The sequence below is a fragment of the Cygnus olor genome, chromosome 3 (assembly GCF_009769625.2).
Source record: "Cygnus olor isolate bCygOlo1 chromosome 3, bCygOlo1.pri.v2, whole genome shotgun sequence".
Lineage (NCBI taxonomy): Eukaryota > Metazoa > Chordata > Aves > Anseriformes > Anatidae > Cygnus > Cygnus olor.
In genome coordinates this window covers 6,161,018-6,282,913 of record NC_049171.1, presented here as the reverse complement: position 1 = coordinate 6,282,913, position 121,896 = coordinate 6,161,018, and the positions used below count along the sequence as shown (strand labels likewise).

The following is a 121,896-nucleotide window of genomic DNA, read 5'->3' as shown; positions in this document are numbered from 1 at the left end:
CTCACCTTCTCCTCATCCCCTGTGCAACCCACATCTCCCTACCCCATCCCACCTCACATCTCCATCTCACCTCCCTCATGTCTCCTCACCTCACCACCACCCGCCCCCACATCTCCTCACCCCCACCCCACATCTCCCTACCCCATCCCTCCCCACATCTCCTCACCTTATCCCACCGCACATTTCCTCACCCCATCCCACATCTCCTCAGCCCCATCCCACCTCACCCCAACATCTCCCTACCCCACCCCGCATCTCCTCACCCCCATCCTACCCTACATCTCCTCATGCCACATCCCCATACCACATCCCACCCCACATCTCCCTACCCCTTCTTTGGGGACGAGGTTCTGCCCCTTGTCCCTCCTCTGTCCCCATATGAGGTGCCCCCCTTGTCCCTCGTCCCCACACGAGGCGCCCCCATCCCCATCTCCCCCCTCTCCCCATCGCCAAGCGGCGGAGGGCGGGCGGCGTCCCCAGAGAGGGAGGGGGGGGCGAAGGAGGCGGGGCTAAGCACCCTCCTCCCATTCTTATTGGCCATCCCTCCTGCCTGTTTAGAGAAAGAGCGTTGCCGATTGGCTGGCGGCGTCCCCTGGCTGCCCGCCTTCTCCTCCACCTTCGCCTCAGCGGCGCGGGGCGGCCGCGGGCAGCAGCAGCAGGAGGAGAAGAGGAGGAGGAGAAGGGAGGAAGGGCGGCGGCCGAGGCCGAGCCAGCCTCAGCAGCAGGTAAGGACAGGGCAGGGCCGCTGCTGAGCCTTGAGCGGTTATGTAAGCGCCCTGCCCTCACGAGGGGCTCTGAGGGGTCCTGCCCCTGAAATGGCGGCGGGGCTGGGGGGGTCGCCTGGAAGCGCCCTGACCCCATAGTGTGGGCTGCTAGGCAGAGAGGAGCAGCCCCTCAGGGATATCCCCGCCTCAGGGCTCTGCCGCCGCCCTTAAAAGGGTCGTGGCACTGCGGTGTGTGGGGTTTGTCTCCTCAGGGGACGGGGTGTGGGGAGGCGGTGCGGCCGGAGGAGCCCCGCAGGTGGGGATGGAGCCGTCGTGTCCCCGCTTGGGAGCTGCTGAGGTGGGTTTTGGGGTGAGATTTGGGGTGTGTGTGCTGCTTGGCTCCTGGTCACCCTTTGGGAGATGAAAACTTTTCCGTGGAAAGGCAGAGCTACTGCTGGGACCCTGCTTTGTTGGGACCCGTTATTGCAGCACGGAGTGTCCGTTGTGGGCAGGTGGAGGTGTGAGCTGTGGGGATATAAAACCATCACGAAGCCTGCTGGCACCTCACAAGAAAGCAGTGGATCCTCCTGCAGGTTGTCAGCTTTGGGAGCTGCCAACTCTTCGTAGCAGGAGCCATACAGAGGAGTCCTGTTCGTAAACTTCTGAGGGAGTTTTGGGCTGTGTGAGCTGGTTTCTGACCTATTCCAAACCTTATAGCATGTAGGCACACTCGGGGGCATTGCTTATCAGTGAAGATCTCTGTCATTGCACTGTGACCTTAAAGCTTTTTGGTTACATGTCACTTACGTGCACCAGCAGGAAATCCATTTAAAGAAACCAAGATTTTATTCCAAGCTATACCAAAACGTTTTTTAGATATTTAAAATGATTTTATAGCTCGAATGGCTTTCCTTTGGCTGTTCTGGAGAGCACTGCACGTCAGAATTGCACGTTTCCCCATCCTGACTGCTTATGAGCTGAAGCGAGCGGCGGCTCCCATCCCGCAGGGCAGCGCCCCGTGGAAGCGATCGCCCACCCTTCGTCATGCTGTGGCTGTCCTCACAGGGTCTGCTGTCTCCTATCGACTGTCTCCTGAGAGTTAAACACCGTGAATGGCTCCACTCGCATGCAGTTCTGACATGTGTGGGTTCTTCCTTTTTCCTCACGGCAGGGCAAGTTGGTTTGGGTAAGGAGTGGGGTATATCAGTGGGGTTTGTGGTAGGAGCTGAGAGCTGTCTAAGTGACCTCTGTGTGAGGTGCCAGGGCTGGCTGAAGGCCAGTGCCGCTGTAATGCCGTGTGCCCTTTTTAAAGCTGGCTCACTTTTAATACAGTAGCTTGAGGGGCGAGTAAAGGTGATCAAAAAGCTTATTCTTTGGGGTTTGGGTGGATTTTTGTTATCTGAATACATTAACAGTGCCGTGGAAGCTCTTATGTCTGATTAATCCTAGCCTAACTTCTTGACCTTAAATCACAAAATCATCTCTCCTGATGTCATCTCGGGTGTCGTCTTCCCATTGTGGTACGGGGCTGGGGTCTTGACTTAGTAGGGCTGAGCACCAGTGTCTGCTGGCTTGTTCCCCCATGGCTGGGGATATGGGTTGCTTGGCAAGCCAGCACCTGCTGAGCTCCTTTACTACTCATATGCCCTGGCGTGGGAGGCACACGGGAGCCTTTTGAGCCACTTGCAGGTCTTGAACAGCTTGAGCTGGCCAGCCCTGCTTTAGATGAATAAAAGTGAATAGCCCCTTTGGATGCTAAAAGCCTCCAAAAATAGTTACAAAGGCTCAGCTAAATTTAATACAGCTCTAATGTCAATGGAAAGGATTAGAACATTTGGGATTTGTAACAGTTAGCATAAAAAAAAAAAATCTTCTTCCTCATAACTCTGCCCCTTCTGTAACAGGAATAGTGGAGATGGGCGCTATTTTTGTGTGGTGCCGTCCAAAAGGGAGCTAAAATGTGCCAGTAATTTGTGTGGCTGTGAGGGGAACAGTCAGTGCCCAGGTGGGGGATGCAGGGGAGAAGCTTCAGGGAAGGGTGACTGCAGTCTGTTGCTTTGTGAACTGCAGCAGTTCATTAGTGCTGTCTCACAAGGTCCCATTCTGCTCTCTAATTAAGTAACATGTCTCCATTTCAGTCCACGGGGGCGTTCCATAGTGAAGAATTAGCAGCGTATGAAAATAATGCTAACCTCCAGTGTTCATTTTACAGAATGGAATGAAATTTCGGTAGGCTATTGCCATCTGAACTTCCCGCTACACTCGTGTCTTCTGTGTGGCTCCAGTTGGCTTCAACAGGCACTGCATCCTTAAGCTAACGCTAAGGAAACGGGTAACTCCTCTTCCATTAACTCATTGAATAATTCAAGTAAAACATTTTCCTTGTTTCAGGAAAATCTTACTTGGGCAGCTTTCAATTTATTTTTCTCCCATCTGTTAGAATTACAGTAAAACTTGCTTGCTTTTAGTGGGAGCAGAGGCAGGATCCCTGCACTTGCCTTGGACCCTTCTTAAAAACAAACAAAACCACAAAACACAACTGCAACTTGATTGCTTTGTTTTTTTCCAAATTTTCTCGATTCCTGTAGATTACTGTTTGCAGTCAGAACTCAATAATAGCTTTAGTTTACAGTGATTATATTTAAAGCTTCTATTTGTAACATTTTGTTTGCTTTATGCTATTTTTAGTCTTGTTGTTTGTCATGGCAAGCAGTGTTTAATAATAATAATAAAAGTAAAGTTTCCTAGCAATTTGAAGAGATACGTGCCTGTTTCTTGATGTCCCCAAGGGGTTCTTTTACAAAAACTCTTGAGACAGGAAAATGGTCACTGAGGAAATTCATTTCCATAAATAAAGCGGATAAATCTATACACGTGTGGTCAGATTTAAGCAACTGGTCCTTTGAAACACGTTAGGATGTGGTGAAAACTTCAGGTGTGTGATGTTTTGAGCTACTGCAAACGACAAGCTCTTGCACCCCTTGACCACAGGAGGAGAAATGGGAAATAATTTCTGCCAGCACGAAGTGAAGCAGCCTGCAGGTGAATTGCACAGAAGTAACAAGGAGATGGCCCATAGGGTCTGGAAGGGGAGTGGCTCATGCAATTTCCCAAAGGTTAACAGAACCGGTTATTGGGATACTCTTATCCGTGTAGTGTACGGTGACTTCTTGTTTGAAGGTGTAGGGTCAAAACCCGACACAAAATTCAGAAATAAGACTGAGGAACACAGATGACATGCAGGTGAGCTTCATTTGAAGGGGATACATTCAAGTGCCAAGCTGTGAGTATTGGCTAATGGCTACATGAACTTGGGTTTATTTTGTTTGTGTCCTGGTGTCTGGGTCCTGCTGTGGAATTTACTTGTGTGGTCCCAGGTTGTGGTGTTGCTGACCAAATTTCTTATCGTTGTAGGTGCTGGATGATGCCTTAGCATTGCTGGATTGTTTATATGGCATTACCATTTCTTTTAAATTCCGTGTGACAACGTCTGGTCTCTTAAGCATTTGAAAAAAATCTTGATTTGGAGAGGGAGAAGCAAAACTCCTTACTTTTATAAAGTAAAACGAGAGGGGTTTACCCTTGCCTGGATGACTTTCCAGGTTTTTGTGAAAATATAAAAGGAACCATGAAAAATGGTCCATGGGAAATGTGGCTTACTCTGTCAGAAGCCATGGAAAGGAGCTTTAATATAAATGGAAACGTGATTCAGTGATTGTACTGTTGTTGCATATAGGATGACGCTCAATTGTGTTTATGTATAGCAATCCAGTTCATGGAGTAAACGTGAATTAGAATTAATTATTTTAGGGAATTTGAAATCTAAATTCTTTTGTTCTAAATTGGAATAATTGGAAAGAGTATTTTTGGCAGGACTTCTGAAGTGGCTGAGCAAACTCGGGGAAAAAAAAAGCCTCAAAGTAACACAACAGCAGCAAAACACATGAGTTTTAAGGTTTTTGATAGACATAGTGAAGGCTCTGTAGCTATGACTTGTATTATATACGTCTAAATTTATAAATAATGCCGAAAAGGTAAGAATTCCCACTCATGACTAGCTGAGAATAACTTGTGATATGGTGATCTGTTATGAAGTTAATGCAGAGCTGTGAAAGCTCAGATCGTAACTTCGTGAGTGCTTTGAGTAGATTTGTTGCTGCAAAATACAATCCTAACCTCTGCTGTGACCTGCCCATTCCCAAACTTTGGTGGCCTCTTCTATTTTTGTCTCTTTTTTCTTTCCTTTTTTTTTTTCTTTCAGTTAACTTCCCAGTGGGTTTATTGGAGTTACAAAACCAAACTTTTTTTCCTTAGGCAAAGTCAGTAAACGTTGTGTTTTGTATCAGCTGTATGGATGGTGTGGCTGTGCCATGAAGCGGAGCAGAAGATGCTTTCCCCAGCACAGGAGGTGGTGAGGAGCTGTCTCTGTGCTGAGAGCAGCTGGTGCTGGAAGCGGGCAGCCTGAGGTGATGGATTGTGTTGCATCTTTTGGCAGAAGTGCTGGTTTATCCAGTTGGAGACTGAATTTACAGCCCAAGGGTTTGAAGTGTGCCAGCAAATGCTGTTGATCGAAGTGCGTTTGTCCTCCCTGATTATCATTGGGCTCAGGCTCATTGGCAGTTTATTTCTTTCGGGGAGCGTTAGCGAGATTTCTTTTTAATCGTGGTGCCATGCTTGATCCTGTGCGGTACGCTCCCTGTTTTTCACACACTTTACTTTGCTGTACGAAGCTACTCCATGCACATACTCCTAATTGTGCAGGACAGCAAATCTGTCTCAAGAACGGACTGAAAAAAGGAGCGAGCTTTCCTCTTGCTTACAGAGCTTCAGCAGAGCAAAACTGCTGTCACGCAGTGTTGGAAGAATATTTGTTAGCTTGTGATCTCAGACGAACTGTGAAGCTGTATGTTGGAGAACTGCCTGCTGTGCTGCGTACTTGTTTCCTTGGTACTAGCTCAGGTGGTCAGGAACCTGAATGCTGTTGTAACTCCGACTTCCCTGTTGTAACTCCAAATTCTCCTCTGTTTAGCGGCTCGCTAAACAAGCTGTAGCTTTGCTCAGTTCCTAACTTTATAATACGACTCTCCCAGGAAAAGAAAAAAAAAGCTCTTCAGTGAAGAAGCCTGGAGACTTTTCAGACTTCTGGCCATGTATTAAGATCCCTTACTTGTTTGCAAGCCCTAATAGATTTGTTATGCATCGGGGATTGGGAACAGGATGCATGCAATTTGTTGGCAGCCATAAAGTGATCTTTAACGTTACTGTTACACCTTGCAGTGAAACTGAAGATTATTCATTAGACTAAAAATTAGATCTGGAGAAAACAGCTAGCGTGCCTATGGAGAACAAACCAACAGCATCTGTTGCTGTACGTTGGCTCGAAGTCCCGTTCAGCCACCAGGTTCCTGTTTTGTCACATCCTAGGAGATTCTTGCGGACCCTAAACTTCACTCCTCCCAGTTGTTTCATCTCTTCCTCATCGCTAGAACGCCTGTTGGGTGTTAATTCATACGGGGACTTCCTATGGCCCCTGAGATTCAGCTCGCATCTTCTTTAACCTCCTGAGTCTGTTGTGTAAGGTTGCTGTTGAAGCATCCCTCTGCTGAGTGGGCTCTTCCAGCTTAATGCTTGCGTCCGGGGGAAGGGGCTTGCCCAGTGTGACTGTAAAATACCCCGTAGCTCCGCTGACTGCAAGTAATTTGCCTGTTGGGAATTAAAGACTTCATGCTCATTAGGAAGTCTGCTTTACCACGTAAGTTGTATTTGGTAACATATGGAGCTCGAGGCTTATTTTGTAAACCTAAAAGCAATGAATGTAATCTTAGTGCGAGCTAGGCGTGATGGCAAACAGGCACAGAGGTTACTGTTTGGAGTAAATGACCTATTGATATTTCTTGCTAGAGTTGGGACGTGTTCTGAACCTAAGTTTTTTTTCCCAAATATTGGCTGCTGTGAGGGTTTCTTTATAGCACTTCCCTGGGTGTGCTCACACTGAAGTGTACAGTCAGGCTGTGCTGGTGTCGGGCTGAGCTGGCAAAAATACCGGTGAGGATTTGAGAGCTGAAAACCTGTCCTCGGGGTGACGCAGGACCAGAGGGAATTAACCCGAGGCTTTTGTAGTGCCCCCCGCTTTCTTACAGCGCTGCATCCTTGTCTTGTTTTGCTGTGCCCTATTAACAGGTACGTGACTGTACCTCTGGACAAGGGCCTGGCCTGGCCTTGTGGGTTGGACTATTGAGATCAAGTCTAAAGAAGCCCCAGGGCTTGACTTTTGGGACAGCAGTTGTGCAAACTGTAGTTGAACCAAAACTTACAACTATTACTAGAGAGCAGCAAGCATGCAGTAGCACAAGGGCAAGTCTGAAGCAGGTGAGCGTGCTGTATTTATATAACTCTAACCTCTTACGTTACGAGGAGAGAACAAAGCCACTGATTGCATGTTGTTACTGCAAGAAACATCAGTAGGAGGGTGTTAATCATTCCTCTGCGTTGCTTCTAGTCGGCTTATGGGGAGCTCTAGGGAGGCTACAGGCAGGAGCTGGTTTAGTACACCTGTACTAGAGGCTGGGCCAGTCACTGTAAATACCTGAATTTACACTTACGAACATACTGATGATTAATTGGACATTCCCGTGCTCCAGTTTGATTCCTGTACCAACAGTAGGGATACTGTTTGATGTATGAGCCTGTTCTGGGTCCTACAGTGTCTCTTAGAATGATTTTTCTAACTCAGATGGATGTGGGGGTAAAGCCTCCAAAGATAGCAGGATTTTCCTAAAAAGCGATAAGAATTATCGCTTGGGTCCACTTTTCACTCGCTTCATTGTTTGCTTCCTAATGTCATTAGCAATTTTTCTGTTCCCATTTTAATGGGGATGGAAAAACAGAGTACATTCTGTCCTCGAACTGCACCCAAAAATGGGCTTTTTTCTCTGTAATGTGTCTTAGTTGTGCTGATTTTCTTGATGTTTTTTGTGCTAATGCTGCTTTTCAACAGGGTAATCTTTATTCCTTTGAGGTGAAGCTTGGTGTCACTTTCGAAATGTGTTCTTCTCATCCAGTGCATTACACTCTTTCTCTAGGCCGCCTGCGAGCTCAGCAGCACCAGCCTGCCTTCCCAGGAACACACGGGACTTTCTTAAACCCAAATCCAACACAGTGTTTTCTTACAGGGACTGAAGTCATGCCTCCTTTCTGGATGTGTTCAGCGGCTTGTGCTGATACTGTTAGGCCTTTGCCATGCTAGTAAGTGAGATGACAGCCAAGTCCCTCTCTGAGCCTCGGTGAAAGTGGAATATACTTCCTACGACTTAAGCCCCGAGCTAAGAATTTCTATATTTGTGTACATACAATTTTAAAGTGTAACATAACCGTGTCTCTCTTCTCCATGCTGCTAGGGATGAGGGGAGACTCGTACTTCTTTGGCATGAGAGGCCTCGGCCACTACGGCTGCATCCCGGAGGATGGAGGACACTTCTTGCTCTACTCTATCAATGGCGACAACGACTTAAAGAGGTGTTTTACAGAAGAAGATTTCCACGAAATACTTGACTTCAACGATCTCCCGAATTCTCTCTTTGCTTGTAATGTTCACCAGTCGGTGTTTGAAAGCGAGGACAGTAAGGTACCGTGCCAGTTTCCGTACTTTCAGTAGAAGAGAAACATACGACTTGTGTGATGTTTGTGTTGGTTGCAGTTTCAAGGGAACAGAAATGAGATAATCTGTCATGTGCAAAGCAACTGGATTGCATATGAGGTTTTTTTTCAGGTGGGCAACAATGCTCTACTATGATCTTTGTTGATTTCAAGAGCCTAAAAGCCCTTTTGCCAACTACAGTGAACAAAAATGTTTTTCTCCCGTTCAGGTTTGCAGAATACTGAAATGTGGGTGCGTGTCTCCATAGCAACTGTAGTCGCAGTCATGATGGAGGTGGCAAAGTTAAACACATGAAAGCGGGTTCCTCTTGCTTGCTTGTCACATACTGCTGCAATGGGAGGCTGCCTTACCTGTGTTTTCTCAAAGGTTTTAAGTTTTTTCTTGCCTGAAAGACCTAAAATGAGTGCTAGTGGAACAAAGAAAAGAGGAACTGCGTGAGAATATTTTCCAACTCTGCAATTAGCCTAAAAGAGAATGGCTGAAACAATATATGCTTCTTGAATAAAAAACCAAAACAACAACAACAAAAAAACACACCACATTCTGCAGGATGCCTTTAGGTCATGTTTCTAAGCTTGGAATTCTTCCTGATAGAGATGTCAGGAATATCAAACTGGCATTATTGTCTGATGAAGTCAGGGCTAATAAGTCGGGGCACATCTGAAGCTACTTAACTTTTTTGTCCAGAATATTTAATTTGGACACAAGCAGGTGGCAGTGAGGATGAGTTTTGGCTGGAACTGGCTGATAAAACTGCGGATTTGCTGGGGTGGACGCAAAGCCAGGAAGGACGAGAGGCCTTTGTAATAGCAGGGAAGTTACCACATGAAAGGAAAACAGAACAGGGCTTCTAGGGATGCAGGCTTTCTGTTAGAGATGCTGGAAGTGCCATTTGTTGAGGCTAGGCAAGTGCCATTGTTTGCAGTGTTTTGGTTTCTTTTTTTAGATTCTTTTGTATTCCATAGTGATGTCTTGTGTATGTTTGAGTAATGCAGATGAAAAGGGAGTAAAAGTTGAGATACAATCATTTTGTGTAGTGCTGTGGTACTTATATATTTTTTAAAAGTCCTACACTCTAAACTGCAGTCTTGGAAAACAGCACATCATTTTATTCTGTTGCAGTCCTCTTGCTCATAAGCACCATACATTTATGTTGTGCCATTTTGTGGAATTTAACAAACCAGTAAACATTTTCCACTTTAGTAAAGTTCATTATGCATATTTTAGAGGTTTGGGAATGCCTTCCTAGGTATTTCTGACTTTAAAAGGCTCTGAAAGTACAGTTTCAAAGGAAGACGACAAAAGCCTGCCTAGAACTAGAGAATCTCTCTTGCCCCTGCAGAGATTCTGTCCCCACGCGCTTCTGAGCTTCCCTCTTTTTGAGGGCTGCGTTCTGGTGGGGGCTTAGTTAGAAAATAGGATGGGAGATTATGTAAGTACGTGGGATGGCAATCCCCGTGGACTTGCAGGACTTAAGGATTTGTCTTAAGAGCAGCAGCTGGGTTGTGGAGGTGTCCCCTGTTCCGTGTCCGTAAACTGTCCGTCGGTGACGTGGATCGAACGGCTCTGTTTGCAGGTAAGTACTTACTCTGCTAAGTCTATATTTAGATGGGATTACCTCAGGTTTCTCATTAAATACAAGGACCTGGGGAGCTGATTATGACTTTTATTATTCCTGTAGAACACATACTTGCGTTCCCAGTTGATTTGTACTCATAATCCTTTCTATTATTAACTGTTGCTACAGGATAAAGGCACACATGATTTCAATAGGAAATATTGTCAAGTTACGAACTTAAACATTTAAAAATCTCAAACAATCACAATTAATAAATACTGCTAACGATTTATATCATTAATTATATATTGATCCAACTAATCCACAGTGGTACACTAACTCTTACTGCTGTAGTTTGCTCTTTTAAAAGAACGTACTACAGTAATTATTAAATCTGCAGGAGGTTTTTTTTACCAACTTTGCAGAAAGTAAAGCTTTTGCAGTATCTTTGACTTTATGTACTTGGAGGAAAAAAGAGATTTGAATGGTTCAGCAGCTGCAAGTTAGCTTGAAGAGAAACTTGCCAGTATGAATGGCTATTTTGATTTGGCGTGCAAACTTGCTGCATAAACAAAGCTTAAATATATAAGCTTCTGAGCAGCAATAGTCACGTAAAGGATTCACACTGACAGCTTTAACACTGCGTTACCTGAAGTGTTACAGAAGCTGAGCTGTCAAATTGAAGCTTTTAACACATAAATAACCAAGCAAGAGGCTTGCTAAAGTGTTTCAAAGTGAGTGCCTTAAATATTTTTGTTTTAATTTGAAGGCATGTAGCTACTCTGTATCGCATCCAGGGTGAATTCCAGTTTGTGCTTGGGGCGGCCTTGGGGGAACTTGGCTGCAGGTACACCTGCGCTGTGGATAAGCTGATTTGCTTCATCTGCCCTTAGCATGCCTTGTATCAGGTGCACCCTTTCAGCAATGCCACGGGGTCATAAAGCGCTTGTTAGGAAGCCTCCTGCCCTGCCTGTGCACGGGGATGCTGGCAGCTGAAGGTACCTTCTTCCTCTGACCGTGAGGAGTTCTTACAGCAGTGTCAGGCCGGGCTCGAGTCTTCTCCTGGTTGGCACCCTCAGGTCTCTGCCTGAACAGAGGGACTCTTTTAGACCTGTATTCTAGGCAAAAAATCTCAACTAGGGCCCAGGGAGTGCCTTGGACAGCTGGGTTGGTGATACGGGTATTTGAGGGTTTACACGGGGTGGTGTAGCAGCTTCAGTGCACTAACAGCTCCCTACGACTGAAGGAAGGCTGTTATTTTTTTATTTATCCACATAAACAGCTTTCTTCTTCTTAAAGTCAAATTGTATGTTCTTCACAACGTGATTAGAAAATGCTGTGCTTTTTAGGTAGGTTTTAACGCAAAACAAAGGCCTGAAGAATTAAATTAACGGGGCTTTTGCAAAGCTGGGATCAAATTTGTCTGTGTCCCCATCATTGTCTTGTATTCTTTATTTGTTTTGGCATATAACCAGTTAGTGGAAGGGGTGGGTTTTGTTTATTTTGGAGCTTACAGCACTGCCCTGCTCGGGTCACAGAAGTCTTATTTTGAAAGAAATTAAAAATAAAATTACTCCTAAATCCTGGGATTTGTCGCATGTCTCCAGGGGGAAAAACTGGTGGGACTCGTTATGTTAGCAAGATATGGCAAAATTGAGACTGTTATTTTTGGCTGACAGAGGGACTGCGGGGAGGTGCTGCTGCTTTTATCTTTCCAGATAACCCAGTCGTGAAGAGCCAAAGGGCACGGCTCTGCTCCTGAGGGTGGAAATGCGTTCATTTAACTGTTAATTGCAACGTGCAGCCCCCGGGCTTTCCAGATAATAACAAAAGCACAGCGAAAGTGTTAAATGTACATCACCGTGTTGTAAAACCGTCCTTTTGTAACTCCTGTACTGTGACTGTAACCTCCTCCAGGCTGAAACCGGTAAGCACGCTGTCATAGTGAGGCGTCTTCGGCTCTGTAAGATGCTGTAATGCCTTGGGAGATGCTTACTCAGATATGTCACTATTAGAATACGCTTACATGAGGGGCAGATGCGTTTCCTTGGGTTGTTTAAGGCTGCAAGCTCTTCTTTTCTCACTGTTTTGGTTCAAGCTGGAAGCAGCACCTACTAAAGCCAAGAGTTACTCAGATAAAGAATGATTAATCAGTTTCCAAGCAACTTAGTTATGGTGGAGCTGCCTAGGAAATGAGAGCCGAAGTCGTTATTATTATTATTTTTCTGCATTTAAAAAAAAAAACAAAAAACATGGCCAAATGTGCCCAATTCTGGGCTCCCCACTGTGAAAGAGACGCGGACTTATCATGGGGAGCCCAGCAAAGGGCAGGTAAGATTTGCAGCACCTCTCCCACGGGGAGATGCTGAGAGCTGGGACTCTGCTGGAGCAGAGGAGGCTCCGGGGGCGCTCCCCCATGGCCGTCAGTACCCGCAGGGAGGTGCGGAGAGGCCGGAGCCGGGCTCTGCTCAGCGGTGCCCAGGGCCAGGCCCAGAGGCCCCGGGCCCAGCCTGGAGCCCCGGCGGCTCCCCCTGCCCCTCAGGCAGCACTGCTGGGCTGGGCGGGTGCCGGAGCCCTGGCACGGGCTGCCCCGAGAGGGGCCAGGGGCTGCTCCTTGGAGAGCCCCCCGAGCCCAGGGACGTGGGGCTGGGCCCCCCAGCCATGCTGCAATTCTGTGTGTTGAAGAGCGATGAGCTCTCGTGCCTTTATTCTCCTGATGGGATGGGTTGGTGTGTTAATGCACAGCTGGGGAGTGAAGGTGATAAAAATGTGTTTCCTGAACTGTGAGCTTAGTGGAGTGGGGGGAAAGGGAGTAGAAAAGTCAAACTAAGTCAATGAAAACAGTAGTCCTACTTTAATGGAAGGACTTTATAATAAAAACAGCAGCTGTTTTTAGAGGGATTCTTTCCCGTTACAGCTTTACTGACATCTATTGGATGACTTCCTGATTTTCCTACAGCAGCCTGCATTAGACTCCCTTTGATTTTGCTTTAGCTTATCGAGCTCGGGCCTTGAGGAGGATTTAAGGTTATCTCAAGTGCGCGCCGGAAAACCTGTCCGAGGACGATGCTTTACAAGAGCTCTGGCTTGGGGACCTATGTTCCTCTGTTCTTGCATTCAGCTTTCTCAACCAAGCAGATCTTCGTGCTCCTACGGCTGTGTTTACAGCGCAGTAAAAGGCGTTGGACAGCTGAGTGGCCTGCTGTGTTGTCTTTAACTTTTATGTGTTACTCCTGGAACAGAAACTTCCTCCCGATGCTTTCTGACTCTGGAGCATGCAGTGAAACGGGTCTGCCTGTTCAGTGCTCCTTCTAAACAAAGTGGAGCCGGCGTGTCTGCTGCCATGCATGAGATGTTTCTTTGGTTCCCTTTTCCTACAGGCTAATTCGGGATGATGCTGTCGGAGGCAGGCTTTGTTTCTGCAGGGGGAGACTTACTCCTCTGGCCTTTGCTTTTAAAATCTGGATTGTGAAGTCTGAACCTCTTTGGCCATATTACATCACTGAAGCCTCTAGGTGTTGAGTCATCATTGTATTTGGAGGGTGGCACGCTTCTTTTTATTCTAATATTAGTATTCAAGCCTGGCCCCAGTGGAAAGTCACCCTAGCAAGATGAAGTCACCGCTCCAAGGCTGGAATGGAATGCAGCCTTCGTTCTGCCTTCCTGGTACACTTGCTGTTGCTTTGTTTTACTTTCAGTTTTTCTACCTTTTAAGGTGGCTGTCTGCTGATACAATAATGTGATCAGAAGGTGCCACGTGGTGCAGGCTGGGGCTTGTGCTGTGGAATCTCTACTTCGTTTTGTTCTGTTTCGGACAGGGGATGAGTGTTACTCCCTATCATTCTGTATGAAAAACAAAATCCTTTAATATACGTTGTACGTGCATCCAGTAATAATAAACAAACACAGCTTGCACCAAAAGGCTGCAGAAGCAGTGTCCTTCGTGACTCGCAGCTGCCCTCTAGGAGTTGTCTTCCCCTCTTCTCTGGCAAGTGGTTTACAGACATCTAAGAGCAATTTTTGTGTGTTTTTTTCTTTTTTTTCTCCGGTGTGATCACAGAAGCTGTGATTGGCAGGTCCGTCTTGGAGCTGGCTCTGGTCTGACATGGGGCAGCTGCTGGGCTCTGCTCACAGAGACCCCCCCCTGCAGCCCCTCGCTACCAGGCCCTTGCCACCCAAACCCAGTGCATTAAAACATTGTCCCTTGTTCTGCCTGTGGGAGGTATGCAGAATACAACTCATTTCCAATGGCATTTGTCATTTACTGTGTAATTCATCTAACTCATCTCAAATCCTTCCTCTGTGATCTGATCCATACCTGTGCATTACAGTATTTCAACCAAAAAGATTTACAAGCTTTTTTGTTCTGCAGCTGAGGTCCCGTCCAATTTATGTGCTGGAGTGACAGTCTTTAATCATTCAGTCCTGCGATAAAAGTGCTTTCCGCAGTGTGACTGAATCGGTGTTCATCATTCGTAAATCTTCCTCTATTAACTTTTTGGGGTGCAGCTGCTGGACCTTTTAGTCAGTTGTGGTGACTGACAGAACGGGATGCTGACGTAACAGCTCCTGGGTGCACCTCTTGTTTCTGTGTTTTACTCACAGCTCGGTAGCGAGTACTGTCAGGAAGTGCAACGTGAGGGTGGACGTACTGCGCAGTATGAACCGTCTGAACAGGACTGCTGCTAAGATCCCAAAACTGGCTGGTAGCCCCTAGGACCACAGAACCACAGCAAGAGCAAGGTGCTGAGGTTTTACCGGAGAAAGGGCAACAGGGAAGTTGGCATTTGGGGATCTAAGACATGTTCGTTCTAATTCGGGGAAAGAAAATGAATGAATTGCTCTGATCAGAGTGCCTTGCTTATTCAGTATTTTCACATGTATTTATAAGGATGTTATTTAAAACTGTTCTTGTTGCTGTTAAGAGCCGCCTTTTGAGCGAGTTGTCTTACATATTTATACGTGTATATAGGGTCTGACACCAGTCTTTGAAATGATCTGCAGAATTTCTAATGGAACTGTAAGGAGTCATTAGCCTGGTCTGGTTTGAGCGTTCCTTCCTCTTCCTTCCCTCTCAGGTGGGCCTGCCTCGTACAGGCTTCAGTGTTTCTATTTTTCTGGAGCACTGCATCACCTTCCTGATTTGGTAGCCTTCAAAGAAGCATAAAGGGCATACTGAGACTGCGTGCGTACAGCAGCATGGCCAGGCTCAATCTGGGCACGTGCGCTGTTCTTATGGCAGCAGAAGGTATATTTGGCCAAAATTATCCCGTTGACATCCAGGAATTAGCAAGCTCCATATATTCCTCAATTCAACAAATGTTTAATTCCTACTCCCAGAAACGTTCTTTTAAAAAGAAACGAATAAAATATAAGCCGTGAGTATTTCTGGGCCCGAAATGCCTGTAACGTGGATGCTGTCTAACAATTCAGCCCATGCTTGGGGTGGTTTTCCCATCTGTGCTCAGGGTGCCTGGGAGCACAAATGCCCTTGCTTCAATGGGAGAACGCGCCTGGCACGAGCCCAACTGGGCTAAAGGTGGGACCCTATTTGCTGCTGTTGAAATCTGGAGCAGTGCTTCAAAGCATCTAGCTATACTGGTTGTTTGTAAGTCACTAAAATAAACTGATTGATGTTCTTTCCAGAGCCCATAATACGGCGGTTGCTGTCTGCTTTTTAAATTTGGAAACGTACTTTTCTCCTTAACAGCAGCTATGGAAAAATTCTTCTAGTATCAGCTTTTTGTGGTCATGCTCTACCCTGCAGCCTAGAGGGTTATCTCAAGAAACCAGGGGGGTGGGAAATCTTTCATGGGAAAGGACCATTCAGGGGACTTTTACAAAAAAAAAAAAAAAAAAAGAAAAAAAAATTTTCTTATCCATTCCTCTAAAATATTCAGAATTTTAAATAATGAGACATGTTCAGGTAGCTGTTGGTAAATTCATGCTGAGGGTTAGGAGGACCTGCTGTTGTGTCATGAGAAAGCGTGGGCTGTGAGAGCCAGAGGGAGCTGCAAGGTCTCGTCTGTAAGGCAGTAAAGAATTATTCCGATTTTAACTACTCCTTTCACTCACACAATGGACGCTGTAGGATAAACTGTGGGTAGGTCTCATCCAGATATCCCTAAACACTGAACAAATGTAGATTAAGATTCCACTTTGCAGTTGTCTGTCTCCTCTAATAGGTTGAACTAAATTCCTGCACTCAGATGCCTTTTGATCTCTGAGGAAGCCGAGGTCTGGCCTGGAGCACCGAGGCCAGTGTGCCTTTCTCTTAACCTGCTACCAGCACTGGCCAGGACGGGAGTTCAACCGAGGACATCGGCTGACAGAGAAGGCTTTCTTGTAGGTTTTATATTCCTTCTGATTATCCCATGCAAAAACGTGTGAGACTTTGTGTGTACATGGAATGCAGTCTTTTTTCCTGAGGATTATAGCAGGATGTGTTGCTTTCTGGGATGATGAGCAAGAGAATCTAGCAGCAATCTCTCCATGTGATTTTGTTATATTTACCAAGTTTTCTAAGTTGTCATATTTACCAAGTTTGAGAGGGTTTGATATATTATAACCGGTGCTGTTCTTGACCCGCTTTACTCCTGCTTTTTTCCCCTTTCCCTCAGCTGGCATTCTGAGGTGCAGCATGTTTTTTTTTATAAAGCCAGGAAGATGGATGCCAGGCTGCACTTGTTGTAGTAAAACAGCAATAATTTCCACAGGAACTTCCTTACACCTAACTGCAACTTATGTTGGCACAGTGTGTGGTAAAGAACCGAGTCAACCTTTCTGGTGTCTACTGATGCAAGAGCTGCGTCTTTCAAGGAAAAAGCTGCCTTGCTCTAGTTCATAGTAAACTCCTTGGTTTGTTCCACTAAGCAGGTCTTAACCACTGACACCTGCTAATAATAAAAAACAATTTTGCCCCTCTCCCTCTAGCAAACTGTCATTGTGAAGTCAACGAAAACCTGTTTTTCTAGCTGATAGTAATCAAAAAGTGCAGTAAAGCCACCCTAATGTGGTTAGGGCAGCAGCTGTTCCTTATTTTAATGCCATCAGAGGGTCTAATCCATCCACAAGTTCAGATATCAGTTTTCTGGCCCAAGGAAAAGGCTTCTAAATGAAGGTCAGCCTTTATCACCAATGTGTGAAGGCATTGCATTCAAAGAAGCTATGTTCTGGCTTAATCACACTCAAAATAGTAAATTTACAATTCTAATTACCGGTTACTTAAGGGAATTTCTCAAATGTTTCATACAAAATAAATGTTAAGGACACTGCACCAGAGGTTGTTTAATAAATCAAATAATGCTTAATAGAGGTTGAAAAAAAAAATGCCTGAAAGGGAACGTAGTCTTGAAAAATTAGAGAGATCCTAGAAGGTGAATTTGGGTAACGCAAGGTGCAAAGAGAGCCAGCAGCTTTCAGACTGCAGCCTTGCTTAAGACAAATTTCACAATAGATCTGAGCAGAGAGGTGAGAGATCGAATTCCGAGTTGAATCAAGGTGAAAGGAATTATCAGTTACTTCTGTGCATTTCAAAACGCGTCTTCTGTGCCAAATCACTTCGTATTTCTTTCAGGTTGCTGGAAGTTAGAGCGTTCGCTGCCTTAGTGCGGGGATTTCTCTGTGGCTGTTCTCAGATCAGATCCTCAGGCAGTGTAAACTGTAACAGATCCGCTGATAAGCTGCACCGTTCTGTCAGCTGAGGTTTTTGTTCCACTTCTCAGTTTCCTGTGCAGTATGAGTGCATGAATGGTGTTAAAAATGAAGTATCTTGCACTTCTTTTTTATCGTCTTGCTTTAACGTGATTCCTTTTAACGACGTAGGTTCTCTCGCTATAATTTGATTGTGTTTTATAGACACTTTACCCTGCTTGGATTACGTGACTTCTGTAGTGGGCTTTGAAACTTAATACAGAAGCAGAGGAGTTGCAAATATGGTAGCAGCAGTGTGTACGTCTCCGAGGGATAAGAGAAACCTTTTCCATGCAACAGAGACTAATGAGCTGGAAGTTTAGATGACAGTAGGATGGAAAAAAGAAATTATGATATCCCTGGCAATAGAGTAATGAAGGCATCTATTGCATAGCAGCAGGGTGGATTCGACTCGGGGTGTGTTGTTTTCTAATTGACTTTGCAATTAGCCTAAAAAGCGTAAAGAGATTGTCAGACCGCTTCACGCGGTCATTTAGAAATGTTGCATTTAATGTTCTTGTAACGAGTATTATGGAGAAGTCTGGCAGTTTCTCCTGCATTTTGAGCGGCTTTCGAGGGAAGAACAAAACCAATAAACCTCAGAAGATGCTGAGGAAGTGAGGTGCCTGCCCCTTTCTGAATGGGAGATGGCCCTGTTTTTAAGGCATTTAATTTGGGAATGGAGCTGTGTGCGCCGTGGGGCTGACTTCTAAAAGCCATGGTGTCAGGCAATGCGTGTACTTTCTGTCTTCTTTCTTCATGACTCTTCAAAATGCTGTTAGTGTGTGCCTGTAGTATCCCTGACTGAACTGCAGTCGATTTGCTCAGAGGCTCAGCAGCTACCTGTTCCCTTCACATCGACTCTGGTGGTATTTCACGTGGTTCAAACAGTGTTAGGGCGTGCCGTAGGGCTATCTGCATCAGCCTTCTGCCAGTTTGGAAACTAATGTTATTTTTGTTTGGTTTTCCAGTTCGTGGGACTTCATACAGAAACTGAGAGCCTTGACATAGCGCAGACACTAGTCCTGAGGCTAGCTCCTTTGCCATTTTGAATGCACTTAATGTACTCCAGCAAGTGCTGCTTTCTTTTGGCACTCGTTGTTTTCACTTTCTTGCCTTTACAAAGCTTTCAGGTGCATTCTCCTAAGAACCTGTGTTTAACAAGCAAAGAGAAAATTCAGACCACATAGTGATACATGCTCGTGTAAGTAACTTCCAGACCTGTTCTGTTCATACCTGCTAGTGATGCAGTTACTCCAAATAAACGTGAGTGGCTGCTTCTCACCGTCTGACTTAAAGGCTTTGGTCATGGACAGTTCCAAATTCCTTTAATGTCTGCTGCTGACGACAGAAACAGTGGAAATATATCACGGAGCAGCGTTCTGCTGTCCTCCTTCCTGTCTCCTGTAAATCCCCTTATCTCTTACAAATCTTCCTTGTTACTACGGCCAGTTTACTTCAGGTATTGCTCAAATGTAGTGCCTGCTCTACCTGCTGTGTGTGCCGTGATGTAGCTGCTTCTGGTATGAGCACTCTAATTGCTCCTACTTGTTATTTTCATTACTGATAGTCTTAATCTATCACTCTTGCAGTTTGATAACTGATTTTTTTTCTGACCCCTTGCTCTTTTATGACTTAAATATAACCAATGTGCCAAGCCCTGTGTATGTATTCAAGTTGAGAAGTTTTTGTGGAGGTAGCTGCCACTGAAGCACAGTTCAGATGATCTGTTCAAAACCCTATTGCACTATAGTCTGCCTGTTCCAAACAGAACGATCTGATTGACATGCAGTGGCAATGAAAGCAACCGTTTAAAATAGCTTGTGCAAACTGTTTGTTTGCCTTGGATGTATCTAATTCAGGTCTGAGAATCAAATCCTTATCTGGTGTTTGTGGGAATCTTAAGCCAGAGATGCCTTACCAGTACCTTTACTGAATGCAGTACAAAATAAGATGAGATTTTTCTGCGAAACTTCCATTCCCAGAATAATCCTGTACGTTCCAGCCCATTCCTTCCCCCCTAGCAGAAACTTGCACAGATCTGCACGTGGAATGAGAAGCATTCCTCCATGAAAAACAGAGCACAGCTACTTTCTGGCAGTGTATCTGACAGGGAGTGCGGGCTGAATGCAGACATCAGCAGACACTGGAACCTCAGAATCCCTCATAAGCTGAAAGTCATGTGAGGAGAGTGACTTGTAGGATTTCCTGCTTCTTGTATGTACTGCAACTATGCAATATAGAGTTTCTGGATAGGCTGATCTCCTTGAAGTATTTGGTAGCTACCTTACTTTTCCTTCTACTCTATTACCAGTTATTGCCCTTCCTACTTTACATTGCTTTTGAAGGACCTTCAGCTATCCTTTATCTACTTTCTTGTAGCATATAGACTGCTGTTAACCCCAAGCCTCTAAAACATGGGTTGCTTTGGTATCCCATAACACTGATTTTTTTAGGAAAAACTTCAAATTCTGGTTAATTCTGTGAGTATGTGATTCTGTAATACCTTTTTTTTTGAGCTCTGTGGTGCACCTGAATCTCATTTATGTTGTTTTCTTTTTGCAGTCATATCTTTGGCATGTGGGCTAAGGTTAGGGGAGAGAAGACTTGAACGTAGGATTCTCGCGCAGATCCACTGTATCTAAAAAAAACCAACTAAAACCCACCAATATCATGTAATTCAGGATGAAAATCATGAATGTGAAAAGCACTGTTCCACTTCTTCCTTCTGATCTCTACTTGCAGCAATTCACCTTGATAGCGAAGGTAATCTACACAGTTATAAATGAAGTTTATTCATACGGTATAAAGGAAAATCCTGGCTGGGGCAATAGAAAACCCCGCTCTGTCTGTGAACGCTTGGCCGTGTGAGAGCTGAAGGATATCCGCAGAGGTGTGCTCTGGTCTGACGGAGTGCCAGGGGTGCCATCTGCTGTCCCCTGCTTGTACCGCATGGCTCTTCAGCTCTGCGACGGAGGGAGGATAAAGATAACACACGCTAGTTTAAGGCATACAGGTTTAAATACCCTGCCACTTGAGCATCAAATACAAAATATATTTTTTGTGCAATACAAACAGCAGTGTTCACCCTAAATACAGCTGAGTTTCCTTTCAGCCTTTGAAAATAACTTTACAGAGTAATTTTTATCATCATCAGTGTTTTCTTGCAGTGTTTTGGTCTTGTTTAATGCAGATTCAAATTTTGCAGTGCATTGTGGCTCGTTATCTGAGCTCAGCTTCCAGCCGTGCACCTTTTTTATCTTGCTTATCAACTTTTTCACATATTTCTGAACTGTTTCCTTACTCCACTTGCGAGATTTCATCTGTAATTTCCTGTATATAGCTAGGAAGTGAAAAAATGAAATTATTTATTGTGCTTGCTTGTAAACCTGGTAAAACAGATTCTGTTTTTCTAGGGAAAAATACTAGCAGTGCTGCAAGGTAAGGCTGTGTAAATAGTTGGCTATATCTGATTTAGTAATAAAATTGAGAGAAGGGGCAAACTTGACAAGTACAATTTAACTAGACACTAGAGTAGTTTATGGCATATTCATTAGATCAGTTCTAAAGGGGAAAATCTGTTTTGTCTTCCTTGTCATAGTTTTCTTCAGAGTCTAAATTGATGTATTACTTTGGGTCGCTCAAGTGAATGTCAGTAAGTCTCTACCAAGAAGAAATTTGATCCTAATAAGCATGGAAGTGCAATATCTAATGCTGTAGTCCTAGGCTGTGTTGCTGCTGTAAATCAAATAACGTTCTGGCACAGCTTCCAGCGCTGTAATGTGAGATAATCTTTTCAACTGAATTGTTAAAATGGTCCATGACGTGCTTTTGGCTGAGGACAAATAGTACTGTCCCTTACAACTTCCAGGGATGGCCTGGGAGTCTGCAGAGGCCCAGGGATCATTCTCCATAGCTGTTTCAGAAGGTAAGAGTAGACTTTCTTTGGAATTATTTAGATGTCAGTTAATAGGGTAGGGTTCAGTTACTGAGACCAGCCTCACTTTGTGCTTATTGGTTCAGGAGCTCTGTTTGAGGTCAGGATGGGGCCTTCATTCCTGGCCTGAACAATGATGTGGGTTCTTGTATGTCTCATGTCCTGTCCTCAGACCTGTGTTGTAGTCTTGGACTTACACTGCAGCCTTTCCTGTCCTCTCTCTGGCCCTGTCTTCTGCTGCTCCTGACCCCCTGGGTGGATCCATGCCTTTTTCCATTGCTTGCTGAGGTGGTTGCTGTGCCCAGCACCCTGCCTGTCCTGTTTGCATGCTGCAGGATCGGGCCCTGGTCTGTGAGGGCACTGCCCGTGCTGCGGTCACCCCCTGCTTCCAGCTCATCCTCCTCCAGGGGCACCCCTTCTCTTGCTGCTCCCTGACGATTGGCCTCAGGAATTGAGAATGAGCCTTGGCACCACTTAATTTGCTCCTTGGGGAAGTAGCTCTGGTGTCCTGATACCAGCTTAAGCCTGTTGGACTAGTTGAGATTTCTCATGTGGTATCTTGGGATCACATGATTGAACATATGGTCGGGGTTTAGCTGGTTACTCATGGAAGTTCTGCATGTGAAATAGGGGCAATCATTCTAGAAATGCCTAATAGAAGAGAAAGAACGCCTTTTAAAGAGTTGTGCAAAATCAAAGCCTGGGTGCACTTTCCTTACGAGCCCCTAAAATAAATAATGGTTACTCCAGAGGCTCTTGGAAGAGATGAATGCAGAATACAAAGGCAGGCCCTGATGTGAGGGGGTGCAACTTGGATCTTGATGGCCATCAGTGCCAGAGAAGATGTGGTCAAGGTGCTTTACCAGTGTCTGCACCCACATGCAGCAAGTGGGCAGTAATGTGTTGAACTTGAAGCACATGGAAATAAAAAAAAAAAAAAAAAATGGTGTTGGGAGAAGCTTATAAACTTTATTTCTTCCTGTAATCTGATCTTTCAAACCACAGTAGGAAATATGGCATCCATAGAGCAGAATAACATTTGAAAGCCTTGGAATGACACTATCAGGACCTCTGCATTTCCTACCCAGAGTTCTTTGCATCTTGCAAAACACTTAAGTCAGAGTTTTTTCTCCTTCCTTAAAGGACAAAAGCAAAACATTTGGAAGCCTTTAACCCCAAAATGGTGTCCATTGATTTCTCATCCTGGCATCCCTCTAAGTACTTGGGATAGATGCTTGCATGGTTGGTTAGAAAGGTTAGAAAAAAATCTGAAGTGGGAAGTCACACGGTTCCTTTACCTTTGCTTTTTTCCTCTTTCTGTTTGCTTTCCTTTAGATAACAGCTTCACTTCTTGTGGGTTGTAAACTCAGAGGGTGCTGCTGCATGCATGTTCTGTTATTCCATACTGTAGGTCCTAATTTTCAAATTACCTTACCTTTAACAAGAACATGTTTCTAGGAAAATGACATTTATTTTTTAAAAGCCTCTTTGTGCAAGTTACGATGATATCTCAAGTTTTGAGTGTCCATCAAACTTATGGGGAATTTCAGACTGTTTATACAGTTGCTCCTACTTGAATAAAACCACTGCCAGCTTGGACATTGCAGCTGAGCTGAAGCTGCTGAGCAAAAGCTGAGTAGGAATTATCTGCAGCGTTTGCACAGAACATTTTATACAACTGGAATTTAAGTGCTCTGCAGTGCTGAAGGCAGTCTTCCAAAAAGCAAGTATTGATATAAGCACCACGGGAAACCGATTGCTGCTTAGTGCTTTATATTAATAAATAGCTTTTAATACTTCTTAATTGTCTGCTGAGCTCAGAATCCTACTGTGTTTTTAAATAGCCAGTGTTTCATCTCTGTGTGTATATTCCTCACATTTTCATATTTGCTCAAGACTTTATGGGTCTCCTACTGTGACAGCTAACTTTTGATGAAATAGCTTCTCTGCTCTACTGACACCAGTGAGCTGGATCTAGAAGTTTGAGGATTTTTAAACAAGCACTTAACACGGGGTTATGTTCTTCTTTCTGGAGTTAACAGGTTTCCAGTGCTTAAATAAATCTTGTTCTTCTAACCTGAGATGAATGGCTGCTATTTGGTAGTGGATTCCTTCAGAATAGGTTGATAATGCCTGGAAAGAAGATGCCTGGATTGTGCTGGAAGGGTTCAGAACCTGGCCCTTAGGAGTGGCGGTGAATAAAAATAAAAATACATGAATAAAAAAAAGCCCTCCGGTACAGAAATTACTCGGAACAAAGGCAAAACCTATTCCTGGACACTTTGCTTTGCTGTCCTCATGTGCTCCTAAAGGTGTCAATAAGGAGCATGTGATTTCCAGGAAAGCATATCAACCCTCTGCCCCCCTTGAGTCTGCAAGATTAGATTTCATTTCTTTTGCTTTTGTGCCCAGGAACATGGCTGTACTCCTGGGGTAGTTTCAGTCTCTCTGTGAAACTTGCACTTTGTGTTCCTGTCGTGTGGTGGTTTTACCCAGCTGGGCAGCTGAGTTCCACCGTAGCTGCTCTCTCACTGCCCTTCTGGGAAGGGGGAGAAAATATGATGGAAATGGCTCAAGGGTTGAGATAAGGACAGGGAGATCGCTCAACAGTTATCATGGGTAACACAGACTCACCAGTGGGAGATTAATGTAATTTATTGCCTGTCACGAGGGGACTAGAGCAGTGAGAAACTAAAAACAAACTAAAACCACCTTCCCCCCATCCACCCTCTTCCACCTCCTCCCCCAAGTGGCACAGGGGAAGGGAAATGGGGGCTGTGGTCTGTCCCAAATGCTGCTTTCCCTCTGCCGCTCACTCTCTGCCCCTGCTCCCCGTGGGGTCCCTCCCACGGGATGCCGTCCTTCCCGAACTGAGCCTGCAGGGGCTGCCCACAGGCAGCAGCTCTTCAAGCGCTGCTCCCACACGGCTCCGTACCACGGGGTCCATCCCCCAGGAGCAAACTGCTCCAGCACGGGTCCCCCACGGGCGGCAGCTCCCCCCAGACCCCCTGCTCCTGCGTGGGCTCCTCTCCACGGGCTGCAGCTCCGGCCCGGGGCCTGCTCCTGCAGGGGCTCTCCATGGGCCGCAGCCTCCTCCAGGCCACATCCACCTGCTCCAGCGGGGGCTCCTCCACGGGCTGCAGCGTGGAGATCTGCTCCATGTGGGACCCATGGGCTGCAGGGGGACAGCCTGCTCCACCAGGGGCCTCTCCACAGGCCGCAGGGGAACTTGTGCTGCGTGCCTGGAGCACCTCCTGCCCTCCTGCTGCACTGACCTGGGGGCTGCAGGGCAGCTTCTAACTCCTCTCTCCCAGCTGCTGTTGTGGGGCAGGTTTTTCCCCTTTCTTCAATCTGCTCTCACAGACGTGCGAACAACATCACTTACTGGCCCGGCTCTGGCCAGCAGCGGGGCCCTTATCTAACATGGGGCAGCTGCTGGATTCTTCTCACTGAGGCCACCCCTACAGCCTCCCGCTACCAAAACCTCACCGCGCAAACCCACTACATACATAAGCAGTGAGTTCTGTACAGCCCAGGAAAAAATACAGTAGCTTCTTTTTGTGAGGGGAAACTTCTTGTTTCTCAACATTGATAGAATGAATGTGAGCTTTTATTTCACTTTCAGGATGTGTTTTCCCTTTCACTGCTGGAATCCCTGGTCTGTCTAAATAGACTCACCAGAAGGTGGAGATAAGGACCTTTTGAAAAGCTTGGAAAGGAAGCATGGGAGCTTTTCCCTTCTTACTGGTACTTTAAATTCTCCACTTGAAATATGCCAGTAACTCAAACCGTATATTGTATTCAGCTAGTTGTATGAGTTTGGTTCTTCATACTGGCTGACACAAGGGTATTTCTACCTGCAGCTATAAATAATCTTGGATACATATTAAGTGAAAAATCCTTAGTAGATAGTTTGGAGTCCATGCTGTGGGGAGGAAACATAAATGAACAATTACAGACCTGTCTGGGGCTTGGGACCCAGCTTCACAGGTTTATCTTTCTATCCTGGTTGGTTGCTTCATCTGTGTGTCAGAGGGCTCCCTTACTGTCCCACCTAGTGTACCAGGGATGTAGTTAGGGTAAATGCATCGCGAGGATTATTTAAGACGCTTAACGTACTGTGCTATTACAGGTAGCCCATGAATGTTGCTTTTTTATTATATTTTTTTTCCTTTTAAACAGGGAGTGGTGGAAGAAATCCTGTTGCATTAAGACAATTGGAATCAGATCCACATTTGTGTATGTTTGTTGTCTTATTTCACAGTCTTTTTGAAGTACGTAGGATCACTTGGAAAGCAAGGTGCTGCATAAGATGGATAAAGTAACAGCCTGGCTTAGATAAATGGGATCAGCTAAAATAGGCAGTGGTAAATGATTTATTTAAATTTACCGTGTGTTTGGAACAAAATGGAAAGATTGAGTACTTCTGCTCTTCAGAGACCAGCCGTGGTAAGGAGACTGGGTTTTGTTTGAAATAACTTAATAAAATTCTAGTTTTGATTCTTTGCATCTCCCGCTTCCAACTTAGAGGTATATTGCTTGTGTCCTCTCCACTTTATTGGGGGAGTGGTGTGGGTGGTGTTCTATGCATCCTGAAATATTTGAATACATCCGTAGCTTGAATATATTGAGTACAAAAATATATAAATTTTTTCAAGGCTTGCAAACAGGTCTTACCTCTCTCTAACTGATGGTGTGATCATTGAATTCTACTTGCCTGTACCAGAAGATGGTAAGTTCTGCCATTTCTGATTCCCTCTATTGCATACTTATTGAACCCTAGAGCAAAGGAACATAAAAGCCATGGAGATGAGCATACATTTTGGGATATATTCACTTCACAGATGCTGTAGAGAAACAGTTTGATAAATGTAGTCTGTTTCATACATGGGCCCAGGAGAAAAAAAAACACAAAAACCAACTGAACTTCATTCAGGGTTATCACATATCAGTTGACATTGCACCACTTCCTACATGCAAGCATTTCCTCCTTCACAAAGAAGGATGTACATTCTTTATGTTAACTTATATCAATTGCAAAAGACAGATGAGTTGCAGTTAATTGAAGAAAAGTATTTTTTGCTCTTTTAATTCTCTGCTGGGCGCTAGGTTTGGTTCCCGTCGTTGTACAGAATGACAAACACTTCTCCAGTGTTCTGCTGCACGAAGCTTTTAGAAGTTGATGCCCTTTTAGTATAATAAATAGAAGTTTTACCCAGACAAAAACTTTCTGATAAGTTATCAGCTAGAAAGTTACAAATGCCAAGCCAACGTCTTATTTTTATTTTATGATTATTTCATTGTTTCACATGATGAAACTTGATGAAACTTTCCTTATCTGAATCTTAAGCTCCTTGGGATTATGATTGTTGTTCATACAGCACCTAATACAATGTGCTAGACTCTACAGGGATAAACAAGAACAAAATGAATAATAAAAACTAGTGATGCCAGGAATTCTTTTTTTTTTTTGTAATGACTCTTATGCTTCTGTTATATCTTAAGTGATCTTGCTGATGTTATTTCATATTTAAACGTCTTTAACTTTCCAATGAATGTTCAGTGAACATTTAATTATAAACTTCCCATTCCAGGTGCTATTTCACAATTGTTTTACTGTGTGTAGAAGGAATTAACTCAGTATATTTGCATAAACTGAGCGTGAAGAACTGTTTTTGCATTCTGTGTATGAATGGGCAGATGATAAACAGCCCCACGCAGCAGTACGGGCTGACTGGCTGGGCAGCAGCTTTCAAGAATTGACCCTAAGTCCTGGTGGACACCAAACTGAACGTAAGCCCCCAGACCTCCTGGTGGTGAAGAAAGTCAAAGACATTCTGAGCAGTGTTAGGCCAGGTTGAGGGAAGTGATCCTTCCCCTCTGCATCCAGTTCTGGGCTCCCCAAGGTGACAGAGACGTGGACATGCTGCAGAGTCCTGCAAAGGGCCACGGAGGTGGTTAAGGGACTTGAGCCCTGTATGAGAAGAGGCTGAGAGAGCTGGTTGCTTAACCCAGAGAAGAGAAGGTTCAGGAGGGGTTTACCAGTGTGTATAAATACCCAACTGGTTTGTGGGGGAAGCGAAGAAGATGAAGCCAGGCTCTTCTTGGTGGCGTCCACTGAAAGGACAAGCAGCAGTCGACACAAAGTGGAATACAAGAAATTCCCTTTAAGCATAAATGTTTTTACTGTGAGGTGGTGAGATGCTGCTGATGTTTCTCCAGAGGCTGTGGAATCTGCAGTTTGGAAATCTCTGAAACCTGGCTGGGCACAGCCCTGAGCAGCCAGCTGCGGTCTGACCCTGCTCAGAGCAGGGAGTTGGATTGGGTGATCTCCAGAGCTGCCTTCTACCTGCAGCTCTTCTGTGGTTCTTACTCATCCTTCTCCCCTTTAAATAATAATAATAATAAAATTACAGATTATGACTGTCTTATAAAGAATTCCTAAAAAAAAAATAAAGCTCTGTATGAAGTAGAATATTTTTAGTAGGCTCAGTACTTTAAACAGTGTTGGTGCGCTAGCATCAGCCTTCTGGTTCCTGGTCCATGCCTCCTGATTCGTTTTGGTTCAGACTGTGGCATGGTTGTAATTCCTGCGTAGGCATGAGAACAGAAGGAGGATTAAAACTCTCAAGATCTACCCTACCCCAGCCTGGTTGCACCCACGTAAATTAATCATTGTGGACCAATTAATTTAAAACGATTGGCTGCTTGTACCAATTTAACAGTCATTAGAATATCTTTATTGTACAGATTTGGGCACTTTTTCGGCTGGCACTTCTTGAAGTTTTTACCCAAATTAAAATCAGGCTCCGTGGAAATAAAATAGCTTCCATTGTGTTCTTAGTTTAGGTTATTAATGAGCTCCTGTTAGACTTGGATTTGATACTGTATTCCCAATTTACTGATGAGACATCATCCATTGTTGCTCTGCCCTTTGTTGTCTCTTGTGGTAGGAAGCCTCTTTCATTTGTCTTGGAACGTTTCCTTTTTTTCACCTGACTTCAACTGCAGCTTTTATGCTGCTGACAGAATCAGCTTCCCACTTGGTGTCTGGCTCCCTGAATCCAGTTGGCCTGTTTTAATGGAGTTTTTCCATTTACGTCTGCTTTGCTGACAGTGTAAAATTTGAGTGACTGGAAATGAATTCCTGCTCTGTTTCTGACGTCTTTTTTGTTCTTTTATGCTGAATATGTCACAATACCGTTGTCCTGATTCCAGGTGACAGACCTAGACGATCCATCACGTTTTATCTGTGCTCAGCAAACTTCAGCTTTAAGAACAGTTCTTCGCCTCCATCTCTGCGGCTGAAAGCGAGGTAGTGGCCACGGCAGTTGCTTAGTGGAGCTGACCACGAGCTTGGGTTTTGTGGTTCCCATGCTTTTTCATTATCAAAAATTGCTGTTAGGCTTCTTATGAGTCGTGGTGCCCCTGATACTGATGTTCCTGATGGTGCAGAAAGGTACGGAATAGGAGTGTGCTCAGGCTTCTCTTCTCCTCCCCCTAGCACTCTGATGTATTCACACTGCTGTTTCATCCCTCCATTCAAGTTTATTGCCCCCTTTTGCTCCTTCAGGTTATTCTTGTCCTTTTCTCCAACCGCTGTACCAGTGCAGTGCTGTTAGCGTTCCCATAGACATCCCAGAGCTCGTCGTTTCACGGCAGGTGTGTATTCATATGCTGTGCCACCACCAGCATATTTTAGCTCTCTTCTTTAAACTGTACTCAGTGTGAAGCTGAGTTATGAAATGACATGCATATACAAAATACTTTTTCTCTCTTGGAAGAGAGAAAAATACAGTACAAAATACTTTTTCCTCTCTTTACCTGGAAGCATTCTGCTGCTGAAGCCTGGGATTGCGCTGACTTTTTACAAATACTAATTACATTACCTTCCCAGCGCCGCCAGTCTGCGATGAACTTGTAATCCCCATCTTCATCGTCCTCTGCTTTGGAGACACCTCTGTCATTAAGCCACTGGCAGTTCCATGAATGTGTGTCTGCTGCGTGGGTTGTCACGGTTTGCGTGTGGTTCTCCATTAGCATTCCAGATAAAACCACTGTAATACTCCTGTTCGATAGAAGCACAATTAATAGTAATAATCCCATTCAATAGAAGCACTATTAATAGTCCTCCTCCAATCTGGTACTTCGTTAGTGCAGTGCCATCACCTACACCTGGTGGTTCCTATACCGATCCCATCTGTGCTGTATTAGTGAACGATTTGCTGTCCCGTTCTATATCAGGTGATTTATTGCATGTGATCCACCATTTATATATATGTTATAAGGCTCGCTGGACAAATTCTATTAAAGGTTTGCTTTAAAGAAAATGAAAGAGCCAGTTGCTAAAATGTCAGCAAAAGTTTCAAGTATGTGTATTGCAATGATCTCTTCTTTCAAAATCTATTCCAGAAATATCTTGAAGTTTTGTAGGCTTGTTCTTGCCTACCACAGTTCTGCCAATATTAAAAACAAACAAACAAAAAAACACCTTTTTATTCTTGCCCAGTCATATGGCGTAATGGCTTTGTGACAAACCTGGACTCATCAAACTTGATGTTGACCTAAATCCACCCCTTGCCTTTGATTTGAGGTAAAAGATTGGGGTTTTATTACAACTTCTAAATAATGCATTAAAATAAGAAAACAGTCAAATTGCCCCGAGGAGCTGTGGGTGCCCCATTCCTGGCAGTGCCCAAGGCCAGGCTGGATGGGATTTGGGCAGCCTGGGCTGGGGGGAGGTGTCCCTGCCCATGGCAGGGGTGTGGAACAGGATGGGCTTTAAGGTCCCTTCCAGCCTAAACCATTCTATGAGATAATGAGATTTCAGGATATGGGACAAGATTAAGTAGTTAGACAAGTTTATGCTGCAAAACAGGCAGTAGAGGAGGCTCATATACATATATATTTTAATTACTTATTTTTCCTTCTCCAGCCAAGCAGCTTTCAGTGGCTCTCTTGCTGCAGCAAGTTCTGCACAGTCATGAATGACAAAGTGCTTGTGACAGTGGGAAGAAAGGAGCTTGGGTTTGGTTTTCTTTTCCCTGCCATTTTTAAAACTGAAATCTCTGTCACAGATCCCTTTCTGTTCTTACAGTTAAATTTAAAGCTATATGGGCTGCAGAGCCCTTTTTATTTATGTCAGCACCTCCACAGCGTTCTGTTAACTAACGCATCCAGGCTGCAGATAACAGCACATGGAGTCACAGATTATGGTGTGGAGAGCTCGTGTCCTGTCCGTGAGAAGCTAGCAAGCCATGTGGTTCAAGAGCTGGGCTAGAACGTGACCTATAGGGTGTGCGTGCTGTATAGAAATTACCAAGCTGCTTTTAAATCACTTGTTGTAAATGATTTTTCACGTTGATATTATGTGGGAGAGTTTGGCTCGTTTTTATGCAGCATAAACAAAGTCTGGCAAGTGTTTTGTTGCTGTTTATAAATGCAAGAGGAAAAGAAAAAAAAACTGGCCTGAAGTTTGTCTGAAAATTAGTTTCTAACTCACAGAGCATTTGGATTTGGAGCAATTTCCAAGTACTAGTGGCGGGGCTAAAAACCTAACTGCTTAGCAGATTGAGCTCAGTGCAATGATTACTAAGGCAAACAGATGCATCAGAAGGGATTATGAAGTCACTGAGAGACTTAATGAGAAGATTCCTAGATCTGATAGCAGGAAAAAAAAGGGAAAAAAGATTATGCCTTTGCTCTGAAGTATGTACTAGCCTTCCTTCAGGATACCAGCTACCTGTGCTGCAAGTTACTGTTGTGGAAAGCAGGTGCGGAGGGCTGCTCACAAGTCAAGAAGGATGTAACACAGAGTCTTCTGATTGTGCTTTGTGTCAGTGAGTCCTCTCTGTACTAACTTTTTTTTAAAAGTGAGCATCCCCTGCAGCTCAGTTCTGATCTTCCCCAAGTTCCAGTCTGGTATCTCTGTATCCGTAAGTCCTCCGGGCTCCTTGAGGGGAAAAAAACAGCCCAGTGTCTGTACAGCACCAAGTCCAGTACCTAAATGTGACACATTTTTGTGATTTATAAAATTATTATTTCCCATTAAACAGAGGAGCCAATACTTCAATTACAGACAAAACAACCACGAGAAGAGCAGATCTGGACAACTGAATTCTCCACCAAGCAGTGCTAAAGTAGCGCTTAATCCTGTCTCCATTTCAGAGGGGCAAGGAATTCCTTTTGATTTTGTACGTTAAGCTTGCATGAATGTTTTACTTCTAGGAATTTGCATAGTGATAAATAAATCAGTGAAAATAATTATTCCTATTAATGTTAATAAACTGAAGGATTTACTTAGTAAATTGAAACGCAGCAGTTGTTATAGCTTGGGAATGGGTTAAAAGACTTTAGAGGAAAAGTCAACGACTTGGGGCGGGGGGTTGAATTAGCAGGCCATTTTAAATACAGTGTTTTTCCAGATCTTAAAATGACATTTTAAATAAATAAAATCTTCAAACCAGTCGAGGCCTTGAAGATTCTTTGTGGTGCTATTTCATATTTGATAAATGCTCTGCCTTCCAGAAGGGCTTTTGCTATCGATGTGTTTTCAAAATACCAAGAGATATTTAGTAGGTTTTGAACATTATTTTACAGTTTTGTAATTAGCCTCACATGTAAGTAGAACTTAATACAGATTTTTTTCTGTCCATCATCCACCTTCTCTTTCATATCTTTACAGTCCCTGCTTCGTTCCTGTCTTTCTGCATGTCAGAATGAGCTTCATCAATGCGTGTCTTCTGGTCCCCGTGGGGTGGTGATGCTGCTGAGCTGGGCTCAGTGTAGGATGGTGGCTGTCCCTTGTCCCTTCTCCCCGAGCTTCCTGGCTCGCAGCGAGGCGGTAGGCTGCTGGGACTGTCTTTCAGTGGCTAGCGAGATGCTCTTTAAATCTTTTGTCTGCAAATCCTTATGCTAAGCCCATCGCTCCTGAGTGGATTTGATGCCTTGAAGACTTCAGTAGCCTTCTCTAAGGTCCGTCTAGTATGGGGCAGCCCTCTGCCATGCAACAGGCTGTGTCTTGGTATAGGGATTGTATTGCGGGGGAGTTTGTGATCTTTTAAAAATCATCTTACTGTATATGGCCCAGTACATGCCCCTTCAGAAGTTTGGCTGCATTCTTTGGTGTATATAAAATATTTTGTAAATAGCAACCAGACATTACAATAACATTTTAAGTTGCTAAAAGAACATCGACTGAACTGGGAATATGCAGCTCTTTTCAGCTGCTCTGTCCAAAAGATAAGAAATTATGTTTTGTTCAAGTTCTAATTCATTCTCCAAGTCTCGTGGCTTGTGACTCTTCAACTACTTCCTTATTTCTTAGAAACATAAACACGCATGAGATGCACTTAGTAATTTAGAGTGGAAATAAATCCACATTAGCTGCTGAGTATATCCTTTCCATGAAAAGTGGTTGCTATTATTTGATATCGCCCAATGCCAGAATACTTTTTAGCAGTCTTTTAAGAGCTAATTTAAAGAGTTGTGACCTTCTATCCTTCCTCTGTTTATGTGCCTTTTGGAGCATGAATCTCTTCAAGTTAATGAAAACAGTGCCGTGGATTAAAGCAAAGCAGTTCTCAATTCCTTTGGGAGCCACTGTTACACCCAAGGCACCTCTTGCCTCTTGCAAATACTGTAGTATTTGGGCCTGGTTTTATCTCTGTGGCCTGAAGAAGTGGTAATGTAATTGGTGATATCTCAAGTGAAGTAGAATTTTGCTTGCCCGTCTTAACTTCGGATGGTGAGTTTGAAACTCTGACTGTGATTCAGTTTATGGCTGTGATGTATAGACACTAAGTAAGATGTTAAATTCCAAATTAATACTTGTATTTTTTGTCTTTTCAGTAACTAGGGAAACTGAACTGCCTTTCTACAGTAAGTCCTACTTTTACGCTCACAGAGAGGAAAGTTGTAAAACAAATAAGTGACCTCCAAACAAATACAATCTCAAATTCATGTTTCACAGTAAACTTCAAAGGGCCTAGGATGGAGAGGAGTGGGTTGTTGTAGAGAAACTTCTGCTGCTTTGAAGTAAGATCAGTTTTATGTCACTTGCTTGTATTTTTTAGTGTACCTGCTATTTCATTATTGCCAATCTAATCTTGAAAACACATCATAATGCCTTTTTTTTGGAGGGAACCAAAATACAGAGTGAGAAAGTGATTTATAACTGTCTTAAATAGGCATCTTCTGAAACCATTAGAGCTTTATAAAAATTACTAAAATATTAAGTAAACTGAGAGTGCAAGACAGAAGACTGAAAAACTGTTTTGGTCTTTTCTTTGGCTGGATCAATGGAAGACTATTCCTCAAGTCCTGTTCTAGCTGGGGAAAAATGTCTGTCCTTTTAGGGAGAGGAAAAGGGGGGAAACTGATCCTGACCTCTCATATCCTCACATAAGATGCAGGCTCTTGCAGGGGTCATCATGGTTTCTTTCTTTTCTTTGTGAAATCATGAGATCAGCCTGGTGGGGAGGGACTCAGATAAAGCCATTTTATGAATAAATTACAAATTTACTGTTATTTGGGAATTACTCATATGCTATATGTTGGGAAAAAACTCGGTTTCCTTAGCGGGGATTTTAAATTTCATTCTAGAGACCTTGGAGAAGCTTTATACCCCAATTTGCATCCCATATTATCTGATTTCCAGCCATTGTATGAACGTAAATCAAAAAATAGTAGCAAGGAACATCATTTATCAAAATGGAGACAGTGTATTCTCTCTTTAATGAAGAAAAGAACGAAGAGTTGTAGAGGGTAAATTTTAATTACTGACACTTTAGGGTATTTTCAGTTATTTTATCTTTCAGTTGGATGAGGGAATTTTACAGAAGGGACTGTCTGCTTTAAGAAAGTGTTTTAGCGAAATAAATACCCACTTCCACCCTATAATATCAGGAGAAAATAGCAATTACATAAGAAATCTATTATTCATTGCTTCATTATTTGCTGTCTGACCGCATGCTGTTTGACAGTTTATTTTTTTCCTTCGAGCTGGACTGCTTTTGCTGGCTTGGCAGTAAGCGCCGTTCTCTCGCAGCGCAGCCATTAAATCTCTCACCTGCGTGTCCTGTGCAGCGCTGCGGTTCGGAGATAAGGTTGGGCTCTCGCAGCCGCGAGCGTTGGTATTCCGGGCTCTTCTTTCAAGGACATTTGGCTGTGATGAAGCATCTCAAATGACAAGGGAAACATACAGCCATGTTAAATACCCTTGCTAGCCTGAGCCAAGGTAGGGGAAATGGAAATGATTCTAAAATGCATTTTGAAACCTTTAACTGAGGTTTTGGATAACAGTAAATCACGTTTTTTAGGCAGGAGCATTTCAGGCCGATCCCAAACTGCATCATCCATTAAATGCCTGGTAATGGAGCATGCCTTTCACAACTTACACTTAAAATCCAAATAAAACACAAGGGGGTTGAGCTCTTCTGAATGTGTTCCTGCATGTTTTGTCCAAGGTCACTTAGGTAGTTCTATCAGGAACTGAATCCATCTCTTCAGAGTCTTGCTCCCATCTTAGTCTAGGAGCACCAAAACCATAGAATCATAGAATCACAGAATATCCCGAGTTGGAAGGGACCCATAAGGATCGAGTCCAACTCCTGGCACCACACAGGTCTACCCAAAATTTTAGACCATGTGACTAAGTGCACAGTCCAAACGCTTCTTAAATTCAGACAGGCTTGGTGCAGTGACTACTCAACCTGTGTAGATCAGGCCCAGGGAAGGATTTGTGTCTTCATTCCACCGAAAATGGTTACGTGCACCGATTTCCTTCCCCCGCCCCTATATTTGGAAGCTGAGGGCTCTGAATGATACTACAACATTAAAAGTAATTGAACGATTCTGACTCAGAGTTGAAACTTGTGTGTTTCCAAATGAGACAGCAAAACGATCTTGGCTAAGTGACACACTCTTTTGCTCAGATGCTGAAGTATTTTTACATGATCATATGTGGTGCTTTGAGTGGCTTGATAGTTACCAAAGGAGGAGAAATATTCCATACTGTTTATGATTTGTCTTATTTTCTGACTCTCGGATTCTCAGACAATGAGACCTCTAAGCTTGAGCGGCGAAAATTTATTACTGACAGAAAAACAAAACATTACTTACAGAAAAGTTTCCTTTCCAAAAGTCAAGGGCAGCCAAGGCACGGTTCATCTAAAGGATTTTCCAAACTTTACAGTTAATGTATTTATGAGATATGAGAAATGTATTGATTTAGGGTTACTTGAAGTTTAATTAAACTTTCAGTTTCTCTGTTTTTTCTGGCCAAAATTCTGCATCTTTAAAAATCTTCAAACAATAGGAATGAATGTTTGCTATAAGAAGGGGTGTCTGGGAGTCCTTTTTGTTCCCTCACAGTTGTTAATTCAGAATTTTTAGGAACTTTAGCTTGGGGTTCAAACTCTTCTTGGAAAACCAGTGGTTTTGTAGCTGTGGGATCTCACCCCTAGTGCCGTGTTTGGTTTTGGGCCCCTCACTGCAAGAAGGATTTTGAGTTGCAGGAAAGTGCAGCAAAGCTGGTGAAGGGACTGGAAAACAAGATGTACGAGGAGAGGCTGAGGGATCTGGGGTTTAGTCTGGAGAAGAGGAGGCTGAGAGGAGACCTCGTGGCTCTCCACAGCTACCTGAGGAGGCAGCAGGGAGGAGGGTGTCAGTCTCTTTTCTCAGGTGACAAGTGATAGTGAGGAAATGGCCCCAAGTCGTACCGGGGTAAGTTTAGATTGGACATCAGGAAGAATTTCTCCGTGGAGAGGGTGGCCAGGCATCAGAACGAGCTGCCCAGGGAGGCGGTGGAGTCCCCATCCCTGGAGGTATTTGACAGATGTGGACGTGGTGCTTAGGGACATGGGTGGGACTCAGTAGGTCAGGCTGATGGTTGGACTTGGTGATCTTGAGGGTCTTTTCCAACCTAGATGATTGTATGACTCTTATTATCATAAATAACAGTTAATACTTCTACCCCAAAAGATACTTTATTTGATGTATAGATGCTCTAGTATCTTTCAGGAATTCAAAGATGTTCTAGATGTTGTATTTTATATCTGCTTTATCTCTGTATTCGTATAAGCCCTTTCTGGCCTCTGAAAATTCATGATATTTTGGCAGCAATTGAGAACCTGGGAGCGAGTATTCCCATGCAGGTAGGTTCCTCAGGCGAAATGCATTGTGGTTGCAGCTATTGACTGCTCGTGGGGAAATCCATTAATGGATATTAATGGAATCTAGGGGGTTTTCATCTGTTAAGAAGGGTTTATTTCAGGAGTTTAAATTCTCACAGTGTTATAAAAAGAGGCATAACAGAGTAACTGGCGGTGTAATGTTCGATGGCTGTTCTGTTTGGGGAATTAAGAGTGGGAATTTTATTTCCAGGTAACAGTGAATTCACTTAGCTTGGCTATCCGAGCATCAGGTAACGTGTGTTATCTGAATGGCTTTCACATCTCCCGTAACTTCAGACGTCTCTTTCTGCGTCGTGTCCTGAAGTGCCAGCCTTTCACCCTCGGCTATACACCGAGCATAAATTGAGGCATAGCTACAGGTGAGGAAGAATCCTTCCCTCGGTGCCCGGTTCCACTGGTCTGCTGTGTTCCTGGTGCGTTCCTCTGGACCTCTTACTTATCTTTACCTATTTACCTTCTATTTTTCTCATGAAGAAATAGGACTCTCTTTGTGAATGTATGTTTAGTAACTACACGTATATGAGAGAGCTTGGCTTAAATGCTTTTGACTTTTGTAGTAGGCTGAAGAAGATCGATGGAGATGCACGTTGTTAAAAACGTTTGAGCCAGACAATGTGAGTCTATTTATAGGGTTCCATTCAAGCACCAATGGGTCATCGATGTGGGGTAACTTTTATTGTTCTGCCTTTGTGCAGCACCATAAACAGCGTGATAGGCACCTGTGAGCAGAGCTGCTACAGAAATAATCCTACTATTGGTAGTAGTAACGTGCACAAGCTTTAGCTAGGGAGCAAAAAATGTCACTTTGGCTTCTGAATTTAGCTGGTGTTTTTTGTTCTAATGTGGCTGCTGTTACAATGAGGTCCATGCACAGGGAAGTTTCCCTAAGGCTAAATCAGTAATGGTTTGCTTGCAAAAGGGGGTCGAGATTTTCTGCAGTTGTTTTAACGACTTGACAGCTGAGCTTGGAAAGCCTAAATTATGGCCCTGTTTGTGTGTACCGGGCTGAGCTGGAGCTATGTCTATGGGAACGCTGCAGGAAAACAAAAGCTACGCGCAGAGGAGTAAAGGTTGTAAAGCAGGGCTGCGTAGTCCCAGGCACTGCACGGGCTGTGGCTGGAGGATTGGCCCTGGCTAGAACAACACGACTTACTTTCCTTCTGATTTGGGGAACTTTTGCCTTTTTGAAGGGGATTGCTGATTCAAGTATGAGACTTGATCATCAAGTGTTAATCATCGGAGCCCAGTGATGTTAGTGGCGGATGTTGGTTCTTGTGAAGAACAAGTATCAGCCGGAGTGACATTTAATCAGTATCGTCCTGGCTTCCGGAGCCTGTTTGGTGGCTGTACAAGTAACTAACAGCTCTGTATTTCGGTACTCAGCTTAGATGTGCAAGTAGGTCTGGGTTGCTCTTAACCTCACTCTGAAATATTCCCCTGAATTATTCACGCACGGTGCCCGTTTAAGTCCACGCACAATTGTTATGATGGTCAAAACATGAAACAAATCTAAAAACTTCCGCAGGATTGCTGTTCAAAGTGCTCTGCTTGCTCTCCATCCTCAGAATTACTGGTCGGGGTCTTAAGCCTGGTATAAAATGGGTAGGGGGCAGCGAGAGAGTCGAGACGCGCTCCTGCTGAATGCCAACAGAATGCCGCTCCCATTAGCGATGGCTCAGCTCACTGATGTCTGAACTGCTCTTCTTCCTGCACCTTGGCTCCCGTCGCAGAGCACTTAGGTAAGTTTTAAGGGGTGTATGTGATCCAAAATTCCTCTGGCTCAGCACCTGCCAGCAAGAGAGGGGCTTCCCTGCACCAGCAGTAGGGCAGAGGTGGTGACCCGTAGCAGTCTTTGATCTGGAGAACCTGCTGAAGGAGTAGTGTCAAGCGTGCTGAGGTGCACGCCTTCTATATCGATCACCGTTTATGAAATAGGATGCTTTAAATCAGGCGTGAGATATGGTTTTAGTTTTCCTGGGAGTTTGGTAAATTGAATTTAGCAAGACCGTCTATAGCCAGAGATCAGAATTTCTTTTAAGTAAATGAACGAATCTTTCTTTCAGTTCGATGGAAGAACAAGTCTCCTGATCTGGAGGAAGCAGTCAATATTAACCTGACAATTTAAAATGAAAAGTGAAATAACGTTTATTAACGTTAGGTGAGGCTCTGAAGAGTTGCAGAGCGCCCTAAAAAAATCTCAGGTAGGATTTTATCTTGATTTAAAATGAGAAGTGAGTAGTGACATAGAATATATCTATCGGAAGACCTAAGCTGAAGCACTGAAGCACGCTGTGGAGTTCTTCTACAAGGTAATCTCTGGTTTCCCAAAGTGAACCCGACTGGGGTGTCTCTGTCAGGACCTTGCTAAAATACCCCAGGAGCTAGAAGAGTTTTAAGGGAAAAAGCTGGGTTATGCATAGGAATAGGCAAGAAGAAACTAAAATAATTGCAAAGGGTTTCTTTACTAGGGTGGAGTGGGAAAGCTGCAATGATTCTGGTTTGAAAGGAGATGAGAAGTAGAAGCGCAAGAGCAACCGTGAAGTGGAACAGGTCAGCGTGCACACCGTGTCCCAGCACTCACAAGATTAAGCAGACAGGCTATTGAAATTGAGAGACGACAGATTTAAAAATGAAAAAAGGGAAATTGTTACAGGATTATCTATCCAGCGTGGCTCTGGGCTGGGAGATCCTTTTCCCCTCGCTGCTGTGAGACCAGGCTCGGGCCGGGCATCACTGTCGCGTGCGTGGCTTGGGCCGCCTCTCGCCGTTGTCTCATTCCTGATATATTTTCCTTTGCAGAGTTTGTTGCAGTTTTTGTCTCCTGTTGGTCCATGCTGCTAAAACTCTCGCTGGGCTCAGATACCCATGACTCATCTTTGCTTTCAGTGCTTCCTTCCAGCTCTTTGAAAACCACTTAGGAACTTTTCAGCTTTCTGATGACATGATTTTTCCATTGCTGCCTACTTAGAACTTCAGTCAGGCATCTGTATGCTTTTTTTTTTTTTCTGTGATATCTCATATATGTGATATTCAAATATGTGCATAAAAGTTCTTCTAAACATGCACAGGAATGTTAACTTCAAATTCTTTGCTAAAAATATTTTACTGTAGTTTGTGTGGGGGGGGAAAAACAAGTGACTGGCGTAGAAAACAGCCGATGAGCCGTATTCATTCATTTGCTGCCTTGTACTGTCCTATCTATTTCTGTTGATCTGTATATTCCCAGTTTGTAAAATCTGTAGTGCTGGGATAAGTTTCTAGTCTGGTTTCAGATCTTCCTTTGCGATTGCTGCTGATGGGGCTACTATAAATGCAAGTTAAAAAATGGCCGAGCAATTGAACAGAACTTGGGAAAGTTCTGATAATGGATGTCAGCTTTGCTGTGGCAGCATCCAAATTTACTGCCAGCTCCCAGGGGTGAAGAGCCAATTTCTCAGCAGAGGTTGTTCTTTTGTTAACTAACCTGCAGGTCCCTGCGCTTCCCAAACTTCTGGTGCTGGCGAAAGAACAAGGCGGGGAGCTGGGCAGCTTGAGCCTGGTGTGGACCTTCTGCTTCCAGATGTCCCAGCCATCCTTTTGGTGCAAAGAACTCGAGGCCCTTTCCCCAGGTGTCTTTGTTTTGAATTTCGTAGCCTGCAGCCCCATCTGAGCTAGTTCTGCACAGTCAAGTTTAAAGATCAGCAGCAAAGCGTGGGCATCGTCCCAAAGCGTGGTGCGAGCTGCAATACGTCCCAGTGAAGCGGAGCAAGCGGCACGGCCCCTGGTGCTGAGCTGCGTGCTGCTGCTGCTGGGTTTGTGTCGGCTGCCGAACAAGCTGAGCGCACGGCCTGTGTTTGCTGCGGTCTGATGGGCCTGCAATAGTTAAAGGTTTTAATTCCGCCTGTAAATCTGACCTAGCCATAAATGTCATCTCTAGGACAGCAACAATTAAAAGTGATCTATGGACGGCGAGGATGAAAAATGAGAGGAAAAATGATGTTGCAGCTCCGGGTAAAGATCAACTTTAAAATACCTACAAACTTGGGACCTTTATTTCTTGATACATCTCTTTCTGATGTGAAAAATAAACCGATGAAGCACAGACACACTGAGTTACTGGGTCCAAACCAGCTTTACTTGGTGCGTTTCCTTCTCAGCTGTTGCATTTGGGAAGCAGTAACTCTAAGGACAGGTGGTACAAGGGTTGCTTAATGTGACATCCTTATTTCAGGGGACATTTTCTTGTTCTGTTCTTTGAAGGGCTGTTGCCTTCCGAATCACGGACAGACATGCCTCTGATCTTCCCGAAGATGAGTCAGGGTGTAACTTGCGTTTGTAAGTAATGGGGTCACATTTGCAGGATGTCGATGGCTTCTGCTGGTGGGACGAGATGTTCTCTAATCCCCTGCGTGGGGTCACGTCGCTTGCTGTATGGGAAAGAAGAGCTAGTAAAACAGAATGCTGACTTTTTTGTTGCTTCTATTTTATTAGCGCTCTGCTGTGGATTTTAAGGTGTAATAAAGTAATGGATCATACCGTAAGCTTGGTGGCTTTAAATGCTGGGTTAATTTACACTCGGAGCGGAGCTTTCAGTGTCAGGCGATCTTTTTTTGCCAACATAAGCACTCAGCTGAAACAACAGCTATGACTCAGTTGCCAGCGAACGCTGCTTGAATTGATTTAGTCGGAGTTCAGATTTAGCACATAATCATGTTCAATTTGATCCACTGTGCTGCCTAGAGATAAAAGGGTTGAAAAAATAGATTTAGCTTATGTCAGTCTTGGTGGTGATGTCATTGCCATGAGAGATGGAATAGCGCTGTTACTATGCTCCGCCGGCTCAGTCGGTGGGTGTACGAGGGGAAGGCAAGGAGCAACTCAGTTAAGTGCAAAGAGCTCGTGGCGGAGGCTTGCAGTTATTGTCGGCACTGAAACAGAATTTCGGACAGCTCAATAGCAAATACTGAGCCGAAGATTTTTGTTTTCTTCCGGTCGTTTGTTACTCGGAGGTTGCTTAACTCTGTGTACAAAAGGGGGGGATGCCAGCCCGTAGCATGGACTGTGATGTCTCCACTCTGGTCGCCTGCGGGGTTGACGTGGAGATTTTTGCCAACCAAGAGGTTAAGGTATGCACCTACTGTTCTTTTGTTGCAGATGCTTCTTAGAAAAGCCTGTGGGAGCGATGGGAGTTTGTACGTAGCAATCCAGGATACGGAGGCAGATGAGATTCTGCTGCAGTAGTAAAAGGCACGCCGTTAAAAAATGTGTTAATTAGGGGAGAGGAACGTGGGAGAGAAATGTGCCTGCTTTTTACAGTGGTTTGATAAGCTGAAAGCATAGCCCGGTGTTTACTCTTTCCTGATCTAAGAAATGGGTTATATAACTGGCATCTGTGTACGTGCATGTTTCATGTTCAGAACAAACCATTCATTGTTAATTTTGTCGAGATATTTTTAGTCCGGTGTCACTTTTTAGATCAGCCGTGCCGTGAATGTTATTTATCAATATTGACGATCTTCAGCTGTCTTTACTCATTTGAGCAGGAGCTGGTCCTCGTCTTCAGAACCCAGCCGAGCAGACGAGTGTCAAATCTTTGCGAAGGGTTAAAAGTTTGGAGCAAGTATTTTGGTGCATCTGCAATAGAGCAGAATACAAAAAGTTGTGCATCTTGCATCTCGTATGAATACCTCAAATGCTTAATTCAAAGACTTGATATGCTGGGCTCATAGTCTCTTAATTAGACGACTGCTGTAGAAAAATCATTGTATGTAATTGCTTACTGTTGAAATCAATTATCTTTCTCATTTGTTACGATATTACTACGAGAAAATCGCTGCAAATTAAGTTTGAAAGAGGAATTTTAAGTATGCTTTTCACAGATCAGCTGAAAGAGCTCAGAGGCATAGCACAGTGACATTCAGCAGTTTATTTAAAGGACACGTACAGACAACATTAGTTCCTAATCTGATTGCCGTGTTCTTAGCATTAAAAGAATGGGATGGGGGGGAAAAAGGCTGTACAAATCTGAGGTCAAGTTCTGAACCCCTGTTCTGTTTAACTCTGAGTCATACCTTGAAGCCAATGGAAATATCTGGAAAAAAAGCATTTTCATTTGCAAGAGTTTATCCTGACTCTTATTCCCCTGTTGGTTTGTTACCAGGTGATATCACACACACACTGTGTACAAATGCTTTTATGTTGCTAGCAAGAGATTCTCGTTAATTTAAAAAGCTTTTTCTTCACAGTTTAGTAGGGGATTCAGAGATGCAACTGATGGGGAATAATTCGGAGGAGTGGTTCAGGTGGACAGTCCTGCCTGCATCGGGACACGTTTCCTGTAGTGCTTTGAGTAGCAAAATGTTTGTTGTCTTATTCCCTTTCTTAAATTGCCTACAGATTTATTAATTTTTAAGTTCTAAATTTAGAAATTGACCTGCATTGACATAGGCTCATATTGGAGTGGCTGTCTTTTAGTGTCTGGTCCACGTTGAATATTAGGCTGTGCAAGAAATTAAAGTTGCAGTGATCTTCCTCTGTCCTTATTTATATGGCAGTAGCAATGGAGAAGTAAAAATTCAGATTCCATAAAATCAGCAGGAAGCTCTCCACCGACTTTGGTGAGAGTTAGATTGGGCTGATTTAAGCTGCAGCATCTGAAAAGCACGGCTGAAGAACATGGGCTAACAGAGAACAAAAGGCTGACGGGGACGTTGCAGGAACTGAATCCCTTTCGTGTGCCTTTACTTGGACTTGCAGTGCTTTGTTTGCTTTGGTTAAACCTTCCCCTTTTTTCCCCGGCGTCTGAATTCAAATGCAGCGAGTGCAAAGACTTTGGGTGTATTTACAGTGGAGACTGCACTGCAGACTGCACTGCAGCTTGGAAATGGTAAGCCGACTTCTAAGTTGCCTGACTTGGATGCCAGAAGCAGACAGTCCTCGGCCACCCGTGGCTCGCTGCAGACCCATTTTCATGCTGGTGCCAACAAATGCTGGGGCAGGGTGCTGCATGCTTCCCCCAAGCTGGTCCCTGGTACCCGTGTACCCAGCAGATCGTAGCGTGGGCACCCTCTTGCTGGAGCTGGAGCGCTGCCGGTGCTTTTAAAGGTGGGGAGAGCTTCTGCTACTCTTGGCTCACTCCGAGAATTCCAGCAGCAACGACAACAACAAAAAACCTGTGGGGTTTTTGTTTGCAGAAGAGGTTCGCTTCAGCTTACTGATGGTGGTGGTCAGTAGAAAATCGGTGACTTTGAGGGGAACGTCCAGGTTTCAGGTTGGAAAGGATTGAGGCCACGGGTGTGGAAGTTGAAGGAAAAGAGCAAAAGCAAGCACAGAAGTCCCTGCCTTCAACTGGAAGGCACAAGTATCACCCAAAACTCAAATCCCAGGTTGCTGATGTGGCCGGGGGCTGCCCCATTCGCCAGGCCTGCAGCAGAAGAGCTCAGCGTGTGTTGGGGCTGTGGAGCAGGTGACGATGGTGGCTGCTTGGAGCTGCGGCTTCTCCTGAGCCCTTGCTGGAGTGCTCACACGCTGGAGGGGCAGTGGCTGCCGCTGGGTGCCGGAGCAGAGCGAGCTGCTGGGCTTAGTGCTGCTTTCCCACCCATGGAAATGACCTTATCCTGCAGCCGTTGTGCTCTTAGCGCCTGGCAGACAGGCTCGGAAATGCTCCATTTCCATTTGGCCTCTGGAACAGGAGAACGCTCGCTCAGTACTGAAGGCAAAGCTTTGTGGTTTCGCCGTTTGGAGCGGCTCATCCTTGCACTAAACACGTGTGGGTGCCCTGAAACTGGCAGCTGGCCCACGGCGCTGACACCGTTGGTTGGCCATCCATGAACCCATCGAACAGGCCTTTCGCTTTCTCTCAGCTGTTGCTCTGAGCTTGCCTTTTATAGCCCCCAAATTGGGTCAGGCTAATCAAGATGCTACTTAACCGTGTAGTGCCTCTATGTCAGGACTCAGGAAAGTTCAGAAGATATCCGTAGAAAATGCGTAGTACAGTTCTGCTTTGAAGTTCACCTGGATAATTAAGATTCTTCTTAATGAAGAATCTCTAGATGATGAATTTATGTAATGTTTGTTACATGAGCAATTAGTTAATGAATATCTTGTTTATTTCTAATCGAGATATTCCAGACGTTACCGAAATTTAAACTCTTACTTCCTACTCAAAGCAAAACGTTCTTATGTTGCCAATTCATGTTCTCTCTTCAGTTACATTCACGTGTGCCATTCGGCTAGGCAGCAATGTGTGGTTGGGACAACCAGGCACTACTGCAACAGAGAAGAAATATTAATGACAGGGACTGATTAAATTTGCATCTGAAGACAGTAAGGTAAAGTAATGCAGATAGGAACATTACCTTGATGCAGGAGAAAAAAATAAGGTGGAGATGAGACAGGCAGCCAAGGAAGACAGTAAAAATAGTTCCTCTATTTTGACCGTATTGCTTTGGGGCATTAATCCCCACTGGGGCAGGATCTCCGTCAATCTGTAAACTCATTATTTAGTTCAAATGCTACCATGAGCATATTGCTAATGATATTTGTTTGGGATGTATTTGGAGGTCAGTCTTGCCTGGTAGTTGCCTGTGAGAGGTTTAGCTGCCTAACACCGTATCTAAACTTCTGAGAGCAAAAGAATATTTGGCTCCTGTGTTTTTTTCATCCCCGCTTCAGTTCTCCATTTGTAAAAGTGGCTCCCTCGCTCCCAGAGATGTTCTGAGGTTTAAAGTTTAAGTGCTCTAAGATTAGAATCAAGTGAAGAAAGCTGTAGAAAAAGGGAAGTGTTGCTGCTCTCTGGATACTGCCAGCTGCCCAGTGGTAGAAATCCTGCCTTGTCTGGGGAGTTTCAGGGCATGTTCTCAAATTCTTCTCCTTAGCCACATAGCCTTGGTTTAAGGGAAGAGATTGTTGCACAGTCATGACTCCAAAAACTGGAGACAGAAGAGGAAAACCAAACAACGGCGTGACCACAAAAAAAGAAAATAATCCTGATAGCTGAAAGACCTGTATTATAATCTCTTGCCGTTAGTATTTTCTGTACCTGATAGTTCTTTTTAGTTCTCATAGTTCTTGTTTGCATGTAGTATTACATCTGTAAAATCTTTGATATGCAAGTACCCAAATCCCAAATCTTCTGTTGTTGTGTTGCTGGGTTTGTTTTGCCCCTCCTCAAAATAAGTTTTCCAAGGTGAAGTTGTTTTCAGGTCCATAGTGATCTAGTGCAGTGTTTCTCTGAAGGCCTGTATACGTGCACTCTCAAGTCAAAGACTTTTGTCTCAAGCTTTACCGATAGCTTGCTGGTTCTTAGCATGACTTGGATATTGAGCAAAATTGTATGTTTTGAGGGAAATGTCTCCACTAACCACGTTGCATGCATCTCCTTATTTTAATGAACATTTCTGCACATAGATTAATGGATATGTTTTTATAGTTGGACACTTCTTCCCTTAATATTTTCCAGGAGTGATTATACCAAAGGCATTAAATAATCTACTTCGTTTTGATCGTTCGTGTGCCAAGCAGCATGTTTGCTTTGGAAGACATTATCTGATCATATGCAGAATGCAAACAACCATGACAGTGTGGTTTCAAGCAGTGAATTCTTTCTTGGTGAAGAGATGCTGAGCAAAAAGAGTAGCACAGTTTATCAAACACTTGGGTAACACTCAACTTGCCAAGGCTCAGAAGCTGGCCAAGCAGAGCATCTGCCCAGCGCTCTGTTGCTGCAGGGTTTTCTGTTGTCCTTCCGCACACCTCAAGGGGTGCCAGGAGTGTGTGCCTGGCCTTTTACTGAAAATTGCCCCCATTTATAAGGCTCGGTGTCAATAAGCAACTTCTCGTCTAAGTGCCAACGGAATTCAAGTTTTCCACAGAGGAGACTTCTGAGGCTCATGTCAGGGTACTGTCTGAGCCTCCTGTATTTACTGACTTCCAGTGTTGAGTCTTCACTCTTTTGTTTGGCTTAGATCGTACCAATGACCTTCAATTGCTACTAGCTTGAGGCATGATTGCTTAGCTGCCCCCTGCACTAGCAGCAGTATAGGATATTTAACATTATTATTTGTCCAGAGAAAAAAAATTAAACTTTCCCCCTTTTTCTCCTTGGCAATGTTTCTCGATGCATACGCAGCCATAACGTTTGGCTCCAGCTGATGCTTTCCATCTGGGCTAGAGGTTGATTCCTGCTTTGTTCATGTTAATTCCTGACAGCACAGATCACTTTCTCATAACATCAGTATTGTTAGGATGCATTTAGCTGCCCTCATTTGGTGTTGCTTTTGGTGCTCAGTCAAGGAAAAGCCCTTGACTGCAGTAGCTCTGACGGAGTAACCAGCCCCACTGGCACTGCGGGATCCTGCACAGCAAACCTGCAAGGGGAAACCAGATCACAGAATCATGGAATATCCTGGGTCGGAAGGGACCCACAAGGATCATGGAGTCCAACTCCTGGCTCCACACAGCACCACTCAAAACCAGACCCTATGTCTGGGAGCGTTGTCCCAGCGCTTCTTGAACTCTGGCAGCTCGGTGCCGTGACCACTGCCCTGGGGAGCCTGTCCCAGTGCCCGACCACCTCTGGGTGCAGAACCTTTCCCTCACACCCAGCCTGACCCTCCCCTGTCCCAGCTCCATGCCGTTCCCTTGGGTCCTGTCGCTGTCCCCAGAGAGCAGAGCTCAGCGCCTGCCCCTCCGCTCCCCTCGTGAGGGAGCTGCAGGCCGCCATGAGGCCTCCCCTCGGCCTGCTCTGCTCTGGGCTGAACAAACCAAGGGGCCTCAGCCGCTCCTCACATGCCTTCCCCTCCAGACCCTTCACCATCTTTGTAGCCCTTCCTTTGTACAATCCCTTCCCTCACCCAGCTAGCAATGCTGTGCCTGATGTACCCAGGGTTTTTCTGGCCCTTTTGGCTGCCAGAGTATGGTGCTGCCTCAGCCTCAACTTGTTGTCAGCCAGAACCCCCAGATCACTTTCCACAGGGCTGCTCTCCAGCCTCTCATACCCAAGCGACTGGGTGTGGCTAGACTAAGCTATGTATGCATATTTGTGACAGAATATATTTTGTATACCACCAAGATCTGTTCTCTTTTAATACATCTTATTCCTACCTTCTTTGTCTTCCTTCCTGCTTCATCTTTCTGGAATGCAAGAAGGAATTGGGTTTTCCCTTGTTGTTATTGTACCGTGTGGTAGATGATACTAGAAATAAATAACAGTACTGTTGAAAGGATCCAAACGCTACGTGATACGTTACGACATGTTATGTCAAATTCTGAGAATGCTTTGGGGACAGTTCTTCTTTCAGCAAATGGAGGTGGGTAATTTGTATCGGATCTTCAATTTCAAAGTTAGCAATTAATGGAAAAATACTTAATGGCAAGTACTTTTGAGGAAAATGATTTTGAAGTGCGTTTTTCAAATGAGGAAAGTCTGAGATTAGATGGATGAGGAATGTCATTTTTTAAAACTCATCTTCAGCAAACTTGTGGAGCTGGTGCACAGTGCCTTCTTGGAAGATTGCTTGAGAGCTGGAGAAGCGTGTGACAATTAGCAGTTAAAACGGCGCTTCTGAGTGCATGGTGGAGATCATCCATCCAGACGCGAAGGACAGATGGGATGTGTGTTAAGAAATTGTTGTGGCTAGATCAGATACTCCTTTTGCTTTACTGCAGTCTAAGGCTTTGTATATGAAGTGAAAACCAAGTGTGCAAAATTGTAAAATGAGTTTCAGTTAGCAGTGGGTTTAAATAAGAACGAGAGAAGTTCTATAGTGCCTAAGAAAGAAGAGGAAAGAGGAAAACAACGTGCAAATCCAATAACAGCAAGAAGACAGCACCGAACAAACAATGCAGAAAAGGTTACAGTATGACTGATTTCATGCGTGGTTGTATAAAGAGCTTGACAGATAATCAGCTAACTTGATAGAAACAAACAACAACAAAAAACCACCTAGTGGTGGTCAGAGCAGAAGAAAAGTGCCAAAAATACAGAGGTAAGGTATTCAAGTATAGAGGACCTGATAAAATCTATCGAAGCATGCGTTAGGATATAGCTGAAATAATCTTATATATATATATATATATATAAAATAATCGCTATTTGAAGTTATCTTTCAGAATTCATCAGTTACAGACTGCTGAGGGTTGGAAATGGGAAGAAATAGCATTGGTGCTTGAGGAGAAAGGGGAGAAAGGCGTGGATAATTACAGATAATCTTCTCTAACTTGAATTCTGCAAAGTGTGTTTGTGAGTACTGAGGAACTACTAAGGCCTGGGTTGTCCAGAGAAAATCATGTTAAATCAGTTGCCTTCATTGCTTGGCGGGGCAACCAGATAAGTGGGATAAAGGAGGCATGGGAAGTAGATATTTTGACTAAAGCTTTCACACCGCTCCACAAGTCATTGTCATAAATAACGTACAGGCTAAATACAGTTCCCGTAAGGTGGGTGCACAGTTTCTTAAAAAAATGCCTAAACCAGAAGTGGTTCATTCTCAAGTGGTGAAGCCATTTAGGTAGGCAAGCTCACGTATTTCTTCCCACAACCAAGTTTTTGTTGCCGTTTTCATTAATGACTGGTGTGACAGACTAGAGAAGAAGCTTTAAAATTGTGTGGATGATGGGATGGGATGATGCCGTGCTGGTGGGGCAGGGTCAAAATTCTGAACAACCTGAAATTATGCAACAGCGAAGACCAGAGCAGAGGAGTACACTTGGAGAAATCAGTTACAGCTCTATGAGGAAATTTGTGTGTCTAAACAGTTTTAATGCAAATCTCTGGAGTTTCCTGGGTGCTTGCTAGTGTAGGTGAGCCGTTCCTCTCTTCAGGCTACTTAGACTTCTCAGATGCACACTTTTTGTCTGTAAAATGAGATTTAATGTTGCCATCTGGTTTACAGATCCTAAGAAGAAAAGTACTGAAGTGTGAAAGGTACTACCTTTCTCTAGAGAAGCAGCTGATTGTGTCACAGGATTTCTAGGACGGTGTGACCAGCCAGCTACCTGTGGGCTACTGCTAGTCCTTGAACCATAACCAGGGGATTGGTGAACTGGAAAAAAATCTTATTAATTGTGACAGCTGGGAGCGAAGCCAAATGCTTTGTGATAGTAATGTGTATGCAATCATAGTAATAATAAGTATGCTGCTTATGTTATAAGTAAATTATTGACGTACTTAAAGTTTTAGAGATCTGGGAAGTTGATTTTTCTTTTTAATAGTGAATGAATAAAGGGGAAAGGTGTTTAGATGCCAATTTCTTGCTGTTGTAGCAGATAACTGGACTGCAGCTGTTGAAAAACTGTTGTGATTTAAGCTACGTGCACACAATCCTAACTCCCAAAGGAGAGGTATTTCTTGGGGTAAGCGACACAGCTTTGAGTCACCGAGTAGTGATGAATAAAAATGATGCCATTTCCTTGGCATCTAGTAGCAGAGAAACAGATTACCCAACGCGTGCTGCATCCAAGAAAATAACAGAACATTTTTGAATGTCATTGGCTAGATGTTTGCTAAAACTTCTGCTTAAGCTCTAACTGTTCTATATAGTGTGAAACAAGCAGAGCAGGAGGACAATAAGGCTTTTATACAGGGGAGGTTTCAAATGCCTTCTAAGGAGAATTTACTTTGCAGAGAAAGTAATTGGTATAGATATGGTAAAACTGTAGTAAATGGGAATGTGCCAGGGCTGTGTAAAATAAAGTAAGTAGCTGATAACAACTGCAGATTATCTTCAACGACTCTATTTTGAGACCACTTATCTGTAGGAAGCTCCCATTGCTTTCAACCTCTTTTGATTCATCTGCCCCTAAATGTTTTCCATCAAATTTGAGGTTTATCTGTAGCAAGTCTAGGTCTATTGTGTTCCTGATCTATGTACCCTGTACTCAGTCTGGGGGCTGCACTGAGGGACTCAAAGAATGGATGTGTTCACTCTTAGTCGACAATTTTAGCCGATAATTTGTCCTTCATAATTAAATAGTAGTATCCCATACTGATTAAGGAAATAGTTCCTCCAGCCCAAGCCAATATTGAAACTGAAAAATGGAAATTCTGGTTGTGAGCCCCAGTGAGCACAGCCCCTGCAGTGGTGACTTGCAGCTGGCAGGCTGAGACCCTCAGAAATTGCTGGTCCTGTGTATTTTTGTGTCATTTAAAATCTAATTGCACCAAACTTTAGTGCTTTAGGATCTTTCTTCAGAGTCAGACTCCTTGAGAGACACATTATGGACTTGCATGATGGCATTGGTAAGGCAGGTAACTTCCTTTAGGACACAGAGACGGCGTGAAACTGTCACATAGCAAGAAACCGGACTCTGCAGGATACTAGCTATTTTTGTATGTCCTACTTGTTTTTTTAAAAAAAACGTTCATAAAAATAGAATCCACATTTGGTTACCCCTCCGGCCGCCAGACGCTGGGCTCGCTGCCTTCCTACTGACTTCTCAACAGCTCTGCACACAAGCCCCTGTGAAGAGCAGCTTCGGTTTCATAATGCCAGTCCAGTATCTTTTTAATATCGTGCTGCTACTGGTACATTTTTCACATCAGGAAATGAAAATGATTTTGATGAAGAGCAGCGCTGTTTTTAGCTGTAAGATAGGATTAGTCTACTTTCCAGCTCTTGTTTCTAAACAGAACCCGTGCCAACTGGAAATTATCCAGTTGGTTGAAAAATGACATGGGAGCAGTTTGGTCAGGAATATTTGCTTTTTCACCCTGGGGTTTCTTCCATCTGCCTACTAAAACAATTATATCACTGCAAGACTGAAATTCCCTCATCCGTATCCTGTCTGGTAGCGGTCAGTGCTAGCGGCTGTTGAGGCAGACAGAAACCATTGCCTCTCCTGCTCCCTCTGCATAACTTGTAAGTAGCCCGGGCCCAGCATCTCCCCTTTAGGTGCTGGGAAGCTTCTTACAGCTCCACGCAAAGTCTTCTCCCTTCCAGCCTGCACAAGCCCAATTTTCTGAAATACACTCTTTGATTTCATCAGGTTTGATAACGCTCTGAAGTCTTGGAGGCTAATTAGGCACTATATTGGAAACGAAAATACCCCATCGTATTTTTCTTTTTGGATTAGCTGCGTGTTGACCACTACACGGCATTTCTCTGATATTTGAGCATCAATGCACCTTGAGATATTGGTGTCCTCTAAAGGCTGTGACCTGTCTCTGGAGACAAAACAGCCTCTCAAAGTGCAAAGCACGTATTTTTTTTTTTTTTTCACTGAAGTTTATTCAAACTGGAAAGCATTGTCAGGTTTTTAGAGGACAATGCCGAAATGGATGCTAGTGACAATATAAAAGCAGCTCAGAGGGAAGAGTGTATAATCTCTCTCTATGCAGATGCTTTCCGTCCATTTTCTACCACGATCTGCGAAATCAAATTCACAGTTAAACTCTCCGAGATGATAACAGCATTAAGCTCAGCTGTATCCAGCAGATTATAGCTAATCAGAGGCTCCTCGGTGGCCACAAAGCGGGCGAGTGGGGGAGGACGCTACACTCGCAGTCCCTTACGGTGGTCTCTTTCAGGGCCATGCATTAATGTAATCATGGCAGTCGATGGAAGTTCTGCCATGCGAAATGAGGAGGAGCAGATTGCTACCTGTGGTTATCCTTCTCTCTTGTGTCTGTCTGTGCATACACGCACTGGTGTCTTTCCATTTTTTACATCGCGATTCCTGTTGTGAGGAAAGCCTATATGCTATGCAATAATAAAAAGGAATTCATTTTATCTTCTCCTTCATCTAAATACATTAACCCGGCCAAACCAGGATGCCAGGAAATGGCCTCAAGTTGCACCAGGGGAGGTCTAGGTTAGATGTCAGGAAGAATTGCTTCACAGAGAGGGTGGTCAGGCACTGGGACAGGCTGCCCAGGGAGGTGGGGGAGTCCCTGTCCCTGGAGACATTTAAGAGACGTGTGGACGTAGCACTGAGGGACATGGCTTAGCAGTGCTCTTGGTAGTGTTTTGTCATTGTTGGACTTGATATTATGGGTCTCTTCCAGCCTAAATGATAAATTATTCTAATAAGAAAATGTTCAAGTTTAATTTTCTTTGTAGTTGCTCATATCATAGAATCATTAAGGTTGGCAAAGACCTCCAAGATCATCCGGTCCAACCAGCATCCTACCACCAATGTCACCCACTAAACCATGTCCCGAAGTGCCACGTCCAACCATGGCGCTGTGTTTTGGATTTGTGATGGGAATCGTGCTGTTAACGCCCTGGTGTTTCAGTGTAAGCACTGCTCAGCACCAGTCGAGTCGAGGACCTTTCTGCTCCTTGTGCTGCCCTGCCACAAGGAGCTGGGAGGGGACACAGCCAGGACAGCTGGCCCAGGCTGCCCAGAGGGATGTCCCATACCATGTGGCATCATATGGCAGCACTTGTGTTGTGTATCACTTGGTTTTCTTTTTTCTTATTAATCTGCCTTTATCAAAACCTCCGTATTTTCTAACTTTTGCCCTTCCAGTTCTCTCCCCACGTGCAGCTGTGGGGCTGGGAGGGAGAGTGAGCCAGTGGCTGCGTGGTGCTCAGCTGCTATCGAGGTTAAACCACGACACATACTAAAGAATGAGCGAAGGAAGGACTACAAAGAGTTAAGCAGGTTGCAAATGAAATGTACATAAAGAATTGGTAATGAAGACACACTGGCAAGCTACAGAGGGAAACTTTCATGAATCATAAAAGCCTTTTCTGGAAATGATTTTGCTTAAGAGATTGCAGCAACTCAACATATTTTTGCTGGATCTCTCAAATTAAGAGAGATTTCATGGTTACTAAAGAAAAAAGAATGAGAACAACGACAACAAAAAAACCAACCCACAAACCAACCCAAAACCAACCCAAAATAACCCCAACATATACTTTCTGTTTGCTCGATTTAGAGTAGGGCAGAAAGTTTGCATTTTGATTCGGAGGAACCGAATTTGTTTTAAGACTACAACACAACAATTTAAAGCAAAGCGTGATTTCGATGTAGATAGAACAAGTTTTGGAAGTGCTCGTATTTTAATTTTGGAGAGCCGGGGGTGTAACTCAGAGCTGAGCTGGTGCTGCAGTACGTATGGACTCGTGTTCCTTTCCCGAGGCACATCGTGTTCCAGTCCTGCGCTGAGCAGGGAATTGCCACCTACGTGTGACCACATTAGGTGTGACCCCCAACAAGCCCGGCTGGGGAACAGCGAGTGATTCATCTAATGGCTTGCTTCTCCGTGTACACCTTCCATAGGACCACTCTGGAAACGTTAATATAATTTTCTCCCAAGGATTGCGTTGGGTTTCTTCCGCTATGTCCTACAACAAATGAGGCTTGAACATCAAAAGTGCGTATTGTGGTGCACTGCAGTACTTGTAAATCTGTTCGTGCTCTAGAAACTTCTTTTTTCTTTTTACTCACCGATTAAAGTATGAAGTTAAGGGAGAACTAGACCAAGGAATCCATATTTCTTTCAGTTTAGGAAACGTGAAGGACTACCTTGCGTGGTTACTGGACCAGACGCAGAAGTTCAGAAGCAGAAGGTTGTAGCTGAATCCAGTCTTTTGGTCCTTTTGAGCATTTCCTGACTTGAAACTCTCATAGAAATTCACACGTTAGCCCTTCATGATCTAGGTGATAACCAGGACTGTTAGCGGAGTCTGAGCCAACCTTGGGCTGAGCCAAACTAAGCAACGAGCGGAGGTTTGAAGTGCCCTCGTGTCCTGCAGAGGTATGGTGCGTTAACCAAGCACAAAATGCAGAAAGGTGTGCTGTGATGTGGTCTAAGCATCCCTCATGCATCCTCGAACCCTCAAACCCTTACCTAGCCCATCAGGTGAAATCTGTTGGAATTGCACGTGGCATCCGTTCAGTTACAGTGGGTGCTGTGTGACCACTTCGAGCTCCTTCTGTCTCCTACAGCGAGCTGAATGGGCCGGGATGTCTGAAACGGATCCTGAGAGGATCCATGCCCCTTTCCTTGCTGTCTGTGCAAGGCTTCATCTCTGTGCACCTTTGTTCTTCTCTGACCCAAGCTGATTTTTTCTTAGTTTTCTTTTTTACCACGTATTTCTGCTGAAAGGCACCTTTATTGAACTTCTTCACGTAGCGTTGGGCTGGAAGCGCTGATTACGTGTAATTTATGTGGGTTTGCTGCAGACTCCGTTTAGTTGCTCACCCAGGGGTAGCATAGTGCTGCTCTTGCTGTGTTTTTATTGTGCAGCGAGACTCCAGACATAGAGGCTGCAGCTTCTAGGAGCTGTTCACATGTATACAGAAAGCAGACCTGCTGGAGTAATTTACAAACGAAGTGTAAGACGGAAAGACAGATGGGCCAGACTGACTGGCAAGAATAAGGAGCAGTGAAACAGCACCGTGAGGGCGTCAGACAGGGGTCACACTTCTGCCTGTTTTGCCCTGTGTTACGGGCTGCAACAGCAGGGAAAGAGGCAAGAGAGGAGGTAAGAGCTTCATTCTTTTATGCTTTAGTGCAGGGGTGACAAGACTAAGGCGTGGGTGTACACTGGCTTCTACACTTTTGTCTCTGGTCAACTATTTTCATTGGTATTTCGAGTTAACTTTCAGCAGAGATCTTCTTGTTAAACTTCTGAGAATGAATATTGCTGGGTCAGTCATTTTCCCTTCTACCTTTTTCCCATTAAATAACATTCATGAGAGAGCATGAGATTCTCTTCCCCTCTCCTGCTGTTTTTTTTCTTCTAATAGAGGGTCACCTTCAAAATTATTGGTGTCCTTTCTCAATCAAACCTCGGTGGAACTCTATTTTGAATGATGTTAGTGCGGTTTGCATTCGGTTGCATTTCTCATTGAGACGGGAGGGGGAAAAACATTCCCCGTGCCTGTGATGAGAAACAGCTGAAATGCCATAAATGTTGATCACTGTGGGCAACCCAGTAAATCAGGAATGGGCAAGACAAGCATTTTATTTGTTTAAACCGTCCCATGGCTTTTTCTTGTATATTTTTCTAGTTAACTGGGCTGAAAAAGACAGGGAATGAATAATATGTATGTTATGGATGTTTTACAACATTACATCTCCAAGCGTATAAATGAAACTAAGTTCTTCAGCTCTTTTAGTGTTTTCTTTCCAATATTTCATTCTCATATTCAGCGTTCTGGCCAGTGAGGTTCTGCTTCTGTGTCACTGGCACCAACAGAGGTGTCCCCTGACACTCCAACAGGCTTGGCAACAAGAGACTGAGCTTTCTAGATCATCTGACTAAGTAGATTTGTCCTGAATGGAAATGGAAAATGGTGCTTTTCCCCCCACAGTTCCCCTACGTGGGCACTGTGACCACACATGAGTATGTTCTCACCTTGCTTTCGCCACACAGAAAGCGAGAGTGGTCCACCTTCAAGGGCCAAGGGGATGACACCTCGAGTTTTCAGTCATCACCGAAAAGTAGAATAATAAGGGAATGAATATTTCAGGTTCTGTTTTTTCACAGTCCCTAAGTTTATACAGTAGGTATGAAGACTTTTCATGCTGTTTCTCATAATGAATAACCTTGCAACCCTAGTTTCCTGCACAAGGTTGACTAGCAGCCCCTTATTTGTTATTGTCCATTGCATTTTATTTATTTCAGGCTTTTTCAGGAATGCCAGCTAACCATCATTGGGAGAGATACTTGAGTCTACATCAGCACATTTTTTAGTCTGAGCTGTGGCTTCTTGTGAGGCAACTCTCCTGTTGATCTCCATTAACTGGGCTTTCGTTCACATCACAGATCAGTCCATGAGCTGGATTCCTTTCAGATGAAATTAATCCAGGAGCGTGCCTCGTGTGCTCCAACTGCTAACGCGTGTCCAGTCCGTGGCACCTGATCAGAAAGTCCTCGGCACCCCCTGTGCAGATCTGCTCCAGCTGGAATGCCCTTGTTGGTAGAGACGTAGCAACTATCGGTAAAAACTAATTAAGGTTGTTTTTCTTCCACACCTTTGTTTGCTAAATTAAGGCAGTAGGAACTTTAAGAATTATTGATGCAGGCTAGGAGTAGCCACAGCAATTGTTGTGCTACCAATTAGACGTTGGGCATACATGTCTCCAGCAATAAGACAGAACTGATAACCGGTATTGTGCTGTGTACATTCTTCAATTAAACTGAATGGAGAAGAGCACCTTGGAGTTCACTATATACATTATCTACCCATTTATTGTTTTAATTCTTAAAAAATAATAAATAATAATTTAAAGAGAAATGCTTATTTCAGGGCAGCCTGCTAGGACCTTTTCTTCATGCATTCATTATCAGCATTATTTTCATATTCTCAAGCCAAAATGCAAGACTGCTATTTGGAAATATAGGAACTATTTTAAATGCTCCACCACAAACTTGCTCTTCCTTTTTTTTTTTTTTCACTACCAAATATGATGGGAAAAAAAAAAGGATTGAAGAACGATGCACAAAATAGCGTCCTGCATGGCAATGAAAAGAAGCTTCCCAGAGACCAGCCTGATGTCTCTGCAGAGCGGTCCCTAGGCAGGGGGCAGAACTAATAGATCTATTCCTACAACATGCATTCGGCCAGCCGGCTGGAAAGCCTCCTTCCCGTGTTTTGGAGATGTGGCATCTGGAACTGGAGTGCTTCCAACGTGGAGCGTTCAAAAAAGCTGTCGTGGGCAACACAGTAAAATAGCAGAGCTCCTATGAAAAAAAGAAATGTGAAGTGTGGATTTTTCTTCAAGCTCAATCGTTGGGTGTGAAATTGAATTGAGAAGTCTCCAAAGTATATTAAATCACCCCCCCGGCATTGCCACAGGAACGGTTTATTTCATCTTGAAGGCGCCTTTGGTTTCCAGATCAGTGGAGCTAAGCAGGAGGAATGTGCGTCACTTTGAGGTAAACAGGGATGTGAGCTGGTTAAAAACAGAAAAGGCAACGCAGCAAATTTCTGTGCCCCTGACATTTGTCAGCCGCTTCTGAAACGTGAATGCTGCTTCCATTAAGCTTTGGGGCAGATATTATCGCCGTGCCTTTTGTTGTGCTGACGAATTGGAAGCAGGACATGCATTTGTTTAGTTCCCTTGGTTTTCAAGAGGCAAGGCTGCCTCGTTTTGCTCGCCAGGAGGCTCGCAGTGCTACTGCAGTGCCAGCACCCCTTGCTGGACTGCCCTTATGCAGGAGGACTGGTGGCGAGGGATTCTCTTACTGCCTCCGTCCCAGCGTGAGGTGGAGCCATCAGGCTTCTTCCAGCTTGACGTTTCCTTTTCCAGCCTTACTGGTTCTATGATTCTCTCTCTTTTGTCACAGCCATCTTTTGTGAGATGATGAATTACAAATGTCTACACCACGTTATGTAACGGCTGTTACCTTTTCTCAGAGTCTCTTTCTGGAGCAAGGCGCTGAATCTGTAAGCAGTAAACCTTTTATCCACTATTTTTGGTGTTAGAATCTGGCATGTAAGGACGGCAAAACCCTGGAGGTGCAACCTTCAGCATCTATAGGATCTATGTAGATGCAGCAAAACAGCACTGACCTGAGTCTAACACAGAGCAGGGCTGTGTGCAGGCATGCTTTGTGGCTACGTGTGTGCTGGTTAGTGTCGGTTCACCACAAAGAGCAGAGCAATCAGGTCACTCGTTACCAGGTCTGGAACACAAAACGTGCATCTTTCTAACCACATAGTAGGACTTAAAGGTATTAAGGACCCCTTTAACATTAATAGGACTGCAATAGTACAAGCAAATCAGTTTTGTTTTAAGCAGAGAAAGCAAAATTTAAGCAGAGAGCAAAATCTAATGTTAATCTAATGTTTGTCTTTTTTATTATTATGATTATTTATGTTTTTATATTTTTAAACTTGTACTGTTTATTTCGCCTTTGGCTCACAATTTTCCTGACCTCCACCCCTTACCAGAAAGCCAACCACAGAACAAGCTGTATGAACTGGGGTAGGAAACTTGTTTTGGTTTGTAGATGTACTGAAACAGTTGTGCAATTTTGAAAGATTCGAGTTTAAATTAAAAGAAAACAAATAAATGAGGGAAAAAAAAAAGGCACAAAGAAACCCAAACTCTTTTTACTCCTGTCTGAATGCTCTAATCTAAGTTTGGTTTTCTATTTAGGAAGAGCTGAGCAGAGCTTTGCACTGAGTTCCGAGGTGAGAAATACAACAAAACAGTGGGGTGACCAGGCAGTCGTTGCAGAGTACTTTGTAATTTCGGTTCCCTGGCAAAATACCCAGTCTGCCCTGGTTTTTTTTTTTCTCCCTTTCAGAATTTCTCACACGTAGAAACGTTCCCATCTAAAACGTACTCTGGTGAATGACAGCTGGAAGGGCACATTTCATAATGAAAAGATAGGATGGGGAGAACCTGTGCCTCAAGGTGATCGCTGAGTGATTAATTAATATTTTAGTCTCCTGTCCTTTCTTAAAGGCATGAGCATGAGGCCATGGGAGCTCTTTATTGATCATCATCATAACTGATTGAAAATATTTCTGCCCTTTCCATCACTCCTGGAATTTAACTGAGAATCAGTAGTGCTTTCTCATACCCACTTCCAAAGCTGCCTGGCAGATTTTACTTTTTTAGAACTAGAAAATAGTTTGATTAGGCTGCTGTTTACACTGGCTACTTTCACGTAAGGAATTTACACACTTCACTTGGGTTACCTCAAACTGCCTGTTTGCCCTCTGTGGCTCGAGAAATAATTGTTAAAAGCTCCTGAGGTGAACTGAATTCTTTGAAGTTCTGTTTAGACACATTTTTAGAGACGAGCCCCTTTTTGATGGACTTGTGGAATTAGAGAAATGCGTATTGCTGTCCCGTAATCTTTTCTTCCTATCCTTTTCGTGAGAGTAATTAGCCTTTTTAGTACTTCCGGGCCAGTGGCATTTCCAAATTTTACTGGTCCGAATGCAAAACAGCCTCTTGAATTTGAGCCTAAATCTTTTAATAGGCAGTCTGTTTCGTACCAACACTGTTGGTTATTTTAATGCAGATAATTCCCATCCTTTCACAATATTTCCTAACTTCTTAACATTTAGGTGTAGGTGGAGACACTCTGCTTTGTGTCCCAAGCAGAGGTCATCCACCTTTACCTCCCGCATTGGGCTCACCACTTTTTTGGCCATCCTTGCAGTCCCCTTCTGTTGCTTTTCCAACCTGCCTCTACTTTTCTTGATCCCAGCTGACAAGAGCCGTACACAGCCAGACTAGCTCGTTACGGTACCCTTTAAGTGGCACTGACACATCGCAATCTTGAAATTACTTCCTGATGATATTTCCTAGCTTCTCATGTATCTATAGATACATACGTACACACAGAAGAGTGCCACTTCAGTGACTCTGCCCCTCTAGGATTAAGCTGCCAGCCCATCCTCATTGCTGCAAACTGGGAATTTTGAATTGATTTTTCAATTTCTTTTTTTTTTTTTCAATTTTCAATCAATCCTTGACTCCTACGAGCACAGCCTCTGTCTGTTCTGCCAATTTTCATCTTTCATCTGGTGCTCCCTGAGAGCTCTGGTGTTACAACCAGTGTGGCTATGCTGAAACAGAAGACACTGGACTCTGAGATAGGAGTTTTTCTTCTAGGAAAGTTTATATCAAATGCAGAACTCATTTCAGGAAAAAACCTATTTCATAATTATAAACTATGTCTTGGTTGTTGCATGCAATTAGTTACTTGGAGTCTCTTTTATATAAATGAACAGAAAAAAAAATGGAAATTGAAAAAATGTTTGCATTGTTTGCCTACAAAACTCCAGGAAAAAGGATTAGACTGAAGTTTTAAATCACAACCATCTCCTAAATCAAATGTGTAACAAGGGTGATAATGCGCGTAAACATACTGAAGAATAAAATGTGATTTGTGTTGGAGCTCTAGGGCTCGAATCCAGCGTTCAGTGATGGCTGTGGAAAGACTTCCATTGATTTGAATTAGGCTTTGGCTTTTGTCCTGAGTGAGCACAATACCAGCGGAGCTATTCAGGGACGACGTGTTTGGAAATAAATCACGGGGACCCAGCACTGGAAGGAACTTGCTGCGGCAGAGCCCCATTCACTTGCTAATTCAGGCAGCCGTGGTTTGCAGTGCTTGTGTCGATATTTTGTGGTCCCTTGCACGAACTGACCGAATGCCATCTTCAAAAAGCCTTTCGCCACTGCTGCTGTAATTGGAAGGCTGTTTCTGAGTCATTACTCCCGTGTTTGAAACCTTTTTCTAACTTCGAGACTAAACCTATTCATGCCAATTGTTTCCGCTTGTTTTATGCCAACGCAGCCCTCCAGTTTAAATAGCTTTTTCTCCACTCTGCACCATTCTGGAAAATTACGGATGGCAGTCATGCCTCCTCTCCATGGCTTGGCTTGGCTTTGCTAAACAAACTAAGCATTTTAATTTCTTACTCGGGAAGTTGTTCGTTCCTTTTATCTTAGTAGCCTTTATGGGAACCTATTCCCATTTGGCTTAATCTTTGTGGATGCAGGCAGCAAAGCCTGTAACCTTAATGAGGTGTAATGGGGCTTTATATAAACTTGTTAATGCTTCCCTTGCTTTACTGGAAATACTTTTCCAGACGCATCCAGTGCTTTGTTTGCCTCCTCATGGCTGCATTTCACCAATGGCTTCTGTTGTGTGCCTTGCAGGTTCTGGCTCCCCAGGCAGGCTTCAGTTTAGTGGCAGCAATAGGTTTGAGTCCACGGGTGCACACCTTTGCTCTTGTACTCCGGGACTTGGAGCTTGGGTGTCACTGCAGCACCCCTTGCTTCCTTGGATGGTGCTCTGCTCGTCCTCACATCGGCTGTCATAAATCACAGGATCATTCAGGTTGGAAGAGACCTCCAAGATTATCTGGTCCAACCACCCCCCTGCCACCACTGTCACCCACCGAACCATGTCCCTAAGCACCACGTCCAACCTCTCCTTGAACACCCCCAGGGGCGGTGACTCCACCACCTCCCTGGGCAACCCGTCCCAATGCCTGACTGCTCTTTCTGAGAAGAAATGTCTCCTCACTTCCAACCTGAACCTCCCCTGGCACAACTTGAGGCCATGCCCTGTAGTCCTGTCACTAGTTACCTGTGAGAAGAGGCCGACCCCCAGCTCCCAGGTAATCAGCAGCTGTCATTACGGCGTTTCTACATTGTGCTAATTTTGTTAATAATTGCAATAAAAAGCCCAGGAACTGCTAGGGGTGCTGAGCGATGGGATACGGGAGCCGAGGTGAGGTTGCAGGTGAGATGTGGGGAAAGGCAGCCCATGCTGAAGAGGGGGCACAGAGCCCCCAGGGGAGCGGATGGGAACTGCAGCGCTGGTCAAATGAACACCGCTGAAATTTGTCGGAGCATTAATTGGGTCCCACAGAGACATACTTCGGATGGATGAAGACCGCTAGGATACAGGAAATAAATGCACAGCTCCATGACTTTCTGCATTTTGACTCACTTTCTACTTTAAGACAAGCAATGCTACGGCTTAAACTCAGACGTTTCTCTCCTTTATTCAGAAATTTAAAAAGCATTTGGAAAGTTTAGAGACTTAAAAGCATTTTTAAAATCCTGAATTGTAAAAGTGCTTTAAAAGCCCTGAATTGGGATGATTGAGTCCTGAATTATTTATCCACCAGACTTGAAAGGGAGAGGATTTGCTAAAGGTCTTTAAGACATATACGATACATTGTCCTCCAGACCAGAATGGCTCTGAAGGACTTTTATCCAGCTAAGTGCATTCAGCAGCTATCAGAAGTCGCAGGCCGTAGCAATTAAGGCGTGAGGCACTTCCTGGGAATTAATATCAAGCTGGGAGGAGCTGGGCCGGCTCAAGATGCAGCTGAGGGCCATTAGCTGCAGCTGGGGATTAATGACCTCTGCTGAGGTCATTACGATTATCAGCCGAAAAGGCAGCAAAAGGGGGATGTGCGGATCAGTTTGGTTGGTGCAGCGGCCGTGCCCGGTGCTGGGATGAGCTGGAGGCTGGTTCCCCTCCCCTCTGTCCCACATCGTGGCCCGAAGCAAGGGCTGGGCTCCATGTTTTGATTTTTCGTGTGCTGTGCAAGAAGAGGGCAGGCGTGAGACCGGCCAGTGCGAGAAAACAGGAATCTTCTTCCTCCTAAACAGCCAGCTGCAATAGGTGGTTACCTCCCGAGTACTCAATGTGATCAGTTATGTAGGTTATGCAGAGCCCTGCATGTTTCTACACCCTACTCTACGCGTACATCAGTCCCCTGTCCTGTTGTCTCCCTCCCCAGCCCTTTTGCCCAGGTCACTGCAGGTTGCACGGACAGCATCCCAACCCCGCCAGAGCTGCGGCGACTGCTGCGTTTGGCTGACCTATAGCCAAACGCCACCTGAGGCTGACTTAGGAAAGCTAAATTGTGCAAAAAAGTAAGATAAAAAAGAAAAATGTCTTTAAAAACCCCCACGTCAAACAAAGGCGTGAAATATTGAGAATTTAAATGCTAGGTGCTGTGACTAGACCTGCTTGTGCAAACCCATCAGCTTCCTGCTGCTTGTGGGATTGCTGTGTGCCTTTCTTTGCCCCCGACCAAACCACTGAGCTCTCTTCTCTTTTTTTTTTTTTTTTTCCTTCAAAGTATCCCCCGTGGTGAGAGGAAGAGGTGAGCGAGGTCAGGCGAAATGAAATGAAAATCATGAAAGCTTAATAGACCACAGGGAGGTTCTTCTGAAAGGCTGCCAGGGATGGAGTATCAGTTATGGGGAAGAAGACCACAGAGCTGGCAGTGAATGAAAGGAAATGTGGAACATGCGCGTTGAGGTTTCGTGTTCTTTGCCATGCAACAGGTCTGCTTTCCGGTTAACTCTTTAACAAGCCTCTGGTGCTGGCAGGAGGACGCAGCTCTGCTCGTGTCCCCCCGCTGCCTGTGGTTCTTCAGGGTACATTTTTCGAAGTTTTGTACTCTTTGTCCTGCCTGGAAGGTAGCAGATGAGGGCCGAAGTATTGATCAGATTACACAAATTGGGTTTTCTGTTTCGTCTCCTGCAGCCTCTGCCCGTTAGCCACTCTAAGAGAGAAGAAATTATTTTCCTCCATGAGAACAGAAGTTACATAAATACATAAGATAATGCTTACTTGCAGATGTGTCAGAGCACACGTGAGGTTATTTTCCACCTGACATAATAGCCTTCAGTGGATGAAATATTTCAAACAGGGTTTTTTTTGCAGGATAAAGAACTCTTAATAAAAGGGGTTTTGTTCTGGTTGATTCCCCATCCTGTAAGACTTCCAAGTTTTGATCACAGATATTAAAATGCTAGGACTTCACGTGGCCCTCGCCGGATGGCAGCCTCAGGCCTGAGGAAGCACAAATGTTAGACTCCATAATAACTGCTCCTTTTTGGTCTTAACATTTATGAATGTTTGCTTGTGTGCATGAAAAGACCCGTGCAGGTATCAGAATTGATTTAAGGCCTTCAGTTTCATTTGATGATGTGACGCTAGTCTGTGTGCCCAGAGCTTACAGAGAAAATAGAGGGAGTCTGATCCTCCAGGGGTGCTAACGTACCTTGAATTTCTGCTGATTTCCAGATCCAGAGATTTGGTACCTATCAGACCTCTCTCACACTGTTAAAATATCCTTATTTGGGTCACGTGCTTTTGAACACGCTGTTCTATAGCGAAACATTTTTAAGCCTGAAATTTATCTTTAGGACAGGTCACTGTTTTCTCCTATCTAATCATTTTTTCCTGCTGCTACGCTGACTCTGAAGGACTAGGTCTGTATCTGCTCTAAGTATCTAAATGACAAAACACGCAGAAAAACGTACTGTACAATGCAAAACGACCCCACAGTGCTGATTTAAATGTAGCCCTCAGTTCCAGCAGGCCTGGCTGTGTCTGCTGACTCTGTTGTCATTCTGCACAGTGTTTGCTTTTGTACAGATGAGATCAGTTGTCTGGTATTCTCAGCCTTCTGCCCTTTTCAGCCTCATTTCATAAAGCGCTATGCTATGACCGTCTTGCTCAACTTTTATGAGAAGTTTAATAGCCGGCGGGTTCTCAATTTGAAAACTCCTTCCCTCAAATATTTTCCAGAGGTCAGCACTTTCAGACCGATGCTTTCCATAACTTCTTTTCGCAGAGCCCTCATTCATCCGTGGACAGCCACCCCCAAGGCTGAAACCTGCTGGTTAAACGGTCATCCTTAAGTTCCAGATCGTGTTTTAACAGACTGATGTGACACAACACCAAGCTAATCTTCAGTATTGTTTCTTTTTCATTTGCAGGAGAAATTTGAAGGCTTGTTCCGTGCCTATGATGACTGTGTGACATTCCAGCTGTTTAAGAGCTTCAGACGCGTGCGGATAAATTTTAGTAGTCCCAAATCAGCCGCTCGTGCCAGGATAGAGCTGCATGAAACACAGTTCAGAGGGAAGAAGTTAAAGTTGTATTTCGCACAGGTAATGAAATCTCCTATCTACTTCTGTGTAAGTGCATAGCTTTTATAGAAATATTGTACAATAAAGCTGAATAAAAGCAATAAAAGTTTCTCCCTTGCCCAATATTTGTGCTAAAAGATTACTCAAACACCCTTACGTTGCGTGAGCTGTACTTGCCCTGCGGGTCTACAGTTAATTTAAAGGACCACTTGGGACCCAGGTTGCTTATTCAACACACAAGTTACATAGCTTAGAACTGATTTACAACATCTGGTATTTTCTGTGGGTAACGTTCTAGCCATAAAAGAAAAAAAAAAGGCAATAAAGTATGTAAGGTCATAAAAGAAGTAGGGCTGAATTATCTGGCTGCAGCCCTGAGCCACAGTTAGGCTTTCTCCAGCCTTTTTTTCCCTAACTAAATAAATGCGTGAATTTCCTAAAAAAGGAACTCGTTAATTTCAAGTAAAAGGGAGAAGATAGGGGGGAGAAGAATGCCCCCGGCTTGGGGGAGATAAGTGATTATATCCATCTATTGGAAGTGGAAGATGAAGGTTCAATTCTTCTTGACCAAGGGAGAGAGAATTCAGATCTCCCAGCCAGGAATCAGAAAGATGAGGGAGCTTGAGAGCCCTGACCACCACCTCTTCTAATCGTACTTTAATAAATAGCCGTGGTCAGTGTGGCTTGTGGGATACTCACCAGTGCCCGTAAGTAACACGAGTGTGCTTTGAGCTGCCAGATCAGTCCTTTAGAGGCCTTAGGCTAAGGGCAGGCTCATTAAGCGAAGAGGCTGTTAAATTTTGAATCTCTACATCTGGGGCAGGACAGGAGCTGCTCCGAGCCTAGGCAGAAGCAGAACCTTCTCAGCAAGACGGGAAACTGCAGCAGTGAAAACCCCAATATGCTTAACGGGTTAGATGGTTCAGAAGATTTTACAGCTGGATTTAGGTGTTGAAAATCTACCTCAGTCCCATTTTAAAGGCCCTTAACTCCTAGATCTGGCTCAGATTTTTTTCTGAAAGGTTTCAAAACCTGCTGGTAAGCAGACTGGAGAGTCATTTCACTCCACCTGAACAATCAAGAGATTAATAGGAAATCCGAGATAAGCCAGGAAAAAGAACAACTTGCATAACAATGACTACACTCCATATCCAAGCTGCTTTCCTGCAAAACTGTTTAGGTATCTGCACCATGTTCTCCAGTGCATGCAGTCTTAAAAGAGCTTATTAGCAGTGTCCAGGGAATGAATATGTGGAAGCAGCACAGTGTCTGGAGCGGTGTGTGTGTATATGGCCCCGAGCCAGACTGAATCAGCACTTCCAGAACTAGAAATTCTGGGGAACATGAAGTGGAGAGACCCAAACCAGGTTTTTGCAGAATCCATTCAGAAATAGCAGAGTGTTTGTCTTCAACTTGCTTTCATGTGAATGCAGTTTATTGCTTCTGGGCCCAAGTTGGTTTTAAACTTGCTCAGGTATGCCTGTAGCTGTGCCGTAATTCGTTTATGCTGGGGCTTCTTTAATAGACCAAAAAAAAAAAAAAAGAGCAAGAATTAAACTAGATAAGTAAATAGAAATAAAATGAGTATAATTAGTTGCAAACGACTAAGGAACATGATAGATTCCTTTATCACATCAACTAAAGAAACCAAATCTTCTGAAAAGTTTCTGAAATTCCTGCCATGGTGCAAGAATTACTGGTTTCTAATCTAATGCCTGCTCTTATTTAGGACTGTAAGCAAGTAGATCACAATACCTTGTTAGCCTCAGAAGTCTCTTAATGTGCAACTGTGGGTACCAAAGCTTTGCTCCTATTCTCAGAGAACATACACAACAGGCACAAACATTGTAGCTTTGCTCATGTAACAGCCCCCCACAGCGTATTTACTGTAGAGGAACCATCTGCAAGGTTGAGGGGAAATTCATCTGCAGGCCTTGTCTGCCGAGACTGATGCTGAAACCCTGCCTGGGTGGCATTTGGTATTAGAAGTGCATGATTTGAGCAATCATTCCATTTCCCCATCCTAAACTAAACAGTGTATTTGTTATGCTTTAAAGATTCAGACCTCTGAGACAGATGGAGACAAGCTTCACTTGGCTCCGCCACAGCCTGCAAAACAGTTTCTCATCTCGCCTCCAGCCTCCCCACCTGTAGGGTGGCAGCCAATAGATGATGCAACACCTGTCATCAACTACGACCTCCTTTACGCAGTTTCTAAGCTAGGACCAGGTAAGCCTGTGGTCCTTGTGTGCAAAAATGTTGGACAAAACCAAATGAGAAATAGCAGCGTGGAGGATAACTCGAGGAAGTTGGGGTAAAGCCTGTAAACTGGATTACAGCTTTGGGTTTAAGTTGATGCAGACCAACTGGTTCTTTGCTTGAAAATGAGCTTTACTTTAGGCACCTACGTAATTATATCTTATCTGCAGCTTGTAAGTGTTGTTTGAATAGCAGATCAAAGCTTGCTTACACAATTTATTCTTGTGCTTGTGCTTCTGTTTCGCTGAGACAACTGATGGTTTGTGTAGGGACTGGACAAATGCTTGTCCACGAGTAGAGTATTTGCTTTAAATCACACCTGCTCCGTACGGCGTTTCACGATGTGGAATACTTCATGGAGTGTTTAAGCATCGCTGCATCACCAACAGAGTGGAGAATCTCTCATGTTAACAAGTCTGTTGAGAGAGAGGACTGCCACTCCCCAGCCCCAGCAGGATTGCTCTGTTGGGACTGCCTGTTTTCCGTTGAGAGTGGTGTGCAGAAGGCACGGGATAAGTTGTAGCATCTATCAAAGAATGGATATAAATGGATAATGCAGAGAGACTTTGTTCTGTCTTCAGCTTATGCTAGGAACTGAAGCTAGCTGGGATTTCTGAGACAGTGCTTTCCCTTAGAAAATGCTTCTCTGATGAAACCAGCGCTTTTCATAGGAGAGGATTACTTTTGATTTAGTTGTCGTCTTTACAAAAAGATTTCATCGAATGCTGTTAAAGCATCCCTTTTAAAATATTCAAAATGGAAAATGTCCCAGTTCCAGGCTCAAGTTAGAAAGCAGTCTAATCCACATTTGTAACCAGTAAGGAAAAAATGGCATGTTAAATTACCTTCATACTGAAATAAACACTTTAGATCCCACCTAATAACAATTGTGGGGGTCAACTCATGAAAAATAGAGTTTATTTTTGAAATTCTTGTGGGATATGAGAATTATTTTCTCCCCAGCTGTAGTGAAGATGCTGCGTTCATGTTTTGAGTCCTGCTGGTTACAGACATCTCATCATTTGGGCATTTGTGTGACTGCAACCACCAACAGAATGCGTAGGGTGCAGGAAGATGCTTCCTGATTCGGGAGGTTTGCAGGATCTTCTTGCATCTTTTCCTGATGGTGTCTCTCACAGGGGCAGAATAGGAGATTCCTGGATTTTATTTATTCCCCTTCAGCAGGAAAGCCCGTAGATAAGGGCTGTCGGGTCCAACTCTTTGTACTATATTGCAGATTATTACTTCCAGAATTGATGCTTTGCTTCTAAACTGCTGAATAAAAGGAAGACAAAGAACTCCTTTTTTTCCTTTGATGCAGCAGTGTTATAAATGGAAACATGTAAACAAATTCCCTAGCTAGCTGGGTAATAAATCAATTGCTGTTCTAGAGCAGTGGAATGTGAAATATCACTCATTGTTCCACACCCTGGGACAGCTTTGCGTGAAGGTCATATTCGCCCTTATTTAAGGAGCCTGCAGGGAGCGATATGAAAAGTCATTGTGTGCTCTCTTCTTTCTATTTTTAGCACTTGTTAGAGAGATCAATTTTAGTTAGCTGCTGTGGCGGTTTTAAAATAGTGTTGCAGTTCTCAGTTGTGCATTTGCTATGTTTAGAATTTCATTGAGAAACAAAAGCCGCCGAAACTCATTTCTCTGTATCGCAGCAGTAAAACATGCTAGACATCAGCTAGCACCGTTAACCTTAGGTAAGTTCATTTTTTTTCATTCAAACAACACAATAAAAAACGTAACTGTGGCTTAACTATCCAAAAAAAATTGCTCATTGGCACAGTTGTGTGCATAAGTCACAATGTTAGAGCCTGAGTATTGTGTCTGTAATTTGTGAGGAATTTTTCAAACACACTGATTGGGTGAAATTAATATCCGAGGACCAGCGAAACGCGGTTAAGCATGTAAGTAGTGAACAGATTTTTATGTGCCCTCAGTACAAGGTGACTTTTACTCACCTGCATTGCTGGGAAGACACAAGACACACTGCTTGGACACGGAGCCATACATCCTTACCTATTCCACGAGTACAGGTCATCCCCTTCCACAGTGCCTGGCCATAATCACCCTAGCCACACAACAGGAGACTCGACCTGTCCCTCGGTACAAGCCTGGGAAATCCACTCCAGAGTAAAACGACCAGGCAAGCAGTTAGTTAACAGGTTTGCAGTGTGCTGTTCTTTTCCTAGCTCTGTTTTTTTGCAGGTGTTTCTTTGCAGCCTCGTGGCTGCACCAAGGACTGTCTAGCAGCTCCAAGGTCTAGTGGCAAGGATTTATTTTTCCTGTGCACCAAGGAAGCTGGATTTTGGTTGTCCTGCGTTAAACTGAGTTCAGGGAGGGTGCATTTAGGGAGGATCTTGGGGTCTTAGGGAGGACCTTGGCATGTTTATTTACTTTCTGGTTGATTGGTGTAGATTTTCACTCTCTGCATGTGTGGAGACCGAGCTTCGAGCGAGATACGAGCAGAACGAGCAGCTCGGTCACTGAGCCAGGAACCTCTGCCTGCTTCTGACCGCTAGCCTGCCATTTCTTCATTGCAAACAGAGAAGTGTGGTCATTAATCTTCCCAATGAAAAACACGTCCACTGTTGCGAGATCTTCCAGTAGGTGAACAGTGATGAAGATGCAGAGCGATGGCACTGACCTGGGGTGGCAGATTGACCGTTCGCCCGTCAGGCCCAGGCTGTGTCTGTGCCTGGCCTGCCTTTGACCTGGCTCTTCCCTGCACTTGCCACCCACCAATTTGTTGTCTGATCTAGGCCCTCGTGCGTTTTATACATTGTACAAGGTCTTAGCTACTTCCCACTGAAGAACACAGGAAATAATTTTATATGAGAAATATTTGCAAGAGGGGAAACAGCTCTGCAGGTCTGTGCATACTGCAGAGAAAGGGCAGCTGGGTTTGCTCTGCCGTGTAGTGGTGTGGTGCTTTACAAACCACCTTCCTGGCACCAAGGGAATCCTGTCCTCTGTGGTACAAAAGGGGGGTAGAATCCTACCCCTCTCCCTACCCACTCCCAACATGCATATTTCTTCTTTCCTTCCCCAGTGCTGCTTTTTGGTCTCTTTCAAACCTGGTACCCCAAATTCTCCACAACCTCAGTTCCTCCCTGCAGCTCGCCTTCACAGCCTCAAGCCCTGTTTGAAGAACACTGCAGGCCAGCAGCCCTTACAGACAGGCTGGTACCAGGCTTGGTTCTCTCCACGTTTCCCAGTCCTCCACCTTTGCACCTCCCAAATGCCCTCGAGCTACCCTCCAGGTGATGTAAAATACGTTTCATACTCTGAAAGCATCATTCTGGTTGTATTCTGAAGTGCTACAGACAATGGCTTCTGCCCTGCTCACCTGTGCACAGGGAAAGGGAAAATGGGGAGGAAACCCTGCCCAGCAAATGCCACACACGAGGATTTCAGCCACGTCACGAACTGCAGGTTGTCTGTGCCCAGGTGTTTTCCAACTCTCATGTTTCTTCTCACTGATTCAAAATAAATAGTCAATACTTCCTACCACTTCCAGCAAGGATTAAAAGGAGGCGGAGGGGCAAGCAGATGGGTGATGGATAACATTTTCCATCTCTGTCCTTCCTCTCCCCTCTGTTTGGTGGCTCTTGCTGTCCTTCCGTCCCCTTGCCAGGGGCAGTGTACACGAGAGCTGCTGCATGGAAAGTGCTCCCTCTGCCAGGAGAGGGATGTTCTTCTCTAACATCAGTAACAGAGACTGGGAGAGCAACTCCTCCACCTTGGGTACAGCAGGTCCATGCAGGAGAAATGCCTTGGGATGCGTTATTCCATCCCTTCTGGGATAAACGTGCACCCAGGCCAAGCACCACCCGCTGTCTGCACCATATGACTTGTAAAGCACTTGGATGGAGGGACTACGAAAGGAGTGTGTTTTTGTGCTGCTAATGACAGACTTAACATGGGGTGGGCAGCTCTGAACCCATTAACCTCTGATCATGAGTCGGAATCAGGGATGAGTTAGCTGCACAATATCATTACCTGTCCTTCATTATTAATTAAGTGTATGAACGTTGTCTTTGCTGGACAAAAGAGCCTCATTAGACACGAGATGCACCAGCAATGAAAGGTCACAGTAGTGATACACAAAGGGATAGGAAATCGCACGCCATTATTTTTAATTCTGAAATATCATCAGTTGCTTTTGTGCTGTTCTTGTGGTCATCCTTCGTGCATCACCTGAGGCTGCGGGTTTGCTTATGGTTCACGTGGTCACAGAAGGTCGTGCCAAGTGACACGAAAGCAGGCAGACTCAATGTCAAAGGGAGAAACTTCCAATTCCTCTTTTTTTCTTACGCCAAACAAATAAGCAGAGGAGCATCACTGCTATTTTCAAGAGTTTTTAAGGAATATTTTCGGGCACCTTCATACGATAGATGTGCCACAGCTTAATTCTTCCCTGCGTTGCATCCTGAAGGCACAGTTTAGATGTTAGAGCATATTTGGTAAATTCAGTGATATTTTTCTGAATAAATTTACGTGAGTTTCCATTATTATCTCAGCTTCACAAATATTTAAACAACTTATTAAGGGGTAGAGGTGGCTGAAATACTGCAGGAGGAGCAAGAGACCTCTTCCCCAGGAGTCCTTTGAGGATTCCTCCAGGCAAGTATGAGGAGCAGGAGTGGTGAGGCAAGGTAGGGCCTGAGAAAGCGAAGGATGCATAACAAACGGCATGGGAGAGACAGCTGGATGAGAGCATCAGGCAGAAGTTGGTGAGTCCTGACCATCTTGCTTAACCCAGCTTGCTACCCTTAGCTTGGGACAACCCTATAACCCAGAGGGAAGGCGTAATCTGGCTGTATCTGTTGGATTTTTATTTTGCATTTATTACCTTAGTATTTTCATACGAACGACACGTTTAGGAACGAGGTGCAGCTGTATAAAAGTCCCCTGTTTACTCTTGTCCTGCTCCCAGCTCAGCCATAAAAAGGTTTTCTGCATTTAGAGCCACAGTTCTGCAGGCATGAATAATTGTGAGTACAGAATCGAGTCTGCAGCTCATTTATGCTCAGAAATAACCGTATGCCTTAAAACCCCAATTTAGGAGTGCCTCACATTTTGATTTGCAAAGTGACATTAATTGCTGTTGCAGCCGCTTGTGCCAGAGGCATCCGAATATTTTCCCCTGCGCCTGCGCTTATTCCCGCTGTTCTTTTGCAGCGGCAAGGCTCCTTGTGGGAAGGGTTTGAGCGGTAAAAGGACCTGGCATTTGACCTGGGATCATTCCCTTTTAAGAGGGCAGTGAATCTGATTTTCCTCCGCGGCGCCGGTGCGCGAGGAGAGGGCCCGGCTTTGTGTGTGTGCAGCGCTGCAGAGCCGCTGGGAGCTGACAGTGACCAATGGAGCCTTCGGAGCCCGGCTGGCAGCATTGACGTCAGCCCATAGCTGAGAAATTAGCCGAAGCCCGCGGGGAAAATAGGCAAAGAAAAACCACATAATTTCTCATCGCAGCACAACCAAGCCATTTCTCTTTTTATATTTTCAGCCTATCAGCGAGACCTGCAATGCTTTGCTCAGTTTGGATTCAGAGGAACGGCTGCCAAAAATAGACCAGTTAAATGTCAACATTAATGGTATCACAGCAGTAAAATATTTCGCACAGCAAGATGCCTGACTTATAGTTATTATTCAGTAGCTGCCTTCTATTTTTTAAGCAAAAATGCAACGTGTTCTCCCGTCCTCTAGTCCCAAGCCAGCCAGTCGTATTTGGACCGAGAATTTTTCAGCATAAATAGCGTGTGGTGACAGTCTGCGTGTGCTAGTGCGGACCTGCAGCACCTTCCTAGCATGCGTTGCTCTGCCACAAAGCTGGGGATAAATACAAGTCCAAATTAATAACACGAGCAAACTCCAAGTGCTTTGAGGTAGGGAGTGCCATCTCACTTTCATTGTACAGCGCCTAGTACTGTCAGTTCCTGCCTGCGATGCAGGTACTGGGAGCTGCTGTACCCCAAGTACAGGTCAGCTAGATATATCAGGTCCTTCCTCTGCCTGCAAAATAATCAGCCTTCCTCATCACAGACTATTTTGCAGGCAATATGCAGTGGCTTTAGAGCAGCCTTATGAAAAAAAAACAAGCTGCCAGGTATATATGTGGTCATTGTCAGCCTATCTGAACTTGAAGCCAGCCTGTGGGGCTGGGAGACGAGAGAGATGACAAATAGTCCAATTTATAACAGCGCATTACCTGGAGTGGTTTCTAGTTGTCAGTGTCTGTCCCTTCTGAAAGAGCAGTTCATCCTGTCAGAAATGTTAGGACTTTTTTTTTCCTTTCCAGTCTTAATTCCTTGTAATTTAATAACCAGTACCACTCACATGCGGTGTACAATCCAACACGTGTAGTGCCAGCTGACTGAATGCTGGCCTGAAAGTCCCGTGTCTGATCCTCATTTTCCTTTGTGTATTTATTCAGGTAACCTCGTTGCATTTGTTTCCATTTAAGACATACTCATCTTCCTCCTTGGAGTGCTGGGTGGGACTTAAAGAAGGAACGTAGACAGTTTGAAAATCTAATGTACTGTTTAAGCATTCAGCCTGCAAGTGAGCATTTACAGACAGTACTCTAATCTTATCTATAGAGACAGAATTTGTTAGAGCCCCAGGTAAGGAGCCTTGAATCTCTAAATCCATCTGGTATCTGTATATATATTTATTTGTGGAGATCCCTTTATAGACAGCTACATTGGACCAAGTTTTGATGTTTCAGTCTGGAGCTGACAAGCTGCAGAATCCAGTGGACCTTCAGATGTTACTTGAGCAATTCTAGACCGAAAGAAAAAAAGGTAGCCCCACCCCAGCAGGTCTGACGTATGGCTTCGGACCAGATATATCTGAGGTTCAGTTCTAGTCCCTCTTCTTACCCATCAACTTCAGCTTTCTCTCTTCTCTTCATGCATTTATTTCTAGTGCCATTGGCCATTACTACTGGTGCAAAACACCACTGTAAACACCAGTGGTTTTTCACTTCTAACTGGTTTTCACTGGGCTCCTTTTTGCTCCATGAGTCCCAGCCTGTTGCTAGCCTTTATTATTTCAGACCAACAGCCAGTGCTTGGGGGCAGGATCCCCAGAATCTGCTGTGATAGTAGGTACGATGTAGCAGGTATAATCTAGCCATGCCTGCCCTCACCTACGGGTAGGAGCAGCACATGAACATCTGCCCTACATGGTTGTAGGAATCTGAAAGTGCCACGATCTGTGCTGCTGCTCAAACTGTTGGCCTTTGATCTGTTTTTCCTCTGCTTCCAGGAGAGAAATACGAGCTGCACGCAGGAACGGAATCCACTCCCAGTGTGGTAGTGCACGTCTGCGACAGCGACATGGAGGAAGACGAGGACCCAAAGAATTCTCCAAAGCCAAAAATCATTCAAACTCGGCGCCCTGGTCTGCCACCTCCTGTATCTAACTGAGCCTCTCCAGCAGAAGCAGCACTTCTCTCCTCCAGCACAGCTCTTGTGTTTTTTTGTTTGCTTTATTATTATTAAATTTTTTTTTTTTGAAAGGCAGCCATCGCCTTTTGAGTACTAGGACATTAAGCTCATGGAAATCCCTTCTCAGTAATCAAGCCTATGTAACAAAAGGGCTAGGAAAAAAAGATCTTTGTAATATGTAACCATATCACACACCAACTAATAGGTTTTCTGGAAAGGACAAAACAAGGCTGAAGCAGGGAGGGGTTCAGTCTGAGGATTTTCCACAGCTATAATTTGCATGCTGAAATGCCACCACCAGAGAGATCGGTCGCGGTGGGTGATTAGGCTGGTATCAGGCTTGATATTGAAACTCCCAGAATACTTGCTGCTGCCCTTCATCAAGGAGCCTGCTTCTCTGCCCTCAGTTTCCCAGCAGACCTCAGGTTTTTTTTTTTCCTTTTTTTCTTTTTTTTTTAAGGGGAGTGAATTGTTTTTAATCTAGCAGTTTGGTGGCCTTTCAACCCCCTGGATTTTTTTTTTTTAAGGAATATTATCCTTGCAACCTTTTTAGAAACAGAAAAATGCCCTCTTCCACCAACAGCTGTAGAGTGAAGCGGTCTGTAACGGTGGTAGGGATGTGGCACAGAGGTCTCTGGGCTGAGGGGAGAGGCAGCAGCTTGCTGAAGGGTTTGGTGTCTTTCAGTCTCTCTCTCTAAGGAGGGGGGAGACAGAATATCAGTAAGGATTGTCATTTTATCTTCCATAAAGGTCTGAGTGGTACTTCTCTCTGAGTTTGAGGAAGAAAGAGAACCTGTCTGCTCATTTAAGATGGGATTCATTGCTCTCTGTCATAGCTGTAAGTTCCAGTAATGATTAAGGCTGAATGCTTTCCTAGTGGTGTGTTGAATAGCCCTGAAACGTGGTAATTACTTGTACATCCCTAATAATCAGTCCTTTCCCCTCCCCGTTTCCTGTGCTTTAAAGCCCTTCTTGAGCTGTATACAGTTTGGGTTTGTGGAGGTGAGGAGAGGTTAGTTGGTGTTCTTTCGTTTTTCTTTTTCTTTTCTTTCCTTTTTTTTTTTTTTTTAGGCCAAAGAAAACAGGACCATAATTACACACTTGAAATTAGACTGCATGCAATCGAGTCCCCTTTCTTCACTCTGTCCTGCATGTTTCTTTCACTTGCAATGTATACTGGGTTACAGAAATTGTTCTGTGTTTTCATCATGGCCAACGGCAGACAGATGCTGGATTCCCTGTCTGGTAGACCTTCCATGATGATTTTTTTTTTCATGTGTATTTGTCATTTTGAGAACATATTTTCTAGACATTTGAGCTCAGATTTTGCATATACTTAAGCATGCGCTTAATTTATGCACATGAGTAGTTCCACTGAAATTAATACTGCAGAAAATTGAGCATATGTGTAAGATACAGTGGGATTTTTAAGCTAATTAGCTGCAGCTGTACTCCCGAAAGTGACTATAAAATGGCACAGTGAGATTCCAAGGTTTAAAGTCTTTTACAAGTTAAAATAAGCATATAAATCTTGGAAGCTCACTCTAGGATCGGAAAAGTCAGCTTAGGCTCCGTAATCAAGATTTTTCTCATGAAACCTAACGATCAGTGTCCTGAGGGAGGGTTCCTTTCCCTCCTTAGTGAGGCTACAAGCTGCGGAAAGGTCAAGTCACCCTTGTCGTGGTATTTATTGGCTCTGCAGTACTTCCAAGAAGAAAAGTGTGTTGCTTTATCAGTGGCGACAGGAGATGCCATTCTCGATCTTGCATGGGGAGGACATTTTGAGAAGTAAGGACTTTCCGTTCTCATATAGTTTATTCTCTGACCACCACAGCCCCCTGAAATATTCCTGTTGAAGTTAGTGCTTTACTTAGCGTGTATCTATAACGTGATAACTGTTAATACTTTATGGACATCGTCGTGTGTGTGTTACACTAATAGAAGCACGTTAAATACAGCAGAGGCTGAACCAAAACGGGGCTTTAGTATCTCCATGATATCTGAGTAAAGTTGTCTTCAAGTATCTCCTTAGAGGTGTCACTTGGATTATTTTTCAGTGCTGCACTTAGAATTGATTTAAATAAATCATTTGTTACTGATTGTCCTAGGACTCGAATTTGATGTTCCTATCGAAGATACCTTCATAGGCCACCTGCGGTATTTCAGGAGTAACACCACTGTCTGGTTTGAGAACATACAGAACGCTGAACTCCATTGGTTTTAGACTAATACAAACACAGTAAGATCTAAATGCTTAAGATTTTTTTGTTGATACGTGCTGTATGAAAGAAATTCTTGGCCACATCCTCAACTGATGTCAGTGACCAGAGATCTTCTCCAAAGTCGATACTTTAGGTTTTTTACATGTAAAAATGTCAGGGCTGAATCTAGTCCTTATATCCATGTACTCAAACTTTGGAGAGATTTGGTTCTGAACTGTGGAATTTGGCCTCCAGTGATGTAAAACTACACTGCAAAAAAAGCACTGGGTTTTAAATGTTCTTTCCCAAAAGTGCATTTACAGACAGGTTTAAAAACAGGTCCGATTCAATGACTACTCTTCATAAACTATGTAGCACTACCCAGGAGGGAGCAGAACATAGCTTTATTGATTAAAGCACAGGAACAGAAACGCAGTTACAAGCCTGAAAATGCAGAAGCCTGTTGTAATAATGATAAATGTTTATATCTCACCGTTATACGGTTAAACATGGTCATCACAGATTATTCCACAATACCTAAAAAAATTATGGCCCTATCCTAAAAGTAACAGCATTTGTGACTCTCTGAAGAGAACCTGGTATTTTGCTAACAGCTGTTTCTTGTCTGGTACGAAAGGCTTCCTTCAGAAAAATGCTGACCATCTGGGAAAATAAATGTCCTATTTAATTCAGTAATTCATAGACACAGCCCCCACTTCGGGGGGAATCTTCTCCTGTGTAGCATCTACCAGCTCAGTCCCTGTGACTTGCACTTTTCCTAGGGTGTCCACAGTGCTGAAGTACTCTCCTGTAGCAATATAAATGGGAGTGAAATCTGTGTTACATTGCAGCCTGTGGTGCACGGTGACATAGCTGACATCTCTTTAATTTCCCTTCCCGAGCCCGGGCAGCGATGTGCTGGGGCCCTCTGCTGGGTGGCTGCTGCTGCTGGCTGGAAATGAAAGCAGGAATTGCCAATGACTTCCTCAGTACAGCTAACAGCACGGAAACATTTAAAATGCACAGAGAAAGGGCGTGTTGGAATCTGCTTTTTCATTTTCAGATCAGAAGGATACGGAATTTCTGTGGCCTTGATTTTTGGACATAAGCTAATACAACACCCCCTTCCCAGCCCAGCTGTACGACTCACCTACACTTTGTTTTCATCAAGAAAACACGGCAAGAGCATCCCTTAGCAAGAGTACAGGCATATTTACTGTAACATCCTTTATATTCTAAAAATGTGCCCAATAGATAAATTGCAGTCCATTTCTTTAACAGTTATTGGCTGTAAATTGTCTTGGGAGGGGGTGAAGAGGTTGTTTTTATTTTGCTCTTTTTCCCCCCACACTCAGCAGCAGCGAAAAAGCTTTCTGCAAAAAGACTGTTCTTTGTACAGAGTAAGTGACAACCGTCCTGCAAGACCCAATTACAGTGGTACGTCCGAGCACTGTGACAAATCACGTTAGCTTCTCCATTACGCTGTACATACTATCGAAGTATTCTATTTAGTCATGTTTTATAGGAGTGTTAAAAAGCTATTGGCTAATTAACCACTTTTACACTTGTATAATTCAGAGCTTAGTTTAAAAAATAAATATGGCAACGATATTTTCGTGTTCTGTTTGTGCTGGCATTTTGAAAAGCAGCATCTACAAGACGTAAACCGCGTTAAACTGACTAGGGTGATACATGCCACTGCCCTCTTAATTGGTAGAACTGAAATGGCTGAAATGTTTGACAGAGGTCAAACTCCGTTTCAGTTGAAATTAAAAAATTAGGGGGCAAAATAGCCCTGTGATTGGCAGGGCATGCCCATTCCATTTTAAACTGCTGCAGTTTCACTGAGTCGTGTGAACTTGCACTGGTTCGCTGTGGATTTGGCTGCGTGTATGCTAACAAAGAATACAGCACGGTCCCGGGTGAGAAAAGCACATCTCTGGCAGACAAAGGGGCTCTTTCTGTGCTAAAGAATGATAAATACAGTGGGCAGGAGTGTTTGACTAAGGAACATGGCATCCAACTAACGCCGAGGCTGTGGGAAAAGTTGTTAGCATTAGTCGTTATAAAAATTGGAAGTCACTCTTTATAGTGTCTTGTGTTAATTTGTAGTGGATCTTCCAAACGATTGGAAAGCAGGAGATGAGTTTGTTGAGTAACCCGCTCATGAAGTTCTTATATTTGATCTTATGACGACCCGCACTTAGAGAAAAAATAAAAAATCTGGGTGTCCAGCTGAAAAGACCCAGTTTCTCAAGGGATCATTATTCATGACTCTGCAAATTAGATTTCTTGAAGACATCTCATTGGAAAAGTAAACCCTAAGCTCACTGATTCCTTTTGAAAGGACAGGCCTTAATATGTGTTTTGATTAGAACAAGTGTTAATAGTTGACTCTTTATGGAGTCCTTTAGAGATAAAAGGCACCGTAGAAGGCCTGATTATTCTTCACGTTTGAGCAACAGATGAGTTTTCCCCAACCACTGTAAGGTTCTGTATCGGATGGGACTGAAATCTTGCATTGCCTACGTGCTGATCGTGGCTTCTCCGTCTTGCTTGGTACTGGATGCAACACCTGGAAATAAGTTTCAAGGCTTCAGTTGTAAGCAGTAGGGAGCTGCGTGGCCAAAGGAGCTCAAACAGCTTCAAGAAAATTATGGCTGTATGCTTATGGCTTCGGTACGCACTTAATTTGTACCCACAAATAGGCAGTATTTATTTATACCAGGCATTTGGGCATGCAAGTGATAACGTGCAACCTAATCCTGCATGACACCGAATAATGGGAGCTGGAGGTATTTCTCCCAGCTGCAGCAGGGGCCTGGCGCTTGCATGGCTCATGCCTTGACTGCTTAACAGCGGAAGCTCCGTAGACTTCATTACTTCATTACTGGTAGCGTGGCTATTGCTGTTCCTTGTACAACCATTTATTTTACTTATTTTTTGTCCTAAAGTTAGGGTCAAAGCAAGAGAAGTGGTGAGTTCAGAATGTGTTGAAGGTCCGGAGTCCACACTACAGCTCTGTAATGGGGTCTGTAGTTATCAGCTCACCTCCTGATGATCAGCCCAGCTTTTTCAAATGGATTCAGCAGCTCACAGGGGCTGAGTCCTTCATTACTTTACTGCCCAGCGATGAAATCTGTAGGTAGGACTACCAATAGACTTACTGAAACAGCTTGCTTGAAGGGAAGGCAGTATCTGTCATGGATCTGGGGGACTGGAACCAGCTGACTGTGGATGAGGGGAGACAAGTAAGCTCTTACAGATACCCTGATCAGAGTGCTTTTAGATTGCCTCCTCTAAGCAATCTTTACTGAATTTATTTTTGCTTCTTCAGTGTGTACATTTTAACACTAAGCATTTAGCCACTTTTTACTTTCTATCATTTATTAGTATGAATTTAAGACCTCTGCAATTCCTCGATTCCCTTCTGCCCAAGAAATCACATTTAGTTCTGTTGTACCACAAAGCAAAACCAGGTATGGAGTGAAGTCCTAGACAGACCCTCACGCTCATGCTCGTGCAACTCTTCTTGAATAACTAGTTGTGTTAGAAAAAAGACCCAAACCAAACCAAACCAAGATGTGGCTTTTCTTGTTTTAGCACATCTGGGAGGAAGTTCAGTGGTTTTCATTATTCTAGCCTCCTCTTAAAAGGAAACTCTTTTTCTAAAGTGAACTGTGCTCTATTTTTAAATACATTTAGACTGCTGCATTTAGGGGTAAAATTACAAGGGAGGAAGTGTTGTAAAAGCTCTTTCCCACATGCCTTTTGACATGTCAGGTGTACTTGGCTTGGAGGGGAGGGGAGCTTGCACTGTTGGAGGCAGAATAGCGGCAGCACTCCTCATGCAAAGGCAAGAGCCCCGAACTGTCTTCACTGCAGAGATGCTCAGAAAGCATTTAAAAAACAACAACAAACAAAAAAAAACACATCTTAATTCATCTCTTCCCCCTTTTGTCAACTTGTTAGTTGCTACACAGAGCTTCTGGGGCTGCGGTATGAGTCATCTGTGGATCCTTTTACTACAGGATTGGGCACTGGAGCAGTGGCTACAAATCCTAGAATCTGGGACATTTGTTGGTGAGATTCTTGCTAGAGTAAGGATGAAAAGTGCTGAGCAGCCTCAAAGTTAATGGAAAATGAAGGCATTCAGGACCTTAAGACAGACTTCAGGATTTAAATCCATGTATTGAGAGCTGTATTAAGAAGGGCCCATTGCTGTCCCTGAGCCAGGGGCTTCCTCACTCACCTCAGTAAGAGCATCCACCAAGGATTAAACTTCTCTGTTATCACACACCAGAACAGCAGCCTTGTTTTAATAAATCATTGTAACCGATCATTAATCTCGTATGAGAAAGTCGTGTCCGCATTAGTGTCAGAGAGATGTGTTCTCTTCACTGTTAGGTTAATGGAGGTGAATGTTCTGAATCCATTCTGGAGCAGAGTTTTTGTTCAGAAACTTTTGAAAGGAACGTCATCTGTAATGACGGATGGGTCCTTAAGTGTCGACTTGGCAACTTGTCCTACTGTGGGTAGCTGCAGAAATATTTCATGTATGTTGTTGTAGATTTAAAAACATTAATCATGTTCTCATTCAAGTGTCTGCATTTCTGACACAGATGTGACATATCTGTATATATTATAAATCAATACTATTTTTAACCACATATTTTGTACAAATATTCACATTAGCTCTGTACTTCAGTGAAAATCTATTATGGTATTAAACATTTTGGTGGAATTAGCAGACTCGTCTATGCTTTATTTTCATTTTGTAAGTATTAAGCGGATGATTTATTTCTTGCATCCAAGACAAGTACTACTATTTCCAGGTATTCAGAACAATACCTTAAATCCATATAAACCTGTACGTCTAGTGACTAACTCCAGCCACTGCCGAAGTGTGCAGGTCACTACTGCAGTGTCCCAGACCCCTTGATCTGAGTGATGGAAGGCCAAAATTCAAGTTGAACTAACAGTGAATGTGAGTGCTATTTTTCCTTGTTAATCAGAGCAACAATGGGAGACAGCACATTGCAACGAGATTTCAATATACACGGTACACACAGGTGCAGTTTTATAATGTCTTTTTCCTTTTTACCCCTTTCTCTGAAGCTTCTGTTGTCAGATCACTGTCAGGAATCGGATGCTGAGCTTCATGCAACAGGTAAGGTCTAATTCAGTTTCCCATGTACAAAAGCCTCATGTATACAGCTCCTGCCAATGCAAGCTGCAGTACGTATTTACAGTTTTCTGCTAGTCTGCCTCGTATCTTTAGCAAAACAACAGCAACAAGGAATTAAATATATATAGATATATATATATATTTAGAAAACAAAAGATCCTTGTCCCTTACTATAATTCTTAGAGCTGGCTCTAAGTGGAGGAAGGTATCAGCCTTGTTTAAAATGGTTAGGTACAATGACCAGACATTGCCACTGCCCCAGGCTTGAGCGAGCCTGTTACTGCATGAGCCTGGCCAGCTCAATCATCGCAAGTTCATGAAGCCAAGCCCTAACTTTACACAAAAAGGAGGGGAGAAAGCCAGAAACTTACCTGGATTACAGCCCTGTATGCAACCCTTTTCTGCCACGTTATTAATAACGGAGCACTGGAGATCAGAAGCCTCCAGTAGGTTTACCACCAACAAAAAAGCAAGTTCATCCTGTGCGGACTAATCAAAAAAAAAAAAAAAGACTCCAAACCACCACAACAACAAAAAAGTGTCTTCTTTGCTTGTTTGCAACTAGAAAGGCATATAAATTAAGCAGTGCCAGCTATAAAGTGGTTAAGAAGTAGCATGTTCCTACGCATGAGTGAAAACTATAATAGTTTCCTACCACCTGCCATGAAGCCACATCCTGCTGTGAAGCAGGATGAGATTTATGTGCAGATATGCAAGGTTTGGGGTTTGAACCTCTACATAGTACAGATCCTCAAATAGTAAAGATGGGATACCCCTTCAGTTCAGTTTCTAGAGAGATTAAGAGAATAAACTTATTTTCCTCTACATTCCAGGGCATGGTTATGGGTCTTGAACATCACAACATGGGAAAAAGTATATATCTGCCTGAACAAAAATAGAAAATTTAGAGCCTCAGAATATAAGAGGAGAAAAGGAGAAAAAAAAAAAAAAAGGCAGAAAAACACCTGGATTAAAACTTTTTTTTTTTTTTTCCCAACTGAAGAAGCACTTGCAGACATCTAGAAACTGAAAGCAAATTTTACTTCTTGCATTTACAGTCAGTTCAAAGTACAGCTAGCTTGGGTTGGGTCCTTGTTTACTGAAAGTAATGCCACGGGACGTCCTGGCACCGTAACCCTCAACATCCCCGCCTTTGGCCCTGTGCTGGCATCACAGAAGTCTGGGCTCCTGAAAGGTGGAGAAAATCGAGACGTGAGGACACAGCAGCGCAGCGCGGCCAGGCAAAGCTGCCGCTGCCTTGGGTACAGCCTGGCACAGCAGGCATCTGCAGAGAGGGGGGGAAAGAAGGAGTCATGGGGCGAAGGCACTAATTCGCACACATGATGGTGAATGACAGGGTGCTCCCTGCTCTGCCATCTTGGCAGGGCCACAGGGCTGCCCCCCCCCGTCCCCTGTGGCAGTGCCAGCATGCTGTGAGCTCGTATCAGGGCATGGCTGAGGCTGGGCGCACGCCTGGGTGCCCCTGTCCCCCCTCCGCCCCAGCAGGGTGCCCAGCCCCACGTCCCTGGGCTCGGGGAGCTCTCCAAGGAGCAGCCCCCGGCCCCTCTCGGGGCAGCCCGTGCCAGGGCTCCGGCACCCGCCCAGCCCAGCAGTGCTGCCTGAGGGGCAGGGGGAGCCGCCGGGGCTCCAGGCTGGGCCCGGGGCCTCTGGGCCCGGCCCTGGGCACCGCTGAGCAGAGCCCGGCTCCGGCCTCTCCGCACCTCCCTGCGGGTACTGACGGCCATGGGGGAGCACCCCCGGAGCCTCCTCTGCTCCAGGCCCAGCAGCCCCAAGGGGCCTGAGCTCCCCCGGGCGCTGGCACCTTGAAGTGGAAAGCTCGGAAGTGTGGCCCCAGTTTCTCTTGTGAGGGGTTCAATTTGTGCCTGTCCCTCCCTAGAATGGGGACTTGCAGCTCAGCCATCCAATAGGCTTCATGGGGCAGGGGGAGGTGAGGGCGAATGGGCCCCAAGCATGTGCACCCCGTCCTCTTGGAGCTCCAGCTGAAAGAAGTCCTGCAGGGAGTGAGACTGGGCAGTTCTGTCTTGCAGAGGCCAGTGAGGTTCAACGTGGCTAAGTGCCCCGCGGGCCTTGCACTTTGGTCACAACAACCCCATGCAGCACTACAGGCTTGGGGGAGAGTGGCTGGAAAACAGTGCAGAGGAGAAGGCTCTGGGGGTGCTGACTGATGCTCACCTGAACATGATCCAGAAGTGTGCCCAGGTGGCCAAGAAGGCTAACAGCATCCTGGTTGTATCAGGGATAGTGTAGCCAGCAGGAGCAGGGAGGTGATTGTCCCCCTGTACTCTGCTCTGGTGAGGCCGCACATGTACTGTCTTCAGCTTTGGGCCCCTCACTACCAGAAGGACATCGAGGCCCTGGAGTGTGCCCAGAGCAGGGCTACGAAGCTGGTGAAGGGCCTGGAGCACAAGTCCTGTGAGGCGTGGCTGAGGGGACTGGGGGTGTTTGGTCTGGAGAAGAGGAGGCTCACAGGAGGCCTTACTGATCTCTGCAACTGCCTGAAAGGAAGGTGTGGGGAGCTGGGGGTCGGCCTCTTCTCACAGGTAACTAGTGACAGGACTACAGGGCATGGCCTCAAGTTGTGCCAGGGGAGGTTCAGGTTGGAAGTGAGGAGACATTTCTTCTCAGAAAGAGCAGTCAGGCATTGGGACGGGTTGCCCAGGGAGGTGGTGGAGTCACCGTCCCTGGGGGTGTTCAAGGAAAGGTTGGATGTGGTGCTTAGGGACATGGTTTAGTGGGTGACATTGGTGGTAGGGGGATGGTTGGAGCAGATGATCTTGGAGGGCTTTTCCAACCTTTATGATTCTGTGATTCTGTGATTCTGTGATTCTGTGATTCTGTTGCCTTCGGGTCTGCGGTGCGGGCCAGCAGCAGGAATATGCCTCTGAAGGGTCAGTTTGTTCTTAGCAGGGCTCCAGGCTAGGATTTCAAGAGACATGCCAGTCAGGGCATGCATAGGGGGAGAGATTTAGCTGGGGAATGAGAGCCAATGGAGTATATCTTGTGTTCTACCAAAATGAGAAACACTTTTCCATCTTTGTAGTAATATCCAGGTGCCTGTTAAACTGTGACTTTTCATATTAACCAGGGTATGTATGCACCCAGAATATTCATGCAGAATTATTGGGTAGCACACTGGTGTATTGAGTGGCACAGTCACTGGTTTCTAGCTGAATTTCAGTAGTGACTGGTTCAAAAGGATTGCTGACAAATGGGAAATTCAAGGGAACTGTGTGTAGTATGAGTAAAGTTCATGTGCAGGATTAGATAGAACAGTATCTGGTCTTGTGGTTAAATGATGCTGCTGAGCAAGAAGTAGGGAACACACTTTTCATCAGCAAGAAATTTTAGGTTAGTTATGGATAGGGAAATCCTCCTGCTTGAGTGTTCTTACAGGGAATATGTCCTTGCTTTGAGTTAGGTAACTGAGTTTTGAAAAGAGCATGTTTGGGAAGAGTTGGGGGAACCTGAGGCAGGAAATACAACCCTTAATACTGCGGTGGAGATCAATTTAATTGATATGAAATTATGTATCGGACTATATCATGCTATTAGATAATGAATGCCAATCATAGATAAGATTAGTCAATATCCTTGAGTCACATGATAGGAATTAGTGCTGCATTTCTATCTAGGGAGCAAATGCTTTAGGGTACGGAGTCTAGTGGTCACTGTCCCCCGCAAAAATTTGCATCATTGGTCTTGTTTCCTGCCATACTTTTCTTGCTGCTTTTGCCCTCAGCTAGTAGTGGTGTTTGACTGGAACAGATGAGTGATGGGATTTATGCTTGCTTGAAAGACGTAGTACAGTGGTGAGCCATCTAAAATACTATTGACTGTTTCAACCACTTCTTCCCAATCCATTCGGAGACCGAAGTGGTTAATTGTAAGGACTTAAACTGCACCCTGACTTGTATGACCTGTGTACATTCTTGTTTGTAATGCTATCTGTACTGCTATCTGCAGTAGGGTAGGAAGCATCCAAACTAGTTGATCATGAAGAGCCCGGTTACACAGGGAAGCTACAATCAGGTTAGAGATGAGATAAAATGTTGGGAATATGATGTTCATGCTATTTGCTTGTCTAACAGACAGATCTGACACCTTTTAAGCCACAAAATCCTTTATTTGCTGTACAGTTGTGTCTGAAATGCAAAGCTTGCTTGCTCACTTCCCCATTATAAATTGTACCACACACACTTGGCAATCCCATACAGGGTGTTGGGGCTGAGAAGTTGCAGTGGCTTCTAGCTGGGAACCCCTCCCTGATGGGAGCTGTGCAGTCAGCGTGTACTTCTGCTCCTGCCTGCCGTGTTACCAGGTGATGCTAGCGTGCCTGCTGCCGCACTTGTGCAAGAGAAGAAATGCCCCAAGGTTTTATATGAGGGTTATAAAGTTCTGGTGGTAATGGACTTTGGTATTCTCAAGGTGAGAACTGCCCCTGTTTACATCTTAAACTTTTTCAAGCAGAAGCTTTCTCATAGGACAGTTTCTCACAACTTTGGATACGGAAAATACTTTAGAATTGTCAAGTGGTAAGAGCAGAAGTTCTGGTATATTGGGAGCATGGGGAAGAAAGGAGGAAGATGGGTGGTGGTGGTGTTCATAAGGAAGTTTCTTTGTGAACTGTATTTCATTCAGCAAATGTCTTACTATTCCATCTCAGAAATTAGGATATCATTAACTGTTAAATAAATGGTCTTGTTCCTATGTTTGGAGTTCCCAGTGTTAGTAAGGCAAGCGGTATGCATATATAAGGAATATTTTAGCTAATCATTCTTAAACTGTCATGGCTTTGACAAACAGGTCAATGCAAATAAACCTTCTGTTTTTACCCGGCAGGTGCCATGTTGCCTCAGAAGAGGGGAAGAACACCTTCCAGCATAGCCGTGAACTGCTGTTGGAGAGTCCTGGTGACTTGCTTACTATTTCTTCCAAGTGCTTTCTCTCTGCAGCCAGACCATCCCAAGGTGTTGCTGGTATCTTTTGATGGATTTCGATGGGATTACATCTATAAAGTCTCAACTCCCAATTTTCATTATGCCATGGAGAATGGTGTTCACGTTAAACAGGTCACTAACGTGTTCATAACGAAAACGTATCCTAATCACTATACAATGGTGACAGGTCTCTATGCAGAAAGCCATGGTATAGTTGCTAATGAGATGTATGACCCTATTCTGAATGAAACTTTCTCTGTGAACAACATGGATAGCTCCATTCGGGAAGGTGGGATCTATAATTCCAAGTTCTGGGAAGAAGCCAGCCCGATATGGGTAACAAACCAGATGGAAGGACATAAAACCGGAGCAGCTATGTGGCCTGGAACGGATGTGAAAATACGTGGAGTCTTTCCGACCTATTACATGCCCTACAATGAATCTGTTTCATTTGAAGACAGAGTTGCTAGGCTTATCGGCTGGTTTAAATTGGAAGAACCCATAAATTTTGGTCTGCTCTACTGGGAACAGCCTGATGAGATAAGCCATGTTCTGGGCCCAGAAAATCCACTTATGGGACCGATAATTAGTGATATTGACAAGAAGCTGGGATACCTGATGTTTGAACTGAAGAAAGCGAAGCTGTGGAATGTGGTAAATGTCATAATCACGAGTGACCATGGGATGTCACAGTCATCCTCAGAGCGGCTCATTGAGCTTGATCAGTATGTGAACAGAGAGCTCTATCGAGTCATTGACCACTCTCCTGCAGTAGCTATTTTGCCAAAAGAAGGTAGGAGCTGTAGCACTAAAATTCTCAGAAGGAAATACTGAGCATTAGAACTTTACAGGCTTTTTCCTTAACTGAAGTGGTAGTAGCAGCACTGATGCTGATAGGGCATCACCCTTGAACAAGGAGTATTTGCAGCATCACTGCCTTGTTATTTTTGATAGCTCTGTCAAAAGCCTGGATTAACTTTCTAAAATGGAAAGTGAGCAAATCTGCGTGTGAGTAATACTGCCACATATCCTTTAGGCCTTACGAGAAGTAAGATGATCTCATGGTGCTATCAGGGATGAATGGCATTCCGGATGGATAGCCACAGAATGTTACGTGTCTTCCCTTACATCAAGATGCTAAAGCCATAGATGAAGAACTAGATTTATAACTCAGACAGTAAACTGAGACCAGATGGTGACCTTCAATCAATAGAAAGCCTGTGTTAGCTATTTGATTGATACTTACAAGCTATTGCAGTTCACTTCAGTTTTTTTTTCCTCTTGTCATGCTGAAGAGACAGTTACGTTCATATCATTTTTACTCTGATAATGTTGAACAAGAGTACTGGTGGAATCAAAACCAGAAGTCTGGTTGCAGTCATTGAAGGATTGCTGAAGTGCCAGTTGTTTGTTCAATCTTCCTGATGTAGAGGTGCTGCTCTTTATTTTGATTCCAAGCGGTAAGACGAAGGGAAATGGCCTCAACTTGCACCAGGGGAGGTTTAGGTTGGATATTAGGAGAAATTTCTTTACTGAAAGGGTTGTATAGCATTGGAACAGGCTGCCCAGGGCAGTGGTTGAGTCCCCATCCCTGGAGGCCTTCAAGAAACGTGTAGATGTAGAGCTTAGTATCATGGTTTAGTGGTGGACTTTGGTACTAGGTTAGAGCTTGGACTAGATGATCTTAGAGGTCTTTCCCAACCTTAATTATTCTATGATCAAAAGATATTACTGTGTGGGGCTAATGCATTAGCCTGGAGAAGAGCATTTTTCACATAGGCAGGGGCACTAATTTGGAAGTTGAGTTATAAGATGGCCTTCTGAAAAGGTGTGTTTTAAGATTTGTTTAACATTTGCATCACTAATGGATAGCATGCAGCATTTAATGCACCAGCAGGGAGAGTACTTTGTGAACTTAAGTGACCTTTAAATGCGTAAACAAGTGCCTGCTGCTGTCATTTTTAGTTTGAATAATAGTCCTTTACTGATGCAGACTAAAATGTCAGTGTGGGAGTTTGCAAAATGAGATTCATTTGCAGCCTAAGCACACTTGCGTGCTCGTAGCTGGGCGCTGTTTCTCTCGGTGGTGACAGAAGAGCAGAGTTCGAGAACTCCATCCTAGTGGATGCAAACTTGGTAGTGCTGACCAGAATGTTCTCACTACCGAATAAAGGAGCTATTGTAAAAGTAAAGGTTAGTGCTGAAGCATCCCTAATGTGGTAAATGAGAACTTGATACATAATGATTCTCCCATCCAGTAAAATGCTTTTTTTTTTTTTTTAAGAAAAAAAAAAAAAAGTATCTCTTTAAGGAGCAATCAGATGACAGAATAGTGTATAAAAAGAGAAAAACAAAACAAAACAAAACAAAAAGCTATTTCAATGGATTTCATAAATAAGCTGGATTTGTTTTTTGCCCAGAGGTTCAGTTACCTATTATACACTAACAGTAAGCAAGAATTAGTTTTGAGCACAGCTCAAATTACTACTTTCCGCTTTGCTAACCGTGATTTTATTGTAAAACAGTATGATTCATTCTCACTTTAACCGTGAAATATACTTAAGTACATAGGTCTCATTTTTTTTTTCATCACAGTTATTTCTTTTGCCTTGCTTAAACCAAGGGAATGATAAAGCTTAGTAAGACATTCAGAAAAATTTTGAATGCTTAAAAATGCAGAGATTTCTGCTACTTTAACTGTCTGGCTGTGTATTTTTTCCCCAGGGAAATGAATTAAAATAACCATTTAACCATTCCAGTGTATTGGTCTGTGCTGAGTTAACTACGTGAATGTTTGTGAAGGTGGTACCAATAGCACAGGTGGCAATGCTGGCTTTTTCTTGCATCGAATATAAATATATTAATTCAAATAACTAAATTAGTGTAATGACACAGTTTCTTATATTTTGGGCTTCTCTTCCTGATTACTTCATACAGAGGACTGGCATAGGTAAACTAATTTTGTTACTGATGTAGTCCTGGAAGTACGAGGATGGAGTCCTTTCCTCATTGCTGTAGCTAGTGTCTATTATATCAGAATTTATGCTGCCTCACTTTGACCTTTATTGTGTTTCTTAAGTTTGGTGATTCTCATTTTATGCCAGTTTGAGATAAGAAACCTTACACATTAAACTATTTTCAGTTTACAGGGTGCACAGCTGGGTCTGAAGGCAGGACTAGCTAGAAATGGTAGGTCAAAGTGACAGGATGGGCCTAAATCCCACTCAGCTGCTGAAAACATCCCTATGGGTCACAGGGACAATGTGGATGTCTTACAGCCCTGCTTCAGACCTTGAAGCACTGCAGCTGGTCTGCAGGGAGCAGCTGTGAACTCAGAGGTGTGGGTTGTGCATTGGTGTAGCTCAAGGTGTTTAAATAGCACACAGCTGAGGTTCTGTGCTGATATGCAACAGGCTTCTTACTGAAACCACTGCACAATCCTCAGTGGGAATCTATGCTTAAATGTTAGGGGGCGGGGGGGGAGAAGTTTGCACCAATAAACAAATTCCTGGACTTGTTTTTATGTTCTGGCTGTGTCTTGGTTTCTCCTTTCTGTGTGCTGGCATCCCAGCTTGTGCTGCTGCACCCTGCATGCTCACTGACTTTTACTGGAAAGCAAAGTTCAGAAAGCAGAAATAAGCAAATTAAGAAACAAGGTGACACCTCTATTTGGCACTTTAAAGGCAAGGAACTAACAGTACTCTCTGGGGAAGTGCATTTTGTCCTTTTCTTTCTCCTGACAGCTGTGTTTAAAGTAGTGATGATTTTAGTAAACGTATTGATAGTTTTGTCTTTTGGTGTTTTTTTGTTTGTTTGTTTGAAGGCAAACTGGATGAAGTATATGAAGCTCTGGCCAGTGCTCATCCCAGCATGACTGTTTATAAAAAGGAGCAGATTCCAGATAGATTCCACTACAAACACAACCATAAAATTCAGCCAATCTTAGCTGTGGCTGATAAAGGATGGGAAATTGTATTCAATAAGTCTGATGGTTTTCAATGTAAGTATTCTGTCTTTACAGTGTTATCTTCCTAGTCGGAAACCTTACATAGTACTTTCTCTCCCAACCTCAACCAATGCTTTTTTTTTTTTTTTTTTTAAAGAGTGGGAGGAGAAATTGCAAAGCTAAGTATATATAATTTATATAGTTATATAATTACGTATTTAATTTATAAAGATAGATATAAATACGTATTTTCCCCGATGGGGTAGGAAGTACACTACTGTTAAGGGGGAGGGAACTGGACTTAGTCTTTCAAAAAGTTAAATTTAATGAGATAAGATCATTCAAGTGGTTTAGTGACCACATAACTTGAGGTCTTCCTGTGAGATCTAGCAGGCTGATGAGCTCTTTCTGAGAAAATGAAAGAGGTTGTAACGGAACTTGTCAAGGATGAATAGTGTTTATTTGGGAGTACTGAGCTATTGGAGAAAGGTTAGGTTGGAAATGCAAGAATATTTTCTGAAAGTCCTCGGCTTTTGTGGATGTCTACTCTTAGAGCAGCCTTGTTCTATTTCTAGAAAAAGTTGATAGACACTGTACAGTCATTTACCTTAAAGATTAATATGTCTTCTAGGTGATTTTGAGGAGAAAAAAAAAAAAACCACACACACACACACAAAAACAACCAAATACTTCACCGTCACGTTCTTCACCTTGGGGTTTTGAGATCCATTGTAGTTGGAACGGAGACAGTAAGCTGTTAACTTTAGGTAGCTGGAAAGGATTGATATAAGTGTCACGGGAAGGCCGGATCTGTGACATGTTACAGGGAATACATACCATTTCCACTGAAAAGCTGAAAGAACCTCGTCCTTAAATGTGAACAAAGTGCTGAAGATGTCCAGTGATGCTCCAAATAGTCAAGTTTCTTAAGTGGTTTCACTAGAAGTCCAAGAAGAGGCTTCCAATATTGTTATTACATAGTTATGCAAGTTCTTAACTGAAATCTGTTTAAAATTTGCTGCTGAGGTTATGAAGCTTGAAAGACAACTGAGTTTTTCAGCTGCTCCATAGCTGATGAAAGCAGCTGTTTGTTACTGCACAGAGGTTTCTGTTCAGAGGTTTTAGAGCCTCTGCAAGGAAAAAGCACTAGAGATCCACGAACTTTTTCCTTGTTGATGGGCAGGCGGTGCACAAAACTGGTTAGGGTGTCAAAACAGTCAGGACCTACGGTCTGTCCGCTGCTGAATCAACCAACCTCTCTCTACGTGGACTTTTCGAAGAGAACTGGTCCACTTGCAAAGTGAGCGTTTTTCCTTGACCAAAATTGAGGATAGTTGGGTGTAGGATGCCATTGAAAGTACAATTACTGCCATGTGAACTTTGTTTATTTATTTTAATAAGCTCTTAAGTCTCTTTTAAGGCGTCTTCTGTGTATGTTTCTATGACCTGATATTTACTAAGGGATATTTGTGGTGTTGACCAAATTTTTCTATTAAACCTCTGCAAGAAGAAATGAGGATGGCTGTTCCTTTCCTGCATTATGCTAGTTTTGGGAAAAGGTTCAGTGCTTGCTTTGCAACTTCAGAATATTGACCTTTACCTCTCTTTTATTTCTAGTTGGTAATCACGGATATGACAACAACTTACAAGAAATGCACCCAATTTTTTTGGCAGTCGGGCCTGCTTTCAGAAAGAATGTCACCAGAGAAGCCATGAATTCTACAGATTTGTACCCCTTGTTGTGCCATCTCCTCAGTATTACCCCCCTGCCAAACAATGGTTCATTCAACAATGTGAAATATATTCTTGCTGAAAAGGTTCCTGTACTCTCGGGAGCAGACGTCTATGCTACTGTTGTCGGAGTCTTTCTAGGCAGCTTTCTTGTTATGATTTTTTTTGCACTTTTTGTTAAGCATTTAATCCTCATCCAAGCAAGTACCATGCAAATGCAATGTACTGAAGCTGCCCGGCCACTCTTACAATATTCATAATGCTTGCCAGTGGAGGCACGGTGAAGTTTTAGAGTAACACTTGGTACTGTTTCTTGCTTGATGCTTAAAATAAGCTTGTACAAATAAAGACTAATAGAAGAGGTTCAGCATAAACATGCAGAGTAAAGGAAAACAGATCCTGATCCATTGGTACACTGAAGTACATACTAGGTACACACAGAGTGTGTTTCTGTTTCACTTTATAAGCACTTAATCTTTTGGAGGTACAGCTGGGAAGCTGTATATGTAGGTAGACTTGTAGGAATGAGATGTTGAGTACCTCATTCTGAGCTGCTTTTAGGGAAATAACATCAACTGAAGTGCATTTCAGGCTCTTTTGTGCTGATTTAATTAATATATATATATTAATCTCTTAGGTTCTATCAAGTCACTGAATGTGACGAGGTGGTATTGCCTTTAGCAATCAGCTTTAAACTACTTGATTTTTTTTTTTTTAAAGTAAATGTAGATCTTTACTATTTCCACTGTCTCCTGTACACTGGACTATATTTTCTAGGCGTTCCTAGGAGGCTGGCAGTTTAAATACACCATACAAGCACAAAAGATGTATATCCAAATGGGGTCTTTTATATTTCTGTCACAAGAAATTTTTTTCTGAATAACGTCGAATCGGTTAAGGAACAGGCATGTGCAAGCTTGTTTCAGAGGGCTGTTGAGCTTGTTACTGGGTCTAAAATCTGATCTGTTACCAGAGACTGCTTGCTAGGGTGAGCTTGGCTTGCTGTCTCATGCTTTATCTGATGTGTCTGGGTGGGGCCTTAGAGTTTGATATGGTTAGGATTAAACACACAATCTCAGGAATAGCCATAAAAAAAACCTACTCTTAAAACTAAGAAGCACACTTTGAAAGAAAGTACAAAACTGGAGTTTGTTCTTGCAGAGGAATGTCTTTGCCAGGGAAAGTTGTTGATTATGAGTCAATAAAACTGAGTCAATAAAAGTATGTTTCTCTGAGTCTTTTGTGGGTGTTGCTGAAATTAATCTTGCCCCTGTTTTTAGGGTTGTGGGGTTTTTTGTTTTCGTTCGTTTTGTTTTGTTTTGTGAGCTCACTTAGATGGTAGATAAGGAGCTGCTGGCTAAGGTGTGTATGAAAGACGTGATATGAAGTAAGGGAAGCTGTTTAGTCATCAGATTTCTTTACAAACTGATTGTGCTTTCCTCTGAGTTAGTTTTTGTTTGTGTTTAGCTTCCGAGTACAATGCCTGAAGGAGGGAAAAAAAAAAAGATCTTTTAAAATTCACAGTAATATTCAGTCTGTTATTCCTGTAAAAGCCATTTATTGCTTTATCCGCAGCATCCAGCAGAGGGCAAAGATGGGAACCTCTTGGCCTTGGAGATGTGCTGTGCCTAGCTAATGCTGTGCCTAACCAGCTCAGACTGCAGATGGGAGGGTTGCCAGCAGGCCTAGCAAGACCGACGGCAAGCTGAGTTAAGTCCAGAATTTATTTTGCTAAGCTTAATTCCTGACTAAACGAATGGCATCCAGGTGAGTTCAGAAGTGAGCTTACTGCCTCGGTGGCAGTTCTGCAGTGCCACACGACTTACTGCTCTGCTCTCTGCTGTGCAGTCATCTCTTGGTTTCCTCTGCCATTTCAGGACGCTTGCATGGCATTCAGCTGTCTTGCAGACATGGAAAGTTTCCAGAGGCCACAGCTAGGTGCAGAGAAAAGGCTTGAGAGGGAAGGGAGTGGATATGCCAACCTAAGGTCAAGCTGTAACAGCAGCTTTAGGAAGGCAGGAGCCCCTGGTGTGGGGATGTGAAGTGTTTTGTACCTTGAGCTAACTCATCTCTGCGGTTCTGCTGTTACTGTTCTGTGTTCTTTTGTTTTCTTGCCTTGCCGTTTTCCTATGAAAACACCAAAGGGAAACCTCTGGGGTAGCAGTGCCTGACATTGGAAAGCTGGCCCTTAGTGGAGCAGCCCCTTATGTAGGCCTGGGGTTTGATTTGCTGACGCCAACCAAAACTGAAGGATCGAGTTGAAAACTGGAGGCAGTAGTGATGTTCTCAGTAGTTTCTAGGGAGGTTTGGAAAGTCTGAGTAGCAAACCTAGATTTCTAAATTGTTACTAATCCCTTTCCCCCACCTACTGTCCAAAATGGATGGCAGTTGACTACATTATTCTTTATTTACAACTTGAAAACTAATTGCAGTGCAAACTCAGCTTGTGTTTAAAGACAGATTGACATTTTGATGTTACGGGAGTAACAATGAATATTGGAGATGAACTTCCTCTCGAGGTGTCATAATCCCCCCATCCTCTGTAGCTTCTTCAGTCACCCTGTTTGGGGCCCGTTGGAACATGCTGCTTTAACAGAAGTTGTCTTTATTGCGGTAGTTTCATAGCAATGCTTTTGGCAGATGTGAAAATAACCGCATTATTTTCTCAGAGATGTGTATTCAACTCTTTTCTTACTGTGACAGGTGTAGTCCTACAGTCAGCCAAGGTGACCCTTGATTTTAAGGAAGGGGCAAGGTCAGCGTTACTCAGCCCTGCTGGGATTTATTCACATGACAAGAAAAGCAATTGGTTTCCACTGACAAAGAGTTTGGGAAACACAATATTCAAAGCAGGCTGGGACCGTAACCATGAGAACTCTTCTCAGTTTAACTGCCTTGTATTGCTCTGTAAAGCCTTTCTTTGAAGAGGGTAAAATGATAGCTTATAGGAAACCGAAGGGAGCCTTTCAGCATTCAGGTATTTCGGTTTGGGTTTAAACATGTTCCCTTCATTGTTTTTTGTGTTTGCAGATATCTCTTTTGTAGCTACCTTGTGAGGATGCTTGCCCAGACAGTGCTAAACACTGTTTTAAGATTGTGTCTGTACATTTAGTGAAATTGAAAGAACATGTGATACCACTGGAGAAAAATACCAACTTTTCAGACTTGTGATGTGAGATTGATTCTTCAGGCTACCTTTTTGGCTGGGGAGGACGTGGGGTTTGGTTTCTGTGTATGTGATACTTCTTACGATGTATGAACACGTCGACTGGAAAGTGGAGATGAGTATAGTGTATACCACTTGTAGCTTAAGCTTGGGGACTGAGAAGCTTGCGTGCATGATATTGTCCTTCACTATTGACCTGTGAAGCATACTTTGAGATGCCAAATACTTCTTTCCTGCTCAGAAATGTTGAAGTTGAAATATATCTTTGTTGTAGTGCTACTGAGCACTGAGTGCTCGCTCAATTTAAAAACAATGTTTTGGAGAAGAATGAACTTAAATCATATGGATCCCAAATATTTCTTGTACTCTGCATAGCATATGTCTTCATTAAAAATAACTAGAAGTGTAGCAGGATTTAAGAATTTTTGGTCAAGGTTCTTATGCAAAAGACTCCCTTGCTTCCTACCTTGCTACTGAATATAGGAGTAACAGGTATGTTACCAGCAGCAGTAATACATTTTTATTTATTTTTTAAATCAAAAAATTCTTCCAAGCTGCCTTTGTAGAGCCGCAGTAATACTGTTTAAAATAAATTAAATAACAATCTCAAAAAAAACAAAGGCACAAAAGCTGGCTTTTATAAAGCAAAGAGCTGTGCAACGTGACACTTCAGGCATGTGAGACAATCCTGAGCTGCATGGGGCAGTGACCAACACGCAGTTTGAGTCCTGCTGTTAATCTTCCCAGCTTAAGTTATCACCACAGATGCAGTCTTGATCCTACCTATGCCGATGTATGTACCTTTCAAGAAATGAAATGTCTGTAATACAGAAAGGTTATTTTAAGCATTTATTAGAAGTTAGAATATAAAAATTGTTGGGAGCACAGTGGAAACAGTAAATTCAATAGCAGAATTGCAAATGAATGGTATTTCCATAATGCAGTCTCAGTCATACTAAGTTAACAAATGTCTACTGCTGAGTTGTTTTTCTCTTCAATAAAGAACAGCACTCTGCATATTAAAGCAAACATTTGTCCCTGTGGTCTGATCTTTGGAGGTGTAGAATCGTACTGCTTATGAAAATAAGCCAGCAACTTCTGATTTTATCATAAATTTAAACTTTCCTTTGAAACAAGTGTTCTGGACCTATCGCTATTTGAAATCAGCTCAATCCTACAGCTGCGGACAAAAACGACACCACTGCAGAGGGATGGGTATTTTAAGGCCTCTACATCCAGTGCTGAGACTTGGTTTATGGAGGTCAAGTAAAGAAATGGAACATCAATCCTTGTAAAACTTAATTCCCAGCAGTGAGCCTCCACTTCAGTGCTAGTTTAAATACTAAGAACTTCCCCTAATTTAATAAGCCCTATGTGAATGTAGCTGAATGTATTTAGCAAGCCGTTGATGTTACCACAAACTGTTGTGGGATGTCTCCTTTATCACAGCTTTCAGGAAGGGGGAACCACAGCTCCTTCTGTTGGTTTGAATTTACCATTCAGAAAGAAACGAGCAGTTTATTTTCACAAGCAGTAATTTGTACAGATTTTAACTGTAAGGTACTAACAGTTTTTTAAAAATGACCATATATACATTACATTTGTCTCAAAAGAGAAAGGCCACGTTCTGGATTCTCTTGCTTTGTATGTAATCTCTCTGAAAAGCCTGGCTTTAGGGCTGGATGTGGACAAGCTCCTTTGAAACCCTCCCTGCCAGCAGCAAAGAATTGCACTAGGAAGAGTACTCAGCGCTCCCACAGGCCATATTTCATCTTTGGGATTGAAAATAACAAGCGATGCAATTGGAATGGTTTTATCCTATTTCTTGAGTAATTATTGAAGCTCTCTGACTCTTTCCCACTGCACGCTGTAAGGCTTTATTCTCAGTGATAAAGGGAAGAGAAGTACAGGGCATTAAGGGTTCCTGCTAGCTTGTGCTGCTCGCGTTCTGGTTTCAGAGCTCAGTTGTCTGCAGCAATTCCTATCAATGGGTGAGCTGGAGCAACACACTTAAACCTCATTTCCTCATCTCTTACAGCAGTTAGTGGAGATGAGTGCTACCCCCTGCACATTTACACTCTTGGTAATTAAAATCTGGGTGGGAACCTTTACCCTGGCCTGTCCTGGTGATGCACGCGGAGCTGAAAGCACATCGATGGCTGGGACAGGAGGGAGGAAAGGAAGGACAGAGCGCAGCATGTGCTGTGCTAATCTGTTTTAGCACCTAGCAGAATAACCCTCACAGTCAGAGGACAGTACAGTTCAGTCTTACCAGCCCTGCCAGCAAGATGAAGATAATTCAGCTGTCATGGCTCTCCAAATATAAGCGACACAAAGCATCTCCAGCACATCTACCCCCCTCTGAGGATGGCAGCCTTTATTAGCAAAACTACAGGAATCTAACAACTCCCTCTCAGGTAGGAATTCAGGCATCCTCCCTTTCACAGCAACTCTAAGCCTGCACTCTACCCTGCTTAACATTCACTTTGTCCTTAGGCATTAACCTGGCTTCTTACTGTATGCAATCAATTATTTCGGACCTTCCAACAGGGGACAAAGAAGCAGCAACCTGTGTTTAATCCAGTTACCAGTATATTATACCAGCTGTCAAACATCCAGTGTGCTGTCAGCAACAGTAGAGACTGAAAAATCTCTGAGAGAACTCTAGGGTCTGAGACTCTCAGTTCAGATTAATCTAGAGTTAAAAAAAAAATGAAGTAGTAAGAATGGTTAGTTCAAAAACGGAAAAAGAAAGCAGAATAGGTTCATTTTCATATTTTGTGGTTAATCAATACAACAGAATCCTCAGATGAGAGGAGATGTGACTTTGTAAAACCTGAGCACATTTTTAACACTCTAGTTTATCTTATTTTCAATAGGCAGCTAGAAGAAGCCCTTCCCCCCAAGGTCCATACTTCCAATTCAGTTACTAAGAGTACGTCAGTGGCTAATACCAAATTGCATTGAATTTGAGCTTGTGAACAAGAAATCATATTGCATGCTACCAGCTACCACAGCTCTCTCATTTCAACTCATCAGTTTGTAAAACTGTCAAACATGTAGGAAAAGGGCTTTGTAACTGTAGTTTTCTTCTCTGGGTTAACGCTAACAGTATCATTGCACGTTCCTTCCTCACTGAAAGATGAGGTACTGAGGTTATCTATATCAAACTGCCTTTTTTTTTTGTATGGGAAATTACTAGACTCAACGATTGAAAAGGAATCTAGAGGTTCAATTAGAAATAGAATGATTTGCATTGGTCTTCACCAGAACTTTGATAAAAGGTCATCCTAACTCAGAAAAGAAGCTATAGCCTTTTCCTTTAAATTTCCAGAGTTTAAAACAAAAGTTTGGAATCCTTGCTCGATGACATTTTCAACTTGTTCTTTTTCACGACATGACAGCCTTCAGAAGACAATCATCAGCCAGTACACAGGGCATTACCCACCTTTATTCTGTAACACATTCAGCAGTCTACGCCTGAAAAAAGTTTTCACAGTGTTTAGAAGCAGCAATTTTACTACTACAGCCCATCAAGCTGAGTAACCCAAGCAAGGATTCTCAGATTAAATCAACATCCTTGAGATAAGCAAGTAGTCCTGTCTCAGCTCTCCTAGTGCAGGAACTGCGGAACTGAGTCATCCACAGACACACACGGAAGCTTCAGCATCTGCCCAGTGTTCTAGCTGTTGGACCACACACTTTATTGCTCAAGCTAGTTGTCAGCATAGAAGTGACACATAACAGTTCTTTCCTCACCGACTTCCTTTTTCCTTCTCACCAGTTACTTGTCATATTGCTGGCTTAAGGTGGAAACACAAATATCACCTCTTCTCTCCACCCTTTCTCCCCAGATTTAAGAACAAATCGGAAGATAGCGTCCGAATTGAACTAACTTCTTCTAAGTCTCAGAAAAAAGATCATCTCTTCAATACAGCTACAAGAACACTAAAAGAAATCAACATTAATTTAAATTTAATACCAAAAATAATTATCACTTACAAATGTTAAAATTCATTTTGTCTAGTTCACAGTCTGGAATTTCATTTTAGAAGCAAAGTCTTGAATGAAAAATTAAACATCTTTATTTTCTTAATCATCTCTTCCAGCAAAAAGCCACCCGTTCAGTATTTCTTTCTGAAAATACTTTTTTTTTTTTTTTTTTTTTTTTACAGGACTACTATTCAGGTAACACACACAAACAAGTTAGCAGGTTCTGGCTGTACAGTATTTTACACAGATACCATTAAAGTGCATCAAAGAATGCTGTCCAGTGCAATCTTGAACTGGCTTGCTGAAATCACTATTTAGCAAGCGAGGCTCAGCTCTCTGCATGCTATCCAATTAAAGGATCATCATCATCAGATTGTAACTGAAGTCGGGAAAACGGACGTGGAGGAGCTACTCTGTTCTTTGAGATTATTATAATGCAGGTGAAAGTAGTCAGTACCATAAAAGCCCCAATAACTATCCCAATAGCTTCGGGGAGATTTATGCACCACTGGTCAGTGAGCAAGCACTTGGTGTTACTGAAAGTGCCATTGTGCGGCTGTGGGGTCAGTCCCAGGATGTGGCACATCATTGGGTAAATATCAACGTTGTTCATTGTGCTCTGCTTGTAACCCTGATGAAAAGCAGGCCCTCGAGCAGCCAGGAATGGATGCATGCTTGGGAGAGCGTTGTCATAGCCATGGTCACCTACTGGAGAAAGGCAAATTCAAGAGTTAACATCACAGTTGCTGTTTGCATATCAAGTACTCCCCCCACCCCCAAAAGGCACGTATTTTAACCAAGGACTGATGCAAAAACTAAACACAGCCCTTGGATCAAACGCTGAAGGAACCCAGAGTTCCTTCCCTCTTCCTGGCTCCCCAGCAGTCTCTTCCCATACCAGCCTTCAGCCACGTTCCTTCCCCACCTCCCCCGGTTAATCTATTTTCTTTTTGCTCATTGACATTTCCAGTTTCCCCCCCTCACACTCCTCACGCTGAAGTTGAAAAGGGTGTTGCCACTGCACGAGTCAGTAGCTGGAATGCAAGCTTGCATTTCTTGGATTTTGGAGAGAGAGTTCCCCTTAAAAAGCACCTGTCTCATAAAAGTCAAACATTTTCCCCTTGATGGTGTTCAGTTTGTGCATATTAAAGTACTCTTAGATCATGCTTATCAGATTAGGTACCCAAATTTATCAGATTAGATACCCAAACAAATCCCTACATAATCAAAAGCAAAAACAGCCAAAGGATCGTGATGCCTGTGACAGACACACAACAGAACTTCGTGGCTGCAAGGTCACCAATACTTAGGCGTTTGGTAGATTTTTAAGAAATACTGCAACATTTTGTGAAATATAAACAGCTAAAAGCAGCCATAGTCCAATTTCCTAGTAACACGCCTAATGAATGTGTTCTAGATGCCAAAAATTTCTCATAGCACAGAGTTTGAGTTACTGTGTTTCGGTTTACAGTTCATTTCTTAATATCAGTTTAGTAAATCTGCCCCCAGAACTGTCTCCTTAACCACTTCACTAAAAAGTTTCTGATCTGAAATGTCACGAGTCCTATTGCTTGAAGTCACACTTACCACTTCGGTATACTTTCAACATTCCTTTTTAACGTTTTGTACCATTGTGTTTGTTATTATGAAGACACAACTGCACCATTTCTCGCTTGCGACTAGATTAGATCTAATCTAATTAGATTTGATTAGATTTTTTCCTTCCACTATTTGCTCATTTTGAACAGTGCTGTTGCAGGAGGACTCACGTGTACTAGGAACAGTGTTGGTATCGGTACACTTGCCAATCATTATGCTGCCACTTCGTCCATGAGAACAATAAACACATTGCCATTTAGGCTAAAACATCCCCTCCCTGCTTCCAGAAAGCTGTGGCTAGCAAAATTCTTTCGAAAAGTGACTCATGTCAACCAACAAAGTACTGTTACTTCTAAATATACAGTTATTAACTATTTTTAGGTACATTAAATTGAACCTAACCATGAAAAACAAAGAGAGTTCTATTAGCACTTTAAGGGGTTAAATGTTGTCAGTTTGAGGATGATTGCGGCAAACTTTGGGGGAAATTCAAATACAAGCATGTCTTACATCATAAACAGTACTTTTGCACAAATTACGAGAAAATTTGGACTTAAATGTGCAAAGGGCAGACAAGCTGGGTGAAACTGGGAGTTTACACCACCCAGCACCCTGTCCTGACAGCAGTCATAACAGATAGCCTGGGAACCATGCAACAGCAGCTCTCAGCTGCTTAGAAACTCCCTGGAAATTGGTACCTTTGTATTTCATTTCTACTAATGGATTTCTCTTCCAAAAATTTGTCCAATTGCTTTCTGAACCCATATATTATTATTATTATTAAAGCAGGAAGAAAGGGCATAGCTTACCAATGCATTGTGTGAAGTAACATCTGTCACTTGTTTTTACAACATGCTATTTGGTATCTTCCTAACAGGAAGAATTCTGGCTTCTTTGACCATTATTGTTGAGCTTCTATTATTTCTAACATTTCCTCCCATTTATTTTGTTCCCTAATGTGTGTACAGTAACATTAAATGTTTCCTCATTTACGTTCCTTATATGTATGGTTTTATGCACAAACATTTAAACCACATGCTGGTCAAAGCTTGAGATAAAGACTTAGAGTTACCTTAGGCAAGTTAGCCAGCAAAGCGTATCTCAGGCTATTAAGTTGAACTTAGTAAAGTGTTGGAGCCAACATAACATCCCCTATAATCCTCATCTGTTAAAACACTCCAGGTTGAGGCTGAGAATGTTCTGGAAAACATTACCCGAGATGGTCCTAAAGATGCACAGCGCGAAGACTCCACTCGCAAGCTAGGACCTGCTACAGATTGCTGGAATAACCCAAACACTTCACCGATGCAAGCCACAAGGAGCAAAAACGAGGAAATGATACTTACATTTTAAAAGAGACTCATTTTGCACAATTGTCCAGCCTTCATCTGCAACCAGAATTATGGGTTGAATTCTCTTATTATGCTGATAATGAAATCGTTCTGGAATCTCCTCTTTGAGATATGCTTTCATATGACTATTGCATTTTTTCAGTAAGTTGTATACATATTTTTTATCTGTCAAGAAAAAAAATGCATATGAAACAATTGGAAATTATGTCCTGCTTAATGCAATTATCTGTCATTAAAGCTAAATCTCTTTTTTTTTTCCCCCCAAACTACTATTTTTTAAAATGCAGAGAGTAAATGATTGTTCCATGTCCCTAGTGAAATGTATCAAGGTGGATTTTACAACTTGCTCCCATTTAAAGTCAGGCACTTTGTGTCTAGAACCTAAAATTCAACTCTGTGTTTTTGGAGAGGCGGGGAGTGGGTGCAAAATTCAAGCAGAGAAATCAAGAGAAAGCAATCACACACCGAAGTAGTCAATATTTTAGCCAAAGCAGTGAAAATAAACTTTTTGCTAATCTATAAATCATGTTGTTTGCTATAATTGCTTCAGTCTGGCCACAGCTGAGGAAACTGAGAAGACCGGCAGCGTCATGAATCACACCTGTTAGTGACTACCCTGAGATACAGAAAACAAATTCACAGTATGAAAACTCAAGTTTCATTCACAGAAACGAAAGCTGTAAAGCAACCAAAGTTGGTTTTAGATTTTTAGTTGGAAGTCTCAACAACGAGATATTTTATTCTGAATAAACCTGACGGTTTATTTCATGCTCACTATGAATTGCAACCTTATAGAATACATGAGCAACAAGGGAGCAGGCACTCTGAGTGCCTAATTGCATAGGCAATTTGACCCAGTGCTCCTCATCCCACTGATTACTAAAGCAAAGTAACTTCTGAACAGACTTTTTTTTTTTTTTTTTGCTTTTCCATTAAATTACATCCAAGTCATGCAGTATTAGCTACACTTGTCCTGCACAAGACCTGAAGGTAAGCAAGATTTAAATCTCAATGTAAGACTTAAACAAAAAAAACCTCAATATACAACTTAAAAAACCAAAAACTACCACATACTCTTTTTTGGCAGCACTGCAGCAACTGGACTCTTGTCGATGAGAATATAGTTACTGCGATCAATACAGCCATCCAGGACAATCAGCTTCTTTGGAGAACACGTGGCCATCCCATGATCACTCGTTATGATGACATTAATAGTGTCCCATAAACCTGAGGCCTTCAGTTTACTCTTAAGGAAACCAACATGATTATCCACTTTTTCTAATACTTTGCGCATGTTCTCAGTATCGTTCGGTCCATACTTGTGCCCGCTTACATCTGGTTCTTCCCAGTATAATGTAGCAAAATTGACTACTGGATCAGAGCTGTTCAGCCACGTAACAATTTTCTCCACTCTTTCCTTAAATGTTACTGAAAAATTATACTTCATAAAGAAGTGGGGGGTCGCATTGTTAATTTTTACATCAGTACCAGGCCACATTGCAGCAGCACTCGTCCCATTTCCCTGCTGTTGATTTGTTACCCAAATTGGAATCGCCTCATTCCACCAGAAGGGATCTGAATCATTGAACTGCGAAAACTTTTTCTTGGTATCCGCATCATACATGTCATTAGCCACAATGCCGTGGCTTTCTTCATATAAACCTGTCACTATGCTGTAATGGTTTGGGAAAGTCTTGGTGATAAAAGCATTTGTAACTTGTTTTACAAGCACACCATCCTCAATGAACTCCTGAAGGTGAGGAAGATGATAGGTTTCCAAGTAATCAGCCCTGAAGCCATCAAAGGACACTAAGAGTAACCTGGGCACTGAATCACTGGGGTGACCATGACAGGTGACTATTCCAGACAGAAGCAAGGTTAGCAGCAAGCTCATTGTTGATACTTCCAAATATTTCCAGCAATTAAGCAGATGCACCTGAAAAATGTAAAAAGACAAGACACGATTCAAAATAAGCGCGCTGGAACCAGTTTAACTAGCTATACATCACGCACAGCTTCCTCGTAGAGGTTAACTGCAGAACAACTGGTGTAAACAACCACTGAGGCCAACAGAAAGTTTCCCTGCTGACTTCAGAAGTTTCCATATATTGCCATAGCTCCTCACATATCAAAACAAATGAGCAGCGAGACATTTCTCATCGCAGACTAAATGAAATGAAGAACTGTTTTCTCGTTTTCTCTTTTTTTTTAAGCAGTTATTTCACCCTTTTGTCTCTCTTATTACTATTCTGTACTCCAAGACAAACAACCTGTATTCTTCTCGTGTTCAAGCACAGGCACTAAACAACTTTGGCTCCACATTCAGGACTCCCGTTCACACATCAGTGCTCAGCCCAGAAATCCATTTCCTTTTTCATCCCACCTTTCCTACCATCTGGAGTTGCTGGAAGGCTTTTAAGCCTTTCAACACTCCGACTGATTTACTGCTTACTCAATACAGGGAACTGCCAGGAGCTACTTCTGTTTTCCTTCTGAGCTGCTCTACATCGACCGTAACAGCATTTAAACCTGTTCTTTGTGTGTCATATGTCTCTCTAAAACAAAGAGCAAAAAAAAAAAAATCATTAGCAACCTCTGCAGTGAGTGAAGTTATTTCTTATCAAGGAATTAAAGGTCAGTATGAATAGAGGGTATAATTTATGAGCTTTTTCCCTATCCTTTTAAATCAGAAGAAGCTGGCAGCGGAAAGGACATGCTCGAACTTCTTTCATGCGATGGGTGCTTGGGTCGGGGAGATGTAGGATTATTTTATAGGATGTTAAAAAAGGAGGAAATTTGGGATTATTAACAGGAGATGTGAGATTGCCTTGCTCCCAAGGCGAGCCCTGCTCCAGCAATTTGCTCCTTTATGGCATTTGCAGAAACCAGGTTGATCTGAGGAGGAAAAGCACAGAACTTTCTAACCACAGCGATGTTAGACACTCCAGGGACAGACAGATGGAAATATTTCGGGTTAACCCTACCATACATCTCCTGTCCTACCCCTCTTGTGCCCCCAGCGCAGCCTGACCCCACTCTTTGCCACAACACCCCACCAGCCCTACCTTCCCTGCACCCCCGGCAGCCAGAAGGTGCCGCAGGGCCGTGAGGCCACCCCTGGGCCCACCGGCCCCCAAAATTTCCCCCAAACCGGGGGAAGAGCCCCTCCAGCCCAGCACCGCCAGCTCAGTGGCACCCCGCTATTTCTGGGGGACAGCCCCCAGTCACCCCAGATCGCCCCCAAACACCCCTAAATATCCCCCTAAAGACCACCAGCCCCCCCCCTCACCACCCCCCTGGACCCTCCCCCGGCGGTTTCGCCCCGAGCCCACCGTGCGGTGCCCGCCGAGGGGTCGCGGAACGGCGGCGGCAGGGGCAGGGCAGGGGAAGGGGCCGGGGAGGGGAGGGGCAAACGGCAGCCATCGGCGGGGGGGGGGAGAGCGGCGGAGCGCCGGGGAGGGCTGCGATTGGTCGGGGAGCCCGCTGGGGGCGGCTGTGATTGGTGGAGGAGGGGTGGGAGGGACGCGGGGAGGGAGGGAGGAATGGGGAGGGGGGGGGCCGAGGGGGATAGGGCTATGGGGCTGATCGGGGCGGGGGGCTACTGGGAGGGCTACTGGGAGGTACTGGGAGGTTCAGGTTGGAAATGAGGAGACATTTCTTCTCAGAAGGAGCAGTCAGGCATCGGGACGGGTTGCCCAGGGAGGTGGTGGAGTCACCGTCCCTGGGGGTGTTCAAGGAGAGGTTGGACGTGGTGCTTAGGGACATGGTTCGGTGGGTGATGGTGGTGGTAGGGGGGTGGTTGGAGCAGGTGATCTTGGAGGTCTCTTCCAACCCTAATGGTTCTGTGATCCTGTACTGAAGGGAGCTGATAGGGGCTGGGGGGAGCAAGGCTGAGGGGTACTTGAGGGGAATGGGGCTGGGAGAACTGAGGGAAGTGGGGCTGGGGGGGCTGATAGGGGCTGGGGGGAGCTGGGCTCTGGGGAGTGGGGCTGAGGGAACCCGAGAACTGAGGGGAGCAGGGCCAAAGGGGTCAGATAGGGGCCGGGGGGAGTGGGGCTGAGGGAAGTCGAGAACTGGGGTACTGAGAGGAATGGTGCTGGGGGAGCTGAGGGGAGCTGGTAAGGGCTGGAGGGGCTGAGGGAAAGAGAACTGAGGTGAGCAGGGCTGAGAAGAACTGAGGGGAGTGGGGCTGGGGGGAGTGAGGAGAGCTGATAGGGGCTTGGGGGGAGCAGGGCTGAGAGAAGTTGAGAATTGAGGGGAGTGGGACTGAGGACAGCTGATAGGGGGTGATAGGGTCCGGGGGGAAACGGGCCTGAGGAGAAATGAGGGGAGTGAGGCTGAGGGGAGCTGCAGCAGGCGGCTGTGGTGGCTGGGGGGCCATGGCGTTCATTGTCACCCTGGGCTGGAGTGCCCGTGAGGTGGGATGCTGTGGGTTGGAGTGGGGTGCGTGGCCGTCAGCAGTCTGGCATTCCCCCAGGGTGCTGCAGCAACTCCGGGCTTGGGGTCATCAGTGCAGCTGCAGATCTCCGCTCTCCTCCATTGCCTCTCCCTTCCGTCACACAGCTCAGAGAGCTGGCTGTTCATGCGCTTGTCTCTGCATGACCTCATCATGCTCTCGTGACAACACCTTTTTACCCTAAAACCCAGAATGCATGCGTAATGAAAGCATTACTGGATGTAAGTGCTGTGCACGCCAGGGCTGCTGGTAAGGAGGCAGTGTGTGGTGTGATGTGTTCAGGCCTGTTCTGGGTGCTGGTCAGTTTGCCTCCTAAGTTCAGGCAAGCAGTTTGCATTTTGTTGGTTAACCTTTTTGTTATGAGAAGTGATTAGTAATTCTGCAAAACCTGTTAAGTTACTGGTGCTGAATAACAATGAAATCATCTCCGTGTAGAGAGAGAGAAAATGTGTCCTTTAACAGAATACAGCAGAAATCATAACTCCGTTTCTAATTTCATCAAAAAAAAAAAAAAAAAAAAGACGTCTATAGCTTCATAGCAGACTTAAGCAGAGGATCTAAACTGCATTCTGTTTGCCCTGCTAGCCTGTTTATCCTGAATGCTGCATACGTTTCAGCTTGTTTCTTTCTAATGGCTTTCACATATGTATAAGTTCAACAGGATATGCTACCTCTGTGTGCCGACTGTGGCGTGCTTTTAAAGTTGAGGCTGTTGATTTACAGGTGCCAGGAGAAAACTGCTGGACAAGGTGACATGCCTCTCTGATTCACCTTGGTTCATGGAATGTATTAAGTGTGGCAAAGCACAGGATTGTTTAAAAAGAAAAAGAAAAAAAAAAAAAAAAAGGTAAACAGTGAGCCAGTTAAGACTTCTTGCAATTCAGATGTAAAGTTCAAGTCAAGGTTGTGGTATGGGTTGTTTTTTTTAGCTATGCTAATTCAGCTCTGTCAATATGCACAAGATCACGTGGGAAAGGGCAATATCCTTTATCAATTACTGTACTGCATTTGCTTCTAAAAAATTATTCTGTGAGTGAATTAAAGGTCTAGGGAATACATAACATGCAATTTTTTAATTTGTCTAGTTTTGATTCAATTTTGTATAATTATGACTCAGGTCTTGTTACCAACTTTATTGAGAGATACAGACATAATCATCAAAGGTCATTTGTTAACCTAGTTCAGCAACATACTTACTCAGCTATTCAGTCCTCAAAGGTGTGAGTAATCTCTTGTTTACCCTTAGCCATATGCTTTTGAAACCTATGTACAGTATTCACCTGTAGTGCGTCCAATTTGACACATCGTAAAGGCAGTGTACCTTACCAACTCTGCGCTTCTGAAATGTGCTAGCCAACACGTCTCACATTTAATGCAGGTCTCAGTTCTGTGTACAGTGTATGCCTACAGGAAATGGATTAGTTATGTATATAGTTATATTAAAAGAAGTAAAACTGGGAACTACCAAGATGGTTACCTTTCATCACCTTAATCCCTCTCTGTATTGTATTTCACCCCACGTTTGTCTACAGACTGTAGTTCTAAGCACTAGATTGTACTAAATCCTGCCAGATGCTTCAGATGGCAGCTTTTTGCTGCTGTACTGGAGCTGAGCGGTTGCAGCTTGAAAACCATGATACACATTTGTTTGTGTTTGTGGAATTTACTGAATGACAGGAAGTAAAGGGTAGGCAACTACAAAATATTCTCAATCTTTGGTTAGGTTTAGTAAAATATTTGGTTTCCAGATGGGCAACCATATTTTCCTATTGGTAGTGGTGTGGAGGGAAAGCAACTCCTTTTTATTCAGGTGGAAACATCATGTTGCACATGAATAGTTCGGGTACTTGTCTTCATTTCTTAAGAAAATGCAGGGCATTTTCATTACCTCCAGTTAAAATAACTGAAGTTGAATATTGAAAGAGAAGCATTTTTCTGTATTTTTCTATTTTTCCCCTCAGTTTTATCCATGACAAATCTCCATGATCAGTTTTTGCTGATTTACTCAGCTTGCTGAGTAGCTTTTTAAATCAATTACTTTTAGCATTTTGATGCACTTTATATAGTGGAGATGAAGAAAAACATGAAGACATTTCATAAAACCATAAAAGCTGACGAAGCGACTAACAGTTGTTAAAATTTATTAGACTCTCAGCTTCTAGTGCCTATTTCATCTGAAGAATAGGTTGTATATGGAGACTATAAACAAAATGAAGCTCCTAACCGCACAGTTTCTCAGACTGTCTATGGAATGATATCCCTGAGGCTGTGTGGTGGGGTGATACAGAGCAGTGTGGTGTCACTGCCTTCTCTACTTTAGTCACTAGAGCCTCCGCTGTATAGAAGCTTAACGCCTGGTTGCTGGGCTTCCTATGGGTGCTTAGTTTCAGAGGTAAACAAGGATGTTGAAATGATGCCAGATTTTAAAGGCAAACAAAACTGTTTTCCTTGGAGCAGTTGCTTTGGGCGAATAGAACATCAATATTTTTAGGCCGTCAGGTATTCTAATGGAATTTCTAACTGTGGAGTTGGAGGACAAACCAGACAAAGCTTTATAAAAGGAACTGAAAGGCCAAAATTCAGGGTTTTGGAACATCTGAATCAGTAATAATTGTTTAGGCCCTGCAGCAGGTAAGTTGAAAAATGTCTGTTGACAATGGCAATGCCTGGTATTTTTAACAATGAAAATCTGTTTATAACATGAAAGTTGAGTGTCTGCTGCAAAATAATTTTGTATTGTTTGTCCAGTTTCTCGTGGAAAAGTGTCTGTCTTATGCAGAGTCAAATTTGTTGGTGTGTTGGCTTTAAATAGGTCTGTTGTACAGTATTAGTAGCAAAGAAAAATCTGGGTGAAGGCAAATGACCATTAATACAGTGAGGTAATCACAGAATCCAGGTAACTGAGCAGCAAATGGATTTCTGGAGGTCTCCTTCAAGGACATGTTGACTCGTATAAAAAAACATGCAATGATCCAAGGATTCTACCAGTCCTCTATCTTCTGAAATGTTTTTTTTTTCTGTTTTCTTCCTGTACCTTAAATAGAATAGAGATACTGCTATAGCTGCACATATCAATAGTTAAAATGAAACTGAAATGAAGTAAGTTTCACATGATGAACTAACTCTATGTGCACATAAAATACAGCTACATTTTCTGTGCAACTTCTTGTCCTCCACAATCATCTCTGTGATCTTCTTGGACATCCAAAGGTGACCATCCGAATGCTGGAGGAGAACAATGCCATACTGAATAGCCTTGTTCGTCCTTTTGAACCAACCCATACCCCAAAATTGTGGAGAGCTGAAGGTGCTTGGACTTGTTTTTCACAGTCTGTTCCTGCCATACACCTCCATGAGTGTTAATGGCTCTAGGAATAACTGGTGCAGGATCTTGTGGCTCTCATTCTTGTAGAGAGCATGGATCCAAAGTAGAAAAGTACCCTGCATGGAAACTTCCTAAGATTTGAAAGCTACATAAAGGTCTTTGCCTCGCGTTGTTCAGTGTAAAATCAGTAGTGAATAAAACATTACAGTTTGGGAACTGCAAAGAGAAGAGGCGCTGATGACTTAAGAAAAACATGGGACTGGAAATGTCATTAGAAAGTTTAATTGGTGGTGTTTTCATCCAAGTATTCAGTGCAGTCAGGAGTGAGAATGAAGTGTTATGATTTTATTGTGATTTTAGTGTAATATGTCTGTAAACTGTAAACAATCTTCCTCCCAGAGCCCACAGTGTAGCTGTGATAATGTATTGGACTGCATATTGCAAAGCTGTGGGAATGTTAGAGCTGTCATAAATGGTGTTTTTTTGGAAAACCAGTGTCCTGAACGGCCAGGAATACTCATGAGTTTTGCAGTGTGTGCTGTCAAGTGCAAAGGGCCCTTACACTTTAGATGCTAAGATCCCTCTGTTCCTACTGACATTAAAAAGCATCATTTACCATCATCCAGTTTGGGTCCAGCAGTTTCCAGCAACTGTGCGTGTTTTGTTTTATTCCATTGTCTTGCCCCTCTTATGGCTGGAAGAAGATACTTTAAAGCAAGCAAAGACATCTCAGTTTGCTTAGGTTATCAAGAAATATTTGTAGGTTCTTGCTTAGACTATGTAAGTACCTTTACAGAGAGACAATAAAACTGAAGGACTCGGTAACTAAAGCGTGAAATTGTAGTGGGAGCCAGCTGGAGATGACTTCCTGAGAAACTCCAGTGGAAGCAGAGTGCTGTTCCTAAGCAGGTCTAATAATTAGTGGAGCTACTCGTGGAACTGATGGATGGGGCATCTCCTGAAGCTTCCCGTACTATGGCAGTACGATGGCATGTCTAGAAGACGTGCAAATTAGTGGCTTAAATAAAGGGGCACCCAGGTAAAATTCTTCTTGTACTGGGAATTTTAATTAGTGTAATGTTGCTTTTTGCCTTTAATTATTAATCTATCAGAAAATGGGAGATATGGTGTTGAGGGGTCTGATGTTGTTCTTACTGTTCCTTCTTCACATCATTCCCTTCTGCTCTGGAGGTGACGGATAACTGACTCTAGCAGCGCAAGAATTTCTGTATAAGCTGGTCTTCAGCTTGACATTTTCAAATAAGCCAAAGCTGGAGGTTGTTATTTCTGTTAGGATTACAAGGTAAGCAGATACAGTTTCAGTAGTAGCTTCAGTGGTCTGATTTTAACATGCTATTCTAAGTCTGTCAGAGATATAGTTTATCCCTGGGATAAAATGAAGGTGGTCTGAGCAAACAGCTTAAATACTAAGAAATGTCTGTGTGTGTTTGGGTTTTTGAACTGAGCTTTCTGTATCTCTGCAGAGTGAATCTAGGTTCCTAATGTGAGTTTTGATGCCCACTTTTAGGCTCCTAAATGTAGGTGAATTCCAAGCTTGCTGTCTAAAAGACTGCTGTTTTAGGGAGCTCAGGTGACTGAGGATTTGCAGTACTAAAGACCATCGCCAGAATATACTTCATCTTCTGACATCATTCATTCTACCATTGCATTATAGAAGGAATCAGCAATGAACTTATTCTAGATGCTGAACAACAGACAAGTAAGCTTAGCAAAACCAAAGTTTCTAAAAATGAGACCTGCTAGATTTTACTGGTTGGCAGTGACTTGTGCCTTATGTATGCTAACTGAAAGTTATGATCAGAATCATGTTAATGCTGTTTCTTCTTTTAAAAAGAATAAAGCTAGAGTGAAAAAGACAAAAGAAATTCAGTCATAAAGTGAAAAACAACAAAACAAAGCTTGAAAACAAATACTGTTGTTGCTCACGTTCTCCATCCTTACATGAGCTTTGCTGCTTATGGTTTATGTGGTTATTTCTATTTTTGCAAAGCAAGTGACCAGTGTTATCGGGTGGCTCACTGATGACACACATAGTGGTAAGTGACAATTTGAATTACGGAACTAAAAGCAGAAATTATTGCTATGCTAAGTATCACGTTAATTTAACACCCTCTAGATTTGGGACCAAAGGAATTTGGGGGAAGGATGAAATTGGTGATCTCTCTTCTTTGTAATCTTCCATTCTGGTGGTTGTGGGGCTGGGACGGGTGCCCGGAGGGCTTCATTTTTCAATAGAGAATGGAGTGCAACGTGCTGAGATTTTTTCTGCTCTCTTGCCTCTGCAGAGTGCAGAATCATTTGCCTCATACGCCCTCCTTCCTCTCACTTCCCTGCAGGAGAGAGGTCCCTTTTCACTGCTGCTCTGCCCTACTCCTTTGCTGGAGATGAAGACCTTTTTGGCTGGGGACCGGAGGGAGCAGCGCGCAGGAGAGCACACCACAACGCTAGAGGTGTCCTAGCTCACAGTGCAGGCACCTCAGTTTCAATCACCTTTGTAATCAGGTAACTTCTGAATTGTGGCACTAAAATTCTTTCTATCTTCCCTGCAGATGAAATGTAAGGGTTGTAAACCAGCAGCGGGTTCATATAATGTGATTTGAAACACTCGTGGTTTTCACCTGTGTAAATTCTGGCTGGTGTCTGTGCTTCCTGTGGGACATTATCACTGGCACAAGAGTGAAGTCTGGGACCTTGGAGCTGCGTGGTATTTTCCTTTGCTCTTGGTGGGGACGCAGGGAAAAAGAGAACGTGGCTATCTCATGTTTTTGACTAATGAAATCAACACCAACTCTCATTTTTTTTTTTAATATAATACTCGTATGTTACTCTTTTATTATATATTTTACCTGTGATATTTTATACCCTCCAGCAGGTGCTGCTGCATCCTGCTAATGTCTTTGTGGAGGGAAAAAAAAAAAAGTCGTTCATTGTAATACCACACAACTGTCCTTTGCTCTTTGTTTTGCTCCTAAGGAGTTATGAGTGTGTCCTTATCCTTTTCTTCCTCAAGTGATTTTCCATCACGACTGATTAAGGAGGGAATTTTTATGATCCCAGAATATTTATTTAACCCTGAAAGTGCCCTGTGTGAGAAAGCTTTGAAAATCAGTAGGAGTCACTTATCGAGGCCATGCTTAGAAGACCTTGACCAGATACAGATGGAAATACAAGTGGATTTCTATAAAATGTGAAGAAATATGAGTGCTTTCTTAAAAGCAAAAAATATTTATTGAAAAAAAAGTTATAAGTTCCTAGTAAGTTCTTTGATTTTTCCTAGCTTTCTTTCACTTCACATCTCTTTACTATAGTGACAAATTGTAGACTGTACCGAAAACAAAAGATGCAGGAAAAATTGTAGATTTATGAACTGGAACAGTTTTCTGGGGCAGCACTTTCTAAGCTCTGAGCTAAACATGGAGAAGAGTGCTACAACCTCAAAGGTCTGTAAGGTTATTATTAAAATAAAGCTTTTGCCTCACTGACAACTTTGAGGAGCTGTTTTCCTTCTTTGCTGTTTGTCTTTCCTTGAGTTGCAACTTGAATTTTGCATGCTAATGCTGGGTTAAAAGCATCTGATCTAAGAATCAGTAAGAAAAGCAGAAGAGGCTGGAGGTATAATTCTGTTTAATTCTTTAAGTCAGTGTTTAGAGAGCCCCAAATTGTTGGCAGACTCATATGACACAGCAGGTTTCTGGTTTTCCATAAAGTTTCTCTCTCTGACAATGCTGTTGTATGTCTGCCATCCGTAAAGGGATGACTGTAGGTTTAGTGGCAGATCTTTCAGAGCCTGTCATTTAGGTATTTACTCCCTTGCTGCTATGCAGGAGGTCCCACAGCTTGCGCCTCTGTGCAGTTCTTTGCTCTGGATTTCTCTTTCATCTGCTGCACGATTTCACTAATTCCACTGTCACTGGGACTTTCATATTTCAGATAAGGGAACTGGATTTGTCCAGGAAAGTGCTCTTGGGCCTCTAGCTTCCTGTGGGGAGCTGTGCAGAAAGAGAATCCCATAAAATCCCAATTCAGACTACATTTAGACAGAGGTGGGTTTTTTTGTTTTGTTTTGTTTTGCTTTTTGTCCCTAATAATACTGAATTTATTTTGTCCCTGATAATACTGAATTTATTTTCACTTGATAGGAAAAATCCTTCAACAAAACCAGAATTTAACTTCTGTTTTACTTAAAGCACCAATTTCTGGATATAAATCATTCTACAGGCATTTCATAGTAGAAAAGTTAAGTCTGTAAGTTTGATTAATGAACTGAATGTCATGACAGCTGTAATTCGAGCAGTAATTTAAATTCATTATTTTTACATTTTTATTGGTAGCCTAATAGCTGACTTTTAATGCTGGGAGTTTGCAATATGGATTACACAGCACATATTTCAGAATCATTTAGGTCTCGTGCACTCGTGAGCGACAAGATCTCATCGATCTCTGATGCTTGCATCTTTCTATGGTATTTCTGGTTCCATATAGAGAATTCAAATTCTGCTGTAGTGGTTTTCCTCACTGTTAAGTGATTAAACATGGATGTGAGTATGATTTTGGTGCTTTCCAGATTATCTAAGAGCCTTGGAAGGTGAATCCAAGTTTAATAAGCTGAATTATTGGTTTGCTTTTGATATTTAACTTTATTAGCAATCTAAAAAGTTCAATGACAGTAAACTACAGTTGTAAATCTCAGGCAAGGCAGCAGCTGTTACTCTACCACGTGAAACAACATGCATTCCCCTGGTTGTTCTGGTTGGAGATAGCTGGAATCACGATCTTTCTCTTTAACCTCTCTTCTGGTTACTTTTAAAAATCCAACGTAGCTGTGACAGTTGCATCTCAGGAAGTTTTAAGGATTTTAAGTGAACCCTAACCTCAACATGATGGGTCAAGAGAATGACCCCCGCCCCGCACTTTAGGTTTTTTTTTTGGCTCAAACCCATAAGATTAAACATAGTTAAATTCAACGTATTTTCTTAGTAATCTGCATAACCAAGAGGCAGTAAGCATATAGATAAGAAATCTTTAGATAGTAAGATCTGAAGCCCTATAATTCTGGTAAATTCAGATCTAGGTCTTTCAGAGGTCAGATCATCCTGTCCCAAAGCTGGTTGTATTCATCTGCTGAAGATTCTGTGGAGATTTGTGAGTGTCTCCATTCTTTAGAGAAAAAAAAAAGGTGGATAACTAGATTGCAAAAGTCAAGTGGAACTAACCCAACTTTGGAAACTTGGGTCTATGTTTTATAAATACGGAGATATGCAAGGTAAATGTGATTAGAAGTAATGACTTACTAAACTGTAAGTGTACATGATAATAGTTAACACTCAGTGCTTTGTTTTCCTAGACTTCAAGGCTCTCAAGTCTTTTACAGTTTGGGCCATAGTTTACAGATGAGAGGGTGAAGGTGATAAAAAAAAAAAAAAAGGACCTGGTTCAAGGTCCTAAAGTGAACCCGTGGCAAAACTGGAAAGTGGTAAAGTATGTTGCATGTTTCTTCTGGATAGAGCATTTTATGATTTAAAAAAAAAAATTGTTTTATTTATAATGATCATTCATGATTTGTTGATGATATTGATGATGTTTTAAGTAACCACCAAAATGTTGCAGATTGCTCATATTGTTGAGGCAATTTTGCCTTGCTTTTCCTTGACGCTAGGCTTTAGTGTGTTGAGAAGATGAGGAAATGAGTGAAGTCTGCATTTCTACCTCCTTACACAAGTGAAATACTACATATTTTTTATCATAGTTTTCTAATATTGTTAGGTGCTTCAGCTTTCTTTTCACTCTACTTGGCCAGGAGATAAGAGGAACAACAAAAAGTGATTCTAAAGCCTAAGATATAGTTACCAGCAGTCAGATCAAGAAAGGGGTTAAAAGTGAGACAACCGTATCATTTACTTCAGCGGAAGTGTAGTTGTCGATTTAAAGGTCTTAGTAAATTATTGTTGGAGATCTGTCATGTGTAGCAGAGCATTCAAAAGGCATACCACAGACTCTGCTTCCTCCTAAAGAGCGTTTATCTGTCAACATCTCACTTTAGTTGTAGTCTTTTAAGGTACCAGAAGGCAGGTAAACTCACCAGCCAGCAGTCATGGAAAATCAGATCTCTACCAGCATTGATGAAAATGTTAATGACACCAGTATCTTTGAGATTCCAGACTATGAGGAAGACAAAGGGGATCATCTTTACAATCATGTCCCTGAAGATCCAGCTTCTCCTTCTTCCACCACTACTGACCCAGAGATGATGGATTGTAGTCAGGAGAGCCCAGAAAACAGCCGCAGTAATTCTGTGGCTTCTCAGCATGAGGCTGATGGGGAGATTGGATCTTCCTCTGAACACAGTGCTGAAGATGACCACCCGTACCAGGGGATGGATCCGATGAGCCCAGATCAGGAAGATAAAGATGTGGAGGACAGAACATTTGAGAACAACATTTTTTGTCCTCCGGGCTTCCAGTTGCGTCGGAGCCAGAGCACTTCTTCCAACTCTCCAACTTCCCTCAAGTTCCCCCATAGCAGTAACTTGAGAGAAACTGACAACTTTGAGGAAGATTATGAGATTTTCTTGTTTGTAAAGGTAAGAGCTTGGATGCTTTTCAGAGTACACTAGCTTTAAACCCCAAATCAGTCTGTGTGTTCTCCAAATCAGTAAAATACAGCTACCCACAGCTTTGTTCCCAAGTCTGCTGCCTGCGTGCTGCAGGAGGCCAAGCCAGTCTTCTATCTCTTACATCTTAAGACACAGGAAGAAAATACTTGTGTGGAGGTACTTGGGATTTCTGCAGCTCAACCGAAAGTATGAGTATGCTGGCAGTATTCTGGTTGTGGCAGCAATTCATTTATTCTGTAAGATCTCCCTGCCGTTACAGCTAGACTACTACTTGAACTGGTTCAGTTAATCTGGTTTAACTGTTCCCCTGTTTTGCTATCTAGTAGCTCAAATGTCATAGTTATTAATGCTATAGATAAAACAAAATATATAGTTTAAATAAGGGCAATAAAATATCCTGAGGTGCTCATCCCTGAAAGATGTCAGTCTTTTATTTCTTTCAATATTTACGTTTACATATTTTTGTGATTCGAGAACTGTTTTCAGGGTTCTTCATTTATGGCAGATTTAAAGACCAAGATGCAACACGCTCAAGCTAACTTGTCCATAGCTGGAAATGACTAATGGAGAGCCAATAGCCTAAAGAGATACTTCTTTGGATTGTTTTAATGAAATTGATGGATGTTTTTCTCTCCCAATAGTCTTATTATTTAAAGCAGTTTACAAGTACAATCAACTACAGAAATATTGCTCTGGAATATCAAGTGATTGTATAACGTGACCTCCAGCCTTATCTAGACTACCTCTAATAAATGCTTTTATAACTTTGAAAACATTCAGAGGTGCAGATTCAGCACTTACACTGATTAGTCTCTGTCAGAGTTCTCCAGTACAAGAGAGACATGGAGCTGCTGGAGCGAGTCTGGGGGTGGGTTGGGGTGGGGGTGGGGGGGCACCAAGGTGCTACAATTTTCCTCTTTTCCTGGGAAAAATATTTTCCTTTGTTAAAATTCTCTTGCTCTCAGTCATGCTGTTTTTCTTTTTAATAGTTAGGTTCTTTATGTACTGGAAGACAGATATCAAATTTCCTTTATTTTTTTTTTCTTTCCTAAACTAAGCAAATACAGTTCCTCCAGCCTGCCTTCAAGCATGAATTGTGATTTTGAGGCTTTGAGTGGATAGGTGTGGTGTGGGGTTTTTTGTTTGTTTGACCTCTTCCAGGCTCTCTCCAGTTAATCTATATATTCCTTCGGTTCTGGTTTTCAGGTACAAGTAGTGTATTTAGTGGTGCCAAATAAATCCTACAAAAAGTGCCTCTTTAATTCATCATTTGCCCAAATCTCTAGTCAGGATGCTTCATCTGCTATACTTTAGCATATTTATTTATCCTTAAACATTTAGGATGACAAAGTTCATCTTCCAGCCCTGGAGTTTCCCCAGACAAGGTTTCTGTAACGACCTAGACCATGCAGTACTTGCCTGTTTGCACGTAGCTGTAACGCAGCGCTATCACACGGATTGTCTGCCATTTGACTTCGAGAGCATTAGGTTTCTCTTAGGGATGTGACCTGACCCACCAGTGAAAACAGCGTGTTTTTGAAGGCAGAGAGTTACTCTGGTGTAAATACGGGGTGAAGGATACTATCACCAGTGCTTTTGCGCTCACACAGACAATACTGCTCCATCTGTAACACACCTGCACCACGCCATGCAGACATAACGTGGCTTTGTGGCTACCTTGTAGACCCTGCCATGGACAGGAGACTGGTAAGCAATTAGGTTTTAACGTGTAATCCTAGTAGGCATGCAACCTTTATTTCTGAGGAGAAAAACTGTGTTGCGGGTCTTTTCATAGCTTGATTTACACTTACCTAAATTGTTCTGCCCGTACGCGTGAAAAGCTGGCGAGTGGCGGTTCTGTTACAGATAACATCCAGCTCCCCGCCTATCAGTCATGAACAGAACGTGTGCTCTAACAGCAGTTCGCTTAATCTTTTGGATACAAGGGGTAAAAGTTGTTGCTCCTGACCTCTGCCAAACCCCCGCTTTGCTTGTGCACCCTTTCGGCCGGTGGAAATGACCATGAGCCAACGTGCGGCCACCCCTCCTGGGCCGCCTTCGGCAGCGACCGCGGCAGGGTACAGCCCAGTAACGTAGCAACAGCTTCAAAATAGGGACCCGCATTGTCTGGGAAATGTTACTGCGCAGTGATTGCGGCCAGAGCAAACACAAAGCACATATGTAGGTCATATTAAGAGAAAATTAAAAAGGGATTTATTTACTAGTTTCTTTTTGGTGTTTTTTTTTTTTTTTTGACTCCCTTTTTGGTGTTCAGAAAATAAAAGTTGTTATCCAAGCCCCTCTTGTTCTTTTATTTTGAAACATTTTGTCCTTTGTTACATTTTAGGAGAGGAAAATGATTGGATTTGTGGATTGATTACTTTTTTGCTCATACGATCCCTGACAACTAGCATTGCAGTCAGCTGTTAAATGGCTTCTGTCCAGTATAGTTTGTATTATTTTTAATTGTTTATTGCAGAAACAATACCCAAAAAGCAACTCTACTGAGACTGATGTTCTACAAGGACAAGGTAATAGATAGTCCCAGCAGAGCAGTTGGTAACAATATATGTAAAAAAAGCTGCTTTTCCTCCCTGCTCTTTGTTTTCTTTAGATACAAAGGATTGGCTTTGGCTTACCTAACCTAACTTCAGGTGTCTGTAAGCTGTTAACTGTGTCTCAGCAGGGTGCCTAGGCTCCTTTTGCAACAAAAAGCTGACTGAAACAGTGCAGCGGGATGTTCTTTCCTGTGGCCAGGTGTAGGCACCAGCTGCAGGGTAATGTTAGTTGTTCTGCAGACTCCGTTAGTTGTATCAAGTAGTGCCCTAATTCAGTTTGCAGTTTTGGATGTCTTTTCCCTCCTGAGCTCCAGCTGCCTCTGCAGAAGGCCGTGAGTGTCCCACACATCCTTTCTCATATCTGTTTATGGTATTTCTCAGCTCTCCTAAGGCCTCTCAGGCTGTGCTGGATACCAAGATTGAGGCAGCTGAATCAAGCCATAGACTCCTCTGAACGCAGCGGGGTGGCCACCTGAAGTTAAGGAAGCTGAATGCCACCAGTTTAAATACAAAGCTTGGATGACCAGTTAGACTAGAAGCTTATTCTGGTAGTAGGTATCGTTAGGTATTTCTCACTCTAATCAGTCTGGAAAAAAAACTCCACGCTGTTTTTTTTTTCAGGCTATTTAATTTTCCTCTTTTTCTTTCAATGTCTGTACATAGCAACAGTTGAAGTGCAACGGTGAACAAACATCGTGATGTTGGACAGTTCACTGGACAGTGTAAGGGATAAAACCTCAGACATCTTAGCCTCTTTCCAAGATGGAGAACCAGCACTCTTTTTTAACTTTAGTCAACTCTTATCCTTTTTATTTATTTATTTTAACAGCAACCCCCATACATGTTTATTTCAACTATCTTTGTTTTATAGTTACTTTTTATTTTAGACACCGGCGTAGAAGAGAAAAGCCAAATGAGTTTACTAGGTTTGCTATCTTAGGTACCAGTTCAAATGTAGCTGAAGATTTTAGTCATGAACAGAAAATCTGTTTTGTGTCTTTGGATCATAAGAGCCTGCATCAGAGGGGAAATTTTCACTGTACCTGTATTTACTGGTTCTTTCAGAAATATTTTCAATGTCATCTTATACACTCTCATAGCTGGAAAGGTACACCTGAATATGTCTCTATATCAGTGTTATTTTTTTAAAAATACTTACAAGTGCTTAATGGCAAATGTTACAAACCCGTATGAAGCTATCTTCTATGGGGGAAGAAAAAAGGAAGAGGCATGTGTCTCATGAGTCATTGACGTGTTATCTGCAGGTATGGGTTTCTTATTTAGACCTCCAGGTATCCTATCGATGAGTGATACAACTGTGGTTGACATTTTAATGTTGGTACAATTCTGATAATGTTGCCAAACACTGGTGAGCTTCATGAAGATATAACAGCACAATTAGAAATAGATGAGAAGTAAATTGCTTAGTGCGTAGGTCTGGTTTCAATATAGGCAAACAGTGTTTGAAAGCACAATTTTGATTTGCAAGTTAATTGATTTTCTGTTGCAGCTTCCATGCAGTCACCTCCAAGCAGTCCACAAGTGTTAATGAAATAAAACTCAAGAACACATATTCTCAGAAAAAAATATCATTTCCCTGCTTGCTTATATGTATAAAAATATGGGGTACAGAAAGGAGAAAATCTTTGCACAATCACCAACATGATTTTTTTTGGTTCCTGGTAATCTGAAGAAAATTTCATGTATCTGGAGGTGACCTTTTGGGATACAAAATTGAGTCCTTTTGTGTCACAGGCAGCCTCATCACATAATATATAACTCATAAACAGATCAAGGTCCGTCTGCAAGCCGAGTGCCCGTTATTACTCATTTTGGAAGGCTGTTTCAGAATGTCACTGCTCTGGTGGCTTGACACCTTACTCTAATTTCCAAATGACATTTATTCATGTGCAGCTAATGCATCCTTGTTCTTGTGCCAGCATGGCCTAATAGCATTCCTTCTTTCATTGGGCACTTCTTTTGTCAGTTTAGGCTTAGACTTCCTCA

At 43.4% G+C, this 121,896-nt stretch overlaps 3 protein-coding genes across 8 annotated transcripts; 2 read left to right on the top strand and 1 right to left on the bottom strand.

The window, feature by feature from the left end:
• The first annotated feature begins 580 nt into the window (after positions 1-580).
• Positions 581-79,191, top strand: RCAN2 (regulator of calcineurin 2). Of its 3 annotated transcripts, none has more exons than XM_040554280.1 (5): positions 581-725; positions 8,102-8,328; positions 64,908-65,081; positions 67,118-67,289; positions 74,601-79,191. In XM_040554280.1, exons 2-5 carry the CDS (start codon positions 8,104-8,106, stop codon positions 74,759-74,761), a joined length of 732 nt encoding a protein of 243 aa, XP_040410214.1. In that variant the 5' UTR covers positions 581-725; positions 8,102-8,103; the 3' UTR covers positions 74,762-79,191. The 3 variants fall into 3 exon arrangements, with proteins under 3 accessions (XP_040410214.1, XP_040410215.1, XP_040410216.1); XM_040554281.1 differs by lacking the exon at positions 581-725 and adding an exon at positions 7,930-7,949; XM_040554282.1 differs by lacking the exons at positions 581-725; positions 8,102-8,328 and adding an exon at positions 41,264-41,847.
• Positions 79,192-83,200: 4,009 nt separating this feature from the next.
• ENPP5 (ectonucleotide pyrophosphatase/phosphodiesterase family member 5) lies at positions 83,201-96,822 on the top strand. Of its 3 annotated transcripts, none has more exons than XM_040554275.1 (4): positions 83,201-83,433; positions 87,032-87,922; positions 90,953-91,129; positions 92,693-96,822. In XM_040554275.1, the coding sequence occupies exons 2-4, from the start codon at positions 87,037-87,039 to the stop codon at positions 93,064-93,066; spliced, it is 1,437 nt and encodes a 478-aa protein (XP_040410209.1). In that variant the 5' UTR covers positions 83,201-83,433; positions 87,032-87,036; the 3' UTR covers positions 93,067-96,822. The 3 variants fall into 3 exon arrangements, with proteins under 3 accessions (XP_040410209.1, XP_040410208.1, XP_040410207.1); XM_040554274.1 differs by lacking the exon at positions 83,201-83,433 and adding an exon at positions 85,008-85,278; XM_040554273.1 differs by lacking the exon at positions 83,201-83,433 and adding an exon at positions 85,052-85,080.
• Positions 96,823-100,112: 3,290 nt separating this feature from the next.
• On the bottom strand, positions 100,113-106,382 carry ENPP4 (ectonucleotide pyrophosphatase/phosphodiesterase 4). 2 transcript variants are annotated; one of them, XM_040554276.1, is made up of 5 exons: positions 106,249-106,338; positions 105,369-105,471; positions 103,991-104,852; positions 102,911-103,081; positions 100,113-100,673 (listed from the first exon to the last, which is right to left on the bottom strand). In XM_040554276.1, exons 3-5 carry the CDS (start codon positions 104,808-104,810, stop codon positions 100,309-100,311), a joined length of 1,356 nt encoding a protein of 451 aa, XP_040410210.1. In that variant the 5' UTR covers positions 104,811-104,852; positions 105,369-105,471; positions 106,249-106,338; the 3' UTR covers positions 100,113-100,308. The 2 variants fall into 2 exon arrangements, with proteins under 2 accessions (XP_040410210.1, XP_040410211.1); XM_040554277.1 differs by lacking the exon at positions 105,369-105,471 and having other exon boundaries at positions 106,249-106,382.
• Between the last annotated feature and the right edge of the window lie 15,514 nt (positions 106,383-121,896).

Excerpts from the sequence above, each read along its gene's own strand:
- RCAN2 (XM_040554280.1), top strand. The coding sequence starts at position 8,104 with ATGAGGGGAGACTCGTACTTCTTTGGCATGAGAGGCCTCGGCCACTAC. Across the intron at positions 65,082-67,117 it reads TAAAGTTGTATTTCGCACAG|ATTCAGACCTCTGAGACAGA; the intron begins GTAATGAAATCT and ends TATGCTTTAAAG. Across the intron at positions 67,290-74,600 it reads AGTTTCTAAGCTAGGACCAG|GAGAGAAATACGAGCTGCAC; the intron begins GTAAGCCTGTGG and ends CTCTGCTTCCAG.
- ENPP5 (XM_040554273.1), top strand. Across the intron at positions 87,923-90,952 it reads AGCTATTTTGCCAAAAGAAG|GCAAACTGGATGAAGTATAT; the intron begins GTAGGAGCTGTA and ends GTTTGTTTGAAG. Across the intron at positions 91,130-92,692 it reads TAAGTCTGATGGTTTTCAAT|TTGGTAATCACGGATATGAC; the intron begins GTAAGTATTCTG and ends TTTTATTTCTAG.
- ENPP4 (XM_040554277.1), bottom strand. The coding sequence starts at position 104,810 with ATGAGCTTGCTGCTAACCTTGCTTCTGTCTGGAATAGTCACCTGTCAT. Across the intron at positions 103,082-103,990 it reads TGCAGTGCTGCCAAAAAAGA|ATAAAAAATATGTATACAAC; the intron begins GTATGTGGTAGT and ends TTTTCTTGACAG. Across the intron at positions 100,674-102,910 it reads AAATGAGTCTCTTTTAAAAT|TAGGTGACCATGGCTATGAC; the intron begins GTAAGTATCATT and ends GCCTTTCTCCAG.